Source organism: Lineus longissimus, chromosome 16 (assembly GCF_910592395.1).
Source record: "Lineus longissimus chromosome 16, tnLinLong1.2, whole genome shotgun sequence".
Taxonomy (NCBI): Eukaryota; Metazoa; Nemertea; class Pilidiophora; order Heteronemertea; family Lineidae; genus Lineus; species Lineus longissimus.
In genome coordinates, this window is record NC_088323.1 from 12,822,456 (window position 1) to 12,947,416 (window position 124,961).

Sequence of the window (124,961 nt, forward strand, 5' to 3'; positions counted from 1 at the left end):
TTGTTATTTGGTCAGTTGTGGCTGGTGACTTTGTCATACTTGTCCTTTTATAGGCATTAGGCAAAACGTCACAATCAAATTAGCCAAGAAAGTGACGTAGAAAGTGACGTAGAAAGTGACGTAGAAAGTGACATAGAAAGTGACGTAGAAAGTGACGTAGAAAGTGACGTAGAAAGTGACGTAGAAAGTGGTTTATTCCAAGTTAGCTTTGTGGGTCAGTCCATGCTAATGTGTAATTAATGACTTGTTAGTTTCAATGGTTTCTTTTCAGTCAAATCATTTCTAAATAGTCAAAATGGACATCTCTGGGGTAATCAGCAAACATGAAAATATACTACAGACAGTTTTACTCATGTGCACTACATAACATTTGAGAACTACAAGGGACACATGATGTCTTTTTTGTGCTCCAATGTCTGTCCACCTAACGTACGTTACCTGATGGGGGACAACCGAAACAAATTCGATTTTTTTTTACAGAATGTATAAAAATATTATCTCGAAATGGTTTCAATATTACACTCTGGTGATGGTACTAACTTGTCCAGGTCAAAACAAAGATGTCTTATAAACTTCATATTTTACCTATCAAGTAACAATGTATTACTCATTAGCATGGACTGACACTTAACCGAGATCATATCGAGTTAAAAAAATTGCAATTAATTTGTTCGTTTATTTATGTATTCAAATGTAGGTCAACTAATGAGAAAATGTATTCGTACGTTTGACAGGAAATCCTTGGAGCAGACATGTAGGAATAACGTGTATAAATACTAGCAACACTACTCTTTTATTTATTGCCTGGTGTTGTAAGGTAGAATGGGGTAATTGTAGCCCCAGTTTATTTGTAGCCCCTGCAATGTTTGATGCATGGGGATATCAATCAATATCATAGGCAGGGATTCAAATCAAACCGGGGCTACAATTACCTCATTCTACTGACCTCGAGTATTCCGATTCAATGTCCGAAAATGTCCTTACAATTTCTTTACAGTTACATTGATTGGTGAATCATGGGTGTATACAAAACCAAGACCTAAGACATAAGACCTAAGACCTAAGATCCCCCGAAGTACAAAACTAAGACCCAGGTACAAAACTAAGATCCCCCGAGGTACAAAACTAAGACCCGGGGAGGCCAAGAAAAATATCAGAGTCTTAGTTTTGTACATCAGGGGATCTTAGTTTTGTACGTACAAAACTAAGATCCCCCGAGGTACAAAACTAAGACCCAATTCCAAACTGAAATTTTGAAGAAAAATATCAGAGTCTTAGTTTTGTACATCAGGGGATCTTAGTTTTGTACGTACAAAACTAAGATCCCCTGATGTACAAAACTAAGACTCTGATATTTTTCTTCAAAGTTTCAGTTTGGAATTGGGTCTTAGTTTTGTACCTCGGGGGATCTTAGTTTTGTACGTACAAAACTAAGATCCCCTGATGTACAAAACTAAGACTCTGATATTTTTCTTCAAAGTTTCAGTTTGGAATTGGGTCTTAGTTTTGTACCTCGGGGGATCTTAGTTTTGTACGTACAAAACTAAGATCCCCTGATGTACAAAACTAAGACTCTGATATTTTTCTTCAAAATTTCAGTTTGGAATTGGGTCTTAGTTTTGTACCTCGGGGGATCTTAGTTTTGTACGTACAAAACTAAGATCCCCTGATGTACAAAACTAAGACTCTGATATTTTTCTTGGCCTCCCCGGGTCTTAGTTTTGTACCTCGGGGGATCTTAGTTTTGTACGTACAAAACTAAGATCCCCTGATGTACAAAACTAAGACTCTGATATTTTTCTTGGCCTCCCCGGGTCTTAGTTTTGTACTTCGGGGGATCTTAGGTCTTAGGTCTTGGTTTTGTATACACCCGTGAATCATCCAGCTGCAACGATTACCGCCATACAGGGCAGATCATAAGACTGTCAATCTTGACACTAGAGGCGCTTATTTCGTTCCTTACAACGCAATTTGAAATTGAAATTTCGGCACTTGTAAGATTGTAAGACAGTATGAATAGGAAAACTAGTCCATTCGTAAATGTTATGACCGCATATCTCTTTCATCCTGACGTCACCAGTGGTTTTAAATACGATGTAGGAGTATCAAAAACCTGTATCTCAGGATGCATCGTTAGGGGCTCAGGTGGGCAAACGTCTGGTCGTACTTAGTTTGTGTCTTATCAATGGTCACCTCAAAACCTAACAGCATCTTTTCATTTTAGTAACCATGGCAATGCTCAAGGAAGGCCTCATTACGTTGGACATACTCGTCATTACTCCATGCAATTGGTGACGCAGGTTGACAGATTCGAGAACAGAACATGAAATAACTATTGTTCGAACGACATATCCATGACATGTAATATTTATTTGTAATACAATCCTTAATCGTTTGGCATCTATGACACAGCATATAACAACAGTCAAGATAAGTATTTTACAGGAATACTGTACTCGGATTAATTTCAGGTATAAATTTTAATTGAAATTGACTCTCGGTCAAGAAGACAGCACAAATTTAAATTTCTCAAGAACTGAGAAATTTCACACAATAAAATATGTCACCTTGAATATTGTAAAACGCCAAATTTTCATGGGCGGTTTATTTTGGCGGATTTTGCAAATATTCTCGATTTGTAAAAATAAAGATCGCACAAGATCAATTGTCATCCTCGAAATAAAAATCACGAAAATTAATTTTTTTAGAACTTTCAAATTGCAAAGGTGTGAATATTTGGCTGTTTTACAATATTACTATTTAGCTTGAATGACAAAATAAGTGGAAAATATCATCACACGGTAATGGTGGACAGGTATGCTGTCCTTTAAACTGGTCGGTCGAAATTATAACAAGTCTCCAATTCAATCAACATCATGTTTGACGAACATTGATAAATAAGTTTGATAAATTTGGCGTTGTTTGTTTATGCCTAGTCATAATAAAGCGACTATGACCAGCGGAGCAATTTTTAAAATACATGCAGGCGTACTATTAAATATCAAGATGAAATCGAGAAAGGTTTACCAGGTAAGATTCAGCTGCAGGTGGGAAATTACGAAGTGGCTATGGACACAGCAGACTGCTGTGGACGCAGGAACAAGTTGGTTGCATGCACAGCAGAGGCGAATTAACATAACCGCGTCATCAGTGACGTCAGCTGGAGAAAAAATGGTGGTGGCAGTGGCGGTGGAAGAACTACCCGCTTCCCTTCAAGTTGGCGCCAAATTCTCATCCTTTTCCCGCCTTCCAAACAGCTCTCTTTCGGTATCAGAAGCAACACAACGTTGAAACCTCAGGTGACAATGGTCCCGTAGTAGTTTTTCTGATCCCATTCTACATCTGGCTACGACCCCAAAGGAAATCTAAGGCGAATGGAGCCCAGGTTTTTGGATGGCATGTGTGCCATATGACCAAAACAGTTTTCTCTAGCCAGCGAAGTCTGCTGTGAACTCTAGACAATGCGCGTGCCTGTACATTGTATACACAGCATGTTGTGTATTCAAGAGAAAATGTTGCTAGGATTCACAGCAGGTAGCATCAAATCGGAGGCGGGGCTTTATAATAGCATTCCGCGAAGATGACGTCACTGCAGCTGCTGCCCTCTATTTTCCCATCGCTGAATTACAGGCAATGTCGGACAAACATGCGGTTTCGTAATGGATTCAGGCTTTCTAACTAGGGCAGTTAGATTCAATCTGGCACATGTCCGAGTGTTGGAAATACTACATAATTGTTCTGAATATTTCTCTCTCTGACTCTCATTCATGCTAAAAACAATGCAGGGTCAAAGATAATTGACTTTGAAATAAGCTCAAATAGGTAGAAATAAGTGTCGATGTCCGACTGTCACGTGACTAAAACGTCTTCAATATCTTATGCAAATGACCTTGTGAGCTATAAATAGTAACTTCGCGGAATGCTATAAGCCTAATGAGCATTGATATAAAACGCTGTGAACATAAAACTACTGTCTGTTGCATACACAGCATGCTGTGTACATATCCTCTTCCAAAAAATTATCATATCATGGCCCATTCCAAAATATTTACCAAGTGATAAAAACAAAAAGTTGATTTTTACTAGATTTGACTAAATACATGTACAGTCTGGCTCATAATAATATCAACACCTACTTCATATGCTATTTCGCCAGCTAATGGACCAAATTCAATGCGGTTTTCAGCATATTGTCAGAAATTTTGTTTTCTAATCATACATTATAGCAGGAATGTGATTGCATAAGTTCTCCATTATGTAATCAGCTATTTAAAAACCCTTCCAAAAGAACTTTTTTATTTCGAACTTTTTTGAAGCCTTTTTCTTTTGAATCATAAAACACAAAGTTCTAAGAATCTTGGTTTTTAGTTCATTAAAATCAACCAATCAGAACTCCATATGGCAATTTTGAGAGAGCGCACTTAGATCAAAATAGTAGGTGACTATGACCAGCATACCAATTTTTTGACAAAATTAGTTGAAAATATCATCACACGGTAATGGTGGACAGGTATGCTGTCCTTTAAAGGTCACCTGCAACACTCTTTACCTTAGGGAAAAAATGATAGGGCATAAGATAACAAGCACAGTGGTGAAAACCGCATAAAAAGCAAACTACCCATCTTCAGGTTATGGCAGGTAGAAAATTCAAACATTCCAGGTGGTGCAGGAAGGACAAACTGATGATGTAGATTGTGCTGTACTGAAATAAAGTTTTTTAGAGTTTCATGCCTATATTTTAAAATTGCACATTTACCTGTTCCCTAAAAGCTCATACCTGTGACAAGGTAATTAAAATATAAGCATGAAACTATCAAAACTTTATTTCAGTACAGCACAATGTACATCATTAATTTGTTCTTCCTGCACCACCTGGAATGTTTGAATTACAAACTGCTATAACTTTAAGATGAGTAGTTTGATTTTTATGCGGTTTTCACACTTGTGTTTCTTATGTTATGCCCTATAGTTTTATACCCCAAGTTAGAATTTTAATAAAAGCATTTCAGGTCACCTTTAAACTGGTCGGTCGAAATTATAACAAGTCTCCAATTCAATCAACATCATGTTTGATGAACATTGATAAATAAGTTTGATAACTTTAGCGTTGTTTTTATATGCCTAGTCATAAAGCGACTATGACCATCGTAGCAATTTTTTTTAAAAATGCAGGCGTATTATTAAATATCAAGATGTGCTCTATTGTTGGAATGGCAACCATTGTGTTGTATGCACAGTGTGTCCCATTAAATTTCATTTATTCTGTTATATCTTCACCATCACTTGTTTGATTTTGATGAATATGCTAAAACCACATTGCATTTGGCGCATTAGTGTGGGAAATATCATTTGAAGTAGGTGTTGATATCAATATGAGCTAGACTGTACTTTGTACATTGTAACAATGTACTGTCAGCCACCCATGCACCCATCCCAGGGACAAAGAAAATGATACGCAATCTGGAATATATATAATAATATTTGAAAAAATATATCAATATTATAATGAAACGGCCAGGGGCCATTGTGCTCACCGTATAGATATTTGGTGCTTTGCAATTCATCCAGGTTAAGAAACATTTTACATGTATAGTATATAGGTCAAACCAAAGTCGGTACGACATGTGATGTATCGTTGCTTGGAGTAAGTACCATAAGAATATCATCAAAAACAAGTCACTAATAAACGAGATATTGCACTTTTTACCTATTTTAGTTTTGGCCTCCTGGTAGCCAAGTTGAGTACCAGATCAGATCGAAATTCGGTGTCCGAGGTTACATGACGTAGGGAGTCATGTGTACCAAATTTCAAGTTCATATCTTTAGTGGTTAAGAAAAGTGCCATAGTTACACTCAAACGACCAATTTAAGCCATTTGACCTCTGTGACCTTGAAAAGCAGGTCAAATCAAAAACTCATATGATATGTGATGTATCCTTGCTAGGAGAACCTACCATAAAAATGTTATTGAAAACGAATCACTAATAAGCGAGATATCACACTTTCTAGGTTTTCACTTTTGGCCCCCTGGTGGCCAAGTCGAGAATCAGACCGGACTGAAATTCAGGGTCAGAGGTCAGCTGACCTAGGGGGTCCTTTGTACAAAGTCTCAAGTTCATAGCCTTAAGGGTTAACAAACGTGCCACAGTTACGCTCAAATGGCCAATTTACGCCATTTGACCTCTGTGACCTTGACAGGAACGTCAAATCAAAAACCCGTATCATATGTGATGTACCCTTGCTAAGAGTATCTACCATAAATTTTTACCAAAAACTAATCAGTAATAAGCGAGATATGGCACTATTCAAATTTTTGGTTTTGGCCCCCTGGTGGCCAAGTTAAGAATCAGACCGGACTGAAAATCATTGTCACAGGTCATCTGACCTAGGGGGTTATGTGTACTAAGTTTAAAGTTCATAGCTTTAGTGGTTAAGAAACATGCCATAGTTACACACAAACAGCCAATTCACACCATTTGACCTCTGTGAAAATAAGATGTATCCTTGCTCTGAGTACCTACCATAAAATAAAATTGAAAACAAGTCACTTTTTACTTTTTTTAGTTTTGGCCTCCTGGTGGCCAAGGATCAGATCAGACTGAAATTCGGTGTCAGAGGTTATATCATGTAGGGAGTCATGTGTACTAAATTTCAAGTTCATAGCTTTATTGGTTAAGAAACGTGCCACAGTTACACTCAAATGGCAAATTTATGCCATTTGACCTCTATGACCTTGAAAAGTAGGTCAAATCAAAAACACGCATGATATGTGATATATCCTTGCTAGGAGAACCTACCATAAAAATTTCATCAAAAACAAATTACTAATAAGTGAGATATCACACTATTTATGTTTTCAGTTTTGGCCCCCTAGTGGCCAAGTCAAGAAATAGACATACCGAAATTCAGTGTCAGAGGTCATCTGACCTAGGGGGTCATGCATACAAAGTTTTGAGTCCATAGCCCTAGCTGTAGCGGTTAAGAAACGTGCCATTGTTTTAGAAATAGGATACAACGACGACGACGACGGACGACGGACACTGCGGTGTTGTATAGACTCCCCTACGGTGAGCCAAAAAGAATATGGAAGCCTTAGCTTTAGCAGATCTCTAAAATAAAACAAAATACAGGCCAGTGCAGAGACACTGTGTTCATTACATGTACATTGCAGAACATAGGTTTTGGTAAACAAAGTACCCTTAGGACCAATCAATCCTCACCAAATTATATATGTTTTAATAAGAACCCTTTACCAATATCATAATAAAATATTACAACATTCCAATACCACTTGCCTGAAGAAAGAGAGAGATTTTACTATAGACAATCAGTGTTATTGGTCTACACACAGCACAAAAAAAAAAACGCATTCAAATGTGATGTTTTTACGTCTTTTGTTGTTTTTTCAAGCAAAATATCTTCCTGGCCATTCAGCTGCACTTAGGTCATATCTTCAACTTAAATCCTAATATGGGCACCTCTTATTTAGGCGCTCCTTTTTTCGCATCGTCAGCATGTCATGTTTTCTGGTCAGAATGCTGGTCTTCATACCAGAAACGTTACTTTTCATGTTTTCTTGTGCTTGTCCATAGCATTTTGAGACCATATCTTCGGATTTTTAGCTGTGAATATGCTTCAAAGGAGGGACGAATTGTACCTGCGTTGAAACATTACAAATACAGTAGAACCTCTCTATTAAGGACACCATCGGGACTGACAAGTGCTGTCCTTAATACATGTAAAGAGGTGACCGGATTAGAGAGGGGCAAGTTGAATGGAAACAACCAATTCGGGACCAAAACTAATGTCCTTAATATAGAGGTCGTCCTTGATAGAGAGGTGTCCGCTAAGGGGATGGATGAAAACTGTGGATGCCCAACTGGAATGTGGTGAGAACCAAGCCATAAGAGCTGCTCTTTCTATATCGGGTGGCCCAAAAAAATCACTGTAACACTATTAATATCTCAAAAACGTCCCTATTGAGTAACTTAACTTTTATCCAAATCAATGACATGATTTTCTGTGTTAGTGGTACCGACTGAATTCAAAGTGAAAGGAGCTAACCTGCTAAAGCAGGAACACAATTTGATACCAAAACTTGCAATCCAGGAAAATTGAATTTTTGCTATTTTTTACCGGCCATTTCAGGTGTTTGTCCTCGAGATGTTGGGGAAAGGTCTAATGCATTTTTTATGGTCACCCAATGCATGTAATGTGAGACTAGATAGATTCACGACTGACATGGCAAGTTTTACCTGCACATGGTCTAAGGAAAGCAGGACAAGAGCTTAACCCAAGTCACACCATACCAATTATTAACTGTTATTTGTTTTCTCGCTGGCAGTGTCGCTGACATCGAAATAATCTATGTGCGCTCCAGATTCAAACGTGTTTGTCTCCAGAATTTGAATCAACTTCTTGACGGAGACATCACAGGTAAGCAGGCCTCCTTTTTGGTGCATATCTGAAAATGAAAAGAATATACAATGTATTTTGTTTAAACACAGATGATTAACTCCAGGTGGCGCTGGTGTCAATAACAATCATTCTCCAAGCAGATCAAAGGCTCTCTCTGCCAGTACTGACTTCCATTACATCATGAGAGGCTTCTCTCTCTGCCGGCACTGACTTCCATTACATCATGAGAGGCTACTCTCTCTGCCAGTACTGACTTCCATTACATCATGAGAGGCAACTCTCTCTGCCAGTACTGACTTCCATAACATCATGAGAGGCTAGTCTCTCTACCAGTACTGACTTCCATTACATCATGAGAGGCTTCTCTCTCTACCACTACTGACTTCCATTACATCATGAGAGGCTAGTCTCTCTACCAATACTGACTTCCATTACATCATGAGAGGTTTCTGTCTCTACCAGTACTGACTTCCATTACATCATGAGAGGCTACTCTCTCTACCAGTACTGACTTCCATCACATCATGAGAGGCTAGTCTCTCTACCAGTACTGACTTCCATTACATCATGAGAGGCAACTCTGTCTACCAGAACTGACTTCCATTAAATCATGAGAGGGTACTCTCTCTACCAGTACTGACTTCCATTACATCATGAGAGGCTACTCCCTCTGCCAGTACCGACTTCCATTACATCATGAGACGCTACTCTCTCTACCAGTACTGACTTCCATTACATCATGAGACGCTACTCTCTCTACCAGTACTGACTTCCATTAAATCATGAGAGGGTACTCTCTCTACCAGTACTGACTTCCATTATATCATGAGAGGCTTCTCTCTCTACCACCACTGACTTCCATTACATCATGAGAGGCTTCTCTCTCTACCACTACTGACTTCCATTACATCATGGGAGGCTTCTCTCTCTACCAGTACTGACTTCCATTACATCATGAAAGGCTTCTCTCCCTACCAGTACTGACTTCCATTACATCATGAGAGGCTTCTCCCTCTGTCAGTACTGACTTCCATTACATCATGAGAGGCTTCTCTCTCTGTCAGTACTGACTTCCATTACATTATGAGAGGCTTCTCTCTCTACCACTACTGACTTCCATCACATCATGAGAGTCTTCTCTCTCTGTCAGTACTGACTTCCATTACACTACGAGAGGCTTCTCTCTCTACCACTACTGACTTCCATCACATCATGAGAGTCTTCTCTCTCTGTCAGTACTGACTTCCATTACATCATGAGAGGCTTCTCTCTCTACCAGTACTGACTTCTATTACATCATGAGAGGCTACTCTCTCTACCAGTACTGACTTCCATTACATCATGAGAGGCTTCTCTCTCTACCAGTACTGACTTCCATTACATCATGAGAGGCAACTCTCTCTACCAGTACTGACTTCCATTACATCATGAGAGGCTTCTCTCTCTGTCAGTACTGACTTCCATTACATCATGAGAGGCTAGTCTCTCTACCAGTACTGACTTCCATTACATCATGAGAGGCTACTCTCTCTACCAGTACTGACTTCCATTACATCATGAGAGGCTTCTCTCTCTAACAGTACTGACTTCCATTACATCATGAGAGGCAACTCTCTCTACCAGTACTGACTTCCATTACATCATGAGAGGCTTCTCTCTCTGTCAGTTCTGACTTCAATTACATCATGAGAGGCTTCTCTCTCTACCACTACTGACTTCCATTACATCATGAGAGGCTTCTCTCTCTGTCAGTACTGACTTCCATTACATCATGAGAGGCTACTCTCTCTACCAGTACTGACTTCCATTACATCATGAGAGGCTACTCTCTCTACCAGTACTGACTTCCATTACATCATGAGAGGCTACTCTCTCTACCAGTACTGACTTCCATTACATCATGAGAGGCTAGTCTCTCTACCAGTACTGACTTCCATTACATTATGAGAGGCTTCTCTCTCTACCAGTACTGACTTCCATTACATCATGAGAGGCTACTCTCTCTGCTAGTACTGACTTCCATTACATCATGAGAGGCTTCTCTCTCTACCAGTACTGACTTCCATTACATCATGAGAGGCTTCTCTCTCTACCAGTACTGACTTCCATTACATCATGAGAGGCTAGTCTCTCTACCAGTACTGACTTCCATTACATCATGAGAGGCTTCTCTCTGTACCAGTACTGACTTCCATTACATCATGAGAGGCTACTCTCTACCAGTACTGACTTCCATTACATCATGAGAGGCTACTCTCTCTACCAGTACTGACTTCCATTACATCATGAGAGGCTTCTCTCTCTACCAGTACTGACTTCCATTACATCATGAGAGGCTACTCTCTCTACCAGTACTGACTTCCATTACATCATGAGAGGCCAGTCTCTCTACCAGTACTGACTTCCATTACATCATGAGAGGCTAGTCTCTCTACCAGTACTGACTTCCATTACATCATGAGAGGCTTCTCTCTCTACCAGTACTGACTTCCATTACATCATGAGAGGCTACTCTCTACCAGTACTGACTTCCATTACATCATGATAGGCTACTCTCTCTGCAAGTGCTGACTCCCATCACATCATGAGAGGCTTCTCTCTCTGTCAGTACTGACTTCCATCACATCATGAGAGGCTACTCTCTCTGCCAGCACTGACTTCCATTACATCATGAGAGGCTACTCTCTCTGCCAGTACTGACTTCCATTACATCATGAGAGGCTACTCTCTCTGCCAGTACTGACTTCCATTACATCATGAGAGGCTACTCTCTCTACCAGTACTGACTTCCATTACATCATGAGAGGCTACTCTCTCTACCAGTACTGACTTCCATTACATCATGAGAGGCTAGTCTCTCTACCAGTACTGACTTCCATTACATCATGAGAGGCTTCTCTCTCTACCAGTACTGGCTTCCATTACATCATGAGAGGCTCCTCTCTCTACCAGTACTGACTTCCATTACATCATGAGAGGTTTCTCTCTCTGTCAGTACTGACTTCCATCACATCATGAGAGTCTACTCTCTCTACCAGTACTGACTTCCATTACATCATGAGAGGCTACTCTCTCTACCAGTACTGACTTCCATTACATCATGAGAGGCTACTCTCTCTACCAGTACTGGCTTCCATTACATCATGAGAGGCTACTCTCTCTGCCAGTACTGACTTCCATTACATCATGAGAGGTTTCTGTCTCTACCAGTACGGACTTCCATTACATCATGAGAGGCTACTCTCTCTACCAGTACTGACTTCCATTACATCATGAGAGGCTAGTCTCTCTGCCAGCACTGACTTCCATTACATCATGAGAGGTTTCTCTCTCTACCAGTACTGACTTCCATTACATCATGAGAGGCTTCTCTCTCTGCAAGTGCTGACTTCCATTACATCATGAGAGGCTTCTCTCTCTGTCAGTACTGACTTCCATCACATCATGAGAGGCTACTCTCTCTGCCAGCACTGACTTCCATTACATCATGAGAGGCTACTCTCTCTGCCAGTACTGACTTCCATTACATCATGAGAGGCTACTCTCTCTACCAGTACTGACTTCCATTACATCATGAGAGGCTACTCTCTCTACCAGTACTGACTTCCATTACATCATGAGAGGCTTCTCTCTCTGTCATTACTGACTTCCATTACATCATGAGAGGCTTCTCTCTCTGTCAGTACTGACTTCCATTACATCATGAGAGGCTTCTCTCTCTACCACTACTGACTTCCATTACATCATGAGAGGCTTCTCTCTCTGTCAGTACTGACTTCCATTACATCATGAGAGGCTTCTCTCTCTGTCAGTACTGACTTCCATTACATCATGAGAGGCTTCTCTCTTTGCCAGAACTGACTTTCATTACATCATTAGCTCCTGGGCAAGGCATAGGTGCGTGGTGATATCCGAATCAACACATTAATCAATGCAATTAGCAATTGATCAGTCCCCACAATACCCATCATAAAATACATAGGAACCAGCCTTTGTGGACACCTCTCCATTCAGGACACTAGTTTTGGTCCCACATTAGTTGTTTCCATTTAATTTGATCTCTCTAATCAGGAAACCTCTCCAAAGAGAGCACTTGTCAGTCCGAAAGGCTGTCCGCAATAGAGAGGTTCTACTGTAGTTATTATACATAGTATTACTTTTCAGATTGTGTGTATCAGTTGATTATGGGCCGATGGTAGCAACACGCAGTGGATCCAAAATGGTTGCCTTTGTTGGCAGTCGCATAACACCTTAGTCCCGGGACGTAAGACGAGGGAGTCTAGAATAGTTCATGAGGAACCCAGATTGACAGTGCACAGAAACAATACTTCTATCACACACAAAAATCGGGAAAAAAATCCTAGTATTTTTTAGGATTGTAGAAGTGATGCAGGCATGTTGTTTATTGATCACAGACTTGACCAGCAATGTGAAGATGGCACCACTGTACCGTTGGTCGATTAGGTACACTTAAGTTAAACTTTAAAGGGGATTTCACACACCAACGATTCAGCCTACTTTTTACATTTTCTCGAGCGGTGAAAATGAACCGTCTCATTTCCTATTTATAACTCACACAACGTAGTGAGTGTAATGGTTACGTATGTATACACTGTATGTAAAGTGTAAACAAAATTCATATATCCATCATGTCCATCGAATCTGAAATAATTGGTGCAGACCCATGACAATTCTGGTTCCGGTACAGTTTGTCGCATTCCATACGGGCTGCACGTTGGCCGATCCTGCATTCATGACGCGCCGCACCCACAGTTACGACGTCGGACGTGAATCCCACTGTTTCCTTCCTCGTGACGCAATTCTTTCATGACGTCATGAGCCATTGACCATTCATACAAGTAGATTTATTCACACCGGCGCCACTGAAGTGCGGGTGTGGGACATCATGTATTTAAAAATCGTCTGCTAGGACATACAGTTGTGTGAGTTCACTAGAGCTTGCTCTTTACATATTAAATTTGGCTAGATTATAAATGTCTGCTGAACATGTGGACAATAGGGTCCGCACCGGGGTACCAATACCATTCAGCAGCTTGCGTAAGACTTGACGATGCTTTGATACCTACTGAGGTGCGGGAAGGGCAATGTACTTGTCGTAGGAAATACGCTTACCTTACACCATTACCTTACACCATTACATCTGCAGAATAGGGCAATAGCATGCCGCGAAGTTACTATTTATAGCTCACAAGATCATTTGCATAAGATATTGATGACGTTTTAGTCACGTGACAGGCGGACATCGACACTTATTTCTACGCATTTGAGCTTATTCCAAAGTAAATTATCTTTGACCCTGCATTGTTTTTAGCATGAATGATACCATAGAGTCAGAGAGAGAAATATTCAGAACAATTATGTAGTATTTCCAACACTCGGACATGTGCCAGATTGAATCTAACTGCCCAAGTTAGAAAGCCTGAATCCATTACGAAACCGCATGTTTGTCCGACATTGCCTGTAATTCAGCAATGGGGAAATAGAGGGCAGCAGCTGCAGTGACGTTATCTTCGCGGAATGCTATTGTGATTCAGTTTATTCGTATTTTGTGTCTGTTGTTTGACATTTTGCATAAATCAAAAAAATACCTCAAAAAACGGCCCAGTATAGAGAGGTTGCGATGGAACCATAGTCACGAGGGTACCCCCCCCCCCCCCCCCCCCGGTAAAGCTGTATTTTTACCTAATCCAAGTTAGTTGTCTTTTTTATGGTTGTCTTTTTTACCTGTCAGTGTCACACCCATTGTCACTTTACCTAGATGATGGCATTTTATGCCAAATAATTGCAAACAATTCTAAAATTTCACTGGAGGTGGTACGTTTCACTACTTTTTTCACAGATTATTCAAATTTTTTATGTAGGCACCTATTGGGCATCTGTACATGTTGACCCAATAGGTCAATTGTGACCTTATTTTGACCTAGTTATCAAGTTCACAGAGGTCTAACTCTAAAAGTGTCATTGATATTGCCACATTTTGTCATATCTAAAAGTTTTTTTTTAAAACCTCCATGTCTCATTTCATCTACTACTAAATAATTTCCAGGTGAACACAATGTCCTCAGGACATTTCATTTTGCCAAATAATTCTTGGCCGAGATCACCTACCCAGGAAGACTTCTCTCATGTCATTGTCACCAGTGACTGTCCTCGCAAGCATCTGCATGTCAGTGTCGAGAGGTCCAGGGGCGTAACTCAGGACTCTGATGGAAGGCTCCTCAACGGCTAACACATTGAACCACATGTCCCGGGCAGTCTTACCTGAAGGAAATAAAGCTGATTTGACAATTTTCTAAAAAAAAGCAATTTACATAAAAACACAGAGTTTACCTTCCTAATTGATAAACCCTGCAGGCTGTGGATTCCACTGGTCAAATAGCTTATGATTTAAATTAAAATTGAGACAGAACTTTTCAACATCCCGACAATTGACAGAGCCAGTCAAAATGTTCCACCTCCATCATTTGCAGAAATTTGCTTGCAAATCAGGCCTACTGGTTATTCCACTGTAAACAAAGTGCAAAAGAGCGAGCAGACCGACCTGTATGTAAAAAATAATGAATGTGATAAATGATAAAGTTATGACCATGAGGACAACACAACAATGGCAGATGACCAAGCGACTGATAGAATAGTCACTTTTACACCAGTCAGAGGAAGCCACTGCTGGCCCAAACAAACCTAAATATAGGCACAACGAACAAAAGAACATGTGGTGTGCGACCATGCGGTCTTTTATTTGCTGCTTGTTTGTTGTGGCAAGCAGTGGCTTCCTCTGCCTGGAGTGCGGGCCTCTATATAAGTATATTTACCGGTACAATACAACGCCCAAGTTTTAAACGGTTGCAGAGCACATATTGACGATATGTTTATACATAAAACATCTCGTTTTTCACTGGCAGGAAAATGGTGTAAAAACACATTGTTCAGAATTGCTGGCGATGTTATGTTCACGTTCCAATATTCCTGATATTCGGCCGCATCCATGAAGTCCGAAACTTTTTTACTGACGTCGCCGAGACTAGCCGCATTATGAACGATGATGACCTGGTTAAAACACTGGAAGTCAGCATGGGCCGTGGTCATAGTGTCCTTCAAAAGTCTATCAAACAAGGCATCTGAACACTGTGACAAATCAACTGGCTGAAGGGAAATGGTCAGTTCCAAATCTGGGACATTTTTCAGAATCTGGGTTTTGGTTTCTTCCAAACCATCTTTGTTTCGTGCAAGAAGCAGGATAAAGGATTGCTTCCCCAGCTTCTTGGCTAGGTTAACTGCAAGACTACGCCCTAAACCACGGCTTGCACCAGTCACAAGCAGGAAGGTTTTCCGGTCGAAAATTGGGGACTTTTTCATGTTTCTGATGTTGGCCATGATAATTGTTTTTGCCGTGAGAGGCGCTCGGAGCGGGCACCTTGCGGATGTTGTAGAATCAGTCTAAACACGTGTATTCGAAGTGTATTAAATACAAGAAAAGTAGCAGACCAGTTTAAAAACCAATTTCGTGACGATTGTGAAACATTTCCACGTGAAAAAACTCCATGGTTTGTATATCTGAACTCTGATTTTGTTTCTTGCATATTGTGAAGGAATTTATTACAGCCAACCACTCCTAGAAGATCCAAAAGCGTGATGTTACGCTATTTTAGTGGTGAAAATTACTCTGGTAGGCCGAGACCCGAGTCGGCGAGTGCAATGGATACACACTGCTGAGTGCATGGAGTGCATGAGTCGGACTGACACTCGTGTTACACAGTCGACAGTCACAGTGTGATACAAACGTAACAACATCACGTGAATCATCATCATATTCATGATCATTATGACTATAGTTTGTTCAAGAATACGGCCCCAAGAATATTTTTATCCCTAAATTCGCGTTTTTTATTGGTGTGTATGTTACGTGTAGCTACAGCCTACTGTATCGCACGTAGGTCGCGTGTAATTTATGCGAAACATAAGCGTGTCACTGTTGCGTCATATTGATGTGCAACTCAGCGCGTACGTTGCACATCACTGACCTGAAGCAGGATGGATGTCAATTATGATTTGGACTGTATGTCCCAGCATTTTAGTCCATTCAAAAATTCATTCCGACTAGGCCTACCTGCTCGGACAGAAAATGAGTGTGCACAGGAAATGAGCTGTCATGATGACACTACTTGCAATAGAGCGTCTGGATCTTGTGTTATGTGCCTATATGCTGTAACATCGGGCCTTTTTCTGGAGCTGTTCTGGCATGTGTGGTCAGAGTGAAATTTTTTAAGCTGATAAATGACTGGGATAAGATGTATTAAACCATCAATTTTTAATTTGAGGTAGGTTTGAAAAAAAGTGGGAGAAAATGTGATTGTGTAATCTATAGGCCTATAAGTGTTCATGAAAGGGTACATGAACATGTGGACTGACTAACCAAACTGGGTAAATTACAATTGTAAAGATTTGTAAAATTGTTTCTTTTCATGTTCTATTTAGAGAGTTGGAAATGAGTTGCTCAACGTACACCTGCATCACTTGTCGAGTGGCTTTCCTGGATGCTGACCTACAGAGGGCACACTATAAAACAGACTGGCATCGCTACAACCTCAAAAGGAAAGTGGCAGAGTTACCACCTGTGACTGCAGAGAACTTTCAGGAACGAGTTCTTGCACAGAGAGCACAGGTAAATGTTTTTATTTCTTAGCATTTAACCTCTTGAATCCCAAAACTTGAAAATCCCGGGATCCCAGGGTGGTCACGTGGTACAGTGGTTGCAAAATTGGGTCTGACTTCACGATGTGTAGCGCCTGCATACAACCGCCAAAGTCCGGTACCGAGGCGCCATCTACCCAGGCATGCTCTAACTGACCCTACTGTACATCAAACACGCTAAAACAAGCAATAAACTAGCGTCCCAGCTCAAGGGAATAAAAATATCACTGAGACCGACATGTCGGTTGTTGGGACAAAACGTTATTTCAAAATGACCGACTGGTCGGTCACCGGGATTCAAGAGGTTAATGGTCCTGGAATGTGGATTGCGATCGGTAGGGTATGACTCTGGTAATGCTCCTGCAGTTGTGTATGATGATGAGAGGTTGTCTTTTTAAGGCTTCCAGAAAACAAAAAAGAAGGTTTATTTATATTATCAAAATCATGATTGTGTCAGCACCGTTTCAAAGAGACAATTGTTTTTTCATGTGACTGAATACAAGGGTTTAGGCAAAATGACTTTGATATGCCTTAACTGCTATTATGAATTAAATCTTGTTTAAAAAAATGTTTGCCCCTAGTTGTTGTAGAGATTAAACCATTGAAAGTAATGTTTTAAATTTTGTTGGACTTTTAAACAAGGCCTACATTGTCAGTGTGTGATGATTTTGTTGTAATAGATTGAGTTCAACTCCAACTCAAACATATCTATTCAGGGACTTCTAAAACTATATTGGATTTTGTTGTAATAGTTTGAGTTCAACTCCAACTTAACATATCTATTCAGGGACTTCTAAAACTATATTGGATTTTGTGTTAACAGATTGAGTTCAACTCCAACTTAACATATCTATTCAGGGACTTCTAAAACTATATTGGATTTTGTTCTAACAGATTGAGTTCAACTCCAACTTAACATATCTATTCAGGGACTTCTAAAACTATATTGGATTTTGTTATATCAGTTTGAGTTCAACTCCAACTTAACATATCTATTCAGGGACTTCTAAAACTATATTGGATTTTGTTATATCAGTTTGAGTTCAACTTCAACTTAACATATCTATTGAGGGACTTCTAAAACTATATTGGATTTTGTTATATCAGTTTGAGTTCAACTCCAACTTGACATATCTATTCAGGGACTTCTAAAACTATAGTATATTGGACCTCTTTTCTCTACCCTTTCATATCTTTACTTGCAGCTTGCTGAAGAGGACAGACCAACACCTGGCTACTGTCATTATTGCCAGAAGAGGTTCAGCACACAGAATGCCTATGATAACCACTTGAGTTCAAAGAAGCATAAAGAATTAGAAGCCAAACAACGGGAAGTTGTTGAGGCACAAGTTAGGAAGAAGAATGAGAAGAACAAGGAAAAAGGCTTGGCAGTTCAAGTTGAAAATTTGAAATTGACCGAGAAGAACCTGAAGAATCTAGCGATAAAAAATCGGCTAGGCGATGCAGAGGGTGCTGGTGGTGCGCCAGGTGGAAGTGGTGACAAGTTGAAGCAGAGGAGCGGGAAAGCGGAGCTATTTGATGAAGATGATATAGGTTGGTTGAGGAGTCTGTTATTGTAATAGCCAAAAGTTTGAACATGACATTTGATCTCCCTTTGACTCCCTCACTTTGTTCGCAGAACTGAATTATTATAGAATGATTGGACATACAGGGTGTTCAAGAGAATATGATCGTATTATCATTATTTGTCTGAAATTATTTTGCCTATAATGGCATAATTGGAGATACAGGGTGTTAAAAAATTATACTATCATGAACCAGAAGCTTAAAGCTGACGGGTCAAATATACATTCCCAAGTAAGGCCGAAGCCGGGCTGTCGGTTATGTTTGTGATGTGCATTTGGATCTTCTACTGAATATACCCATGATCCCCATTGCACGAATCAAAATCGAGGCATTCTCTGCAGACACCGTAGGGTGCATTTCAAGTGAGAGTGCCCAGTGATCAATATATAAAATATTGCTCACCAAATGCACATCACAGACATTCCCAAGAGCTTGGTTTCCACCTTACTCCGGAATGCATATTTGACCCTTCAGCTTTAAGGTAAAAAAATTTGGACGTGGAGATATGAAATTATTTGTCTTCATTGCATAACAGGCTATTAAAAGATGTGTCATTTTGGGGTGTGGTGAAATCTATTGTCGTCATGATCTGTGTCAGACTTTTAAACAGGAAATGAAAACGTTCATTTTCTCCGCTCGAGAAAATGTCAAAAGTAGGCTGAAATGCTGGTCTTGCAAAATCCCCTTTTATAATATTTGTTATGATGATAGACCATAAAGCATAGCATTGGCATCGAGTTTTACCGCCATGGTTTGAAACCCAGGACATTGCGATAGACTTCCAGGTTGTTTCTTTTTAAAATACACAGTGGTACCTGTCCAACAGTACGAAGTTTTATCTGAAATAAGGTAATAAAACCTAGTTATTTTTTTTCTTTTTAGAAACCGATTCTGAGGAAGAAGAAGTGTCTGACTTTGAGGGAGAAGCTCTTGGTCTTGAAGAGTGTTTATTCTGCTCCCACATATCCGACACGATGGAGGACAATATCAAACACATGACGACAGCACATAGTTTCTTTTTACCCGACGTGGAGTATGTGGCAGATTTAGAGGGATTAATAGGCTACCTGGGTGGGTATTGAAAACAAGGATTATGTCCATATACAGTGGAACCTCTGTTGGCGGACATCTCTCTATTAAGGACAACCTCTCGAACTGAAAAGGCAAATATACAGTGGAACCTCCCTTAGTGGACACCTCTCAATTAAGGACAACCTCTCTATCGAGGACACTAGTTTTGGTCCCAAATTTGCTGTTTCTGTTCAATTCGACCTCTCTAATCAGGACACCTCTCTATTAAGGACAGCACGTGTCAGTTCCGAGGGTGTCCTTAATAGAGAGGTTCTACTGTATTTTCATGAAGCATGATTTGCATCACAAAGAGAAAGATGTACCACCAGTTTGTCTCCAGGGGGATAGCGAGCTAATTTTAATCATGGAAAAAGAGCCCACTTGGGGGTGTTAACCCTTTAACTCTCACTGTCACTGAATTGCGACAAGCGCCTATGCGATATTCACCATTGACATGATTGAGTTTCATTGAAAAGATCTTCTGCTATGCAGTTTTCCCCCCTACTGAAAGATGGCCTGCAGGTAGTAGACCATTTCTATGGCGGTATCGAGGAATCAACTCTTCTCTGTTCAGGCTTCAGTCTTTTGAGTTGAACAGATTATGACAGTTTTTTGCCTTTATATTCAGTTTTTATTCACGCAATTGAAAGTATTCAAATTCAATTACACTACAGATTCAAAATTTTTAACGAACAACGTAGGCCTTTAAAATTAAAATCATTTTCTTTTCAGGAGAAAAAGTTGGAGTTGGTAACGTTTGTCTTTGGTGTAATGAAAAGGGCCGCGCCTTCCTCACAGTCAAGTCAGTACAACAACACATGATTGATAAGGGCCACTGTAAAATATCATTTGACATGGACAATGCACTGGAGTATGCCGACTTCTATGACTACAGGTAAGAAATGTGCACAGGAAAAATACTATTATATGCATGATCTGTCTTTTTTTTTGTGCTGGCTGGACAGCCATTCCTCCGGTGATGATCAAGTTTTCTTCAAACATGTACTCCCAAGATGTAAATATGATGTTGATAATGTTTATGCTAGAAAACGGAAAAAGGACAGAGCCTAAAAAAGCAGTGTGCAGCGTCCTGCTTTAAAGAGTCAGTAGAATTGAGTATATTTTAAAAGCATTTAAAAATTTAACTGTTAGACACCAGCGTTATTAAACATGTTCAAATTTTTGTGCAGAATGATCGCCATATTAACCATTTTGCTGTGGGTGACGTGTGTACCACGTCATGTACATGGTCTCTTGCCGTACGGGTGACGTGCATACCATGTCACGCCCTTCTAGAAAATTTATTCACCAGCACAGTACTTTTTGGCTCACCGTAGGGGAGTCTATACGATACCGCAGTGTCCGTCGTCCGTCGTCGTCCGTCGTCGTCGTCGTCGTCGTCGTCGTCGTCGTCGTCGTCGTCGTCGTCGTCGTCCGTCGTATCCTAGTTCAAAAACAGTGGCACGTTTTTTAACCGCTAGGCCTATGAACTTAAAACTTTGTACACAGCACCCCCTAGGTCAGGTGACCTCTGACACTGAATTTCGGTCCGATCTGATTCTCAACTTGGCCACCAGGGGGCCAAATGTCGATATCTAAAAAGTGTGATATCTCGCTTATTAGTGACTTGCTTTCGATGAAACTTTTGTTGTAGGTACTCGTAGCAAATATACATCTTATATCATACGGGTTTTTAATTTGACCTACTTTTCAAGGTCACAGAGGTCATATGGCGTAAATTGGCCGTTAGAGTGTAAACTATGGCACGTTTCTTAACCACTAAAGCTATGAACTTGAAACTTGGTACATATAACCCCCTATATCACATAGCCTCTGGTGCTGAATTTCAGTTTGATCTGATTCTCAACTTTGCCACCAGGGGGCCAAAAGTGGAAATCTAAAAAGTGTGATATCTCGCTTATAAGTGACTTGTTTTCGATAAAATTTTTATGGTAGGTACCCATAGGAAGAGTACATCACATATCGTACGGGTTTTCAATTTGACGTACTTTTCAAGGTCACAGAGGTCATATGGCGTAAATTGGCCATTAGAGTGTAAACTATGGCACGTTTCTTAACCAGTAAAGCTATGAACTTGAAACTTGGTGCATATAACCCCCTACATCAGATAACCTCTGATGCCGAATTTTGGCTCGATCTGATTTTTTATTCGGCCACCAGGGGGCCATAATGGAAAAAGTAAGAAGTGCAATATCTTGCTTATTTTTAGTGATTCGTTTTCAATAAAATTTTTATGGTAGGTTCTCCTAGCAAGGATACATCACATATCATATGAGTTTTTGATCTGACCTGCTTTTCAAGGTCACAGAGGTCAAATGGCGTAAATTTGTCGTTTGATTGTAACTATGGCACGTTTCTTAACCACTAAAGCTTTGAACTTGAAATTTGATACACATGACTCCCTACGTCATGTAACCTCGGACACCGAATTTCGATCTGATCTGGTACTCAACTTGGCCACCAGGAGGCCAAAACTAAAATAGGCAAAAAGTGCAATATCTCGTTTATTATTGACTTGTTTTTGATGATATTCTTATGGTACTTACTCCAAGCAACGATACATCACATGTCATACCGACTTTGGTTTGACCTGTATACTATACATGTACAATGTTTCTTAATCTGGATGAATTACAAAGCACCAAATATCTATACGGTGAGCACAATGGCCCCTGGCCGTTTCATTTTGTATACACAGTGAGCAGTCGTTTGGATAATATACAGTAGAACCTCCCTTAGCGGACACCTCTCTATTAAGGATACCCTCTCTATTAAGGACACTAGTTTTGGTCCCAAAATAGTGTTTCCATTCAATTTGACCTCTCTAATCTGGACACCTCTCTATTAAGGACGGCACTTGTCAGTCCGGAGGGTGTCCTTAATAGAGAGGTTTGACTGTAGTTTGTCACAGTCTAGCTGTCGCATGATTGTCCACTGTGTACTGATGTTGAAGGCTGGGAAGCCGGTGTGTTTACGGTCTGTGTCGGCCCAGCTTGGCCACTTGGCGCATAGCAGCATGTACACTCTGTCATCTTGGGGTTGGGCTGGCACAGATTATATATTTCTTTTAATAAGCCCCCCTTTAGGAGGGGCTCTTAAGATACACGTGTGTGTGGGAGTATATACTGATTTGATGAGAAATAAAGAGAGTAAATATTGTATATCCTACAAACAATTTTTTTTGGTATTTTTCTGAATTAACTCCGTTGAGTTTACCGATTTCTCCGCGATCTTCCGGTGGTGGTTGCTATCCCATTGGTTGAAATTAATTTAAATCTTCATGGGAATTCGCTACATCATATGCCTAAGAAATTGGCCAATTATATTAATATTTTTATCAGAGAAATATCCGTCCTAAATAATGACAGAAAAGGGTGGTTTATTTCAATTTTGTGTCGACATGATCGAGGTCACGTGACATAAAAACAAAACAATCGCACACACCCGTCCAAAAAAGGCACTTTAAGAAAAACAAATACGTTTTTCCAGCTTAAAACCACACTGACGACTAAGTTATATTGGTCTACTGCCCAAATCTGAAGTATCAAATTGAATCACAAACTAGAACTAGCTCTATTTAGCTATAGTTGCGTGAAAAATTCGGGTGAGCGACGTACATTCTGTACCCTAGCGGCCAATAATTAAACTACTTTCAGCCGTCTGCTCCGGTCTCGTTAGGGAGTTTTTCCCAAATGTACGCGATGATGACGTGCCCCATTAACAGGACGTAACATCTATTTTAAAATGCGTTTCGAAAGTGAATGCATGAGGACAACCCATTTGTGTCGTATATCACTGGAAACGCCCGATTCCCGTGAATAAGGTCAATCACAATGTATTACATTACCATAACAAAAATGTGTCGGAAGGAACTATATGGATGGTCCCATCGCACCCCCCCTCCAGCAGTATGACACAGAAGGGCTAGTTGACTGTCCACCGGGGGGGTTTGGGGGGAGCTTCCCCCCAACGCACTGGTAAAAACCTATGTCGACGGAGGGGGGTTTGGGGGGTGTCCCCCCATTGTAACAGCTGTAGTTGTTAGAGCTTGCACTTAACATATGCTCGTAGGGGGGTTCGGGGGAGCTCCCCCGACCTAAAGGGGGGCTCACTAAGTTCTTGACTTTACATATTAGTGTCTTGTAAGCCTGTTAAGGCTGGCTGTGTTGTACGATACAGATGACACTCAAATAAATGATAAAATAAAGCTGAATCATAGTAGAGTGTCAAAAAGGAAGTGATTTAGATGCTGGTTCAGACGTTTTGAATTGTGTTTGCAGGAGCAGTTATCCAGATTATAAAGAGGGAGAAGAGCCAATGGAAGGAGACGATGATGGAGGTCAGGAGGACCAAGATGAGATCCGACAGAAGGTGCTGGATTCACAGAATTATGAACTAGTCCTGCCATCTGGTGAGTGACCATCAAACTAATGTCGTTAGCTTTTATCCGATTAAAACATCATGGTTTTTAGCTCACCTGTGGGGAGCTTATACAATATCGTGGCATCCATCATTGTCCTCCATCGATGAGTCGTTAGACAGGACTTCCCCTGTGTAGGTCCCTGGGGGCCATGAAACACAGTAAAAGTCTGTCGAAACACATGACACGTCACTTGTGACCTTGGGCAAATCGCTTTACTGAGATTGCCACATCCTTCAAATTCAATGTAAAGTTGATAATCTTTGAAGTGGCTGGTGCCTACAATCTACTTGTATAGATGAAACATGAGTTCAGTTGCAAGAGTTGGCCTGCTCTCCTGGTGGGAGAAACATGAGTCCTGGTGGGAGTCAGAGTCACAAGGCTAAGTATTCATTCTGGTGCACAATTGAGGTGGGAGGCAACAATTTCTCACAAGAGCAAGCGCAGAAAAGGAACATAAAGATTAAACAACTTGTGAATCATATTGAACGTCTTTTTGTAGGTTCATCTGTGGGTCATCGGTCGCTCATGAAGTATTATCGGCAAAACCTTCCGCTGAGAAATGGCAAGAGAAGCACAGTGATATCAAAAGTTATGGCACATTATCGGGGGCTTGGATGGACAGGAACTATAGGTAGGTCTGATCAGAGCTTGATCTCTGAAAAATAAGTAAAGAGGTCTAATGGTTCAGATATGATATGTTTTGTTAATTGTATTCTTATGCCAAAATAAATCTTTTTTATTTAAATAATTTTTTTTATAACTTACGGATAAGGCTCGGTACATACTACAACAACTGTTGGACTAGTCATATTTTTAGCTCACCTCTTAGCAGAGGTGAGCTTATCCCATACCGTGGCGTCCGTCGTCCGTCGTCGTCGTCGTCGTCGTCGTCGTCCGCTGTCCGTTAGCAGGGCACGTTTCGTAACTGTTAGAGCTATTGAGTTGAAACTTGGTACACATGTACCCTTATGTAATGACACCTTGGAGACCAAGTTTCGGTCCGATTCGTTTCATGGTTTGGCCACCAGGGGGCCAAACGTTAAAAGTGAAAATATGCAATATCTCCCTTAATAGTAGTCGGGAAATTTTGAAAAAAATATGGTAGGTACTTCTAGCAAAGGTGCATCATATATCCTCCGGGTTTTTGATTTGACCTCCTTTTCAAGGTCACAGAGGTCAAATGGTGTAAATTGGCCGTTAGGATGTAACGATGGCACGTTTCTAAACTGCAATGACTATTGATACCAAATTCGGTACACATTTACCCCTTAGTCAGGTGATCTCAGGGACCGAAGTTTGGTCCAATATGATTCACCACTTGACCACCAGGGGGCAAAATCCAAAAACCTTAAAAATGTGATTATTCCTTAACTTCTTGCCCGATTGCCACCAATTTGATATCATGGGTACATCTAACCACCATACAGTATATGTCACCCAGGTTTTTAATTTGACCTTCTTGTCAAGGTCACAGAGGTCAAATGGCGTAAATTCCCGTCAGGCCGTAACTATGGCACGTTTCTTAACTGCAATGACTATTGATCACAAATTAAGTACACATGTACCCCTTGGTCAGATGATCTCAGGTACCGAAGTTTGGTGCGATCTGATTTGCCGTTTGGCCTCCAGGGAGGGGGCCAAATCCTAAATTCTTCAAAATGCCATTATTCCTAGTAATGACTTGCCCGATTGGCACCAATTTTATATCATAGGTACATCTAATTCTAACAACCATTCAATGTGTCACCCGGGTCTTCTTTGATTTGACCTACTTTTCAAGGTCACAGAGGTCGAATGTTATGTAAATTGGCCATTTTGGGGAAATTGTAATTGCTTGGACCTACATCAAACCTAACACTACATGACACAATACCATGCTCTTTATCCATCTTTCCTCCACATGAGGTGAGCACAATGGCCCTGGCCATTTCATTCATGATTAGGCAGTGGTGCCTCTATCAAGAAAACCTGGCAAGTGGATGCACAAAAGTCATCACTTTGATTGTTTGATAGTTCGTATTTGGGCTGGTCATTGAGACATGTCATTTATTTAGTCGTCGTTCTTTGCAGTGGTAACTGAGTTATACCTTATCTTTCAGGGCCTGGAGCAGAAAAGAAGGCCAAAGACTTGGCATACGTCCAGCGAATGAAACACAAACATCACATGAAAATCGGAGTAAAAGCTAATAAATTGCAGAAACATTTCCGTGAGCAGGTCCTGTTTTAGATGTCAGCATGTGCCTTTCCTGGATTATGATTGTACATGACTGGACATGCCCATCCACCACCGTTGTGCGTATATCCATCCTTCACCGCCAATAACTCCACCCTGATCGGTCGTAGGCTAAACAGGGCATCAATAAACTACTTATCTTTTTATTGACTATGGGAAAACTGAATATCAATATCCATAGCATGGTACTTTGCTCAGTTTCAAATAAAAAAACTGAGTTGGGTTGTGACTTCCTCAGGACTTGGTGGTAATGTGCTTCATAGAACAAGGAGTACTTGTAAAAATGAAGAAAACAAATTCTATTATTCCTGTTGTAGAATAAATCTTGTCCTATTTGATTCAGCCTGTTTTTTTTGTTTAATTATTTTCTCTGGCAATGAAAATAGTGGGAACTGGAGCAGATGTAAAAATTAGGCCTCTAAATACCATGGTATTAAGTGCCATCAGCATATAATTTTTGGCTCACCGTAGGGGAGTCTATACGATACCGCAGTGTCCGTCGTCGTCGTCGTCCGTCGTCCGTCGTATCCTAGTTCAAAAACAGTGGCACGTTTTTTAACCGCTAGGCCTATGAACTTAAAACTTTGTACACATGACTCCCTAGGTCCGATGACCCGTGACACTAAATTTCTGTTCGATCTGATTCTCTACTTGGCCACCAGGGGGCCAAATGTGGATATCTAAAAAGTGTGATATCTCGCTTATTAGTGACTTGTTTTCGATAAAACTTTTGTGGTAGGTACTCATAGCAAGGATACATCATATATCTTACAGGTTTTTAATTTGATCTACTTTTCAAGGTCGCAGAGGTCAAATGGCGTGAATTGGCCGTTTGAGTGTAACTATGGCACGTTTCTCAACCACCAAAGCTATGAGCTTGAAACTTGGTACATATAACCCCCTATATCAGATAACCTCTGGTGCTGAATTTCAGCCTGATCTGATTCTTGACTTTGCCACCAGGGGGCCAAAACAGAAAAAGTAAGAAGTGCAATAGCCTGCTTATTAGCAAATTGTTTTTGATGAAATTTTTATGGCAGGGACCCCTAGCAAGGTTACCTCAGATGTTGCACGATTTTTCGGATTTGACCTACTTTTTAAGGTCGCAGAGGTCAAATGGCGTAAATTTGCCGTTTGAGTGTAACTATGGCACGTTTCTCAACCGCAACAGTTATGAACTTGAAACTTTGAACAAATGACCCCCTAGGTCAGTTGACCTTTTACACTGAATTTTGGTTCGGTCTGATTATTGACTTGGCCACCAGGGGGCCCAAACTCAAAACTCAAAAAGTGTGATTTCTCGCTTATTACTGATTTGTTTTTGATAAAAGTTTCATGGTAGGTACTCCTAGCAAGGATACATCACATATCTTATGGGTTTTTGATTTGACCCACCTTTCAAGTTCACAGAGGTCAAAGTTGAAAACTTTACCGTTCTTGGTACGTTTTGTCGTTGTTCAATGTAAAGAGTTTTAATTTTGTGTAATGATGCATCTAAGAAGCCACTATTTGTATGCCAAGTTTCAGCCAGATCGGAATTCAAATATGGCCGAAATTGCATGTTTTGTGGGTTTTTCCTCGTATTGTGGCAATCCAAAGGTCGTGAGTTCAAACCCCGGTCAAGGACATCCAAAAATATTTTTATTTTTCATCTTTTCCTTTTTTCTTTTCTGAGTTCTATCTTACATTTTCTTCATTTTTTGATTTATTTGGTGCCTTAGATTTAATTAGGCGGCCATCTTGGAAATCGTTTTTTGCCGATTGCTGTAGTGTAACGAGTGATGAAATTGTTATGGTCAGGTGGATGTGTCTACATCACATATCACCCTGGTTTGTTATTTGACCTACCTGTCAGGGTCACTGAGGTCAAAGTTAAAAATGTATTCACCATTGTCATGGAGTGGCACGTTTCTTCACTATCATTTTCACCTAGACTCTACAAGCTTGGAACCACAAGTCTCGGATTCACCACTTGGCCAGGGCCGGCTCTGAACTGGTCACAGATGCATGTATAAATTATGAGAGGCCTACATACTGTAGCACTTTCTGTAACTGTCTACTAGAAATACTTACGGTGAGCACAATGGCCCCTGGCCGTTTCATTTGCCATTGGCAGAGTCTCGAATGACACAGCACGTCCAGACCAGATCCTTAGCAGCACTATCAATCCAGTCACCTGGAGTATGCCTGGGGCAACTGTGGAAATCAATACAGGTCCCATTTTCAACAGGGGAGTGCCTCACTTTTAGTAATGTATGGGATAATGGCTATATTCAGTAACAGACCCCAATGCACATAATGAATATTCTCAAATGTACTGGGGGGGGGGGGGGTATATTTGACTCGACAGCTTTGTGGACACACTTCGGACTGACGATTGCTGTCCTTAACCCCTTAGTTGCATAACCCCCCTGCTGATGGTGGTTGCGTTCAGCAGCCGACCCCAGTGTGTGTAATTTTGGCCCATAAATCCAGGTATGCTTCACTCCCCTTCTCTCTCAATCTAGACGTTTTCATTCATTTTGCCTTCAGTCAACCCTCGAATGACGCGGCACGTACAGACAAGTATGAGAAAAAAGGTCCTTAATAGCACTAGCGATCCTGATGCCAGGGGCCACTCTGGAAGTCAACACCGGTACCATTTTTAACAAACCACCCCTGAAAAGTACCCTCGATGTGTCCAAATTTGTAAGTTTGAAATACGCACGATTGCAATTCGCCTGAGCACGAACCAGATAGCCTGTGGAAATGGAAGCTAGAAAAAGCAAGCTGGTCTGTATCCTCAAATTCGGTCCATATGTCATGCCCCAGACCTGCAGCGCCAAAGAGGAATCGATCTTTGACCACCCCCATCATAGACCGGGCCAAAAATAAGGCCATTTTCATAGAATTCTCTAGCAACGAAAGGGTTAATCAGATGGTGCCCACTGGTTATGTCACGAATCTCGGCTCCCATTATATCAAAACTGATGTGACATGGTCACTACCTGAGCAATGTCTCGATTTCAGTTGTCAAATTGAATAGAAAGGACCAATTCTGGACTAAAAATTTGTTTTGATGGATAAGGTGTCCTGCTAAGAGAGGTGTCCGCTAAGGGTTATGCCACTGATCATGTTTCAAATCCAACGGTGTACTCCATGGTGAAGTTCACCCCGCTGTTACACCTCGTGTACCATCGCCAACTGCCAGTTCTGGGGCAAGTATGTGTATTACAAATGTGCCAAAATTAACCAGCCAAATTGTATGCCATATACCAGCCAAATTGTATGCCATACACCAGCCGGTGGATGCCAGGAGATGTCCAGGCCGTCAATCTCCTGCCTATCTCACAACCAGTCACTGCTAGATGGAGAAAAACTGCCGACACCGAGTCAAATTCAGGACCTTGCCCAGGATGGGGTCAGAGGGAGAAATCTTGCGGCTGCCTGCTGTGCAGTGACGGATGACGATAGTGACACTGTACAATCTTTAAGGGACAATATAGGCAGCAGCCAGGCAGGCAAGATAAAGTTACACGAAGTCGCCAATAGGGGTCTCTCAGATCTCACAGTATTTCAAATGATTCATGCTTGTACGAGAAATATATTTAGTGCTGAACCTGACATGACCCAGGCCCGTTACTCTGTAAATTAGTCACCTGAAGATGGCCAAATTAGCCCCTCTGCACCTGCCTATAGTCCCCCTTTAAGATGCCAGTCCTCCGGCAACTCCACTGGGTGCTGGTTAAGTTTCTTATTGATTATAAAGTTATGCTACATTGCTGTCAAGTTGTTCATGGGTTGGCACCTGGTTATACCAAGAGCTTCCTAATTGAAATTGCCATTGCCATACCAGCTCATGCTCCTGAACTCAAGTCCACAAAGACTCAAGTCGGAAGATGGAAGTTTGCTGGCCTCTGGTGGGTTTTCTGTGGAACCAGTTTTGGCCCATCTCTGGGTAGCAGAGATTGTCGGAATTTTAAGCAGTTGTTGAAGACATGACTCCCACAGGGACAGTTTAAAATGTAGGTGCCCTGATCACATAGAGTAAGGTTAAAAGCGGCACTTTAATCAAATTCTTCTTTGTTCATGTCGGTTTGTTCACAAGTGGGAAGGACATATTGTGACGTCCCGATTATCATCCTTGGTTGCAACAGTGTGCTTCGAGTTTTGGACAAATGGCTTCAGTGGCAGAGTTGGAGCACAACCAGTCGTACTGTGATGAGTCATCTCTACTTCTTCAGTGTTTGCTCTGCACTTGGAGGTGATTTTTCTCCAGGGAGTATTCCTCCTCCAAGGTGGGATGAGCGTTTAAGCGTGACTACAATTATGCGCCAATTGGGTTCATTGGCCTAGTGACTACGACTTTTTCCAGGTCCAGTGACTCCGACCTTCGTCAGAGGTAGAGGCCACGCAAGCAACTCATATTTCTCCCTTGGTAGGGTCTTTGACCTGCCCTGGCATAGACACCAGATACAAGGAACCTTGGTTTAGTCTCATTCGAAGGACTGTGAAGAGCCAGGAAATTTAGTTCCTTGAAAGCCACGCCGGTTCATCCAGCAATACACCCTGGGTTCTCCCGGGCTCTGCTATTGCATGGTAGCCAGCAGTGTTAACCACCAGGCTGTAAGGCTCCATGAGGAGCCACCCCAAATCCCCACAGGCCTTGCAGTAGCCGGCAGACATGCCACTGTTTTTCCAAATCATCCAGGATGATGATGGATGCCATACTATCGTATAGACCAGCAGTACCGGTGCAAGGTACGCCAGCAAAGAAAAAATACATGAGATAAGAGAAGTTACATGCAGACATTTTAAGCATCACATAATTTTATTATACAAAAAAATTACATGCTCTCTCAATTTCCTGAGAAAGCGATCACAGCCTTTGAAAATCCTCTGCATAAAAAATGTTTAGGCCCGACTTGAATATCCTCCATATTGGCAACGCAGTAAGAAGCATAGACATAAAGATGAGAAAACTGGTTCATTGATTTTCACCACCGGCCTGCCTTTGTACCAGAATGTCTCATGGTCTCTCACATCCACCAGTCCTCGTTATCCATATCAAACTCATCTGGTAGAATCGTAGATGACCTCTCAGGAGCCGGCGGGATCTTGGGTTTCTTGACCAGAGGAGCTGCAGTTTCCTCATCCTTTAAGGGAATCACTCCCTCTGAAACAGAAATGATGTTAGTTGGGGAATGTAGCAGAAGTACAGTGGAACCTCCCTTAGCGGACACCTCTCTATTAAGGACCACCTCTCTATTAAGGACACTAGTTTTGTTCCCTAAGTTGTTGTTTCAATTCAATTTGACCTCTCTAATCAGGACACTGGTTAGTCCCGAGGGTGTCCTTAATAGAGAGGTTCCACTGTATTTTGAGGCCAAAAGTGAATATACATTTTGCTGGGGGAGCAAAAAAGTCTGCAATAATTTTGAACCCAACTGGGTTATTTTCATTCTGCAGCAAGCCAAATATACAGGGTGTTAAAATTTCAAAATAACTTTTCTTCTTTCAGTAACGCAAGCAAGCTGGACACACCCTTCCACTCAAAATGCAATGTCACACTGCCCAGACACCCGTTACGTCATGAAGGTCAGGTATACATCATTGACAAAACCATAATACCCTAAAGATTCATGCACTTGATTGGGACAACGTTTATTTAGTGTTGACCATCGTCACGTCACCATGCATTGCAGCTCTGATGGTTTTACATTACTGTAATGTGACGTGACGTGACGTCTTCGTAACGATTTTCCCCAATCAAGTGCATGAATCTCTAGTGACAGCCACCACTGCCTATCATTGGCACAATTCTACGAGTCACACACTTGCCAACAGATGTCGTCACCAGTTCTGAGGCAGGAACTTACCTCGATTCTGCATCAATATCATATCATCATCAAAGGCAGTCTTGAACAAATCGTCGTTCAAGTCATGAGACTGGTCGAAGAGGTCTTCTTCAAAGTACGACAGGATTGTCCTCTGAGTGACATGACGTTTCTGAAAATGATTGAAACACTATTATTTACATTCAAATTTATATAATCGCAACAGAGGAGTAGTCCCTGGCTTCTGTACTGGTCCTTGCCTGAAGAGTTTGCCCAAGAGTCACAGTTGAGAGCACTCCTGGTGCTCTTTTTCTCTGTTTGTGAGCCCTTTCTTTCTTTTCCATGAGCAATAATCCTGCAGCCCTCTGTGAATTCGCTTCCATTTTTGATAATGACTTGCTCTGCTTCACTTATTCTTCATTTCGTAAAAACTGAGTCGCAACAAAGTCTACAACACGATGTCAGATCGTCATTGAGAAACAACAAAGTTTACAACACGATGTCAGATCGTCATTGAGAAACAACAAAGTTTACAACGCGATGTCACATCATCATTGAGAAACCACATTGTGTCGTGATGTCATTCGAACTGTGCACTTCAAACAAGACAGATACAAGTCAACACCGGCCAACCCGATGAAGCCTAGAGGGGATGAAATGCCAGGCCTCAAATTTCCCCACAGCACTTGCGGGGGTGGTCAAACTGCCCCGAGGGCGGTCAAAAATACTGTGGAGAAAAAAAAAGAATTTGTTTTTTGTTGTTTTCTCTAAAATGACCCTCCTGAGTCATTTTATCCACTTTAAAAGGCAATAATATGACTGCAAACGGCTTGAAATTGAATGATATTGAACTCAAGATATTAAAACCTTTAAAAATTCCTGTTTCGCCTATTCCTGTTTCGCCTATTCCTGTTTCGCCTACAAAATTCCTGTTTCGCCTATTCCTGATTCGCCTATTCCTGTTCCGCCTATTCCTGTTCCGCCTATTCCTTTTTCGCCTATTTCCTGTTTGGCCTATTTCCTGTTTGGCCTATTTCCTGTTTCGCCTATTCCTGTTTCGCCTACTTTCCAGTACCCCTACAATAAATCGACTCTCCCACGGGGAACCTTAGGGATGCATGTCCATTTTATGGGGAAAATGTGAGGGGACAATTGGATGATGTTAACGATGTGATGACAATTTGACTAATCAAATGCCATCAACTTTGTTAACAAACCATGCCATGACCGTTTTGAAAGAGTCACCTTGAAAGCGGGGACAGTCCGGGACTTATTTGACCATAGGACCATAGGACCATACTGACACACAGTAAAAACTAATAGATTAAGTAGAGTAAAGCAGTCGTTTATTTTGTTTATTTGTTTATGAAAACTGAATTCATGAGTTTTTGATAAAAATACATAATATTGTACATTCTCATAATTATCAAATTATCAAAATCAGCTGTAAAACCCATGTCATAACATACATGTAGGTACAGCACATATAAAGTCAAACAAGGTGGAAAATACATATCATGATATTATGTCAGACAAGGTAACTGATGGCATCAACGTAACTCATTATGTCCCTCTCTCCATTGACGTATTGTTCTTTGAGGCGTAACATGCGTTCGTCAACGCGTACATATGTGGCTCTCCTCGGTTTTGGTCGGCCGCCGGCTTCGAGTCTCTGAATCTCTGACCTTTGAAACATTTCTTCTCGTTTGAGGAAGCGAACTAGTTCGTAGAGGTTTGGGTGAGCATGGCCGGTGTACGTATTAATCTTGTGGTGCCACCCCTCCACAGCATTGATTGTTCGTGGTTGATCAAGCCTGTCATAATGATTCCATAGAGTTCGGTCGAATCTTGCATCCATGTCGTCTATCCAATTCGCCGTAACGTAGTCATTGAAAGCAGCAGCCTGTAGGATGGCGGGTGCTTCGTTCATCGTCGTCATCCACACTTCGTCAAGGCGGTCAAGGGGTACTAAAGGCAGGGCGAGCGTTCGTCTGATCCATTTACGGATGGGATCCATGTTGTCTGCATCACGGTACTGTGCTGCTAATCCTAGTCTCTGCACGCTTCGATGTATTGCCTGACCGAAGTGAAATCTGCATCCTTTTAGTTGTGCCCCCGGCAATTCCCCACGACATGCTTGAAGAGCGCTCATTTCGTAATCCACGACTATTGTATTCGGGTTGAAGGCCACGTTTTCGTTCACTTCACGAATTTTGTCGCTGATGAGACGGATAAAGCGTTCATATGTGGCTTGGCGTTTGTCCGGTAATAATCCATATAAGAGCGGGAAGATCTGTCCGTATATTTTCGCATGTACTGTGTACAGTTGGGTGAAAATGTTTGGTGCTATATAAAATGTTCCATCCATGAACACAGTGTCTGCTATGGCGACTTTCATCAAGCTTTCCACACTCCCAAATATGATGAGCTTATCAATATCCCCATCGTTCGCAATTAAAAAATCTCCACCATCGGCCGTTTGCCGCCACTGTCCCTCCAATATGATATCTTCCCGTAAGGCAGGTAGTAATGGCATTTGCTTCCTTCTATGCGAATAAGCCGCTGTATGACATCCGATAAAGTTGGGAAGATACACCGAGACATCGTCCGATAGAATTCCTTGTTCTGCAGAGTTTGCGACTTCTTCTTGATAGATACGGGGTATGGGAACAACTTCTTCGAATGCCCGTCGTTTAATCCCACGCACGATCTTTTCTGCTGTTAGTTTGGCTGGGTTCGATAGGTGGTTGTGTTCTCCTACTTTAATGACGCTGAAAGGAAAATCAAAAAGTGCTATACATCCGTGCTACAATGGGCGGCGAATTTAGCATTCAACTTATTTTGTCACATAATTAAGTTACAGTACGATTAGGTAAAGCAACTTAGAGCAAACAAACTAATTATGTTATTACTTTATGGTATATGCTAAGTATGTCTAATCAAATTGAGCCATGTGTATCTGAATTGAACCATAATATTACCTATTTGCTCTATCAGTAACTGCATTAGCCCTGCACGTCTCTACGATACATTTCCAGTGTCTTTTGCCATCCCTTCCTTTTCTGTTCAATCGAAACTTGAATTCTCTGTAGATTAGACTTTCCCCTCCTCTTTTGGTCGGAACAAATTGAGCTTCATCAGCCATCATGCAAAGTTGTTTTGAGTGTGAAAAGCCCCTGCATGACCTCTTTATTTATATGGAATGAAACCCTCGAGAAAATATTATTTTTCAATAGGAAGCCATCACATCGTTGAACGCAATGAAATCAGGAATAAAAGAACAATGTAGCTATAGGTATTCTTTCTATTAAGAAGCCAGTTACTGACTAAGACAAAAGAAAGAAAATCCACAATATAAAATGCAGGCCTAATAAACCTTTCTCAAATCTAATGATAGGGTAAAACTTTCTTACTATTTTATATCTTGCCTTTTAAAAAAACGTTTTGATCGGAGCGGTCTTGGTATCGTAACCAATGACCGCCTGGGTAGGTATAAAATGCGTGACGTCATCTTCACAAGCAACAATAAGGCGGAGTTCCGGACACCAGGCTGGATCATTCTTTGACGAAAACGGAACATATATACCTTTCAAATCGTATTTAATTTGTTTAATTTTGAAACCTTTTAGAATAGAAATTAATACCTCGCTGTCGGTCATTTGTTGTATAATCAAGACCGCTCGGGTAGACCTCAAATTACGTCCAAAACGTTATACAACCAATGACCGCCAGCTCGGTATTGATGCCTTAAGTAAGGGACGGTTCATATTCCTACGTCTGTGGGGAGGTTAGCAATACATTTGAATAGGCGAAACAGGAATAGGCGAAACAGGAATTAGGCGAAACAGGAATAGGCGAAACAGGAAATAGGCGAAACAGGAATAGGCGAAACAGGAAATAGGCGAAACAGGAAATAGGCGAAATAGGAATAGGCGAAACAGGAATAGGCGAAACAGGAATAGGCGAAACAGGAATACACCGGTCAAACTGCCCCGAGGGTGGTCAAAAATACTGTGGAGAAAAAAAAAGAATTTGTTTTTTGTTGTTTTCTCTAAAATGACCCTCCTGAGTCATTTTATCCACTTTAAAAGGCAATAATATGACTGCAAACGGCTTGAAATTGAATGATATTGAACTCAAGATATTAAAACCTTTAAAAAAGTGGAAATTATTGAAAAATGATGTGTTAATTTTGAAAAATGCCGCAGAGTGCTCATTTCTCCACAGCAATTTTCAAAAAAATTCTGTGGAGGTTTTCGCGAGAATTGAGGCCTGAACGCGTGTTGGTGGAGTAACACAACAGGCCAGATTACAGTTGCAGTATCTAGTTTCACTTCTAACATCCTCTGTTCGTAACCTCTAAGTTTGACCAGATCTCCAAATAGTTAAGCCTTGCTGGTCAGATGGTCTGCCTGTATGTAATGTAATGTAATGTAATGTAAAATTTATATAGAGCGCCTTACCACCGTGAAAAAACGTGTTCAAGGCGCTACACCTCAAAAAGCTCCACGGAATAGCCATGCCTTCAGCTGACGCTTGAAGGAGAAAATATTGGTACTTGATTTGATTTCAGGGGGGAGCTGGTTCCATAGGAAGGGGCCACATGCAGAAAAGGCTCTGTCGCCATACGAGGTCCTGGTGCGTTTTGCTAGCAACCTGACACTAGATGAGGACCTCGTATGACGAACAGTTTTTGCGAGAGGAAGATGAAGATAACCAGGGGCCAGTCCGTGGAGCACCTTGAAACAGTGAAGTAGCACCTTGAACTGAACCCGTGCCTCAATCGGAAGCCAGTGCAGTTCTTTTAGCACGGGTGTGATATGCTCACGCTTCCGTTTTCTACTGACCAGCCTCGCAGATCGATTCTGTAACAGTTGGAGAGGAACAAGGGATTTTTTAGGCAATCCGTATAGTAGCCTGTTATTGTAATCAAGTTTTGACGTGACAAGTGCATGAACAAGCCGCTCAGTACAAGGCTGATTAAGATACTTTCTGATCCTACCTATCTTATATAAGCTAAAATTGGCGGCCTTGCAAACATTTTTTATCTGAGCTTGCATGCTCATGCCCTCATCCAGCCAAACACCAAGATCCTTCACACTGCTTGACTTAGGGACCCAGACTCCATTTACAGTGTATGTTATGGGTAATACTGCTGGGTCATAGGATGTAGGTTACTACAGCAGGAGATCAGATCTTGCTTGAAAACAGTACTAGCCCAGCCTCTATCCTGGATCAAGTATAAAGACAGAGTAAATTTGTGAATGGTGCCTTCGTCGGGTCTGGCATAGTCTGCAAGCCATACCAATGCATCAAACTACAGCAGAACCTCTCTATTAAGGACACCCTTGGGACTGACAAGCGCTGTTCTTAATAGAGAGGTGTCCTGAATAGAGAGGTCAAATTTAATGGAAACAACCCAATTGGGACCAAAACTAGTGTCCTTAATAAAGAGGGTGTCCATAATAGAGAGGTGTCCGCTAAGCCAAGAGAGGTTCCACTGTATTGTTTGAAGATTCAATATTCACATACATTCTGCTATGATGAGGTGAAGGGGCAAAAAGGGTAGGTTCTCTGAATGGATGAATGCTCCAAACCATCATGGTCAGTATTTCCAATTTATTTTTATCCAAAGGTCTGATATGAGAGGAAGACACTGAGTGCACTTGGAACCTTCTTCATGGCCTACTTGGAACCTTCTTCATGGCCTACTTGGAACCTTCTTCACCAGCCAGCACAAGTGCTAAAACTAAAAAAAGGAAAAGCAACACTTACTGAGACACCCATTTCAGTTTTATCAGCAGTGGTGAAGTCATCCTTGGTGAGTCCGGCTGACTGCAGTACATCCAGCTTGTTCTGAACGAGCGGCCAAATGTAGTCATCGGCTGTGCCCTTGGCCATCAGGTACTGCACGTTGACGGAATCCTTCTGGCCGATTCTGTGGACGCGATCTTCAGCTTGGGTCAGAATCTGAAAAAGGAAATGAAATAAGTCGCCTAACCATAACCGCTGCAGCCAGAACAAGGCACAGTGCTTCATACATTCTAAGCAGTGCTACAGTGTTTAGAATTGGTCACCTACGGGCAATTTTTATCACATCAACCTGCAATCATCATCGCATGCAAAATGAAACGGCCAGGGGCCATTGTGCTCACCGTATAGATATTTGGTGCTTTGTAATTCATCCAGATTAAGAAACATTGTACATGTATAGTATATAGGTCAAACCAAAGTCGGTATGACATGTGATGTATCGTTGCTTGGAGTAAGTACCATAAGAATATCATCAAAAACAAGTCAATAATAAACGAGATATTGCACTTTTTACCTATTTTAGTTTTGGCCTCCTGGCGGCCGAGTTGAGTACCAGATCAGATCGAAATTCGGTGTCCGAGGTTACATGACGTAGGGAGTCATGTGTATCAAATTTCAAGTTCAAAACTTTAGTGGTTAAGAAACGTGCCATAGTTACAATCAACGACAAATTTACGCCATTTGACCTCTGTGACCTTGAAAAGCAGGTCAGATCAAAAACTCATATGATATGTGATGTATCCTTGCTAGGAGAACCTACCATAAAAATGTTATTGAAAACGAATCACTAAAAATAAGCAAGATATTGCACTTCTTACTTTTTCCATTATGGCCCCCTGGTGGCCGAATAAAGAATCAGATCGGGCCAAAATTTGGCATCAGAGGTTATCTGATGTAGGGGGTTATATGCACCAAGTTTCAAGTTCATAGCTTTACTGGTTAAGAAACGTGCCATAGTTTACACTCTAACGGCCAATTTACGCCATATGACCTCTGTGACCTTGAAAAGTAGGTCAAATTGAAAACCCGTAAGATATGTGATGTATTCTTCCTAAGGGTACCTACCATAAAAATTTTATCGAAAACAAGTCACTTTTAAGCGAGATATCACACTTTTTAGATTTCTACTTTTGGCCCCCTGGTGGCAAAGTTGAGAATCGGATCAAACTGAAATTCAGCACCAGAGGCTATGTGATATAGGGGGTTATATGTACCAAGTTTCAAGTTCATAGCTTTAGTGGTTAAGAAACGTGCCATAGTTTACACTCTAACGGCCAATTTACGCCATATGACCTCTGTGACCTTGAAAAGTAGGTCAAATTGAAAACCCGTAAGATATGTGATGTATTCTTCCTAAGGGTACCTACCATAAAAATTTTATCGAAAACAAGTCACTTATAAGCGAGATATCACACTTTTTAGATTTCCACTTTTGGCCCCCTGGTGGCAAAGTTGAGAATCAGATCAAACTGAAATTCAGCACCAGAGGCTATGTGATATAGGGGGTTATATGTACCAAGTTTCAAGTTCATAGCTTTAGTGGTTAAGAAACGTGCCATAGTTTACACTCTAACGGCCAATTTACGCCATATGACCTCTGTGACCTTGAAAAGTAGGTCAAATTAAAAACCCGTATGATATAAGATGTATATTTGCTATGAGTACCTACAACAAAAGTTTCATCGAAAACAAGTCACTAATAAGCGAGATATCACACTTTTTAGATATCCACATTTGGCCCCCTGGTGGCCAAGTAGAGAATCAGATCGGACAGAAATTTAGTGTCACGGGTCATCTGACCTAGGGGGTCATGTGTACAAAGTTTTAAGTTCATAGGCCTAGCGGTTAAGAAACGTGCCACTGTTTTTGAACTAGGATACGACGGACAACGACGACGACGACGACGGACGACGGACACTGCGGTATTGTATAGACTCCCCTACGGTGAGCCAAAAATGTTGTTGTGGGTTGACCATATTATTTTCAGGATTTGGGGGTCTGAGTTTTTGGGGTCATTTTGACATGTGAATCGACCTTTTCTGCCATGATGGGTTAATTATGACCCGCGAGACCGCAATATTTAGGCTACTGAATTAAAACTTCATCATAATAGAGAAGAAAATCATAATTCATAAAAAATGGAAAACACATCCATACTGGTGAGTGAGACCATGTATCAGAACCTCAAATTCAATTGTTTTCTATACAACCTTGTCTCACGCACTGAATTACCAGTAACCTATACTTACACCAGGATTCCAGAAAAGTTCTGCAAACACCACCAGAGATGCCGCGGTTAAGTTGAGGCCGGTGCTGGCAGCCGTGATGGAAAGCAGCGCCACCTTGATGTCTTCATTGAACATAAACTTATCACAAACGACCTTGCGTTGTTCAGATGGCGTCCGCCCGTCAATGCGGATGAGACCATGGTTCTGAAAAGACATTATGAATTAAATTTTAAATTTTAAATTAAATTTAAATTTGTTCTCAACATACTCCGTCGCTGATTTTTCGTCGGTATCGTATGCTAGTGACGTCACCCTGCATGTGTATCTGTGAGCCTATTGTCTGAAAATGGCGCAACCCTCAAAGCTGCATGCTTGTCTCCAACAGATGTGGTTGACTATTTTGCAGATTCTGATTGTGAAAGAGGCCATTTTGAAAGTGATTCCTTCTCCGATTATGAAAGTGAAGGGACAGACGATGATGATCAGAAGGGTCAGATGGACCCTGATGTCAGAGACTGTTTCAACATTTACCATTACATCAGAAAGTTTTATTGACTATTGGGCATCATCAGGACATCAGACAGAACAAGAAACCAGACAGTAGATCGTAATGACACCATTATTTTATATTTTATAAATATAAAATGTACGAAAATGCCTTAAAACCGAGCAATCTAAGGTTAAAATCATAAAAACCTTTGGGCAGTGAAACAGTTAAAAATGCAGACTGTTAAACAGCCAAAATATGATTTTTCTTATTGATAACAGTTTCAAACGAAAAACTGCTAACCTTTCTCGAGATTGCATCTTCTAGGGCATCGAGCATCTCCGAATGGTGAGCAAAGACAAGGAACTTCTTCCCACTCTCCAGAAGATCCAACACGTAACTCCTGAATAATGACAGACCGGCATAGTTAGAATACAATAACCACTTTCAAAGCTTCACGCTCCCGAAACAATGACAATGCAATACTTAATAATAATAATAATAATAAATACCGGATATTATAGTGCCTTGTACAAGCTAAGCATGCTCCAAGGCACTTTACAATGGAGTTTAGAAGCAAATATGTGGACCGTATCAACCTGTAAAGTTCAGATGCGACAAGTGCCTAGTTTTGGTAGAGCGGGTCACATATTTGGATTTAAAACAGTTTGATAGTGGTAAAACAGATTGATTAAAAAAATTGAGTCTCTAAAACATATATGGCACATTCGGAATATTAGTCTATGATGATATTAGATGATATTATCAATTTTGATCAGTAATTCGTAATAGCATGCCGCGAAGTTACTATTTATAGCTCACAAGATCATTTGCATAAGATATTGATGACGTTTTAGTCACGTGACAGGCGGACATCGACACTTATTTCTACACATTTGAGCTTATTCCAAAGTAAATTATCTTTGACCCTGCATTGTTGTTTTTAGCATGAATGATACCATAGAGTCAGAGAGAGAAATATTCAGAACAATTATGTGGTATTTCCAACACTCGGACATGTGCCAGATTGAATCTAACTGCCCAAGTCAGAAAGCCTGAAACCATTACGAAACCGCATTTTGTCCGACATTGCCTGTAATTCAACGATGGGGAAATAGAGGGCAGCAGCTGCAGTGACGTCATCTTCGCGGAATGCTATTAGACGACATTAAGTAAGCTGAAGTAACTAAAATAACGATGTTCGCAAGTTGGAGTGTTATGCAAGTTGGAGTTATGTCGGGTAAACTTAACTAGTCACGTGTGACGAAATAACTCGTCACCTGCCCCTGGGACCGGGTTTTTCTTGCAAGTTCACTCATCAGCCGTCCTCAAGGGGTTAATGCATGCAAAAATGAATCATATCAATTCATAATTTTTCATCACCGTCGTCCCGATTTTGACCTCCGTCCCAAAAAATATTCATATTCTATATATTTGCAGAAAGTGTTTTTTGTCTATAGTTCAGCTCCAAACTGTGCACTAAATCTGTCAACCATGATTATCATGTTATTTAGGCCTGATTCCTATTTACAGTGTATCTCCGAACTGCACTTGATACAATCTATTCACCCAGTATTCTTCCGTCAATACTAATCGGTCGCTCAAAATAGTCTTGTGTTTCTCCCCTTCTAATTTTAAGATTTAAAAAATTTAAAATATAAATTCCCCTCCCACTGATTTTTTCAAATTAGAGTGTTGAAAAACTAAACATTAATTTGTTATGGCCTTATACTCACTTGACAGCGGGAATCTTAGCTTTTGATGTCTCGGCATAGTAGGTCAGCAGACAGCCTCGACGCTCCATTCCCTGAAAGTGCAACATATTTCAAACGGGCCATCTATCTATCTATCTATCTATCACATTTATATAGCGCCCTTATCAGTCCTATATTGGGCCGTTCAAAGGCGCTTAACAAAAACAGAGTCTCTATAAGAAGTATAGTCTTTGACAACAATAAACAATTCTAATGTTCGTAATGTTGTTGAAAAAGGTGGGTCTTGAGGAGTGTCTTAAAAGTTGTGATGGAGTCCGCATTTCGAATATTACTGGGGAGGTCATTCCAGAGTGCTGCTGCGGCACACTGGAATGTACGCTCGCCAAATTTAGTCCTTGTGCGCGGGAGCACTAGCGAGATGGTATCTGCTGATCGAAGTACTCGCTGTGACTGACGGATCTCTAAAAAGTCAGACAGGTACTTGGGGGCCTGTCCTCGCATGGCTTTGAAAGCTAGCAGAAGTATCTTAAAATTAACCCGACTGACAATGGGCAGCCAATGCAGTTCACGTTAGACTGGAGATATATGAGGTCATCATAATGAGCTTCTTCCTCTTTTTCTTCTTCAGTGTTAGCTCTGCACTTGGAGGTGATTCTCTCCAGGGAGTAATCCTCCTCCAAGGCGGATGAGTGTTTATGCGTGCCATTACGGTTAGGCGCCAATTGGGTTTATTAGCCTAGTGAATCTGACTTCTGCAAGAGGTTGAGTCCACGCAAGCTACTCATGTTTCTCACTTGGTGGGGTCTTTAACCTGCCCTGTCATAGACACCAGATACAAGGAACCTCGGTTTAAAGTCTCATTCGAAGGTCTGTGAAGAGCCAGGAATTTTTTTAAAGCTTAAAAGCCACGTGGGTTCATCCAGAAATACAATCGGGATCGAACCCGGGCCCTATTGTGTGGTAGCCAGCACTGTTAACCACTAGGCCATGAGGCTCCCCATCATAATGAGTGAAGCACCCAGATTATGCCCCATATTGACCAGATGCTTCCATCTCCAGCCTGATATTCGCTCATAGCTGGGGACTTTATTGGCGAGATTCGAGCAGATTCGACCATTCGTTGACCGGCACAATGCACATTTAAAGGATCATTAGTACATGTATTATTATGAGATGAAAGTCTACACCACAATGTCACACTGTTGACGCTCGATTACCCAGCTATTGCGACGATAATGGAAATGTCATTGCGTCGTAATAGCAGGGTAAAGTGAACTCAGATTTTGGCGTGTACTCATATGGTGAGACAGGTTTATCGCGCTAGGACTTGTGCGAGCTGAAAATAACGAATAACATATTTTTCTACTATCTTAGAGCAGAAACATTTTCAGAAAAATAGTTTACTGATGAACCAGAAGAAGAACAAACCCGCCCATTCCTTTAATGTTAAAATCCACTCCAAGTCCAAGGGTTTAAATCAGAGCCATTTTTGCAGGTGCCCGACCGTCGACGACTCCTTGATGTCCTTCTTGGATTTGATACATGGCATGACGTCATTCTACCAACATGGCCGACGTATGTTTTTGACGCCAAGGTGTTTGTTCCTTGAACGGTCGATTTAAACGCCCAATGTATTTGATGTGGCAATCATTCTGCACAAAAATTTGGTTACTTTTAACTGGATTTTGAACGATTTTAAATGCTTTCTACTGACTCTTTAAGCATAATTGGTGAGCCAACTGTAGAAATACCAATATCATCCGTTTTTGTCATCAAAATACTTGGTCAATCGAGTTTCAAGTATATTTACCTTTAATTTCCCACTGCCCATGAGGTCAGCTGCTGCCTTCATCGTCTTGGCTGTTTTGATAGCAGCCGGGTCAAGAATGATCATTTCTCGACGCTTCTCCGGCAGTTGGTCGAGGACGTCGGTCTTCACGCGACGAATCATATTGCTCTCCTCGAGGATGAGCTGCAGCTCCGCCATATTTGACGAACCTTGAAAAGAAAGTGAAATTCTAAGAAAATGTAAGGAGATGTTACCCCTGCCGATAACCTGTTTTAAAGAAGACTGTAGCTTGAAACAGAGTTAGATTCCTCAAAACCGCCACAGAAACGATCACCTGCACGCCATCTATCAGTAGGTGGGAAAACTGTGGAGCAGACGATCTTTTCAATGAAACTCAATGAATAATGCATAGGCGCTTGTTGCAATTGGGCGACGGTGGCAGTTGGAGGGTTAAAATAGTCAAATATGTCCAGCTCTAAAAAGATGGAAATTTTTTTGCTATTTTATCTGTGCCCTTCTGACCAACCTCGAATGAGGCAGTAAAAGATCAGATATATGGCATAGAAAATCTGTTCTCTCTTGTAATATGAGTTCAGGGGCATTGAACCTAAATAAAATGAGACAGAAAGATGCTGTGAATAAAAATACGGTTGAATCTCCCTTAATAGCGGACACATGTATATTACAGACACCCTCTATATTAAGGACTCTATCATATTAAGGACACGAGTTTTGGTCCCAAATTGGTTGTTTCCATCCAATTTGACCTCTGTAATCAGGACACCTCTCTATTAAGGACAGCTCTTGTCAGTCCCAAGGTTGTCCTTAATAGTGAGGTTCTGCTGTATTGAGTTGAGAGCTGAGCGTCAACTGGGGAATTATTAGCCCTATAAACAATATTGGGCGATTGTAATAGCAGTAGGAGGAAACCAGAGACCCCGGAGGAAATCTATGCTGTCTAACAGAATCATTCTCTATATCACATGAGTGTACCGGGACCGACCGGGAATCGAACCCGGGACCTCAGAGGTGAGAAGCGCTGATGTTACCACCGCACCACTCTGACACCCTCTGAATGAGTAAGACTAACAAATTCTACACCTCGCGGTGAGTGTATTTTTCTGGCAGGCTTTATCAGGAGGCGCCTGAAGCCGGAACCCCAAAGATGGATTTGTTCCTCCTTTATACAGTATCAGAAGAATTAACTTAGGATTCTATCAATTCAAATGGCCCTCTTTTATGGACCTCTCTAGAGATATTCGCCCCAAGATGTCCTGCTGACTCCCTTTCAGTGTTCTCCACAACAATTTCTTTAGGCCGGCTGCTGTAGCCATACTTTGACACAATTTAGAATTCACTTCAGTTCTGTCCAGGTCGGCAGCAAAATCTGTCCGGGTGCCCTAACAGTAAAACTATTACCAACTCTATGAATCTGTCTGGGTGCTAACTTTTTTGTCCGGGTGCTAAAGGTGGGAAAAATGATTCTGTCCGGATGCTGCGCCTGGACAAAAAGCATGAAGAATCCAGGTCTTTCATCACACAAGTGGGATGCGCATGCAGCCCAATTCACCTTGAGGAGAAGGGGGCTCACGGGGTCAAAACAAGAGTGTGTGTCAAGGATTTCACTGACTACAAAACAGGAATAGGATAGGATTATATTCAATTTTGACCTCTACCTACCACTATAATCCCACGCATTTGCAAACTGAGTTTGCTTCCCATCACAATATCTTACACCAAAGTCGTGGAATTTGTCAAAAACCTTCGAGTTGACTGCTGATAGCTGTGGGAAGAGTTCTTTCGGACGTGAAAGTGCTGGTGTACCCGATAAAAGTATAACTCTGCTGGCCGCCTAGAAAGAAAGAGGGAATACTGGAAACATTGAACAATGAAGAAGCTTGACAACCTAAGAAATGCTGATCATTTTCATTCTGTTTCTTAACCCTTTATTTCCACTGCCAAATCACATATTACTAAACAAGAGGCAAGACTTTCCTGTCGGAGATCGTGGAACACGACTGCCATCTAGTACGCCTTGCTCGAACCAGCACAGGTCTGTGACGTCATCGTATCAACTGATCACGATTGGCTACGACGTAAATCACGTCACGACGTCGCTGCCTTGTTGGACCTATCCGTGTTTTATCGCATTTTTCATGTGAACTTGCGTGATACTTTGAAAAAAGACAATTTTGAATGCATTTTAAAAGGACAATATAGTCAGTAGCTAGGCCGGCAAGATAAAGTTACACAAAGCTGCCAATAGGGGTCTCTCACATCCCACAGTTGGTCGAAATTCACGCTTGTACGAGGTATATATTTAGAGCTTAGTCTGACATGATCAAGGGCCCTTACTGTGTATACTAGTCACTTGAAGATGGCCAAATTAATCCCCCTTTAAAGGACTTTTGAGTCATCTGGTTACATTACATGATGATTAAAATGACTCAGGGAGGTCAAAATAACTATTTCTAAAAATAATAGGTGGCACTGTTTTTAACTCTTTCACTGCCAGCCCTATTTTAAAGTTATTCCCCCATCTTGTCAGCATTTTGGCCATTTTTACCACTTTTTTGTAGCAGGAGCCAAGGGCCCTCTTTGGCGCCCTCGACCACACCCTCGGCCACATGCAGCTTGATCCCCACCTGCAGCAGGCTGTGCCCCCTGCCCACCATCACCTGAGTCATTGTCACTACTACTTATATCATTACCCCCAACTGCCTGGTCATTATCACCATCAGAATCAGGCTGATCACGCAAATTGGTCTCAAATGGGTCTATCTTCACCAATTCACCTGACTCGAAATACCCACTTCCTGGTGATGAGATTGAGCCGAATGCTTCCGAGAACACTTCGGAGGACATGGCGGGAGGTTTAAATCAACGTAGAATCAATTGTTTGGTTTACTTTGGATGGGTAGATGGAAACACTGAGATAACGTTTTAAAACGTTATTGGCAGTGAAAGAGTTAATGAACAGATTGGCCATATGTATGGACACGAGGCCTATGCTATTATACAGACTCACCGTAGCATAGGGTTACAACCATATATACGCAATGAAAGTTGCTAACATCTTCATGATGTAGACGTTTATTTACACTATATACATATTCCACGATCGATTTCGGTTCGCTTGAACCCTCATCAGGCGGTATACAAGACTGAATGAGAACCACAGACTGGTGACATACATACTATTATACATTATGCAATACTTGAGTAATTATAAGTGAGCTAAATTTAGAATAGTTGTAGTTGCATTACCTTTCTACAACTATTCTAAATTTAGCTCACTTATAATTACTCAAGCATTGCATAATGTATAATAGTATGTATGTCACCAGTCTATGGTTCTTATTCAGTCTTGCATACCGCCTGATGAGGGTTCGAGCGAACCGAAATCGATCGTGGAATATGTATATAGTGTAAATAAACGTTTACATCATGAAGATGTTAGCAACTTTCATTGCGTATATATGGTTGTATCGCTATCTGGACTCCCTCCCCAAGTTATACCATTGTAGCATAGGGTATCGGTGAGTAAGAAAGAAACTGAAGCTCACCTTCAAAATAGGAGCAGCTGCCTGACACCTCGCAGTCTTATGATTCTTCAACAAATGAGATTCGTCCATGATCACAACTCTGAACCGGGCCTTAAGTATGTCCTCAGCTTTCCTCACCACCAAATCGTAACTGGTGATATGGATGCGACCAAACGATTCGTTGTCACTCGTCGTCACAGCAACCTTGATGTCGGCTGCGTCGAGACTTGGCATCCACTTCTTGAATTGCTGGAAAAGGAAAAAAAAAATATTCAGATGTTGCACATCATTCAAGACCCCACTTGACCTCAACATTGAGAGTGATTACACTCGTCTAATGTCATTTTTGATTCAACTGAACTAACAAAACTAAGCCGAGAAAGGATCTCCTTCCTCATACCAGCTATCAAATATTGCATTGACTTAGAGAAAAAAGTCTGTTATCCGCCAAAAATTGGAAATTTGACATCCCTGGATTCTGAAGGATGTGCAAGATCTCTATACTAGAGACAGAAATAGGTGAACACTGACTGAGCCTGTTGAGTAAAGTCTAACACTTAGAACAAACAAGGTCGAGTTGGTTTGAGTTATATTTAAACATTCCCGGTTCAGTATAGCTCCCCGCTTCCCTTCAAGTTGGGGCCAAATTCTCATCCTTTCCCCGCCCCCAAGTAAATCTAAGGCGTATGGAGCCCTGGTTTTTGGATGGCATGTGTGCAATATGACCAAAACAGTTTTCTCCAGCCAGCGAAGTCTGCTGTGAACTCTAGACAATGCGCGAGTCTGTACATTGTATACACAGCATGTTGTGTATTCAAGAGAAAATGTTGCTAGGATTCACAGCAGGTAGCATCCAATCGGAGGCGGGGCTTTATAATGAGCCTAATGAATATTAACATAAAACAATGTTAACATAAAACTACTGCCTGTTGAATACACAGCATGCTGTGTACCCTCCTCCTGCTCTCTCACTTACCTGAGCCCATGCAAATCTCACAGAGGAGGGGGTCACCACCAAAACTGGCCACTCCTCCCTATAGTAGCACGCCAGGCATATTCCCTGTAGTGTTTTCCCCAGTCCCATATCATCAGCAAGGAGGACACGTCCCTTCCTACTGATAGCAAAGCTGAAAAGGCAAAATATAAGGTAGAACCTCCCTTAGCAGACACCTCTCTATTTAGGACAACCTCTCTATTAAGGACAACCTCTCTATTAAGGACACTAGGTTTAGTCCAAAATTGGCTGTTTCCATTCAATTTGACCTCTCTAATCAGGACACCTCTCTATTAAGGACAGCACTTCTCAGTCCCGAGGGTGTCTTTAATAAAGAGGTTCCACTGAGTAGTATGTTAAAATTGTCATTTTTATGTATATGCGCCAGTCACCCACACAAATCACGACCGCCCTCACGTTGCTTCCAACTCTTGGGCCGACGCACCAACCACTAGACCATGAAGGAAATCATCAAAGGCCGCGAGGCAAAGATTTGCCATATAACTGGGGCTTCAGTACCTCATATCTGTTGACCCCATCATCAAAAGCGTCCACAACCTGATTTCTGATTTGGATTAAGTAGTAGTAGCTAAGCAGGGAATCAGATCAGACTAAAAATAAAATTCCTTTCTAAATTTTCTGATATCTTCTGATGTAGGTGCACACTGATTTTGAGATCGCGGTGGTTAAGAAACATTCCTGTTACTGACATTCGTATATAGAAGACTGAGACCACAGTGACTGGTTGAAATGTCCATCACTTTGTTTTAAAAAGAATTCTAATTTCTTAAGCATTTCAAGTTCTAGTCAAAAGGGTGGTGCCAATGGTCATTCCTATAAAGTGGTGCGATGAACACTCCCAACAGTTACATCTTAATATGCTCAAAATTCAAAACAAACCTAACACCCTCTCTTTGAAATGGCATCAACGTCTGTACAAGACTTTCTTCAACATTCGACAAGTCTGCGACCGGGATGTGAACAGGGGGATATTTTCCACCAAGTTGAGTGCTGAAAACGGCTCTAACCATTGCCGGAAGTGCCTCAACAGTAACGCCATCTACCCGTCGTAGTTTCTCCGCTGAAACAAACATTGGACATGCTTGGCCTGGCTGCTAGAAAGTATGTTAGCGCGTAACATCATGTTGACTTGTCGCTTATGTACATAGTAGTTAGTACATACAACAGTACGTAAAATTGATGTTACATGCTGACATGTTTTCTAACAACTGCGTCCAGAGGTTTTTGATGAGAGAAAATATCCCATGACCAACTCAGCCTTGTTTCCCACCAAGGACAAAAATTTTCGGGAATCTCACAAATGCATTTCGGTCTTTTTACCACATTGCAGAATGGCCATGGGATGAGGTGGATTTCCCCCGCCATTCTTTGTCTTTGAACATGGTTAGAAATATGACTGTGTGTCCTGGGCCCGGATGCTAAATAACGTCGTTAGCTCATACATTGTTAGCATTAGTCTGTAAATTTCATTTAAAAGAGAAGCATTAGCGCCAACTGTGCAACTGGGTCCTGAGGAGGAAATACTGAGCACTGTAGAACTTACTGAGCGAGTAATAATCTCCCAATTTGAATGTCCAGTGTTTAGAAGTCGCATCTGAAATAATAAGAGAGGTAACGACTTTGAAATGGACATTTCCTTTCTATGCAAAAGGTCCAGAAGCTCTTCTGTCTTTTTTATCTCACTAATTACAGCACATGATATTGTGTAGACGCTTATTGTTGTGTCTGTTTCACAAAGGCCTATTAGTTTTACATGTATTATTGGCATTTGTACAGGTGCCCTTTAAAACCGGCTAAATAGCGTCTCCACAGTATATATTAGCAGCATAGATGTGAGCAAAATATTACGATTTCTGGGCACCCTTCATTGAGATGTTTACCTCCAAAGAGAAGGCCTTTTACAGGGCTTGAGATAACCCCCGAAAAGTGTCTTTTGAAACATGAAACTTGGCCCAGGACCCTCATGTTTGAAATTGTTAACGTAGAAATCTGTTACATGACTCCTCAGATTTTGTCAAGTCTTTAAGTTGACTCCCGAGTAATAGAGTCTAGCTCAAGCCCTGCTTTTTTGCTCACCCGAAGCAGTATCCAGTATCCAGTAAAAACACAGTATCCAGTAACTCCTACCGCCCTACATGTATGCTTCAAATCAAATATCGTCAAAATACATACCATAACAGCGTGTTGGCATCGATTTGAAAATCTCGATAACAGCAGGATGGTACAGGATGTTCACCTCGAATCTTTCCCGACTTATCAAACAACATGTTCCTTTCACAGTGCTTTTCTGCTGGTGAAACGCTGGAGCATTATTTCCAAGCGTCATTGCAACCTCTTCCGGCCTCATGCCTTTGCCCGCACCTCGACCAGCCACTGTCTGCACATACTTGTTTGGTTTATTCCACTTGTTAGGAAATGAAGTGTGTTGTTGATATTGCGTGTTCCCTTTTCCACCGAAACTGACAGAGTTAGTAGTACCAGGGTTATGGTCACCTGGTTTGTATCCAAATGCAGAAAATGCATTGCTTTGTTGAGGTATAGGTTTAGAAACTTTTTCCGTGCACTCATTCTGCTGCAGTCGTGTATCATTTGTTCCTTTCGTTTGATTAGCACCTGGAGTGTACGTCTTCGGGGTACATGTAGCTGTAGCATTCGAAGAAGGGCGAGAATAAAAATTTTCCTTTGGTAAGACAGAAGTAGATGGCGCTGTTGTTCCCTTAAACAATGTCTCCCCTCGTATTTGTGGTGCATTTCTTTGCGCACGGAGAGCGAGTGCCTTTTGTCGACGGGCATCGATCTCTTGCTGTGTACGAAGTTGCTGTGTAGAGATATCACTAGGTTTACTGGGAAGTCCAGTCACACACGTGTTGACACTTTTGAAAGATGTGACAAACGGCATTGAGTTTCCTTTGCCATTGGTGTTACCAAAAGAAGCACTGGACCGAGTTTGGTCTTTAGGGGGAATTGTCACGGTAGCACAGTTTGATGAACTGATGACAGAGTCTCGATTCGAATTGCTAGTAGCAACTGAAGAAACGCTGGGCGCTGCTTTGGCACTGCTGTGGAATGGCACTGAAGAACTGCCAGCAATCCTCGCCGATATTGGCGCAGATGCTAGTGGACTGTATGTCGTCGTGGCATTCTTTGCAGCTCTCTTCAAGAGCGCCTTTTGGCGGTTGGCCTCGATTCTCTGCCGCTGTTCAGCTGTAAGTTTAACAGAGTCTCCCATCTTGACTGAATCTTCGCTTCATTTGAGCCAAACTGAAAGTAGAAATCAGCTTACAATAGGCCCTTTGCCAGATATGCCTGTACCACCTAGGGTCGGCAAAGCAAACCATAGGTTATTATGCACTGGCTGAAGTTGGTTCCTTATTCCTTATTCCTGATTGTACTTATTCCCGATCCTCGGACGGTTATGGTTGGGGTTAGCATAGCCCTTTTATTGCCAATAATAACTGTATTTAGCCCTCACTATAATGAATTACTGACTTAGCGCCGACATTGGGAACAAGGAATAAGTAATTACATGTACCGGTACTTGAAAATCGGGCATAAGGAATAAGGAATAAGAAGTCAACTTCAGGCTGGTTTACCATGGTCAGTGACGCCAGAAAATGCCTCCCGAGCCATTGTCTGGCGTCTTTTACAGTAAAAATCTATTGTAAAGATGTATTGTTTTGCCGACCCTAGGTGGTACTGGCGTATTTAGCAAAGGGCCTATTCTTTTTTCGAATTTAAGTTTTAACAACAAAAAACATCTACATTCTGAAGGCCTTTGAAAATGAGACTGTTATACTTGGTAACTCTAACCAGAAAACCAGGTTGCCATTCTACCTAATACAGCGCCACGGTATAATCATCTGATTCTGAGTCTATCATAAGCTCATACTGTCTTGTATAAATTGATTGCCCTGGTACAGGTACATCACATGGTACAAGAAACCTCCATTTTACGTCACATTCGGAGGATGACGCTTCCCACATCACATCAGTCATTGTCAAAATCAACAAAGATTTTTTAAATAATGAACATTTGTGAGGTGGCTCTGAACTAATTGGGGAGGTGGACGTAAAACCAGAAATTTCATTCTTATGGCCTTTAGTTAGAGTTGACCCGCTACTACTCTATCTCCAAGATTCTAGATGCACAAAGACTGTCCGAGACAGGTGCGCAAGGATACTGTAAATTAGAATCCCCGGGGGTCACTCCTAAAGAAGGGGTATGCACATGTCCATGGAATTTGCGCTTTCACGCTTTTCCTGGGTGCTGATTTATAATATTGTGTTTGAAGGCCTAACGTTTAATGCAGGTTGATTTAGCGTATCCATTCCATGGCTGTGGGCTATTGCAGGTAGGCCTTTTTCTGGGACACGAATGTTATGATACCACTTTCTATGGGAGTGACCCTCCGGGACTAATGTTGTACGATATTGTATGGCCACCTCATGAGATGATCGTGCGTTATATTGCCAGTTTTTGAAGGGAATTACTACAATTAGTGTCATGACGTAAATGGCGACACAACGCAGAAGTGGCGATTCTTCAAGTACAATATCATCATGCCGTGCAACAATAGAATCATTACAATCAATCAGCAACCACATAACAGTCTCACCAACAACTGAACAAAAGGCACATTTTTTAAGCCTATCATTATCAAGGGACCTTTTACCATGTTAACACAGCTAGTGACAATGACGTGACAGTGACAGAGATAGGGCCTAGAGACTGACGCTGAGAATGAGTCGATCAGTATGACACTGACATCATTACATGATTAGGCCTACATTTTTCACTAGGCTAGACCTACAATACATGTCACTTGTCAGATGTAGGCCTACTATACAGTGATTCGACAGAGCTCGAGGGCTGACCTGCTGGCTCTTCTATGAATACCTTTTTTTCTCAAACGATTATCTGATCGAAAAAAACCTTTACTGCTGCACTGTCGGTGTCTCCAACAACAGCATTTTGGAGATTCCACGGATTCCACAACAATACCTTTGCATGACAAAATATCAAATCACTTTCAACATGTCGGAGGTGCTCAAAAAATTGACTTTTTCTTTCTATCAAAACGCCCCTCCGCGATGAAGAGTTCCATTTTTTAAACACATAACAACCCAAACCATGTCTTGGGACATCGTTTGGACTGTTTATTGAAAAAATCAGAAAAGTGTGGGAGTTGCAAATGTTGTTTTCTGCAAATTCCCTGTTGAAAGTAGGCATAGTTATCACCGAAGGTGTTGTCTTTTTTGTGGATTCAGTCGATTCTCTTGCTGAGAGTTCTCTGCCAACTTATGATGAGCAAATCAAAGGAAGCCGAAGGTAAACGTCCGAGAAAGTTAAAAGTTTACATGGTGTCCCAAAAAATCACTCTGGAGTCTGACTCAGTGACTGCCACTGGACTGGTGATTCATTTTCATGGAAGGCAATATTTTTACAGATAGGCCTAGCTGTGTTTACAAAATGAGGTCACACTTGAATCAAAGGCCCAGATATTGGCCTTGCTCATTTGCTGAAGAATTCACTGCAATTTTTTGGCGTCGGGGAGTAGATTACTGTGCACTGGTGTGCAGTGTCTGGACTCTGGCGTCGTATGTTATGTATCCCGTTTCAAAATAGTGGCACATTTCTTAACCACTAGGGACATGAACTTGAATTAACTTTGTACACAGAACCCCCCATGTCAGGTGACTCTGACACTGAATGTCAGTCCGATCTGATTCTTGACTTGGCCACCAGGGGTCAAAAGTGGAAACCTAAAAAGTGTGATATCTCTCTTAGGTTAATATAAGTGACTCGTTTTCGATAAAATTTTTATGATAGGTTCTCCTAGCAAGGATACATCACAATCACAATAAGGGTTTTTGATTTGACCTAATTTTCAAGGTGTAAATTGGCCATTATTTTGAGTATAACTATGGCATGTTTCTTAACCGCTTTAAAAGCAATGGCTTTGAAACTTGGTACCCTTGATCTCCTAGGCTTACTCGTAGTGGTAGTTTTGGCTCTATAACAACATGTCATGATCGGTGTTGGATGAGGAAAATCAGGCCTACAACAAGTTTGTTGTAGTATGGGATTTTGTGGCGGCCTCTTTTGTGTTATGATCATGGCCAATGGTAATTAAATTAAGACAAAAGATTGCTGCAATTTCAAATTTTTTATAATTTATTCATAAAAGAGGCCTTATACATTCTTTCCTATAGTGACAAAATAATGCCCTATTGGGGTCATAATTTGTAGAATATATTTCCCAGGACATTAAAGTTGAGAAGTCTGGTTTTTTGCCTTTCACTTAGTTCTGTCCCTTGTTGTTTCTTCCGTCCCTTTTTTTAATTTCTTTTTAAAATTATCTCAATATCTGACCTAAAATACGAGAACGGAGAACTCTTGCCATGGCATTTGACATCTGAGATGTTACTTGGACACATCTGTGACAATTAGCTCCTGCTCTCATTGCGTGAACGTGATGATGCTGAGGTTATTCTTGCTTTAAAGACTTTGTTTACTTCCAGCTTCAGCTGCTGTGCTTGGTTATCTGAACCGACAGAACAGGCCTTACAGTGCTAATGACATCTTCAATAATCTTCATAAAGAATTTGGCAAAACTGTGAGTTCCTGTTGTTTTGACCTCCCATATTTTTGTGGTGCCTTATTTTGCGAGTGAGGTATATAGGTTGAGAACAGCCAATTTCAAATTCAAAAGAACATTTTGAGCAAGATGATGACGGATGGAGCCCATTTTAAACCAAAATAATACTAGCTAAGATTCAGTGGAGCCTCACTTAGCAGACACCTCTCTATTAAGGACAACATCTCTATAAGGGCACTATTTTTAGTCCCAAGTGAGATGTTTCTATTTAATTCGACCACTCTAATCAGAACACCTCTCTATTAAGGACTGCACTAGTCAGTCCTGAGGGTGTCCTTTTAGAGAGGTTCTACTGTACAGTTTCAAAGCTTCTACTGTCAATAATTTATAAGCAAAGTGACACTCCTCCATTGGTTGCATCGTAGCTTAAAATATGTGTCTTTTTCAGACGTTGTAGAATTATCAAATACATCTATCATGTCTATAGAGCTATTGACACAAATTTTTGTGACTTATTGGGACGACCGCTGTCCTGAATTTCGTTTCCGCTGAAAATGCCTTGAAAATGTGACTTCAATCTTTTGATGACTCATTGGGTAATAGGAGAAACCTTGAATTTCAAGATAACCAATTTCCATACCCTGGGAGAACGATCAGTCGGGGGCTTTCTCACTCACACCTAAAGTTGGCCTTCTTAATATTTCTTTTTGTTGATGAGGGTTATTGGCTGATGAGGAGGTGATAATTTGGAACACATATTTGTTTTTCCAGGCTGTTGAAAAATGTCTCGAGTCTATGGCGGACGATGGCAAAATCAAGAGGAAGTTGAACGGGAAGCAGAAAGTGTATGCTGCCGATCAGGTGAGCTCAAATCATTACGACCAAACTTCACATGGCTACCCAGGTTTCTAACGGCTGTATCCTTTATTGTCCTCAGGGGTGGAGTTTCGAGAATTTGGCCAGTTATATATGTAATTAACAGCCTTGTTGTGCAAACAAGGCATAGCATCCTTCACTTACCCGTCATACCGGCTCCAGATATAGCTTTGGCTCCAGGCAAAACCTGGCGTTCGCTTCAAAAATAGTCACCAAACTTAGCACTTGGTGGCCCAGATGGATGCTAAATATATCCTATGGGAGTTGATTATTTCTATTTGGGGTAGAATACTATTTTTTAAATGCTATGGGCAGCGGTAGTGCAGTGGTAGCGCAGTGGAAGAGAGTCGGCCTCATGATCAGGAGGTTGTGGGTTCGACTCCCGGCCGAGTCACTCCTTGCCCTTGGTTCCCCGACTGGTCAAGTTCAAGTGAGCACCTTCTGGTTGCTCCTTGACACCCCTGATTGATTTCTGTGGAGACCGGGGTAATAATATGATATCCCAAATTGCTTTGAGCGAGACCTATAGTGTCGAGGAATTGCGCTATATAAAAGACTCATTATTATTAATCATTATTTTTACCCCCTTTTTGGCCACTTACGGTCAATTTACCGTAAAATTAGGCCACAAAGTTATAAAGTAACATTTTTGTAAGGCTAGCGGTAGAAAATGCCAACAGTTATAATTTTAGGAAATTTATGCATTAAAAACACCGTTCAATTATTCTTTGGTTTGATATATCTCCTAAAAACAAAAAAAAATCCAAGTTGGAAATTGTGCTGGTGTCCTCCCGGGGTAGAAGTTGGTCAGTAGGCAAAGGGTTAACCATCGGTAGCATGGAAAGAACGAAGTGGTATGGAATGTATTCGAACCCACAACCTCACAGTTAGAAGTTTGCCACCAAAATCACTAGGCCACCACAGTTCCCCTCAAATGCTCATGGGAGCCAACAATAAAGGAGATACCACAAAATGGTGAAAATTGTAACTGGTGGTAATGTTAGGGTGTGGGCATCATCCTGACAATATCAGGCCATTTCACTCGATACATACAGTAGAACCTCTTTAGTAAGGACACCGTTGAGTCTGACAATGCTGTCCTTAATAGAGAGGTGTCCTGATTAGAGAGGTCAAATTGAATGGTAACAACCAATTTGGGACTAAAACTAGTGTCCCTAATACAGAGGTTGTCCTTAATAGAGAGGGGTCCACTAAGGGTGGTTCCACTATACTTGCTCCCTCAATGTCTGAAACATTCGTAAGGAGAAGTCGTGTTGTAGGCCCTGTTTGCAAGAGGATGGGGTTTGGGACATTGAATATTGATTTAAAACATATCTTTTTACACTTGCGTTTTCAGACACAATTTCCATCAGCTGATGAGGCTGAACTGCACGCGATGGATGAGGAGATAAGTCAACTCCAGCAACAAGTGAAGAGTGCCACAGATGAGTACAGGAAACTAGACAAAGGTATCTAGCACTATTGGGGCAGCGGTACCGCAGTGGAAGAGATGAGACAAGACCACCATTGATTTTTTCAGCCTTTTAGCAGTTAAATTGTCAATGTTTGACCGCGTCGCATCAAATACTGTGTGGGGTTGTGAATCTGACATTTTGATATGATATTCCGGACAGTCGGGCAAGTATATGGTAAAAAGTAAACTGGTAGTTGACCATGGAAATTTTTTGATAATCGACAAATTGGACAGCCGTTGATATTTCCACTCTTTCAGCCAACTAGCAGAAAAATCTCAAAACAAATTAGCAAAATTCAAAATTAATTTTTTCATCAAATAATTTCTTTAAATATCTGTTGACTAGACTTGCCACAGCAAATATCTTTTCAATACTTCTCCATATATGTACTTGATAGTTAAAAAAGATACTCGCGTCTAATTGCTAGGTCTGGACCCTCCAACCTGTGAATATTCATTGGTGGTATTGTCTCATATCAACAGGTCATGAGTAAGCGGCCATCTTGGAAATAATATTATTGCCATCTGAAAGCCTTTGGCTGCTGCTCGAGTGACCATATTTTTATGGTTGGTGTATCTGTAATAAATTTCCATTACATGTATGACCCAGGTTTTGATTTGTGACCTACTTCTCAAGGTGATCGGGCTCTTAAATTTCACTTTATTTTATTTATTTATTTATATATAGTGTCACTTTATTTTTGTAAGAGTATACATGATACAGGTATCTCAATTATATGTTACAAAACTGAGGTTGATAGTGACCTACCAGGTACTTCCTATGGTGTACATTGACCCATTTATTTCAGCTGAGCACCAGGCCCTTGGGCCTCTTGTTATTATTGCTTTTTTGCCTTCCTTCAGTTTAATGCACGTTGCATTCCAAATCACAACAGTTACCAGCCTATGCCATTCGCGCATTGATGCCCTAAAACTGTGTGTAAGAGTCTTTGAGATGACCTACTTTCTGTTCTCAAGGCTGCCATTTTTGAAAACTTTATTTTGTCGATATCTAATGAATGTTGCTAGCTAGAACCAGGGAATGTTTACGTTTCACAACGTTGACCCATTTTGGGTCATTCACTTAGTTTTCAAGTTCTCTAAAAGTGTCATTAATAGTACCACATTTTGTCATATCTAAAAGTCTGTTTTTAAAACCTCCATGTCTCATTTCATCTACTACATACACTAAATAATTCCCAGGTGAGCACAATGTCCCCAGGACATTTCATTTTCCTACAACATGCAGTAATTAATCATAATTTCCTTCCTAGGAAAGATCGTACGCTCTCACGCTTATTAAACATACACCATTTCATCATACTGATTACACATTTTTTCAGAACTTCATCTGTTCAACAGTGCAATATCAACAGAAGATGCCCAACAGCAATTAGAGGAGGTCACTAAGGTCATAGCAGCCAAGAAGACCAAGTTGAAGGATATAAAATCTGCCGGCAATGTTATCTCTCCAAAGGAGAAGGAACAGGTAGGATGAATGGCTTTTAGGATGTGCGTATCCTTGAGGTCCTGACCTGTTTGGGCTCGCCAAGCCATTCCATTGGGGGAAGGAGGCTGAGCTGATTTTCCTCGACCTTTTGACAACCTTCAACATCCCTTCAATGCAGCCACCGATGGATTGGAGGATGGGAACCATGTCTTCATGATCTGACCCACGTTCAACTTGCTCACTAAGCTCATTGAGTTGGTCAGTATGACAGTCACGCTCTGTTGAATTGGCTTGGAGCCATACAAATGCATTTTCTATTACATGATTCCGCCCTGTAGTGTAAGACCTTGCCTTTCCTCCTCCTCGCTTTCCTTCAGTCGACCACTCGAATACAATCTTATTATCGTTCCACACTGCTACACCCCAGGATGTGGTGTTTCCCCTGATGAACCCATTAGGACCATCGATGGTGACCTTTCTTCTTGCAGCTCTGTCGCGAGGATGTGGTTTACCTCTCCAGCCAAGTCCCTCCATGCTCTTGATCCGATCGCTCCCAGTGTAAATGTCTCCCTCTCGTACTGTATCCATTCATCCGATGGGATATTCTCCAAGGGGCAAATGGCTTCCACCGTTTCCCATGAGCATCTCACCAATATCCTATCCAGGTTAAAAACTTGTTTTGGGAATAGCGCAGTTTCTCTTCAGTGGCTTGAGTCATATTTGGAGGGCTGGACATTGTGCAATTTACCCGATGGTGTTTGGTCTTGTGATGCTCCTCTAGCCTGTAGAGTACAGCAGGGTTTGTTTCTCTGCCCAATCCTGTTTTCACTGTACATTGCCCCATTATAGAACATCATAGTAAAAAGTCATTTGTGGATGAGAATGAGGTCAATACTGTGGTAAAGCCAGATCACCCTGGTTCTATAAGGTCATGACATGCATATTACTAGATGGTGTTTGTTCTTGCCTCTAGACTGTGGGGTACCACAGGGTTTCAATCTTTGCCCAATCCTGTTTTCACTGTACATTGCCCCATAAAAGAACATCATAGTGAACTGTCATTTGAGGATGAGAGTGAGGTCAATTGGTGAAGCCAAATCATGCATTACATACTTGGTGTTTGTTCTTCTTGTGTGCCTCTAGACTGTGGGGTACCAATCCTCTTTTCACTGTACACATTGCCCCCCCCCCCTCCATGTTATAGGGTAGGTCATCATTGTGAAACGTTATGTACTGCCAACAATCGGATGAATGCTATAATGAAGCCAGGAGATCACACTGATACTATAAGCTCAACAGAATAATGGGCCGAACAAATGTTGGTAAAGGAAATAAGCTGATGTGCAATAATCCAAATTTCAATATTATGGAAAATCTGATTCTTTTTCTTTAACTGAATTTGCTCTGCGAGCCAATTAAATTCCCCCATTATATTTTGTGAGGAACCTGTTTTTTTATGTAAGACTATACATAGGAACACTTTGAAACTTTTTCCAGATCACTAAATTTTGGGAGAAAAATGTAAAAGAGTGGAGAAAACGAAAGCGTATGGTAAGTTCATAGCATTTTGCTTTGATTAATAATTTTAACCCTTTGCTGCGGCAGTCATTTCTCGGCCAGCGCCACCATGTGCTGACAGTCAACACCAATAATAACCATTGGAGCTAACTTTTAACTGAACAGTCAAAGCTATTCGAAAGTGTCGCTATCTATGCTATTAGGATGAAACTAATTATCCCCGAGTGTGTTTGGCGTATTTAGAGAGGTTGCGACCAAGTGCTGGTGAGTAAATATTTTAGAAGTGCATGACGTGGTATGCACGTCACCCGCAGCAAAAGGGTTAATCAGGATATATTGAAGTTTGTAAGAATGTATTTGTAAGTTATTTTCACAGCGACCTCGGCGGCTTGAGAGATGTCCTGATTACAGAAGTGTAATGCAACCGATATGACCAATTTGGGACCATATCCAGGGTCCTTGATATGGAGGTGTCCTCTAAGGGGGTTCCAATGTTTTAGGTAGATCTGTTTCAAATCATGTTAAGTATGTGATTTGGCAAGGCCAAATTCAAGTGGGAACACGTAAGCAAATTTTGATATATGGTGTCTGAAGTCAGATTCACTAGGCCAATAAACCCAATTGGTGCATATTATTAAACCGTAGTGTCACGCATAAACGCTCATCCTGCCTTGGAGGAGGAATTACTCCATGGTTACTCCAGTGCTCTGCACTTGGAGGTGATTTTCTCCATGTTACTCCAGTGTTAGCTAACACTGAAGAAGAGGAAGAAGATCTCTGTATTAGAAATTCTCCAATCCTGTGTTGTTATACTTTCAGACTAATGACATCTTAAATGCTGTCCTGGAAGGCTACCCCAAGAAGAAGAAAGATCTGTATGTAAGTTGAAAAGGACTGTTGTTGAACAGTTCATGTTTTAGGATGATATTATATAAAACATGACATTTTTGGCACACTGGTAGGCCTACATTGAGTCAAATATCATATACCACTATAGCTGTCGGCAGTAAACACGTGTATTTGATTGCGACCTCTATAGCTGTCGGCAGTAAACACATGTATTTGATTGCGCCCTCTATAGCTGTCTGCGGTAAACACATGTATTTGATTGCGACCTCTATAGCTGTCGGCAGTAAACACATGTATTTGATTGCGACCTCTATAGCTGTCGGCAGTAAACACATGTATTTGATTGCGACCTCTGTAGCTGTCGGCGGTAGTCAAGAGGTCAAAGTGAATTTGGAAAGACACTTCAAACGCGATCTACTTATACTCTTTCAACAAGAATGATTATGAGACCTGTAGAAAGAAATCAAAGTGGTTTCAGTTGCTCAAAGCATGTCGCATTTTACAACCAACTTATCTTTTCAGGAGGACATCGGGATAGAGACTGATGAGGACTGTAAAGTAACACCGCCTGAGCTCTAATACAGAGAGAGACACTGTAATCTCTTTCAGTTGTTAAAAGGACTATGTCAGATTCAGTCGGAGTCGACGTAACGTTTGTGCTACTGTGTAAATACTGTGCCACAGTGCCTGCAGTAAACTACCAAGAACTATGCTCAAACTGTCTTGCTGCAAAGCAAAACATCATCATCTTATAAAAAGAAAACCAGCATCTTTAAACTGGTGAAGCTTTAGGATTTTGGTTCTCTCTCTCTCTGTAAGGACCTTTCATTGAAAACAATTTGCTTGGACGCTTGGAGTGACAGGGTGGTAGTTGAAGTATTTTCTGCTTGCTGTCAAGAACGGAGGCAGGGTTGCGTGTCGAGGTGTTCATTTGGTATCTCAGCCTGATTAATAACATCCTTTTCATCAGAAAGTCGGACGCTAGCATTTTGGCAATTGTGTTTTGTATGGCATGTCTCGTAATCAATTTAGCAACATCCGTTGAAGAATCGTTTATTTGATTATGTTTTAAAGCAGTCCATATCGGGCTCTGCCTGCAGTGAGCTGGTATTTGGTAACATTGTAGAGTTGCTGACTTGGACAATAGATGATTTCCTTTCTAAAAACTTTTCTGCACATGTACTTTTCAACAATATGAAATTTTGTATGCAATTAATTTTTACGTTTTTTGTTTTCTGCAAAATTTGCCAAAGTAAAAGGCAATGAATTAAAAAATTATATTGAAATTACTGTTACAGAATTCTCTAAACGCTGAATAAAAACTATGCCAAGATGCATTTTCACAAAACCACAAACTCTGATAGCCACAAATATTTCCTGGTTTACAGTACAAACTCGGGACTTCTCGTCTCCTCCTTGGCAGAAAAACACAGGCAAGAGACAGTATGGGCCACATTTTTTTAATAAGTTGGTTTACGTAACTTCAGATCCAAAACCTATGTGGGTGGGGCGGGAATTAAAAAAAAAAAAAATTTCTTCAATCTCAAAAGGGCAGAGACATGTATTCATCCACGACCGGAAGTGTGGCACAGTCACATAGAGCTTATCAAAATGTCAAGTTGTGGCAAATACATGGCTGGGATGGACCAAAGTGGAATTAATTCTCAATCTGTGGTTGATTCTTAATCTACAGAGTCAGGCCATCACAGAAATATGCTTTTTGATAATATATTTAAGAAAATGTGGTCTCACTGGTCAGTTTAGAACTTGTATTTTGACAGGGCCATATCAATGCGCCAGTGACGTTTTGATGGACATGGTGTACGGAAATCTTTTTTTCTCAGGCAATCGGTATTGGAATGTTTTTAGACTTTATTATGCTATTGGCAAAGGGTTCTTCTTGACACATATATAATTTTGTGCAGATTGATTGGTCCAAGGTGTATTTTTTTACCAAAACTTATGCACAACAATGTACACGTAATGTACACAGGTTTTAATAGAGGGCTCTGGCCAAAACCTATGTGGGGAGGGAATACAAAAAAATTCCTTGAGACTCAATATATTTGTGGGGGGTGGGGAAATAAAAACAGAGTTATTTTTTTATAATTTTCGTCTCGAATCATAAAAGGGGACCCAAAAAGAAAATCGGTTGAAATTGGTCGTCGGGAAGAATATTTTTTCATATCTCCCTATTTTATGGTCGGGGAGAAAAAAAAGTGTGGCGAAAACGGTTGTTGGGACTTTTTTTTTTTACTTTCTGGAAAATGACCCCAGGGGATTCATAATCCAACAAATCAAAACAATGTGGCCCAAGTGTCATGATTCAACATTGTTTTGTGCAACCAAAATATTTTGTTCTTTTTGCAATAAACATATATTTTGTTTTAAAATTTTGTCTGAATAGTTATTTTGTTTGAAACTTTTCGCCAAAAGACTTGAAGGTAAATTTCCTGACGTTGTTTCCTAATGACAACACCTTGTCTGAATGGCGCCATGCCGACTAAATATAAGTGATGGATTAAAAAAGTATTCTTTCTAGAATTGAAATTGAACCCAAGACAGAGGGGTCTGTGTTGAGATGACACGAGCCTCACATGTGACACTTAAATTCCATCAAAATCCTTGCCCAGCTCCACCCTCGAAGGGTTTCGTATCTCAGCATAGATCCTCCACCTCAGGTTCAGTTCCTTAAGTGAACACCCAGGGGTTCGGTCCATGGAACTCTCACTGGTTTGTCTCGAGGAATGGTCACATTTGGAGACTGTCATCATGTCTATTACAGACGGTTGTCTCAAGAAGTGGTCCCACTTGGAGGAGACTGTCATCATGTCTATTAGAGACGGTTGTCTCAAGAAGTGGTCCCACTTGGAGGAGACTGTCATCATGTCTATTAGAGACGGTTGTCTCAAGGAATGATCACATTTGGAAACTGTCATCATGTCTATAAGAGATGGTTGTCTCAAGGAGTGGTCCCACTTGGAGGAGACTGTCATCATGTCTATTAGAGATGGTTGTCTCAAGAAATGGTCCCACTTGGAGGAGACTGTCATCATGTCTATTAGAGACAGTTGTCTCAAGGAATGGTTCCACTTGGAGGAGACTGTCATCATGTCTATTAGTCTCAAGGAATGGTCCCTCATGGAGGAGACTGTCATCATGTCTATTAGAGATGGTTGTCTCAAGGAATGGTTCCACTTGGAGGAGACTGTCATCATATCTATTAGAGACGGTTGTCTCAAGGAATGGTCCCACTTGGAGGAGACTGTCATCATGTCTATTAGAGACGGTTGTCTCAAGGAATGATCACATTTGGAAACTGTCATCATGTCTATAAGAGATGGTTGTCTCAAGGAGTGGTCCCACTTGGAGGAGACTGTCATCATGTCTATTAGAGATGGTTGTCTCAAGAAATGGTCCCACTTGGAGGAGACTGTCATCATGTCTATTACAGACTGCAGTCTCAAGGAATGGTCCCACTTGGAGGAGACTGTCATCATGTCTATGAGAGACAGTTGTCTCAAGGAATGGTTCCACTTGGAGGAGACTGTCATCATGTCTATTAGTCTCAAGGAATGGTCCCTCATGGAGGAGACTGTCATCATGTCTATTAGTCTCAAGGAATGGTCCCTCATGGAGGAGACTGTCATCATGTCTATTAGAGATGGTTGTCTCAAGGAATGGCCCCACTTGGAGGAGACTGTCATCATGTCTATTAGAGACTGCAGTCTCAAGGAATGGTCCCACTTGGAGGAGACTGTCATCATGTCTATTAGAGATGGTTGTCTCAAGGAATGGTCCCACTTGGAGGAGACTGTCATCATGTCTATTAGAGACTGCAGTCTCAAGGAATGGCCCCACTTGGAGGAGACTGTCATCATGTCTATTAGAGACTGCAGTCTCAAGGAATGGCCCCACTTGGAGGAGACTGTCATCATGTCTATTAGAGATGGTTGTCTCAAGGAATGGTCCCACTTGGAGGAGACTGTCATCATGTCTATTAGAGATGGTTGTCTCAAGGAATGGTTCCACTTGTAGGAGACTGTCATCATGTCTATTAGGGACGGTTGTCTCAAGGAATGGTCCCACTTGTAGGAGACAGTCATCATGTCTATTAGAGACTGTAGTCTCGAGGAGTGGTCTCACTTGGAGGAGACTGTCATCATGTCTATTAGAGACTGTAGTCTGAAGGAATGGTCCCACTTGGAGGAGACTGTCATCATGTCTATTAGAGACTGTAGTCTGAAGGAGTGGTCCCACTTGGAGGAGACTGTCATCATGTCTATTAGAGACTGCAGTCTGAAGGAGTGGTCCCACTTGGAGGAGACTGTCATCATGTCTATTAGAGACTGTAGTCTCAAGGAATGGTCCCACTTGGAGGAGACTGTCATCATGTCTATTAGAGATGGTTGTCTCAAGGAATGGTTCCACTTGTAGGAGACTGTCATCATGTCTATTAGGGACGGTTGTCTCAAGGAATGGTCCCACTTGTAGGAGACAGTCATCATGTCTATTAGAGACTGTAGTCTCGAGGAGTGGTCTCACTTGGAGGAGACTGTCATCATGTCTATTAGAGATGGTTGTCTCAAGGAATGGTTCCACTTGTAGGAGACTGTCATCATGTCTATTAGGGACGGTTGTCTCAAGGAATGGTCCCACTTGTAGGAGACAGTCATCATGTCTATTAGAGACTGTAGTCTCGAGGAGTGGTCTCACTTGGAGGAGACTGTCATCATGTCTATTAGAGACTGTAGTCACAAGGAGTGGTCCCACTTGGAGGAGACTGTCATCATGTCTATTAGAGACTGTAGTCTGAAGGAGTGGTCCCACTTGGAGGAGACTGTCATCATGTCTATTAGAGACTGTAGTCTGAAGGAGTGGTCCCACTTGGAGGAGACTGTCATCATGTCTATTAGAGACTGCAGTCTGAAGGAGTGGTCCCACTTGGAGGAGACTGTCATCATGTCTATTAGAGACTGTAGTCTCAAGGAATGGTCCCACTTGGAGGAGACTGTCATCATGTCTATTAGAGACTGTAGTCACAAGGAGTGGTCCCACTTGGAGGAGACTGTCATCATGTCTATTAGAGACTGTAGTCTGAAGGAGTGGTCCCACTTGGAGGAGACTGTCATCATGTCTATTAGAGACAGTAGTTCATCTTTGGAGGGGTTTGAGCTTGAGATGTCCACTTGGGTGCAATTTTGGATTTTGGGGTGCAATTTTGGAAAGTCTCCTCCTTTCACCGCCAACTCGAAGGGTAACGAAATCCATTGGACGCCCCATCATAAACGGGTGGCCAATCAAATTGCTCGACACAAAGATATTCAAGGCCTGAATTGATAGTGCCAACCTCAGGTTCAGGTTGCCTTCTTCTATGCAACTTGACTGTGCATTAGGGTCAGGTCAGCGTCCCTGGAACTGTTACTCATTGAACACCTGGTCTACAATTATGATGGCTTTCAGTGCGTGTCTCGTGCGACAACCACGAGTGAATGTAATATTAGTGTAGTCGCGATATGGACGCGTGGGGAAGGAAGGGAATGCAGGGAGACTACTGATAAAGTACGGTAACAGCCCTTCTGACGGCTGATCAGGGGGAGTTTATCGGCGGTGAAGGATGGATATACGCACAACGACGGTGGACCGGCATGATAAAATCAAAAAGACCTCGACATGCACCATTCCGTCAAATCTCAAGCAGAAGAAAGCAAGGAATACTCATTTCAAACTTCGTGAGTTTATTGCCACTGAGAGTATGTTTTACAAACCAAGCTCATTCAGGATCATCTCTCATGATGAGGAAGGGCGTGGTACGACAATAATACAAAAAGATTCTCATGAGTCTCATTCCAACAAAAACTGTATAATTTATCAAATTAGCTGATCAAACGTCCTGGAATAACACCTGAAAACTCATTGCAAAAAGTCTACAAACACGGGTCACCAATTTTGTACCACTATTGCCACATTAGTACATGTAATCCAAATGTTGTATTTTTGAGTTTTTAAAGCGGGTCTGCACAGGAGCAAAAAGACCCCCTTTCTTCAAGTCTCATTTTACAATAAGCCCTAAAGATTCAGCAACAGGGGTATAGCTAGAGGGGGGCAAATGAACCAAGAAATGAGTTTTTAACCATGATTTTTGCCGAAGGCTTCAAAAGGGTAATTTTCACCAGAGAGCCTTTCAACCTATCTAAATATGCCAAACGCTCTCGGGAATAATTAGTTTCGTTCTAATAGTAAAGATGGCGACACTTTCGAATAGTTTTGACTGTTCAGTTAAAAGTTAGCTCCAATGTTTATCATTGGTATCGACTGCCAGCACATGGCGGCTCTGGCCAAAAAAATGGCAGGGTTCAAAGATCAAAGCAATGGCCTTTCTTTATAGTTAACTTATCTGTTTATCCCTACAAGAAGCAGAGAATACAATGCTAAACACTTTCAGCTTTGGTACTGGTCGTAATCAAGATATTAAACCAAAGGGTACAATGATATGTCTAGGCCTTCTAATCCAGTCCCCATGGACTCATGGAGTAGAAATGGGTTTCCTAATGGCTACCATACTGAACATCCAGCGAAATGGAGGCAAGACCACCATTGATTTGTTAAGCCTTAGCAGTTAAATTGTCAATGTTTGACCGCGTCGCATCAAATACTGCGTGGGGTTGTGAATCTGACATTTTGATATGATATTCTGGACAGTCGGGCAAGTAAATGGTGAAAAGTAAACTGGTAGTTGACCATGGAAATTTTTTGATAATCGACAAATTGGACAGACGTTGATATTTCCACTCTTTTCAGCCAACTGGCAGAAAAATTCCAATTGCCAAATTACAAAAATTCAAAATTAATTTTTTCATCAAATAATTTCTTTATATCTGTAGACTTGCCACACCAAATATCTTTTCAATTCCTCTCCAAATATGCACTTGACAGTTAAAAACATACTCGTGTCTAATTGATAGGTCTGGAACCTCCAACCTATGAATATTCAATGGTGGTCTTTTGTCATTATTGCCTCTGTTTTCATCGCCGTTCATGAGTGAGTAATGGCCGATCAACTTCAGCTTGAAACAGATTGCATACAAATTCATGCTGTTTTCTTTGTCAAGGTATTGGACGTGCAGTGTCTGTAAACCTTGATAGCAATAGTCGTAGTTCCACCTATCATAAAACCCCGTGTTTTTTCAAGACCCGTGTCTTCGCCGTGTGTCAAAAAACCTGCGGTGCACTTACACCTATCAGTTGTGTGATAATGGTTAATAGCCCCGGCGACAGGTGCGCTGTAGGTAGGGAGCTCTCCTGTGTTTCTTTCCCGTTGGAGGGGGCGCACTACCAAGGCAACTACACCGCGCCATCTGTCGCCGGATCTTAGAACTTGCAATTGCCGTGTCTTTTCAGATTCCACCTATCAAAAAACCCATGTTGAACACGGGTCTAAATTAGCCCCCGATTAGCCCCATTGAGCTCGATGGGGCTAATAGACACGGGGATTTGACACACGGGTCTATTTAGACACGGCAATTCATAGGTGTAAGCGCAAAAGACACGGGGATTTGATAGGTGGAAGTACGACTAATGTCAATACATTGAGGGTCAAGATGAATGGTTACAAGAATTATGTGATCCTTGATTGAGTCAAATACTGTTAATTATTGCATGGTGATTCCAGTTAACAGTTAAAACAAATACAACATTTATACAAATTACAAAATGTACAAAGCATTATTGTCTGCCAAAACTTGGAAGACGGTCACCGGATTTGCCCGACTTGGAACCCAGGCAAAAATGCAGTATAATTAACCCTTTAGCACTCCAGCATTTTAATTGATTTTCTATCTGAAAAATGCCTAAAAATGAGCAATTTCAACATGAAATTTGTAGTATTACTTGTCAGGAAGCGGATAACTCCATGACTAAGTAGAATTTCTGCTCCGAACATCGGCTCAAGTAGAACCATGCTTTGATTCAGCACTTTCATTTCAGACGTCACCTTAATCGCGAGCGTCCATGGGCGTTTGAAAATTGAAGGAAAAAACTGGGCATCCATAGGCGTTTGGAGGGCTAAAGGGTTAACATTGTGTGACTAGAAATATATCCTTAATGCGAAGAAAAAAAATCTTGATCACACTAGTTGGTTACAAGTGTTGTCAAGAGATGGCGTTGTCATGGCTGATTTGATCCAACTACAGCTAGAGTATTATTCCACACCAGGCCAGGTTCTCGTCAGGGGAATAGACTTGGATCCCGGGACTCAGAAAAAGCAATTCCCAACTGAGGGCAATTTGTATCTGATTACATTAGTCTTGCCGTAATAATACAGGATATTCATAGATGAAAAACAAAAATGCCACTAAAACCTTGAAATTACAAGTCATTTCCTGGGCAGCAGTTATGGAAAATACTAGCAAATCACCCGTTGATGTGTGGTTTATCATTTGGGTCTTGGTCGGAAAGTTTGTAGCTTTCACCGCAGTAGACGTAGCTTAGTTGTAGCTTTCACCGAGACCTTGTCTGATTCTCTGATAGCGCGCGTGTAATAATAATGATAATAATGCAACTTGTTATAGCGCACGTATCCAGGCACTAGTCCCGCTCAAGGCGCTTTACAGAAGGCTCTTTTAAAGAGCAGAGTCTTTATATTTGATTTAAAGATGGGCCGCGGCTATTCTTACGACGATCCCAAATGCATTTTACATACAAACTACTGGTTATTCTTACGACGATCATTTTCACCTTTTTGGGCCTTAATCCTAACCCTGACGCTCACCCTGACCCTAACACTTACTCCTAGTGCCAACCCTAACCCTAACCCCTCCTTTACACTAGTCTTATCTCCCTAGATCCTCAGTTTAATCTCTGATATCGCATAAATCCTAAGTTACGACTAGTCGTAAGAATAGCCACTTTGTTAAAGATGTTGATGTCAGTGCAAAGCGTCAGCCCCAAAGGCAACTCGTTCCACATCGCTGGTGCCGCCACAGAAAAGGCCCGGTCCCCATATGATGGGATGATTGACCTTCGCAGTGACAAATGAACAAATGAACATGTGTGGCGTGTGGCGGGTCGCCAGGGTGAGACATCCGGGCGGTAGCAAGGCGGCGATGTCGTGACGTGATTTACGTCGTAGCCAATCGTGATCAGTTGATACGATGATGTCACAGACATGCGCTAGTTCAAGCAAGGCCTAACAGATGGCAGTGTCGTGTTCCACGATCTCCGACAGGAAAGCCTCTCGTTTGGTAATATCGTTAAGCCTGTCCATAGTCCGGGAGCCCATGTTAGCATTGTGAGTACAAAAGGTTCGAGGCTGGGAATATGATGGGGGAGGTTGTGGTCCCTCACACGGCCATTCTTACCAGGTTTGTTTTTGTTGATTCTAAAGATTTTGATTTGCAAAATTGATACCAACAACATTTTTCTATTTTTCACAACTGCTGCCCCTTTTGGAAAATGACTGGTAAAAGGTTTTATTACACCCTGTATCAAGCAATGTATAGCCTAGTTGCACTCAAGACAAAAAACCTCATTTTTGAAACCAATACAAAATACCCTCAGCTCTATATTTCATTTATAACTACATGTACATACATTTTCTACATATATATACACTCTATAATATAATACTTACTGGTCAATTAAAGCTGTATACATTATATTTACATGTGAGGCCAAAAACAGAGACAAATACAGAAGTAATATTCACAACATCATCATCATGTTCATCATCATCACATCGTCAAGTGGTATTTTATCCTCAACCAAAGTCAGCTGAGACACTGTCCTAAGTCACCAGAGTTCAGAGGCGTAACACCAGACGGGCAAAACCATTGGCCAGACAGGGGTGTCCTATAGTGCATGTAATGCATTGCATTAGCACTGCAAGTACAGGTAACCCCCTATTGGGCAGTACCCATTCACTCATTCCCTGGAAACGGATGTTACCTGTTGATACCTCACTGTCGGTATTGATTGTCTGACCAAAACCAATTGGGTGGAGCTAAAATGTTGACCAAAACCTCAGCTCTGCCTCAGTTTTGATTTGCATTTTAGCTCCACCCTCACAGTTTTTGTCAGACATTCAATATCGACAGTGAGGTATCAATTTCTTAAACACATTTAAACATGAAAGTTGTTTCTGTACAAATGCAATTCAATGGGTGATATGAATAAAGAGTAGTAAATGCTTTTATCTAAAACTCCATGTACATTTACACAAGGCCTTTCTGTACAAAATTGAAGTAAAAGCATTTGCTAGTCTTTATTCATATCACCCATTGACAATGTTTGAAATTAGTAAACTGTTATAAATTCTGACCAGAATGTCCCATCTTTTTCAAACCTTTCAAAGCGCATCCATACTGAATGAATGGCCCCATATGCAATATACTTGTTTTCATCCGTTTAAAGCTTCAATAATACAGTCATGAGATTGCTACAAGTCTTGAATCACGAGTATCTTACAAAATTATTGTCTCTGTACAACCCCAAATAAACCTCTTGGCGCTATAAATCTAAAATTGCAAAATATGCCAGCAATTCAAGATGATTTTACCACAAAGACTAGCAAAAAGTCGCTGTAGACTTTGAGTCAATGAACAGGATGAACACATAAATAGAGACATTTTAATTAGAGCAACACTAAGCGTGGCAGGTGTCCCACCTTTTTGTCACCTAGGCGTGTGATGAGCAGCAATTGTGCGTTTCAGTTTGTTGTACAGGGAAATTGGAGGAACAGAAGCTGTTAAAGTGATACTATGGTGTGATTTACAACTTTGCGGAAATTCAAAATCCCTCATTCGAATGTTTTAGGATCTATCTAAAGTATCACTACGAGTTTGCGGTGCAGGGTGGTGCACATGTGTATAACATGAAAAGAATTAGTCCTGCTGGCTGCCTGCCTCAGGACAGTCATATTTAAAGTGATACTGTGATGTGATTTACAACTTTGCGGAAATATGTCCGTTTTTAATTGTTGATCACAAATGTAAAGCTCAAATTTTCCATTTTTGATTAGATTTATTATAAAATTGCTGAATGTAAACCACCGCGACCGCAAAAATGTTCATGTTGTGACGTCATCAACGAAAACGGCATCGAAGCGAGCCGTCCGGGCGGGATTAAACCATCAATTTCTAGAAAATGTGCATTTCGATTCGAAAACCTTACCGATTTATGAGAAAGTGACGTAGTCATTTGTCAAAAACAGCTAAAACATTATATGGTGAAATTTGACACGAGTTACCCTTTAACTTCGGTCTATCTTGAAACCTTTTAGTAGAATTCAGATAAGCTGCCTAATCAGCGCTAAAACCTCAGCAATGTTGACCGGTACCCATTTATACCTGGCTGGAGTGTGCCAAGCTAGAAACATCGACTCCCCATTTAGTCTAACATGGCTAAGTGACAAGCATTGCTCATAAGTGACCATGGCAAAATAAGGCACAAGTAGACAAAAATCATTTAAAACTAATACAGTAGAACCTCTCTATTAAGGACACCATCGGGACTGACAAATACTGTCCTTAATAGAGAGGTGTCCTGATTAGAGAGGTCAAATTGAATGGAAAGTACCAATTTGGGACCAAAACTAATGTCCTTAATAGAGAGGTGTCCGCTATGAGAGGCTCCACTGTACTGATAATGAACAAAAAAAAATAAAATAAATAAATATGCCCCAAACCAAAAACGCATAATATTTTTTGCCCGAACTGATTGTTGTACCTACACTGGTATTCAGAAATATTAGGACACTTTAAAAATTCCAAGTCATTTTCCTCTTTTGCCTTCCTTTTGTCTCTAACCACTTATTATTTTTCTTATTAATCAGAACATTTTTAGCTTGGCACCTGGGTTATATAAGCCCACGAGATTGCCCATACCAAAGGTTATTGGCGTGGGGTTACTGATATTTGAAAAACAAAGACAGTAATGATGTGCTTAGTCCATACTTGTCCCCTCCCACAACTTAGGCCTATGAATTTTAAAGGCTTGAATGGCACCCAATTATCTTTGTTGTCCATGGATCAGCAACCCATTGTCAATAAACTCTTCCATGGACAATCACAGGGGATAATATTACTCACTTGGCAAGACAAACATGATCTGATCAATAACAAAAATAAATAGTGGTTAGAGACACAAGGAAGGCTAAAGAGGAAAATGACTTAGAATTTTGTAAGTGTCCTAATATTTCTGACCACCAGTGTACATGCAGGTGCTGTGTCATGGTAACCAAAGAACAGAGCAAAATTAAAGACGATTGTTTTTGTGGCCATTTTCTCGGCAATAGAAATAAATGCTCCTTTGATGATATTCAGATCTCATTATTGAATAGTCATTGACTTGATAAGTAGCTGAAACAGGTTTAAAAAAGTTGTAAAATTAATACAACTTTTGACAACAAACTGAAAAAACATTTTGACGAAAAGCCAAACATTGATTTGGTACAATCACGAATGCTTACATAAAGTTAAATTGGTTCTGTCCAACATTTACAAATGATTACAAAATCTTAGATGAAAGCTCACTGACGTCAACATACAGCAATGTCAAGGGCTGGGCTGTCAAAGTGTCTCCAGGTTTATATAAAGCGGGTTAGAGTCAAAACACCGTCGCTTTACACTTTGAAAACTCTTCTCAAGTCCTATTCAGTGCTTTTCTTCAATCAAAATTGATATTATAGTTAAAGATAAATTGAAGTTGTTGTCCCCCCATTATTTAAGGCACAAACTTTAGGCACATAATTTCGTCACCAATTGTGTCTTAACCCTCTAAGGACTAATCTCGCTGTGAGCAACCAATTTCCGTCGTTATGGCCTGATCTCGCATCTGTGCGAGCAGTAGAGTACATGTGTACTTCGTTCCGGCTGCAGCAAATTGCCTAGTCTGTGTTTTAGAAACACCCGGAGGGGATTCCCCAGATTCTACGCTGTACATTTTCTTTTCAGCGCAGCTTCGTCGGACCGGTGCGATCATCAAAATACCTTTACCTTAAAGGGTTAAATAGCACAAATTGTCGAATTTTTCATCTTCAAGTCAAGTGAAAGTAGACAAAATGCATCTATGAAACAATACTTCTTTCAAAACATATCTAACATCATGTAAAAGTTGAAACTGATCAATGATGGCAAAAATAAGTATATGTGATCCACCACGGCAAAATGAGTCGCATGTCACACAGAAGATGAGCCTAAAATGACACCAGGACATAAGAGAAGAAATTGACATACTCAGATGTCACAAAAGGCAGACAATAGTGAAATGAACAACCAGTCCGTCTCAACATGTCAAGCTCGGAGTGACATGCGACTCATTTTGTCATGGCGGGTCACATATTTGATGGAGGACTATAGCTGAACAGAATCTAAAAGCGAGGACGTTTTGACTATCATAAGGAGATTTTGACTGGTAACCCATCATGATAACTAATCATTAAATACTAGCACACTTCTGACTGATTCTCTTTCAGCGATCCTGAATTTGAAGCATTGGAATCGCTTGTCAGTTTGTATTTTTTCGACGGTGCGATTTCTTCCTCGATAATGTCCGGCACCTGGCGTCGACAACTTAGTGGTGATTTCCCAGGAACGATGGGTACAGACGTACCCTTGATGCCAAGGACTGCTGTGTCTTTAATATCGATGACTGGTGCGTCTTTGAGCTCTAACCACGGATGGTTCAGACATTCTCGCGCACTCGGTCGATCCCTGAAAACAGAACATTTTGAATTTGAGAACTTAGGTGTCTCGTTCTACAATGAATCTAAATGTAGCACTTGTCACTGCAGTTCCCATCCTTGGCCTTTTTCATTCTTCACCTTTCTGACGACTGGCAAACTCGGCAAGTTGGAAGCCTCGTCCTCTTCTCGTCAAGCTGGGAAATTCATTCTCCAGGGTAAGTAACAAGAGGCCCGTGGACCTGGTGCTCAGCTGAATGTAGAGATACTCAGTTTTCTTTCCTGGGGCAGTTTATATAAATATTCCGGTACAAAACTGAGCTAAATATGGTTTCCAAGATGGCCGCCAAATTTAAGCTCAGCTGACTTTGTCAAGTGTGTCTTTTATTTGGACCTGTGGCAAGGAAGAAAATACCTGAGAGAAATGGCTCTCATGAAGAGTCCACTAGTCAATTCACACCCTACCCCCAAGATTTACTGCCCCATGAATACCAAGCTATCAACTAGATAAATTAGAAGGAGAGAGGAACGTTACATTGTTATAGGTCTTTCATTTAAACGAAATTAACGATATAACAATAAGCAATCTTTTCTCGTATGATAGATTTCAAATTAATTAGTCATTACACGACTGAAATACCTGTTGATGTTTAACATCTGCACTAAGTCAAGTAGCTTGATTACAAATAGAAGACCTTGCCCTCTCTAGTTTGAGGTTGAGAGAAGAAGAGTATGGGGGATCACTGGCTTAGTGGTTCGAGAACTCGGCTCATAATCAGGAGGTCATGGGTTCCATTCTCTGTTTTTTCTTTATTCCTTGAGCAAGGCACTTTACCCTACTTGCTTCTCTCCACCCAGGAGTAAATGGGTACCTAGCTAGAGTCGGCCCAATATGAATGATAGGTCTGAGTGCTGTATAGCTGCAGCTCGCACCAGTAATAGTCCCGGAGAGTAGAGCTTCAATCATGAATGTACAGATGCCCAAAATTCAAGAGCGTTGCCATCACATACAGTAGTCCAATGAAGGTCACTTGGAGAATGGTGAACACTTTATCAAATCAAGTGCTGGATCTATCTCCTAATACAGCAGACTACTTATAAAGGAAGATTCTGTCCTGTCTTCAAGGGATGACCATAGCTAACACCATTTTATCTAGAACTTGAAATTCTAAAGCAATTAAAACTCTTCCAAAGTGAAATGAATGCCAATTTCAAGGCTGGGAGTCAGTTCCTTGTTTCACGCAAGAATGGTGGTGACTAAGGTCAACCCTTCATTGAACCAACCACCCCCAGACTCAGGTTTCGCTCCCCTCTCACCGTACTTACTCTGGTTCCTTCTGTAGTAATCGGCGGATAAAATCCTGAGATTTCTCGGAGATGTTCCCGAAAAGTTCGTCGGGAAAGTCGTAGTTTATTTGTGAGATGTTGAGAAATGTTTCTTGCTTGGTTTCACCTTGGAATGGTGCGTGGCCTGTTAGCATGACATACGCAAGGACACCAACACTCCTAGCAAAAAAATAAGAAAAGAAAATCATTTTATAGGCTTTTTCAGATGTATTAAATGTCAATGTCCTTTTGGGCTGCTGAGTAAAAACTGGTGTATTCCTCCCCCAAGGCAGGATGAGCATGATAGTGTGCCACTACGGTTAGATGCCAATTGAGTTTATTGGCCTTGTGAATCTGACTTCGGCCAGAGGTTGAGGCCACGCAAGCAACTCATATTTCTCACTTGGTGGGGTCTTTAACCTGCCCTGGCATAGATACCATATACAAGGAACCTCGGTTTTAAGACTGTGAAGAGCCAGAAATATTTGTTCCTTGAAAGCCACATCGGTTCATCCAGAAATACAATCCTGGGTTCTCCTCAGGATCGAACCCAGGCCCTATTGCGTGGTAGCCAGCAGTGTTAACCACTAGGCTCTGGGTTCTCCCCAGGATTGAACCCAGGCCCTATTGCGTGGTAGCCAGCAGTGTTAACCACTAGGCTCTGGGTTCTCCCCGGGATCGAACCCAGGCCCTATTGTGTGGTAGCCAGCAGTGTTAACCAATAGGCCATGTAATTCCTTCATCACCAGATCACACTCAATGATTTTCTCGGGGCTGAAAACTTGCGACCTGTGCTCTCGAGCTTTCTGACGCCAGAGAAAATGAAATCATGCAATCTGCTGATTCTGATCAGTCACTGATTAGTATTCTTACTGTAACTAAAGTGTGAACGTACCACATGTCTGTTGTCTCCTGAATCGGCTCATAACTAAGTATTTCAGGTGCTGAAATAAAACAGGCAGAACATAAAGAATTCAGTACTCGAACGATGCTTCTGAAGCTATGACTATGCACACACGATGAGTTAGTTGACAAAACACGTCAATTTTTGTAATTTAGCAAGTCGTGAGTTGGTGATAAATACAAAACCATATATTCCATAACAATGTACAGTAGGACCTCTCTATGAAGGGCACCGTCGAGACTGACAAGTGCTGTCCTTAATAGAGAGGTGTCCTGATAAGAGAGGTCAAATTGAATGGAAACGACCACTTGGGACCAAAACTAGTGTCCTTAATAGAGAGGTGTCCTGATTAGAGAGGTCAAATTGAATGGAAACCACCAATTGGGACCTGAGTGTCCTTAATAGAGAGGCTGTCCTTAATAGAGTGGTGTCCACTAAGGAAGGTTACACTGTATTCTGGCCAAAAGATGTCAGTTATGTGACCGCAAAATATTTTGAAAACATCTCTTGATGATGACACTATGTTGAAAGCAGGCAGATTGAAAAGAGTGGAACCTCCCTTAGTGGACACCTCTCTATTAAGGACAACCTCTCTATTAAATTATTAAGTACACTAGTTTTGGTCCCAAACTGGTTTCCTTTCATATTGACCTCTTTAATCAGGTCACCTCTCTATTAAGGACAACACTTGTCAGTTACAAGGGTGTCCTTAATAGAGAGGTTCTGCTGTACTTTGTACACTTGGAGACTTTGCCGTCTGTACCGTATTGCCACCTGGAGTCAACGATTGGTACTAACCTACATAGTCTGGTGTCCCTAATATTTCTCGGATGTCTAAACCTGTGTTGACTAGGCGTGCGAATCCAAAATCGCATAATTTCACTTCTAGGGAACCTTCTGAGGCTGGTCGCATGAGTAGAACGTTTGAGGGCTGAAAGGGATAAAATGGGATATCATAAGACCCATGTCATGAATATTAGTAATAATCTGCCGTATATGCGATCACAAAATTCTTAAATGTACAGTAGAACCTCTCTATTAAGGACACCCTTGGCACTGACAAGTGCTGTCCTCAATAGAGAGGTGTCCTGATTAGAGAGGTCAAATTGAATGGAAACAACTATTTGGGGCCAAAACTAGTGTCCTTAATAGAGAGGTTTTCTGCTAAGGGAGGTTCCTCTGTATTGTATTAAAAAAGTTAATTTTCATGTTTTTGAACATACTCTAGACTCACGAATATAAGACAGGTTCATTCATGACCACCCCCAGTACAGAGTCGGGCCATCACAGAAATGTGCTTTTTGATAATATATTTCAGAAACTGTGGTCTCTCTGGTCAGTTTAGAACTTGTATTTTTAACACAATATTTTTAATATCAATGCACGAGTGACGATTTGCAAATATGCTGTAGAGAAGTCATTTTTTTCTCAGGCAAGTGGTGTTGGAATGATGTAAAAGTTTATTATGATATTGGTATTGGTTCTTCAAACCTTAACACAAAGAAAATTTGGTGAGGATTCCTACTTTGTTTATCAAAACCTATGTACAGCAATGTATAGTAATGTACACAGTGTCTATTACAATGCTCAGGCCTCCCAAGGAGTTTTTTGAATCACAGCAATTTTTAAAATATTACTCTGAGTGCTTTCTCGAAAAATACCATTGCACCCATCAAGGGAACACGCAGGCACGTAGAGACATCAGATAACACTCTTGAAACACTACGCTACAAAGTGAAATGAATCGTAGGTAACACTTGGTAGAAAACACACTGGTGGTTATACACCGCCAGGTAACGGTATAAGGTCATTGAACTATCAGTATCACAACGCCATGATATCATCATAAGAGAACCTGAAAACAAGTCCCCTTTTTTTTAGTAGATGTCAGGTCTGGCTTACTGACATGCCGAACGAACTTTCTGCCAGGCCCGGTAATGTTATTGGCAAGTCATCCTGTACAGTGAACCCCTTTCTTTTTTTTTTTGTAATATATATTTTTATTTCCCTAGTACTTTCTTTTTTACATTTTACATTTTACATTTTACATCTTTCTTTTTTTTTCTATATTTACATTTCATGATTTCATGAAAAAAAAACCTTTTTGTGGAGGCGGAGTATGGAAAGGGTAAAAAGGATTATTAGTATCCTTTAAAGTCCATAATTATACATAGGGAAAGTTTTGAAATATAAAAGTGCACTATTGGTGCATGTGCAGAGGTGCAGGTGCATGGAACATGTTTGTTCGTTGTTTTTTAATTGATTGTAAGGGGTTGGGCTCTATTTGTTTAAACGATATTTTTCCATTTTTGGTAATGTTCATTGGGGTTTGTGTAATTCTTTTCTATATTAGCTTTGTATTTGATGATGTTTTGTAGTTTTTTTTAAATTTAAGTCCTCTTCCTTTGATTTTGTTTCTTCCAGGCGAGGTAATGTTATTGGCAAGTCACCCTGTACAGTGAACCCCTTTCTTTCTGCGGTGTTATTTGTTGGCAGATTAAGCTTCTGTTTATTTGTGTGAATGGATACATTTTTAAAACCGCCACGTTTTCTTGCATCTTAAAGTGATACTATGATGTGATTTACAACTTTGCGGAAATACGTCCGTTTTTAATTGTTGATCACAAATGTAAAGCTCAAATTTTCCATTTTTGATTAGTTTTAATATTATAAAATCGCTGAATGTAAACCACCGCGACCGGGAAAATGTTCATGTTGTGACGTCATCAACGAAAACGGCATCGAAGCGAGCCATCCGGGCGGGATTAAACCATCAATTTCTAGAAAATGTGCATTTCGATTCGAAAACCTTACCGATTTATGAGAAAGTGACGTAGTCATTTGTCAAAAACAGCTAAAACATTATATGGTGAAATTTGACACGAGTTACCCTTTAAGTTGTGATTGTACTCCCTCTTGCAAAAATATCAGCCTCGTGAAAATTTACAGGTTAACACAATTTGTAATTTTTTAGCCAAAAATGAATTGGAAAGTCTAATGTGTCTTTTTTCATTTCATATCAATTTTTTGGGGGGGGGGGGGGGGGGTCACCAATAAGAAAAGGTTTTACAATGAATTGGAAACTCTAATTTGTCTTTTTTCGTTTTAGATCAATTTTTTGATGGGGGGGGGGGGTCATTGATAAGAAAAGGTTTTACAATGAATTGGAGAGTCTAATGTGTCTTTTTTCATTTTATATTAATTTTTTGTAGGGGGGGTCACCCTGTGCTCAATAATAACACCTGTTTTTTCAGCACATGGTAGATCATGAGGTGTAAGAGACGGTGACACACCAGTACTGCCATCTATACGGCTCTGGGTGAACTATGAGTAAGGCAGACGATCACTGGGACGTATTATCTCGTTCAAAACATTGAGAGAACAGGTCATTATGGTGTTGACGCATCAAGTCGTTTTCGACACTGGTGTAGAGAATGGTTGTAACGAATTAACTCGTCTAAAACAGTTAATGATCGTCTAAAATACAGTGGAACCCCGGTCGGCGACCACCTCAGTAACGCGACCACCCCGCGAACACGACCAAAATTCTCCGGTCCCGAATGGTTTTCTCTCTAATTCCCATTAACTGGCCCTCGCTAACACGACCACCCCGGTACCCAGACCGCGACCACCAGCTTGGTCGGTCCCAAACTGCAAATTAACCCCGCTAACGCGACCATGAGGCCTAATTGCCGTAATCAACCATGACTGCATGGTATCAATTGGCACCTTCTCGCAAATCCGTGTTGATAATTAGCACCTCGAACACAATGACCATGGGAATCCATATGAAAATAAATGATGTGTAAGTGAGTTTGATCATGGAGGAACTATACTTCAAGTATAATTCCTCCAAGGTTTGATCAAATGTAAGCGCAAATAAAATGAAGAATAAACTTTCTTTTCGACTCACGGCTTGTTTTTTCATCATTTAGTATTAAATGATGTCAAGAGGCATGCGCACGTAGTTTTTAGGACAAATAAATTATGTTGATTAGTAAGAGTACCAATACTCAAAGTAAAGAATGCTTACTACGTCGTAATGTTGATAAAATACGTTATTAAAAAGATGATTTAATCAGTACCAGTTCAAATTGGCTGATGTTAAAGCAGGAAGACATCAGGAAGAATTCTCAACATCTTCTCACATCACCTCTCTCAATGTTAGCGGGAATATTAGCTTGACATCAAGAAGGGCAGCTGCCGATGGTGTGAATTACATGCTTGTTCTAATTAGCATGCTCAAGTTTTAATGTAATGTTTGGTCTAATTAGCTCTCGTCAGTTTATTTACTCATTTACATAAGTTGCAAATTAAACGCAAAACACTCAAGAAAATGATTTTTTATTCGTAATATACACACAAAATTATCGAATCACCCAGTGGCGTAGTCATTAATGCATGTCAATGTACACACAGCAGGACGATGTTTTGGCGGGAAAACCTACTTATGATTCTTAAATTCACTAACGCGACCACCCCGGTAACACGACCACTTCGGCTTAGTCCCTTGGGTGGTCGTGTTACCGGGGTTCCACTGTAGTTAAGGAGTTAATATCATTGAGTACTTTCAGCATTAACGCTTACCTTTATATCTAAATGGACAATACTTTGGGCATGGAGGAAGGCGATCGCTTCCAGTATTTGCCGCATCATTCTCTGTGAGTCCCGCTCAGTGATCGTCTCCTCAATGACACACTGGTGATACAACTCTCCCCCTGCGGCACTGAAAAGAGAGAATGTCGTCGGTTTAGAATCAAATGCAAACATTTGCCAGTTGGCCCTCAATATCAGCCCTTTTCAATGAGACCATGTGAATAATCTGAAAATTAGATCGATCAAGAATGGCAACAATTTCGAATAGTTTCGTAAATTTCAATAAATAAATGCAAAACATCTGTTCCACTACAGTGCACCACCTCCCTCAGGTGGAAAGTTTTGATGTTCAAAAAGACCTTCTCTTGGAGAAGCTACTATGCAGTAATCACCAATACTTTGTTTCTCTGGGCGTCTGAAGAGGGAGTGTTTGGAATGAAACACTGGCCAACAATGGTAATCTGGGCAAAAGACTCTGGCCGTGAATGCGACCAGAATAACTTAGGTTTCTGTTCATTATTATTGTAAAATATGTTACATTTCTTCCAAATATTCAGAGCTTGGTGTTAGCGAAATTTTGGTGATGACCGCTTTTTGAAAACTGCTCTTTTTTTTATCTGAGATGTACACTCATACCTGTATGAGGTTGGATCTAAGTGTGTCATCACATGCCTTCTTTTCTCCATTGGAATGGATGGAAACAAGCGGAGAATTTTGTTTTTCAAGTTGCAAGTATTTTTAACAGTTCTAAAAGGTTAAATGGACTCTTTAGGCTGCAGTAGCAGGTAGGCAAGATAAAGTTATCCAAAGTTGCCAATAGGGGTCTCTCCCATCTCTCAGTACATCTAAACTAATCACACTTATACGAGGGATATATTTATTGGTGAATCTAAATGACCTTGTGCCCGTACTGTGTATATGTAAGTCACCAAAAGATGGCCAATTTACTCCCTCTTCTCCTGCCTATGGTCCCCCTTTAACGTTGTTTACAGTCAGAAAAGCACATGGCTGCACATGTGCTGTGCTGTGAACTAAATATTTAAAGCCGCATTGTACACTTAAAATGTACAGTGACTAATAGTATTCTGGCAACAGTAGGTACAGCACATGTTCTGCATTAAGGTCTGAGATGTTTACTTCAAAACATGTGCTAATTTAAAACCGCCAGGTATCTGGGTAATCTTTTGACTGCAATAACTCCGCTTCAACATTTTTGGGGGGATGGACTTTCACTGACATCCCTTTTTTGTTTTTGTATTATACGCGCTTAACGTCAGAGTGCCGAACTTAAGCCGAGTATGAAACAAGATCAAGCACATTGGGCGAGTTCACATTTGGTGGTGTGTTATGATTGAGGAATCTGTTAGCGCTTTTCAACGCCTGGTGCAATTAGTTGATGCAAAAGTACATAAGACATTAAATTCAGTTTTCATTCTTTTTATATTATTTTGTATCATTTACACTTTGGCCAGGAGTTGAAAGTGGTAACAGATTCCTCAATCATAACACACCATCAAATGTGAACTCACCCATTGCGTGCGGCGGAAGGCCTATTCTAGATGGGTGTAAATGGCGGAGACATTCTTACAACAGGTATAATCAAGCCTGCAAATAGTTTGCATTGTGTTCCAGGTGATACCTTAAGGTTGCTGGATCAGACCTTAAGGTTGCACGGATGACCTGTACATGTTCGCACAGTCTTCATACAAAATGTACATGTCATTCCGGCACACTAGCACCGAAATGGACCAAGAAGGCTACTAGAGCCAATACCACCTGTAGGCCTATATCTTCAAGGATTATTTCAGTAAATAAAGTAAAGGAATCGCCTTAGTATTTGAAACTTCCGCAAACTCTCTATGGTTCGGTGAACCAAGCTGCCCTTGGCCTGGTACCCGGCACTGTTTGTGACTTCGAAAGCCTTATCCTCTGAATGAGATAAATGGCTGAGAAGTGATGCACCCAGTGCCTGTGCCTGGGTGAGTCGACCCGATCGAATGTTAGGAGAGCTATCTGCCATGACCTCTTCTTCCCTAGCTGAAGACAGGCAATAACACCTACCAAACATTCCACAATATGCCAAAATATTACAAGAATGTTTTGGTCATCATTTAGATAATCGGACAATTCTTGAATAACTTGCATACCAGGGTTATCTGACCTGATAAAGGCACGCGCTTTTTCACTCAATCCTGACCCCAGATCATAAGACTGCAGTTCTGTCAAAACGTGTAGTGCTTAAATATGACTGTCCTGAGGCAGGCAGCCAGCAGGACTAATTCTTTTCATGTTATACACATGTGCACCACCCTGTACCGCAAACTCCTAGTGATAATTTGGATAGATCCTAAAACAAATGTGCTCAAAATATTATTCGAATGTGGGCCAGAGAATTGACCAATTTCACCGTTTTTCATCTGAATGAAAAATATATTTGGAAGCTACATACATGAAACTTGGAGTCTTTGTAGCTCTTGCTCTACCCTTCCTTATACAACAGTCTTTGAGTGGTACCCTGCAAAGCATTTGTTCATGCAGAGGGGGATGTTACACTCCCGACAGCGATATCTGGTCCCGGGCTGCGATGTTGAGTCGCCATTGTTCTGTTTCTTGGAAACAGCCTGGTTCGTTAGACATCAGCTAATTGGCAAATCTTCAGCTAGAAACCGACTGCAAGCGCCCGGGAACATTCGTGAACGGAAACAAAACGTAGTACAAGGCGCGAATTTAAAATTTTCGAAAATGACGTTTTGAAACGTCATTTGCCAGGGTGCTCCAAAATGCAGATGACATTCAAAAACGTCATTTGGCAGAGAATGTGTTAAGATTGCTCTTGATATTGAAATAATTCAATCAAACGCCAACAGAGGTGATGGATTGTCACATGTGCATAATATTCTTGGAGGGACTGATGTACCCAGTATCTTAATGCGACCTCCAACAGTTTAAACCGAGGCTCGGCAACATGTACACTGTTTTATAACAGTTTTTTAATGTTTTGAAAGTCAATCAACCAGTGTAAACAAAATCTGTTGTTGATTGATCACTTTGGTGCAAGGCCATTCACTAGCAGGAGAGAAAACACACCTGGTGATCAGCATCCTTTTGTTGATGCCAAGGATAAAACTGCGCTCAGGAATATCCACAAAATTATCTCTTTTGGAAATCATACTGTGGAGTAGTTACACTGTACAGTGGAACCTCCCTTAACGGACACCTAACGGACACCTTTTGAGGACAACCTCTCTATTAAGGACACTAGTTTTGGTCCAGAATTATATCTTTCCATTCAATTTGACATCTCTAATCAGGACACCTATCCAATCAGGACACCTCTCTAATCAGAACACCTCTCTATTAAGGACACCTCTCTATTAAGGACAGCACTTGTCAGTGCCAAGGGTGTCCTTAATAGAGAGGTTCGACAGTAGTTATAGTTAGTGGTAGCTACCAGGATTGAATTGGCTGAAGCCTTGAACTGGATTCAAACATTCTGTTTACAGCACACATGTCTTAATCTCAAAAGCAAGTCATATAGACTAATATGTAAATCTAAAATCCCAACAAATCCTATACCGGTTTTAATCGCACACAAGAGATCTTTTGTCACACATAGCTGTAGTAGCTTCTCTGTGGCACTCTACACTCCTTTAACTACTGTGAACCTGTTCATTTTCATGCCTTGTTTTTTCCAATTTGCCAAAAGTTCCAAAAAACATATAATTATAGCAATTTTTTTGGATAGCTCACAAGATTTCTTCAGTCTGTTGCATATGCAGTGGAATCTCCCTCACAGAGAAAATTGGTTGTTTCCATTACATTTGACCTCTCTTATCAGGACACCTCTCTATTAAGGACAGCTTTTGTCAGTCCCGAGGGTGTCCTTCATAGAGAGAGGTTCTACATACTGTATTTTCATTATTCTATTTCTTGCAAAATCCACAAAAAGGCCCATGAAAATTAGACAGTCTACAGTATTTGAACTTCATGTACCTGTGAAAGCATACCATCATTGATATCAGGGCGATTGTGCATTGTTTCACCTTGCTGAGGGCAAGCTATGTGGAACAAAGTTCATTATCACAATGCATATCCCTTTCATCTAATGGCTTCATTAGTGGGTGAGAACAGGTGGAGGTGAGTGGGGAGGCTATTCATACAACTGTTGCAAAACATATATACGTCCTTGTAATTTACCTCCTGATAAAAAACTACACAAGTCATAAATAAATCTGCAAAAATGCACCTTACCCTTTGCAGTCCACATTTTTGACAGAAACTTCTTTTTGTCATAACATAATGGTTTTGAACATTTTACACTAACACTAACAGGGATCATCCACTCCAAAAAATACAGATTCATAGCAGTTTACCGTGATTTATTCAGAGGTTCGGTGTTTGTGTCAAGAAGCTGCAGATAAGCAGCCGTCAAGAAATTATCCAGGCTATCGCGCTAGCTCTGATGGTCAGACTATGCTACTATAACACCATTCATCCCGATTGTGCCAGCTCTGATGGTCAGACAATGCTACTATAACACCATTCATCCCGATTGTGCCGGCTCTGATTGTCAGACTTTGCCACTATAATACCATTCATCCCGATTGTGCCGGCTCTGATGGTCAGACTATGCTTCTATAACATCATTCATCGCTATTGTGTTAGCTCTGATGGTCAGACTATGCTACTATAACACCATTCATCCCGATTGTTCCGGCTCTGATGGTCAGACTTTGCCACTATAACACCATTCATCCCGATTGTGCCGGCTCTGATGGTCAGACTTTGCCACTGTAACACCATTCATCCCGATTGTGCCGGCTCTGATGGTCAGACTTTGCCACTATAACACCATTCATCCCGATTGTTCCGGCTCTGATGGTCAGACTATGCTTCTATTACACCATTCATCGCTATTGTGTTAGCTCTGATGGCAAGACTTAGCTAACACCATTCACTTTTCTCTGTTCAGTCAACTTCCTCTCTTTCGCATTCTAACACATCAGCCTCATCATCATTTTCTTTCCCGAACTATTGAATCGTTTGTGGGCATGGATAAAACATGGACACTTACCATTCATTGAAAGAACTTTTTCTGTAAAACACTTTGATTATAGACCAACAAGTGGGTGGCAAAAGCAAGCTTAATTGCAGCTTAACCAAGCCTAATTGCGGCAATGAATCCCATATGTAATTTTGCCAATTTCGATCAATCTACCTTTGCAAAGTGTTTTTCACCCTAAAAAGACTCGAAGCATACTGCATTACCATGTAGACAATGTATCAGCATGAAGGCAAAAAGCAAGCATATATTTCATTAGTATGACTGAAGCAAATGGCAAATTGTTCTGCTGGGGATTGGAATGATTCCTTGGAATGTCGAAAATGTATCTATTTTTGTCAAGTGGTAACTGTTCCAACACTAACAGACCTCCTGCTCAACACTGGCAACTAATAAGGTCCATAACCTTTTCACACTCGCCATAAATTCCAAAGCAAAAATATATACATTTCCCAAGAAGAACAAAGTAAAGAATAACAGCGGATTTATGCCATTTTTCTTCTGTGACCTTGAAAAGTAGATCAAATCCAGAACCTGGTATCATATCATGTCACATGTAGCACTCCTTAAAGGAGTAGTTAGGTAATTGTTTTGATATGTCTGTTTTTCTCCTGTTTCATTAGTAAACTGTTTTACTGAAAAACTCTTCAGTTCTGTTTCAGCTGTTGAACAGAATGTATTTCTTAAAACAGAGTTGAAACTATGTACTGAAATATTTGAAACAGAATTGAAAAAAATTAACATAATGGGACGCTTCATTAGTTATTTTTAGCACGCATACAGCGTGGAATTTGAAACGTGGACACAAGTGAACCCAAAGTTGGACCTCTCCTTGATAGCACGACAATTACGTCATTGCTGGTGTCATACTGTCTGGCAGTGGGCTGCTGGCATCATATTGTCTGGTAGTGGGCTGCTGCCATCATTGCTGGTGTCATACTGTCTGGCAGTGGGCTGCTGCCATCATTGCTGGTGTCATACTGTCTGGCAGTGGGCTGCTGCCATCATTGCTGGTGTCATACTGTCTGGCAGTGGGCTGCTGGCATCATATTGTCTGGTAGTGGGCTGCTGCCATCATTGCTGGTGTCATACTGTCTGGCAGTGGGCTGGTGCCATCATTGCTGGTGTCATACTGTCTGGCAGTGGGCTGTTTGCATTATTGCTGGTGTCATACTGTCTGGTAGTTGGCTGTTTGCATCATTGCTGGTGTCAAACTGTCTGGCAATGGGCTGCCGGCATCAATCTTTGTAACAAGGCTATAGCCACTTTGTATGAAATCTGCACTTTGGCCAAACTGTCGGACTAATAGGGCTAGAAGTCCTTCAATCTTTGAAAAGCACAACTTTGGTTTCTTGGCTTTTTTCATCAATTTCGAAACTTCTGGTAGTACATTTAATGAGATCTGCATCTTTGTGGTTTAACATTTTTAGTAGGATTGTTTTTGATGCTGATACAAGAGCAAGTGTAAGACGCGATGACATGACCATGTTATCAACAGGTGTGATGGAGCCTGAAGTCGAGAGGTGGCGTGGCGATGTTGTTTTCCAAGCCTGCTTGCCTTCATGAGAGAAGAAAAAAGACGAATTTCTTCGGCAGCTCAGGAAAGGTCGTGAAACAGACACCTTTGTTTCAAGGACACTTTTAATTATAAGACATTCCTGAATGAAAATGGGACAAAAATTTTTGTTGGAAATAACGGCAATAATATTAGTTAATCATTGCACATTGGAATACTATTCTGTTCGGAATGGCTATTCCATTTATGTTATAACTTAAGTCATTTGTATGTAAGAGAATTCTTATTGAAACACGGCCAACGAATGCCTGGAATGAGGATTGTGCAACCACAATTTGCTTCGATGAGGGAATACCTAACATATCTAGGTAGCAATTCTCAATTGGCATAAATGTCTTTAACATAGTTCCAGTATTGAGGGGCGGTATTTCTATTTATTATCAAAGGTGTACTTGAGCCCATGCAACATTGGAATATGAGTTTTGTAACTCATATTCCAATGAGTTTTGTAACTCATATTACAAATGTTGCATGGGCTCAGTATTCTAAAACCCCAGAGTGAGAAAATTTCACTTTCATAATGGATAATGTATATAGCCTTGTTTTCACCACAGAAGTTTGGGTGAGACAACCCAAACCGTTTGGGTTTGGGTTGGTGAAATGAAAATAAAATATTGGCCAAAACCTCGGCTATGTCTCGGATTTGGCCAATATTTTAGTTCCACCCTCGCGGTTTGGGTAAGACAATCAATACCGACAGTGAGGTATCAATTCCTTAACCCAACGATGATAAATCTTGCGATCTTGGGCACATCACTTTATCAAAATTGCCATGTTCTTGTAATGAGATATCAAGAAACTATGATTCCCTTGACCTGGGGCAAAGCCAGTTCAACCAATATAGGCCTACACCATCCAAATGGACAATATCTTGGATGGATCACTCATCCAACGCCGAAGCTAGCACCAGGCCAAGAAACATGGCATCCAACCGTAGTAGCACGGAACATACACAATGGGAAAACCAAGAAGAAAAAGCCAGAAGGATACACCGTGCAGATCAGAATATGTACCGGAACATGCTAACTGGTGACCATTGTTTGTTACATTAATTTTCTCATTGACGTCATCTGATTTTTTTCATTGCACTTCCAAAGCCTATGATGTACGTGTAGGCGAACAAAGCAATATTTCATACCACTACTGCCAGCCCTCTGGAATGCTCAAATGTCTCTCAGAGTACCACAGAATGTAAGCAATCTGACAGGAGAGTGGCTTCCACGGTTAAGTCTAAACACATCAACACATCAAGTGGCTGTCATATCCGTTTCACAAAGAATGTGTGGAGCGGGTTTCGAAGAAACGTCAGAAAATGAAATATTTGGCAACAGAATAGAAAACTGCATCATGTTCATAGAAATAATGATGTGGTTGGATGGCTGTTCATGGTTAGAGAACACACATTGGGTTGAATGTAGTTTTTGCTAGATGATTCTTTAACCGGAATATTTGTACTTCATCGAGAACTTTTGACTCCCTGACATGCCTGATTTTAACATGATTTTGCCTGAAACAGGAAAAAAGTCCTGTTCATTTTCTGAATTAACGCAGAACCGCCCTCCATACAGTCATGAACTCTGTCAATTTTAAAAGGCCGGGCCTGCGTTATCTCGTATCGATACTTCTCACCAGGATTGTCAGTTGGATAAAATGAATAAGGAGGTCATTTTCCCAAAACATTATATATTAAGGGGCAGCCATTTTTAAAGGGGGGGGGGGCACCCCATTATTAAAGGGTGTGGAGAACACTGTACTTTCTTACGCACTTTTCCTTCATCAAGTTAAAAGAGAGCTGCATCTACATGTATGATGTAAATACAGTAGAACCTCTCTATTAGGGACACCCTTGGGACTGACAAACGTCCTTAATAGAGAGGTGCCCTGATTACAGAGGTCAAATTGAATGGAAACAACCAATTTGGGTCTAGAACTAGTGTCCTTAATAGAGAGGTTGTCCTTAATAGAGAGGTAGCCGCTAAGGGAGGTTCCACTGTACATTCAAACCCTGATTCACAAAGTTGTACTCATCTCGCAAGCGCTTCCATTCAGTTTTAGCATTCTTTGCGTAGAATCTCTCCACACGTTCCAACCATACCGGAGCTAGCCTAGTTTCTGTTCTCGGTAACTGACACCAATGCCAGTCGAGGCTGATGGGTAAGGGCCATGGTATGAATCTTCCCTTTGTTTATTTTCTGTTTTATATACACTGACATACAAGTAACGATTAACCCTTTCACCTCCGTGCAACACGACCTTACCTTGAAAAGCATGTTGAAAAAATTGCGGCAGAACGAGAAATTTTAGCAATGTTACGAAAAAGTTTCGGCATCAGGTTTTAGAGTTGGTGGGGTTCCTTGATGCAAGGCTGTAGATATTAACCCCTTTGTTGCGGCAGTCGTTTTGGTCAGCGCCACCATGTGCTGGCAGTCGATACCAATAATAAACATTGGAGCTAACATTTAACTGAACGCTCGAAACTATTCAGAAGTGTCGCCATCTATACTATTAAGATTAATTAATTAATTAACTAATTATTCCCGAGGGCGTTTGGTGTATTTAGATAGGTTGCGACCAAGTGCCGGTGTGTAAATTATATTTTAGAAGGGCATGACGTACTATGCACGTCACCTGCACAGCATGGGACCATGTACATGACATGGTATGCACGTCACCTGCACAGCATGGGACCATGTACATGACGTGGTGTGCACGTCACCTGCACAGCATGGGACCATGTACATGACGTGGTATGCACGTCACCTGCACAGCATGGGACCATGTACATGACGTGGTATGCACGTCACCTGCACAGCATTGGACCATGTACATGACGTGGTGTGCACGTCACCTGCACAGCATGGGACCATGTACATGACGTGGTGTGCACGTCACCTGCACAGCATGGGACCATGTACATGACGTGGTATGCACGTCACCTGCACAGCATGGGACCATGTACATGACGTGGTGTGCACGTCACCTGCACAGCATGGGACCATGTACATGACGTGGTATGCACGTCACCTGCACAGCATGGGACCATGTACATGACGTGGTATGCACGTCACCTGCACAGCATTGGACCATGTACATGACGTGGTGTGCACGTCACCTGCACAGCATGGGACCATGTACATGACGTGGTGTGCACGTCACCTGCACAGCATGGGACCATGTACATGACGTGGTATGCACGTCACCTGCACAGCATTGGACCATGTACATGACGTGGTGTGCACGTCACCTGCACAGCATGGGACCATGTACATGACGTGGTGTGCACGTCACCTGCACAGCATGGGACCATGTACATGACGTGGTATGCACGTCACCTGCACAGCATGGGACCATATATGATGTGCTATGCACGTCAGCCGCAGCAAAAGGGTAAGCATGTCAACTGCAGTGAAAGGGTTAAGTGAAGAGATGAATTGAAAGCTTTAAGAACCCTATTGATGACTCTGAAACCTCTGTCACATCTCACCCATTATGTTTGAAGTAAACGTAAGTTATGTTTGCATCCGAATAAAAATTGCTGTGAAAACAGCAAAATACTTATAATAAATATGTACAAAGCAAAAATAGATTGAAGAATGAAAATGAGTTTCCATAATGCTGGGGCCCCAGAAGAATTGGTTCAGAAAAGTTAACATGTAACAACAACAACGGAAGGAAATGGTTGAGAAAAGTTAACATGCAACAACGATAACGGAAGAACAATCGGTGAAATCATCACTATATCCTCGCAGTGAAAATTATTCTTGGCTGAGAGTCTATTTTGTTGATTACCGTATTTTGCTGCGTATAAAACGCACCGGGGTATAAAGCGCACCCATTGAGTCCGTAGACAAAATCCAGACATAAGGCGCACCTACGTATAACACGCAGTACATTTTACATACTACAGGTATACACAATGTACCGGGTATACTGGGCCATAAACAATTTTTGCCAGTTTTTAAATTGAACTTCCTATTTCTTTTTCAGTTGAAAAGGACTGTTGTAACAATGAAGAGGGAAAGTGGTCATACACACCTCCGACCCTGCATCACATACTTGTATACTAGTTGCTAATAAAGCCGATACATTTGTACTGCGTTCCTCTTTCTTATCTCACTACAGCGGTAGTCTTGCTCGTACTGGATATAACCGATAAAGCTTTTCTCATTGAGAGAAAAACTGTGTTGTGCTCAACTTCAATTTCGTGTGTTGACACGGTATGGGGGCTGTATCATAGGTCGACAGAATAGAGAAGTCAAATTTTCCAAACAAAAACGTTTTTTATTACCCGGTAAATACACAATAAAGTTATGGATGTTTAATCAGCACATAATAGCACACAAACAGTATCCCATTATTCACAATAGCCAATTAGCACCTTAACAATGCCTTGTTTATGGTAGGTAATTAAACGGTACTTTGCATCAATCAAGGACAATAGACCAAACAATGAGTCGTTTAAATTGTCATTGTGTAGAATTGTCAATAGAATACACTGTAGATTACGGTACACAATAGATTAGGGTTGAAAATCTTATGCACAGTCAGAAATAGTTCATAATTGTTCATGAAGTAATTACTTAGTAATCTTAGTTCTGAAAAGTCCAAAGGGAGAAATGTTCATTCAAATAGTTTATAAATCCTCGATATCGCTGGCCGTAAATCCGTCAAAATCCTCGTCATCAGTATCATCGTTGAAGAGGTTTGCGAATAGCTGGGCCATCTCGGGTGATACATTCGGAAGAGTATTCGCGGTTTCATCATCGTCAGAATCGTCGTCGTTCTCTGGTTGATCGGGCAAAGCATCGGGAAGCATCGCAGATTTTCGAAATCCATTCGTAATGGAAGACGTTTTCACTTTGGTCCACGACTCCAATACCCATTTGGCAACTTCAGCGTAGCTGGCACGGCGTTGGCGGCCCGTCTTAGTGAACGTATGTTCGCCCTCAACCATCCAAGTCTCCCAAATCGTACGCAGATTGTCCTTAAACGCTTTGTTTACGGCGATATCCAAAGGTTGAAGCAGCTTCGTAAGGCCTCCTGGAATTACCGAAATCAAGGAGTTCTGGCGTTGGAGATGATCTTTAACCGACTGCGTCTTGTGGGCAGTCATTGAATCAAGGACAAGAACAGACTTGGACGTGTGGAAAAATCCGCCCGGTCGCTTCACATGCACGGAGTCCAACCAGTCGTTCATGACGGCTTCGTTCATCCATCCCTTCGCGTTCGCTCTGATAGAGACACCGGCCGGAAACTTCTCTTTCGGGATGGTCTTACGTTTGAAGATAAGCATGGGTGGCAACTTCTTTCCGGAGGCAGTGCAGGCAAGGACGACAGTGAAGCTTGTTTTCTCGTGGCCTGTCGTCTTGATTGGAACCATGTTGACACCGGTCTTCTCAACGGTGCGATGCATGGGGATGTCGAATGTCAGTGGGACCTCATCCATGTTTGTCACCCGGTCCAGATCGATCTTGTGCTCAGTGATGATGTCTTTCGTGTATGACTGGAAGCTGTCGACCTTTTCCTGCCAGTCAGCTGGTAACTTCTGACAAACTGTGGTGCGGGTTCGGATCGAGAGTTCTTTGCGTCGCATAAACCTGAAGCACCAGGAGGGACCACCTTGGAATTCCTCTATCAGCATGTCGTCTGCGATCGTTCTTGCTTTCAATCGGATGCTAACGGTCGAGACGCCTCTGCCAGCTGCCCTCTGCTCTGTAACCCATGCCATTACTGTATCTTCAAGTGCTGGCCAGCGTGCCTTGTCACCCCGGAACGTCTTCCTTGATTTCTTGGTCTTCTTCAGGGCATCCTTCATCTTTCGCCAACCTCGCACCATAGACTCATTGATACCAAACTCCCGACCGGCGGCTCTGTTCCCGTGCTGTTCTGCATACTCGATAACTTTAAGCTTGAATCTGGCTTCATACGACGTTCTTCTCTTGACTGGAGGCATCTTGACTGTTCGTGGATTCTGGATTATTATGACGTGGCCTGTTCGCTTGTACTTGTGATATGTCTCAACAGTAATTTTGACCCCTATTTATACCCCTTAATTGGCTCCTGATGTAGATTTTTGTGATGCCACAGATTTGCATATGATTAATTAGGGCAATTAACTGACCCTTCAATAAAATGAGTTGTACTAATCAATCTCCCCTAGTTGTGATATGTGTGAATCATTTTGATTGGTTTAATTCATCTGCCAAAATTTACGATTTTCTCACCTTTTTAGTGTGAATTGAACCATCGGTTGGGAAGGATATCGGACCTGCGATACTTACCATTCAAGCCCATGCTCAATGATATCATCGGCTAATCGGGCCCTCTGCCTTGACTATTCCAATACACAGAACAACAAATAACTACGCTTGTAGGCTTATGTTATTTTATATTCAGATGATAATAATTTTATTATAGAAATACGGGTGCCAATTCCTAAAGCAAAACAAATACCGGTACGTATTTGCCGACCTAAAAAATAAAATAAAATGCATCAGATCTTCAGAATGATGATAATAACTTCTGAGATGCCCCCTGCCTATCTTTCCTTCGTAAAAGCCTCGCTTTGATGTTAAATCATGGCGGCACACGATCAGCTGATTTATCGATTTGGATTTATCTCGCATCTACGCTCAGAATATTGCCACTAAGGACCCTCAAAAACATTTATAGAAGTAACTGAAATGATAATGAGGATACTAATATGTATGGCGTACAGAACAGGCGAGTTAGCATCGGTGAACTATGCAAAGTGCATCGATATTCCCGATTTTTCTTTCGTGCAAAAATATAAAATGCGCCGACTTGGTTGCGAGCCAAAAAAGCCGTCAAAAGAAATGAGTTGATGGAAAAAAATCTTGTGATCATTCGGTGGCTTCCTAGGGCTAGGCCATAGATAACACGCACCTTTGTATAACGCGCACCCCCCGATTTTAGGGCTTTCTTGGGTCAAAAAGCTGCGCCTTATACGCAGCAAAATACGGTATATCCATTATAATAATGGACTGATTTATTTGCGAGTGTTGTTTGGGAATTTTGGTGTTATAGATTTCTTTTACGTCTTAACGTTCTTCTGTTCGACTTTAACATTTTAACATTTTTTATTGCGACAACATCTTTCTTCAAGGATATTTTTAGCCATGTTGTACATGTCGATATGCTAGACTCACCGATCTATCAACACCGGTTCATTATCTCTCCGCATGACCGCCCCAACACAATGCACATTGAACAGGCCAAAGCCCCTTCATACCTGATTGACTCCAGGGCGTATCTGTCTGTCATTCTGAACCCTTGCTGTGAAATCGACACAAGAAACGCCAAGGGCAGGACATGATGTCATCATCATCAGAATGTTAGACAACTTGGTTTTGCCCCCTATTGGCTATCTCGATTGAAAAATGTTGCATTGCATCGAACGACAACGGGCATGATATCTATGGGGGCTTGGTCTTACATCGGAGTATCTAGAGTATATGATGAACAACTTTGTGTACGAAACTCTGCAACATAATTTCAGTCAATAACCAAAATCTTAAGGTGTCGACTTGATAAAGAGCCAAGTGTTTTTTCGAAGGTGAGCTGTCTCCAATTAAGCAGGTAATAACAGAACATGATTTACATTTCTGTTTTGAACTGGAAATATTCTGCAGAGACGAGGCTTGCTATGAGGCAATTTGCCATGAGACAAAATCTTCAGATAACAGAAAGCGTGGGAGGGTTTCAGGCATTTATTTATGGGATTTGGGAGCAAAATTGAGCATTCTGAAATGCAAAAAATTTTTCAGCAGGTCAAATACCCCTAAAAACGAAAAAAGACATTTGTTTTGAAACTTCTAGATTCTTTTGGGGATTTTTTTCGCTAATTAATTTGAGGACATGTGGCACCCTCAACACCATTGTGAAAACTATGCATTGAGAGGCCCGACAGGTGATAATAATATTCCTAACCTAAAAAACAGACACCATCTGTACATACACTTGGCTGAAAAATTTCCTGTGAGCGATTGTGGCCATCATGGAAACATCGCCACACCTAAAATATCTCTATTTATTCACCGCCAGCTTTCCCATTCCACCAAACTTTTTTTCCCGACCGTCCTGTAATCACAACGTACCATCCTATCCCTACTTCCTGTGCGGAACGGGGTAACTGCTGTCAATATATATAGCATGTCAGTAGTTGCACTAACCCGCAGAGTTTAGCAATCTATTTTGAATAGTTTTTTAGAAAAATAAGATGATTCATCACAAACATGAGAACATAATCATTCCCAACAATTTTTCTCTTCGGATCGGATTCACAGATGAAAACCAGTTTCGACAAAAAAACCACCAGACCACCAGGTGAGGAAAATCTCCAAGACGTCAAGCTGCCTTGAGCTGCTGCTTACAATTTAACAGTTTAACAATTTTTTTGGCAGAAATGTCTGCAGGAAGGAAAGCAGTTTGGTTGGATGAGAAGAAATGCATTTTTGTTCTCAACAAAACATACTTGAGGCTCGTGGATCTATGACCTGGATATGCAAGCCAAGCCCCCACAGATATTATGCACATTGTTGTTCGCTGGGATTCAACATTGATCAATCAGGCTGGACAAAGGGTGGGCGACACCAATTTGTCAAATGGTTATGCCATTTGACTTTGCATCAATTTCATGGTAAGAGTTCAGATGTCTGCCTCATACTTATTTCTCTTTATTTTCAATGCATTTCTTTTATTGAAGATTCTTCGCCAATGGAACTAGGCTAATATAGACAGGGAAATTGATCGCCCACATCATCACCACTGATAGAAGTAACGTGGAAGTGGTGAGGTCGCAAGTGATCAGATCATTCCCAATGCCAACCAATGTCCATCAACTCACCACGGCCTGAAGACAGACAAGTTTCAGCTAATCAGTGTGAAGGGACCGTGGTCTGTTCAATGCACCAGTGGAGGGTCATGCCTCAACTTAATAACCAGTCTTAGATAGGTGAGTCTGGAGTAGATTGTGTGGACCACGAAAAACGCCCAGCTGGTAAAAGTAGACTTAATTCTCCATTTGAGAGACGAATCACCAGCCACATCATACACATTTTTCATTGTGTCTGTCAGTGTTATATACCCACTGATAAATTTGCATATTATGTATCTTACATACTTTCTTTGCTGTGAGGAAACTCAAGTAGTTCGTTCAAAATTACAATATCATGAATTTTATTCCAATTCCATCAAAGGTATGTCATGCAAGTGCGTAGAAAATTACAATCTCATGAATTTTATTCCAATTCCATCCAAGGCATGTCATGCATATGTGCATGTCAATTTATCGTTCGATGATTTTAAAAGTGCTCATTCTGATTGCAAACAGCCACGGAACAACTAGCAGAAATGGATCAGCCAAATGTACATACGTCATACTATTGGAAGAGATTCAAAATAGGCCATTTTCCAGATGCACCGGTACCACCTAGGGTCCGACCAACAAACCATCTTTACATCTTCACGGTAATAGACGCTAGGCAATGCTTCTCGAGCCATTGTCGGGCGTCTTTTACCGTGAAGATCTATTTTTTAAGACGGTTTGTTGGTCCGACCCTAGGTGGTACTGGCGTATCTGGAAAATGGCCTAAACTCATCAAGATTCCTGTATAATGCATCTTGACCCTCAATGTATTGACATTCCTCTGCAGCTTCCAGACAATGCACATCCATACCTTCACGGAGACTACAGCATGAATTTGTAGTGTATGCTATCTATTTCAAACTGAAGTTGATTGGCTATTACTCACTCATAAACGGCATCGCTGTACACACAATGATCACACAACCAAGATGAACCAGGAAAGTGACCACACTTGAAGACTTCCCACTAACTTGTTAGTCTAATATACAATAGAATCCTGATACTTGAGACAAAGTAGGCCTAATGCAAATTCCTAGAACCTAGTACAGTGGAACCTCCCTTAGCGGACACCTCTCTATCAAGAAACACCTCTTGGTAAAAGGACAATAGTTTTGGTCCAAAATTGGTTGTTTCCATTCAATCAGGACACCTCTCTATTAAGGACAGCACTTGTCAGTTCCAAGGGTGTCCTTAATAGAGAGGTTCTACTGTATTCTTCATTATTTATCAGACAAGGTGATATTCATTAGATTGGAAATTTCAGATTTCAAATTTTATTTTAAAAAAAAAACTTTTGAAGAAATGTGTGAACTGGAAGTGGAAGAGGCATTTTAAAAAATATATCGTACTGGGAAATGAACTCATGCTCCTATCTACGTAACTTTACCACAAACATTGATGAGTCAGCCTAGAGGCGAATGTAGCCCATTTTCTACCTTGGAAGTTCATCAGGGAATGTTATTACCGAAGAAGAAAGAAATATTGCGTTGATCCTAGCTTTCAGCATCGTGGCAGGTAGCGTTCATTTGCATTTATTTGATTGAATGGTGCTTTTACTGCTAATGCATCTGCCTGTGTGCATGAAGACACCTCAGAGCCAACAATTCTAAGCCTTTCTTAGACTATTTACAGACACTGACGTCACTATGCATAAACTTTTTCAGAAGCTTTCCTCAAGCCAAGGATGTGCTTTTTAACACCTGGAGCTAGGACGTGAAGTTCACCACTGTGGCACTGCTAAACTTGAGAGGTAAAGGAACTATACTTTGAGATTAAAAACAACTTGAACTCAAAGTGACCGAGAGTGATTATTTAAAATTTGTGAAAATGTCCAGATTAAGAAAACCCACAATTCTGTCTGTCAAAGTTTTAAAATTGGATGATAATGCCAAGCGGGCCTTTCGTGAAGTCATACTCCAACTTCCAAGCCACGACTGCCCATCACCATACAATTTCCCACTTTTTACCATACAATTTCCCACTTTTTATATTCGAATATTGTACAGTTCATAGCCATAGGCATTCTCAATCTGGACTCTTCATAAAAAAACTCCAAGGAAAAACTCTCCTCGGACCACTCTAAAGCCATCTGAGGTTCATGTTGTTTTGCTTGATCGTAACTAAAAAAATTTCCCTTATCGGAATAACCTGCACATTCAAAACACAAACTGACGCTAAAGCATTCATCAAGTCATGAAGACAAACCCGCTACTTCAACTTTGCTAACCAGACCAACACATTAATTGGGCATGTAATTTGACATAATTGCCAAATTTTTTAGGACAAGAGTGTTAATTCATTTTATTCATGAACATGTATTGTAAGTCAGGAATTTCGAATGGGCCTGTCGCACTTTTTGCACAGTTGAAGTGTGATTGTATACATGCAGCTTGCATGGTCAGAAGTAAAACACTCTTTCGGTAGGCGCAATAAAAATGTCACAAAAATTCACGTCGATAAAACGTTATATTGAAAGATAACCTTCATAGACATTGACTACCAGGGGTTAACATTTCAAAGTTTTAGGTTTGATAGTTTTGTCACAGTGAAGAATGAATAGGCCAGGGGCCATTGTGCTCACCGTATAGACATTTGGTGGTTAGGAATTCATCCGGGTTAAAGAAACATGCTACATGGTAAAGTCAAAATCAAAGTCAGTATGATGTGATGTATAATTGCTTGGGGTACCTATATGATAAAAATATCATCGAAAGCAAGTCACTAATAAGCAATGTATTGCATTTTCTAACTTTTTAGTTTGGCCCCCTGGTGGCCGAGTCGAGAATCAGATCAAACCGAATTTCAGCCTCAAAGGTTATCTGACATAGGATATCATGTGTATCAAGTTTCACATTCATAGCTTAAGTCATATTAAGTGGTTAAGAAACTTGCCGTAGTTACCCTCAAATGGCCAATTTATGGCAAACTGACCTCTGTGACCTTGAAAAGTAGGTCAAATCCAAAACCCGTAGGATATGTGATGTATCCTTGCTCTGAGTACCTACCTCAAAAATATCATCAAAAACAAAGTCACTAATATTAATAAGCGAGATTATTGCACTTTTTACCTTTTTTTCACTTTTGGCCCCCAGGTGGCCAAGTGGAGAATATTAAGATCAAACCGAAATTCGGTGTCAGAGGTTGTACATGATGTAGGGAGTCGTGTATACCAAATTTCAAGTTCATAGCTTTAGCAGTTAGGAAATGTGCCATAGTTACCCTCAAATGGCCAATTTACGCCATTTGACCTCTGTCACCCTGATAATTACTTCAAATCAAAAACCTGTACGATATGTGATGTATCCTTGCTAGGCGAACCTACCATAAAGATCTTATCATAAATGACTCATTTATGAGAGAGATATCACACACTTTTTAAGTTTCCACTTTTGGCCCCCTGGTGGCCAAATCAAAAGTGAAAACAAAATCTTTTAAAACTTACTATTCCATGATGACGACTATCTCATGGACTGTCTCGTGAATGTCTGTCATGTGGATCAATCTCGGATGGCTCAGTGCTATTTCATGCATGACGAGCTCGTGCAGAACATCGTTTCTACAGTCCTTCCCTTTTCTGCGTTTACGGATAAACTTTGCTGCGTACACCTTCCCTGTATTTTTGTCACGGATTCGTCTAACTACAGCGAATTTACCGCTGGAAAGAAAAAAATCAGAAATATTACTGAATTAGATGAATCATAAATGAAGTTCTAGAAGCAACATTGTTGCCAACAAGATACGCAGATGCACCCTACTGGGCTGAGATCACTATTATCAACTGTTCAGTGGTACCATGGGATAAATGTGATGAAATTTAAAAAAAGCCCTGTCATGCCTAAATACTGCCTGGAAAGTGGAATGTTGGTTATTTGGTTTGCAAACATCATTTTAGGCTTTTTTGATTTTTAATGATATCAACTACCACAATTCAGGTCGCTTTTGAAAATGGAACTCCTTTTCTAGATTTTACGGGGTCAGTAAGATATTCTCTCACAGGCAAACACAAACCCGCATCGTGTTATCTTCTGACTGGCATGTCTCAAAAAAACGCTAATAAAACAATTAAGAATCATTGGAACTTTCTAAAATTCACTTATGACATTGACAAGATATAGGACTACACTTCTACAAAGTTTGATGAAAATCGCAGCATTGAATTTTTTTTAAATCACGAAAATGTATGAACACAAAATGTACACAGACCCTATCAGATTTAATTGTGTACCGAGTCCTACTGATTGTCCACCCTGTGGAATCAGCCACAACCTCTCGGTGGATCACCCACAGTCTCTTCGACTCCCGAGTCAAAGCTATGGAGTATGGCATGCCAAAGCGGAATTCTTTTAGGACAGATTTTTTACATCACTGCCCACTGGGTCGGTTGTTCAAAAGCACACAATTCATGTTATCCGTAATTGTTACGTTTTTTAAAGTATCATTTTAAGACGTTATCTCTTTCACTTAATCGCATTAAAATTTTCACGTAAACACTTAGCGACTCCGTTTAAAAGCCAACGTGGTTTTGAATAACCCAGGACTGAATCTTACACCAGAATCACGCTACAAATCGCGAAAATATACACAAATTTCTCTCAGGACAAAAACGGTAAAAGACAGGTTACCAATTCCTTATCGTATATTTTTTTGTCCTTCAGTTCAGAGTAATTTATTTTCAAGTTTCAAATATTTTATAAATGTCAGTACACAAAACACGCCACGAATTCGTTTTCGTCCAGAATTTTTACGACCAGGACACACTTGATTCCTGTAGAACGCACATGACCATGCAAACTCAAGTCTAATCTATGATTGGTTAAAGGAGATGTGATGTCATCATTTTTGTGGTCACATGATCACTGGCAAGAGTTGCATGATTTCTGCAGAAGTTTTTGTCCTGCCCGCAAAAACAATTCTGGAGCGAATGGTGTCCTGGCGCGTTTTGCATTCTTGGATATAAAAGAGTTTCAGAACGATTTTTTGGGGTAAAATACAGATTTTTTTATTCTGTGAAGTGAATTTCCAATTCATTCTGGTGTGAAAAGGGTCCTTAACAATGTTTTGTGAATTTCTATAAGAAAAATGGCTTCTTGCATCGAAAATTATTTTCCTTAAAAAATTCTGCTTTGGCATGCCAACTGCCATACAAAGTCTAGTACTGCTCTTTGCACTGGCTTCCAATTCAGCAGCGAATTGATTTCAAGATACTTGCAACAACTCACAAGATTGTACAAGGAAGTGCACTCAGCATACCTTTCCGTGCTAGTACGGAATCTTTGCAGTCAAAGACAAACTCGTGCCACAAGACGTCCTAGGAAGCTGCACATCAGCAGGACCAGAACCTCTTATGGTGACAGGTTTTTTTGCTGTTGGTGCAGCCCCCTTGTGGAACCAGCTGCCACCGGACTTTCACTCACTTGACTCTTTTGTATCCTTCAAAAGGGAGTTGAAAACGTGGCTATTTAGAAAGGCTTCGGGGGAGTAGCGCTTTACATCGTATTATCGTAATGAGGGAGAAGCGCTATAAATTATTACTGTGCCCTGCAGAATGATGGTCGCAAGGGTTCCCTTGCTTCTGTCGTGATGGCTAAACCACCTTACATGCTGTCTTAGCCACACAGGCCGCCGTGGCCTACAATTGAACAACCAGCTTTCCGACCTATATGTTGGGTGTGGTGAATGTCAAGAAGTCTGTGGTAACAGTTGAGCATGAAATGCCAAGATAGAAAAATGCAGCAATGCTTAAAAACGCAGCAATGCTATTCAAGGTACAGCTTTTTAAGCATTGCTGCATTTTTCTATCTCTTCGACCAACTCCATGATTCTGAGGCAAACATGCAGGAAAATTGAGATCACCTGGCTCCATTATACTATTAGAGAAAGTCTGTTACACAGCAATAACACAAAATCACCCTCGATACTGCTTCACCTTCACAATCTATTATTCATGCAATACCACATGGCTCGCATGTATCATGAGAAAAAAGTTCTTCCCAGGCTTGATCAGCAATAATTTCAAATTTGATGAGATATATATATACTTATAATGTATATTCATGGCATTGAAATTATCTATTTGAGCTGTTTTTACCAGAATATATGTCCAAGAAAAGATCATGTTTTATCCACTAACAATGTAACATGATTGTATGTCATTTTTATGTATTTTTGCATGACATTTATAATGTACTTACTACTACTACAGTAGAACCTCTCTATTAAGGACACCTTCGGGACTGGCAAGTGCTGTCCTTAATAGAGAGGTGTCCTGATTAGAGAGGTGTCCTGATTAGAGAGGTCAAATTCAATAGAATTGAAACTACCAATTTGGGACCAAAACTAGTGTACTTAATAGAGGTTGTCCTTAATAAAGAGGTGTTCGCTAAGGGAGGTTCCACTGTATGTACAAACATCCCCTTGTCATGCAAAAATACTGGGTTCTAAAAACTTTTTATTTGGGGCTTTTGAGTGAAAATTGCACATGTTGTATTGCACTATCAACATGACTGAACAGTGAACTGTTTGCACTAACTGGTGATCTAGGAAAATAGGAATGCATGCAGTAAATATATGGGCGGTTATTTCCGCATTAAATGATGTCCTAAAACGCGTCTTTATAACTGGCGACTCGTGTGTGTGTGTAGAGCAACCCGTGCGTACAGAGCAAAACGCGCGTATCTAACTCGCGACCCCTACAAAGAACATAACGCGAATGTATAACTACTGTCGCATAAACGTGCCGTCGGATAACTAGTGTCGGATAACTAGTGTCGGATAACTGCTGTCGCATATAAGGTTCCTCAGCCTCCCGCATCGCGGCGCTCTTGTGTCTTGATGATTATTGTTTTTGCTCTAAGCGACATACGATTTACCAATTGGTAACTGTAATGTAGTAGGCGCACTTCAAATGGCCTTGCTTTTGCACTTAGCAGACCGTGTTAAGCGCGTTCTCGTTGAGGTGGAAATATGTATAGAACGACAGGTAAATTTAGAGGAATCTGTGATTTTCATGGTTGAATCTTTGGCTAGAGACTGTGCTGAAATAAGCATTGGGGATCCACTTAGAGCTCGATTTATTTTGCCTCTCCCAAGGATGAGGAGACTCCTTATCCAGTGTGGAATCTGGATTGAGTGAAGATTATTGGTTGGAGGCCTCGGTTGGGCAAAATAAATTGAAATGTTATCCAATCAAATGGAAAACTTACCCAAGAGATATTCAATCTGTTCTTTGACTCCGGGAAGATGTAGTTTTGGCCTACCCCGGCTGCGGTTGCCATTGCCATTGGCATTATCTGGCAAGACTGGTGCTGGACGTGGTCGTGGAATGCTCACAGTGTTCTCAAAATGCTCTCGCAGCAAATTTAATGTCTGCACCAGAAGAGTTGGAATGGACTCTAGATTGACATCCCCAATGCATATTTCAGCACAGTCTCTAGCCAAAGATTCAACCATGAAAATCACAGATTCCTCTAAATTTACCTGTCGTTCTATACATATTTCCACCTCAACGAGAACGCGCTTAACACGGTCTGCTAAGTGCAAAAGCAAGGCCATTTGAAGTGCGCCTACTACATTACAGTTACCAATTGGTAAATCGTATGTCGCTTAGAGCAAAAACAATAATCATCAAGACACAAGAGCGCCGCGATGCGGGAGGCCGAGGAATGCGACAGCAGTTATCCGACAGCACTTATCCGACACTAGTTATCCGACACTAGTTATCCGACGGCACGTTTATGCGACAGTAGTTATACATTCGCGATATGTTCTTTGTAGGGGTCGCGAGTTAGATACGCGCGTTTTGCTCTGTACGCACGGGTTGCTCTACACACACACACACGAGTCGCCAGTTATAAAGACGCGTTTTAGGACATCATTTAATGCGGAAATAACCGCCCATACAAATAGCCATTGGGTAGCCGACATGACATGTGAAGGCCTAGGATCTTAGTTCTCCTTCTTCTCAGACTCTGTATAAAAAGCCTGGGCCTATTGCTGACTCTTAAGGAACGAGGCATGATATTGCCTTATCACTCAATCTCTATCGGACCAATTGATACTTTTATGCAAGCAACAGCACAGGGTCCGGATCTCTGGACAATAAATTGAGAGGTTCAAAGCGAACTGGAACCGCCGAGCGATTTATTCAACTTTTCGACTTTCACCGCCCGAGAAAGTCAAACTTCCAACTTCCTATTCGAGTTCAGATTTGTAGCTCCGCCCCCAGTGCCCGAGCATGCGCAGTTCAATTTGTTATTATTGAGAATCATGTGAGAATCACGTGAGTCATGGCTCATGCGATCTTTAATTCATGAATTTTCGTAGTAAATTCCATAGTAGTGACGTCACTGAATGATTGACAGCTAGGCGCCATGATTCATTCATGCCTCGTTATGATCACCCGATACGCGGGAAATGAAAACGAGGTCATACGAACTGGCTTGGCGGTTCGAGTTCGCTTTATTAATTTGTCTCTTCGATATGGCCCCCTCTTTTGCGTTTGATTTTCATTGCAATTCAATCTTTCGGCCCATTTTAACCTGCCTCCGCCATGGGTACAATGCTAGTATTAATAATGCATCAATTGATAAAAACTTGGTATTCACATCTGTCTGCATGACGTGTTATCAGTGGGGGGCCGGGGGTGGGGAGGGGGGGGGGGGGGGGGGGTGTTTGTCAGTCAAGTGAGGATGTGCATGTGCCCTAACAGCATCGATTGATGAAATCTATTCAATTTTCAAATTCAAAGACAGATTTTAATTTTTTTTGAATAAACGACGTATCCCTTTATTCAAGTATTTTAAGAAGAAGCCGCAAGCAAAACCATCCGTTCTGACATTCATGAAAACAAAGGCAGGATGGTCTAATATTTTTTGACAGGGGTTGAATGAAACGTGTCAAGTGTCAAGCAGGTGTGTTTGTCACCATCCTGTTTGTTATCGACGTCTTCGTAGAAGCCGAATCAGTGCCAAAAAAATCAAATGCTCACACGTCGGAAGACCTAAGCCAACTTCGGACGATGCCTAGAGACACGGCGATCCTTTGTTCAATATCAAGGTGAAACGCATGGCTGGTTGGCTTACTGGACTTTGCGCAAAGAAAGCAACGAGCGCAATGGGGGAGCGACCATTATTTTTAACCCGGCTATTTTGTCTGTCCTAAAATAACTTGGGGCGAATACGGCCATCGAATAGCCGTAGATCTCCATATTGTGGATGGTGTAATGCTTGGTCATGGGTTCGATTCTTGGGATCAACTCCTCAAGTACGTAAGGCGAGACTTTTTTTATTTGTTGGTGCTCGGATCCGCCGACCTCCCGATGTCCGAAATAAGAAAAAAAATAAAATTTTTATATCTAGCCAGTCTCGGATCCGCCGATTCGAACATTACCGATTTTACAAAAAAAAAAAATTTTTTATTTATTTTGAGCTCCGACGCCCGACGGTAACTTAAAAGATCAAAAATATTTTTTTCAAAATCAAAATTCGACATGATTGAATTAAAATTAGCTTCGTCGGATTGATCATTCGAATCGAAAGTGCGAATGCCAGACCAGCTCTGCCAGACCTAGACTGGTTCTTGTCCTTTCCTAATGCATCCACAGTAGATATTATGAAGAGAAGCAGTCTATTGTTATGAGTCTGGCTGCCATGGCTGCTGACTGTTCAATATGTGAAAATGCACTACTTTTTTTAGGAAATTTTTTTATTTTTATCCTTCCCTCCAACTTTGAGAAATCCTATCATTTTTTCGAGACCATGAAATCTTTGGAAAAAAACATTTTTTTTTGTTTTTGTTTTTCGTCCTCCTCAAAAATATATTCCTCCAAAAATCCGAGCACCAACTAATAAAAAAAGTCTCGCCTAAGCAATGAGTTTGAATCTGGATATTTACTCCTCAATGTGATGTTGTGGTGCATTGGTCATAGGTACAATTCTTGATAGTTACTCTTCAATGGGATGGTGTAGTGCTTCGGTCATGGGTTCGATTTTGAGATTTACTCTTTGCCGGTGTGGTGCGGGTCTCAGCCTCCTGTTTACCTCAATATGTATTAATATACCTTGAACCATTCGTTGCGCTGTGGCACCTAGCCATCTCCATGTCACAATATAATATTCCCAGTGATTTGCACTGTAGCCCCTCTATTTATGACCATAGCAGCAATACATGGACACTTAGATGCCGGCGCCACCTATCAATCCCCATGAACCAGCCAGAACTGATATTCCAAACTACCCTAATGTCACAAGCTCCTTTAACTGCCAGTGACTTGCACTTGTATCGCCGTCTATGACCATGAAGGCAAATATATGCTCGGTTAGATGCTGGCGCCACCTATTCATCACCATGAACTTAGCCAAACTCATATTCCAAACTAACCTAATCAGTGAATCACCTGTAACTAAAAATTGTATTCCATCGCCACGGCCGGCCGCCAGTCCATAAAACAAGTATGTGTAACCTTATGTGTACTGGAGTTTTAAGTCATGGCTTGTATGTGCTAGAGACATGAGAGATGTGTGCTAGCTTGATCGACTCCAGCTTGCGTTTGGCCTACTTTTGCAATGATAACTCCCCATGTAACCACGATCCTCGGATGACCAGGCCGTGTATTGGTCAGTGCCAAAACAAACTTCTTCAAATTCGTCTAGATTGTTGTGACACTGAAAATAAAGATAAATGGACAGTTTTGAACCTACCGTCCAATTTCTTGCTCAATTGTGTAGAGGCTAGTGATTGGCTCATCTCGTATACACCGATTTAACCGCTCCACCATCATCCCGTTCATGTCCGTACGGTTCGCAAAAGTATCACTCCCAGAACGATGCATGACGAATATTTAAATTTTGTTTCTTCTTGATCACAGTTACACTTAGTATACAGGCTCGTAGGCCAGAGATACTTTTCGTTGAAGCACACACACAATATGATTGGGATGAGAGATATCCAAGATATTGAGGAAGTCTTCGTGTCTTCGATCCGCCTCCAATTTCACCAAGTCCGACAATGACTAACTACTACTTGGCCTACCAAGAGTAAGACTAAGAGAAGACTAGGAGTAAGAGACAAAATGCAATATCCTTAGGCCTACACACTACTCAGTAACAGAGAAGTACTTCCAAGTCATGTTTAGAGTACACAAAACAGTGCGAGGCCAAGTATGAAGGATGTGGGATACATTCATCAGTCAGATCAGCACCAATGCGCTGCACACACTGCCATGCACTATGCACTGCATCTCCAAGCACAATGAAAATTTGTTCAAAACTTTTTCTCCGAGCACAACAAGCTATCCTGGACGGCTATTCAGCTCACAAATTACACAAAATTAGAGTTTTGTCACAGTCATTAGTCCACACATATATCCTCTACATGAAGCTACTACATGTAGGCCCTGTCAGATTATAGCTGTAGAATATTTTTGCAAAGCCGGAGATCGACGATTGTATGAAGTGTACTGTGTGTATGTGTACTTCCTCAATGCAAAGAACATCAATGAAGTGGCAGTTTCAAGATGCCCACATGTTGCAGGTGAGCGTGGATTCGGAATTAAGCGCACTAAAATAAAATTCTATACTCATTATCGTAATTAGAGTCCAAACCTTTAACAAAGCATGGACATTTTTGAGTTGATTTGACCGATTTATAACTTTTATTCGTGTGCTAATGAGATGGTACACTTGAAACTATTTAAAGCGCTCTTACGTCATTTTCAGATTAGCCAATCACAGGTGGCCAATCTATTTTGATTTCCCCAAAAAGGTAAATAAACAAACCCACATGTTATTGAAATGGCCAGGTGCCAATGTGCTCACCTGTGGTCAATAGGCCTCGTGCTTGACCTGGGGTTAAATAATTTATTCAAATGTAGGATAAATTATTTAAATATACGAATAAAAAGGATAAATTTGTCAGCATACTGAAAGGAGCATGATGATGATGATGATGATGATGATCCGAATCCAAAAATGGGATTGAGGTAGATTATGTAATTGAGGTTGAACCTTATCTTTCTTCATTCTCACAGATAGTTGTGACATTGACTCCAGCAGAGCCTGGTTGACCTAAACTCTGGACACAGTGGACCGGCCATGTTCCTCACCATAAGGAGACCAAATTAGGATGACACGATGGGCTGCCCAGGAGTCCAGGTTGACCTGGCACGATCGCCAAGAAAAGGCGACTTGACGATATCAGAAGATAACCTCATCAAAACCCCCACTGACGACATCTAACAACCATTGCCATTTGTGACCTGCTCTAGCAAAACCAGGCGCATGTCGCACATAAGATGAGCCAAGATGACACCAGGAGACAATAGACGACATTGATGTCCACAAAAGGCAGACAATAGTGAAATGAACAAACAGTCTGTCTCAACCTGCCAAGCTCTGAGCCACATGCGACTGGTTTTGCTGGAACGGGTCACATTTATGCCTCAGAAAATGTCTTGAACACAGTCAAGTTATGATTGGCTGACATTATTCAGGCAAGACTGATGGTTGTGACAATGGGTGATATGAATAAAGACTAGTAAATGATTTTACTTCAGTTTTGTACAGAAAGGCCTAGTGTAAATGTACATGGGGTTTTCAGTAAAAGCAATTGCTGGTCTTTATTCATATCACCCATTGTCTCCAGTAAAGCTTGTTTTGAGGAACTCCGGTGAACGTCTCGAATGCAATGGTGGCTGAACAGAATAACTAGATGAGACCAGATATTTCTGATGTTTTATATCATATCTTATGTATTGAAGAATTTACACATAGAATTACAAGAAGAGCAGTTTAACTCTTTGAGGACACACTGGTTAAACATACAATGACAAATATGCGTAAAGCCAGTCAATATGGCTTGCTTTTGATTCTATTGATCATGATATTAGTTCTTGATTTTAACAAGGCTGGTTAAACCGTGTCAATTTCCATAGCAATAGTGATAATGTATAAACATTGATGAGGGTCAACAGCAATTAACCTGAAATAAACATTGTAAAGTGAGTGTCTTAGGAAGAAATCACAACCGGCACCATCTAGAAGCCAATCAGTTTCAACTATAGATTCATGCAATTGATTGGGAACAACGTTTACTTAGTGTTGGCCGTCATCACGTCACCATGCATTGCAGCTCTGATAGTTTTATATGACTGTGACGTGACGTGACGCGACGTCTTTGTAAACGTTATTCCCAATCAAGCGCATGAATCTTCAATGCCCAAAAATGAATACTGAGGAAATAGAAGACGAAAGCAAAGATACACTACACTGATGAATCCTATCAGACCAGTCTTATGATTCTTTATAACATTCGATTGCAATGTATCACTGCTTTTCATGTACAATACACAGTGCCTTGTTTTCAGTGCAGCAATTTCGCTATATAGACGTTGCAATCGACTTGCACGTCAGTATAATGGATTTCAACAGAATGGAAATTGAGGAGTTCTCAGTATGTTCTGCGAGGACAACTCATCAAATCTTAGATGTGATAGAATTGAAATTAATACTGGACTATTGGGTTTCTGTACTAAAAATTGAAAAATTCCAGGGTAACTTAAATTCTGACTCAAAACTTCGACCAAATTGCCACTAATTCGGGCCTATATTTCAGCTCCACCCTCCAGTTCCAGACTTCAGCACAAAGACTCACCAGTGCAGTATTAATTCCTTTTATACCCCAAGGATAATAATAATAATAATAATGAGTCTTTTATATAGCGCAATTCCGTGACACTATAGTTCTGGCTCAAAGCACTTTGGGATATCATATTATTACCCCGGTCTCCACAGAAATCAATCAGGGGTGTCAAGGAGCAACCAGAAGGCGCTCACTTGAACTCGACCAGTAGGGGAACTAAGCAGTGACTCGGCCGGGAGTCGAACCCACGACCTCCTGATCATGAGGCCGACTCTCTTCCACTGCGCTACGCTGTCCACTGCGCTACGCTGGATGCTTACATTCTGGAAACAAGACAAGGACTTAATCCGCGTGATCCACACAACACGTACAGAGACCTCCGTATGGAGATCAGAAATATTTTCAGGCCCGCGCTCCAGTTATGGCAGCAGTTCAATATAGTACAAATCCGCCTGCAACTAAAGGATGCTAACTCAACAGCGGCTTCTTTTTTGAGATGTTTGGACAAGGGGAAACTTTTACAGCGGGAATTCAGTAACCTTCATTGGAATTCTTCCTATACAACTATAGATTCATGCACTTGATTGGGAACAACGTTTACATGACGTAGTGTTGGCCGTCGTCACGTCACCATGCATTTTATATTACTGTAACGTGACGAGACGCGACGTTTTCGTAAACGTTGGTCCCAATCAAGTGCATGGATCTATAGTCTTATCTTTTATCTACATTATTACATTATAATGAGGTAGAACATTTAATCCATTTCTGCTGAACGAAGGAAGTTTTATTGCCTTAAAGGCGTAGCATGCTAAATGTGTGCATTATTACCACGTTCTGCCTTTAGATCATACCATCACTTTCATCATGATTGAACTTTGAAATAGAAGAAATCTGTTTGCACCAACTCTTCCTACATGTAAGTCACCAGCTCAACATTCCTTACTTCAAGACTCCACACGCATATCATTTGCGGAACTATGGGAGCCATCATGCATAATGTGTTGAAAAAGTGCAATTTTGCGCTTGCTACTTTTTCTGACGAGGTCAGACTGGCAAATTAAAACACCTGGGAAAAATTTTATGGGTTAACAGTATGTATCACAGTATGGTCCAGTAAAGTCAAAACTGACTGCAAATAAAGGGTCATCCTAGACGGTTTCCACCAGCTTTCACCGGGTTGAAAAGCAAGTTTCAAGTCATCAAAATAAAATCTAATGGTCATAAGCAGGACATCTTTTAAATTTTCTGAATGTTTGACCTCTTGAATCCCGTTGACCGAACAGTCGGTCATTTTGAAATAACGTTTTTTCCCAACAACCGACAGGTCGGTCTCAGTGATATTTTTATTCCCTTGAGCTGGGAAGCTATTTTATTGCTGGTTTTAGCATGTTTGATGTACAGTAGGGTCAGTTAGAGCATGCCTGGGTAGATGGCGCCTCGGTACCGGACTTTGGCGGTTGTATGCGGGCGCTATACATCGTGAAAGTCACACCCAATTTCGCAACCACGTAACCACACTGGGATCCCGGGACTTTCAAGTTTGGGGATTCAAGCGGTTAATGACATTTGTGTGCTAAATTAGCGAGTTGATGTCTAATTGTACCAGCGTCCACCACCCAGTCGGCGGAAATGATAGGGCTTCTCAATACAACAGGAGCCTTGTGATTTTAGACAACAACTCCTTTATCTTACACCCAAATGTCATGAAATTTTAGTAAATGTGTTTTAAGTGTAATTAATTCCTGTATGGCTACTAAATTTCGTTTTGATGACTTTATACTTGACTCTAAACCTGGTGGGCACTCTGGTGGACGCTGTTTAGGATGACCGCAAATGAATTATCAAAACGTTGTCGATTCTGGCATGGTTTTGGCATGAATTGGTAACACGAATATTTTCCACATCTCAGAAGAGTCAGGCGACAGCAAGATAAATCACAACTGACCAAATTTCTAAACTCAAATATTGCCGCATAATCAGCTGCTCAAGGGGCAAACGTCCTTGCTCAAAAAAAGGTTTTGGCCACGTAGGCTAAATGATGTCATCCCACGTAAAATTCAAGAAAGATGTAATCGAGTCGACGATGATTGGGCAGTTGTGGAGATGACAAACCGCCTCTGCAATAGAGGTCACTATGACATAATGGGATGTCACACGGTGTCATTTTGTGATGTCACACAATGTAAATTGCAGCCTCCGTGGACCAGTGAGGATTTTTTGCGCTAATGGCAAGCGAAACATCGATAAGGCACTAAGTAGCCATTAAAGGGATACACCGTTCGTAATTGCTTGTGGTCAAGTTACATTGAAATCCACTTGTAAACAATGCTGCATGATGTAGTGGAGTTATTATGAATATGATTTTGTTGATAGTATTTGTAAAAGCAATGCTGAAAATGATATTCAGTAAATGTATGTATTTACGCAATTGAAAGTATTCAAATTCAATTATAAATTCAAATTTTTTAAGGAACGGCGTAGGACCTAATATCAGAAGTTTCTTGATTGTTTTAATTGCTCACCGTGACTATGGTTATGAAAAGCAGTGCCGGTTAAAAGAAACAACCAACGTTTCATTCAACTTTCAAAATTTTTTCGGGTGGTGAAAATAAACCTTCTCATTTCCTGTTTATAAGTCCGGCACAGATCAGTCAACAAGATACGACCGGATGAACATGTGGACAATAGGGCCTGCAAAAAGCTTCCATTCACTGATTCAGAAACTCAGGTAAGACTTGATGATACATCAACTGCTTTGATACCAACTGAGGCGTGGTAAGGATATTTTAATTGAATTGCACGTACGAAGTTCGCTTTAATTACATGATAAACTAATATGTTTTTCAATGGAAGATATCTATGACCCCCTTTCGTACAATGGAACAATCCAGCAATGTCAGCAATAGGCAAGTCCACTGCAAACCATGAATTCTTCGTGAACGTTTCATTTTTGTAATTTTCGTAAACCCACTGTGAAAACACAAACTTTAAAATTGCGAATTTTTCACTTGTAATGCTTTAACCATTCAATTGTGACAGCAACCACAATATGTGACCCAGCACGGCAAAATGAGTCGCATGTCGCACAGAAGATGAGCCTAAAATGACACCTGGACATGATAGAAAAAATTGATGTACTCAGATTAAACATAAGGCAGACAATAGCGAAATGGACAACCAGTCCGTCTCAACCTGTCAAGCTCGGAGCGACATGCGACTCATCTTCTCTCCGTTCATACCGTTTCTCGAACTCTGCGCTCTTCATCGGCCATTCTTCTGTCTGTCCCAAAGGCCAATGTCATGTCAGTCGGTGGTAGAGCATTTTCAATTGGAGCCCCTCAGCTGTGGAACAAACTTCCTTGAACTGTTAGGAACTGCAGCTCTCTGTTATCTTTCAAGGGACAACTGAAACATTTGCTTTTTAAAGAGGCCTATCAAGCGCTTTGAGCGGCCAGTTAATGGTTGGATACTGCGCTATATAAGACTCGTATTATTATTATTATCTTGCCATGGCGGGTCACATATTGAGTTGCCGCAAACTGAAGATTCACCAACTTTTAGCTTTGCTTTTAGGTTCACAGCAAGGAGGATACCGCGGTGACGTCACGGCTTTTCCAAGATGGCGCTGCATATTGTAAACAAACTCGATCCACGGCCAAGGGAAAATCAAGTCATCAAAAAAGTTAGATTTTTCGCATCAAGTCAGAGTTATTAGTACTTTTCTGCTATGAAATAAGTCTTCAGACAATAAGCTATCATTTGAATAATGAAAAGTGCTGTTTTGATGGGGAAAAATAGGGTTTTTTAAACCAAATAGCCGGCACCGATCTTCCAAAATTAGCGATGGTTTCAAAACAGTCTCCCAGATATGGGGCAATCTCTTCATTATCATAATGGGATTTGGAGGCATGTTTACAGATTTTACAAGTTCGAGACCTGTAATACCTAAAACTCGCATAGATCCCCATAGATCCCCTCTATTTGTCGAGTTAGCGCCCCTGTAAGATCATGCATTTTCGGACACTAGAACGAAATCTTCCTGCGGATATCGCGGTTTCGGTGATGATTTAAGGAGAAATTGACTGTTCTTAGAGTTGTATGGGACAGAAATGAGTTCATACTTCATGAATACATGAATATATTATGATATGGGTGGGCTTCTAAGTCAAAACAATAACAAACTCAACTGCATCTCTACTGTATATTGCGTAGTGCATTGCCTAGTGTATTTCGTAGTGTATTTTAGCTGAGACATTATTTCCGCACTTTGGCCACGCCAAACGTCTTTTTTATTCGTGGAAGTTAATCTGCTCTGTAAATTTTATTTTACACAGGAAGAATCCATACTAGGTATTGCAATATTTCATGTCTATTGGTGTTTTTGTGTACAGGAGCGCACCAGACAGCGAGACGTGGAGATGCGTTCAGTGCTGGTGCTGTCAGTAGACTGAATCTGATTGGCCATAGCGATCACTAATATGGGTCGGGATCACGTGATGTGACGTCACCGCGGTATCCTCCTTGGGTTCACAGTGATGAAATTTTGGCAACATTAGCAATGATGATTTGTACAGGGTGTCTCATGAAAATGCATATGTTTGTGTAATCTGAGTAAGCATAAGTAATTTATACAATTTATACAGGGTGTCTCGCAATGCTTTAGGACCTCACAAATTTATGATTCCCTTTGCATTCAAAACATACACAGGAAATGATTCTAACATCTAACTTATAATATCAATTTTGAGTTTAGCTCAGATAAAAATTAGAAGAATGCTCAATTCACTGTTGAATTTGAACTGATCACATTAGCCGGAAACTGAACTATCAACTGGATATATTTGTACACATCTCTGACTTTCCTGGATATCTCAACCAGTATGATTGAAACTAAACTAAGCAGTATCATGATTTCTGACCAGAATTGGCCAATGTTTCAGAACCAATAATCAAATGAAACGGCCAGGGGCCATTGTGCTCACCGTATACATCTTTTAGTAGGCAGGATCATGCTTAGTTTAGAGGTGAATATGGTGAACACAATCAGGCATGAAGACTTTTTTAGATGTGTATTGATGTCAAGTAATAAGACAGGGCAGTATATATAAGTTTATGATCCAACCAATAATTGTCTATGACATCAACAAGATCAATATCGTGTGATTGCTAAGAGTCCCTGCAATAAAAAATTCATCGAAAAAAAGTCATTAATAAGCGAGATATTGCATGTCCTACTTTTTCAGTTTTGACTCCCTGGTGGCCAAATCAAGAATCAGATCAGGCCAAAATTCGGTGTCAGAGATTATCTGATGTAGGGGGTTACATGTACCAACTTTCAAGTTCATAGCTTCAGCAGTTAAGAAACGTGCCATAGTTACACTCTAATGGCCAATTTACGCCATTTGACCTCTGTGACCTAGAAAAGGAGGTCAAATCCAAAAATCGTAGGACATGTGGTGTATCCTTGCTAGAAGTCCCTGCCATAAAAATTTTATCGAAAACAATTCACTTAAATAAGCAAGATATTGCACTTCTTCCTTTTTCCATTATGGCCCCCTGGTGGCCGAATAAAGAATCAGATCAGGCCAAAATTCGGCATCAAAGGTTATCTGATGTAGGGGGTTATATGCACCAAGTTTCAAGTTCATAGCTTTACTGGTTAAGAAACGTGCCATAGTTTACACTCTAACGGCCAATTTACGCCATATGACCTCTGTGACCTTGAAAAGTAGGTCAAATTGAAAACCCGTAAGACATGTGATGTATTCTTCCTAAGAGTACCTACCATAAAAATTTTATCGAAAACAAGTCACTTATAAGCGAGATATCACACTTTTTAGATATCCACTTTTGGCCCCCTGGTGGCAAAGATGAGAATCAGATCAAACTGAAATTCAGCACCAGAGGCTATGTGATATAGGGGGTTATATGTACCAAGTTTCAAGTTCATAGCTTTAGTGGTTAAGAAACGTGCCATAGTTTACACTCTAACGGCCAATTTACGCCATATGACCTCTGTGACCTTGAAAAGTAGGTCAAATTGAAAACCCGTAAGATATGTGATGTATTCCTCCTAAGAGTACCTACCATAAAAATTTTATCGAAAACAAGTCACTTATAAGCGAGATATCACACTTTTTAGATATCCACTTTTGGCCCCCTGGTGGCAAAGTGGAGAATCAGATCAAACCAAAATTCAGCACCAGAGGCTATGTGATATAGGGGGTTATATGTACCAAGTTTCAAGTTCATAGCTTTAGTGGTTAAGAAACGTGCCATAGTTTACACTCTAATGGCCAATTTACGCCATATGACCTCTGTGACCTTGAAAACAAGGTCAAATTAAAAACCCGTATAATATAAAATGTATATTTGCTATGAGTACCTACAACAAAAGTTTTATCGAAAACAAGTCACTAATAAGCGAGATATCACACTTTTTAGATATCGACATTTGGCCCCCTGGTGGCCAAACAGAGAATCAGATCGGACCGAAAATCAGTGTCAGAGGTCAGCTGACCTAGGGCATTCTGTGTACAAAGTTTCAAGTTCATAGCCCTAGCAGTTAAGAAACGTGCCACTGTTAGGATACGACGACGACGACGACGACGACGACGACGACGACGACGACGACGACGACGGACACAGCGCTATCGTATAGACTCCCCTTACGGTGAGCCAAAAAGAAACTAAAATGTACAGCCCATGCATCTTCCTCAGTTCATGCAAAAGTTCATGAAAAAGGTTATCTCTCGACTAATTCACTATTGGCCATTTATTCACTCAAATCTCTGTCTACATCATTCAGAGCTCTGGAGCGCACACGACTGGGAGGATTTCTTCGTAGTTTTTTATTGATCATGAAAGGTTACAATGTCACATCCATTGTGTATTGAAACTGTCCAATTCCGGTTCATTTCATAACTAAATGCTTACATACAATGAAAATAGGTCATTTCTCAACTTCAGTTACACGATTTAAAATTAAATTTCACTACATCAGACAAAACACATGTTGCTTTTGTCAAGTTGATGATAAAACACAGAATGAAAAAAATAAAAATAAAACGACTACAAATGCATCAGGCTTTGAACTGTTCAGCTGTATGGATACAGTAGAACCTCTCTATTAGGGACACCCTCAGGACTGACAAGCACTGTCCTTAATAAGAGAGGTGTCCTGATAAGAGAGGTCAAATTGAATGGAAACAACCAATTTGGGTCCAAAACTAGTGTCCTTAAAAGAGGGGGTGTCCTTAATAGAGAGGTATCCGCTAAGGGAGGTTCTACTGTACATTTTGTAAAAACTTTCTTCTTGAATAAGTTAGACTGGAAGTATGAGCTACAGGCTGACCACCAATTTTTTTTTTTGTGACCATGAACTTAAAATGAGATTCTCATAAAAAACTTGCACACAGAGTCAGATTTTGTTTACATATAAAAAATTAGACTTAGGCCAACAGCCAAACCCCAAAAAGGGTCATGTTTTAGAATTTGTGATAACATTTTAGGGGTAGAGTAAAAACACTATTATTGTGATTACCCACAAATAGTTGATCCTAAACAAGATACTTTGACACTAGTAACCAGAGAATTGTGTCTACTGAGCTTGTTTCAGTTGATAATATGTATTCCAGGTGGCAGCACTGAATAGAGCAGATTTTGGCCACCTGTGAACCAGTAGGTGAACCGAAATATCTGGTGTTTGTATGGGGATATTTTCATGATTAAAGGGAACTGGAACCGCCAAGCGATTTATTCAACTTTTCGACTTTCACCGCCCGAGAAAGTCAAACTTCCAACTTCCTATTCGAGTTCAGATTTGTAGCTCCGCCCCCAGTGCCCGAGCATGCGCAGTTCAATTTGTTATTATTGAGAATCATGTGAGAATCACGTGAGTCATGCGATCTTTCATTCATGAGTTTTCGTAGTAAATTCCATAGTAGTGACGTCACTCAATGATTGACAGCTAGGCGCCATGTTTCATTCATGCCTCGTTATGATCACCCGATACGCGGGAAATGAAAACGAGGTCATACGAACTGGCTTGGCGGTTTCAGTTCCCTTTAAAGGAAACCTATCACAAAACGCTTATGAAAATGGGGAGTTTTGAACGGCCCGGTTAAAACCTAAGGCGGGAATAAGCTTCCATTGATAAATCTTAGCAGTTTCGAGCTCCCCAAAGTAGTTGATTATGTGAGTTGGGCATTTGGGTATAACATGGCATAATGTTGCATAACATTACTGACTCCAGTCAATGAACTGCATAAGAGGTAACCACCAATTCCGTTATTTTTGATATGTTCAGCTAGTCTTGATAAAGATTTTGTGCCACGGCCGGATCACTTTAAAGTCAGTAAATCCGCTTGATGGGCCACTATTTTTGTGGGAACCTTTTTATCATGTGATGTGATCACCCAATTCATTTTTCTAAGTCATTTTCACTTTGCCCCATAAATGTAGTCATGAAAGACAGCTGATTTTGCCCACGGCCTATTAAACTATTAGAGACTTTTTGCAAGTTCAAAATTCACGCCTGTGTTATACGTTTCCCTGTCGATTTTTTGCGTCCGACATTTCACATTCAGCACAATGTTGACAGGTGAAATGGAAATGTTTCTTCAAGTGATGTTTCAATAGCATGCCGCGAAGTTACTATTTATAGCTCACAAGATCATTTGCATAAGATATTGATGACGTTTTAGTCACGTGACAGGCGGACATCGACACTTATTTCTACGCATTTGAGCTTATTCCAAAGTAAATTATCTTTGACCCTGCATTGTTTTTAGCATGAATGATACCATAGAGTCAGAGAGAGAAATATTCAGAACAATTATGTAGTATTTCCAACACTCGGACATGTGCCAGATTGAATCTAACTGCCCAAGTCAGAAAACCTGAATCCATTACGAAACCGCATTTTGTCTGACATTGCCTGTAATTCAGCGATGGGGAAATAGAGGGCAGCAGCTGCTGTGACGTCATCTTCGCGGAATGCTATTGATACAAACTTGTGTAGGCCTGTTTTGTGTAAGTACAGTAGAACCTCTCTATCAAGGACACCATCGGGACTGACAAGTGCTGTCCTTAATAGAGAGGTGTCCTGATTAGAGTTCAAATTGAATGGAAAGTACCAATTTGAGACCAAAACTAGTGTCCTTAATAGAGAGGTTGTCCTTAATAGAGAAGTGTCCGCTAAGGGAGGTTCCACTGTACATATATCAGGAAGAAAGGGGCAGCATTTCACCGATGACAAAATATTTGCAAAGCAGTCATAAGCGTAGCCAGTATCTCTAGCGTAAGGTTGTTTTTCAAAAATACAAGGGCCATAAACTGTCAACTTTGACATCCTGAATGATTTTCTTGGTTTGTTTCAACGACTTTTACCCTGCCTCAGTTTCGGCCAACACTTAAGCTCCACTGTCGCGGTTTTGGTGAGACGACTGACACCTCCAGTTTAGTATCAATTCCTTAAGCCATGGAATCACCATTCATAGTTGTGACCTGTCACAGCAAAACCTGGCGCATGTCGCACAGAAGATGAGCACAAATGACACCAGGAGATAATGGAAGAAATTGATGTGCTCGTATTTCACAAAGACAGACAACAGAGAAATGAACAAACAGTCCGTCTCAACCTGCCAAGCTCAGAGCGACATGCGCATGCTTTTGCTGTGACGGGTCACAATTATTACATGTAGCCCTTGTTTTCAAAGGATGTAGGATGTAGGGATGTAGCCAAGTACAGTGAGTATCTTCAGGGTCAGTTACAGTTTTAGGAATGAATTTACAGGTACGGATAATTCACATTCTCAATTCATCAATTTAATACATTATGGCCAAATGGACTCTCCCAGAATTTCCACATGGGACAGGAAATAATTTTTTCATCATGGACTAGTTTTTTGTTTTCAAATAGAGTGCGGTATAAAAAGCAATGAGTTAAAGTACATACATGTACATGTATTTCAGGTTTTTAAGTGAAAAAATATGAAAAATTTACAAAATGGTTAATAAATTAGGGTGTATTCATAGAATACAAAATGTGGCGAATGCAGTGCTGCCATCTAGTTTCTCACACGGAATACTATAAACAAAAATATACTATAATCGTACTTCCACCTATCAAATCCCCGTGTCTTTTGCTCTTACACCTATGAATTGCCGTGTCTAAATAAACCCGTGTGTAAAATCTCCGTGTCTATTAGCCCCATCGAGCTTGATGGGGCTAATCGGGGGCTAATTTAGACCCGTGTTCAACACAGGTTTTTTGATAGGTGGAATCTGAATAGACACGGTAATACTTGACTTGCCAAACTCAGCTCGACGCTGAACTGCAGCGCCACTCGCGGACAAAGATAGAACAACTCGACATTTTTTTCACCGGTTTTCTCGCTGCGCATGCGTACCAGCGGAAATCAATAAAAGATGACGCTGGTACGCATGCGCAGCGAGAAAACCGGTGAAAAAAATGTCGAGTTGTTCTATCTTTGTCCGCGACTGGCGCTGCAGTTCGGCGTCGAGCTGAGTTTGGCAAGTCAAGTATTGCAAGTTCTAAGATCCGGCGACAGATGGCGCGGTGTAGTTGCCTCGGTATTGCGCCCCCTCCAACGGGAAAGAAACACAGGAGAGCTCCCTACCTACAGCGCACCTGTCGCCGGGGCTATTAACCATTATCTAACACAACTGATAGGTGCAAGTGCGCCGCAGGTTTTTTGACACACGGCGAAGACATGGGTCTTGAAAAAACACGGGGTTTTATGATAGGTGGAACTACGACTTATGTCGATGATATTAAGTGGGCACAGGTCATCCTATACGACAGGCCTATCTGTACCTGTAGTAGGCCTATGCATTACAGTTGTAGCTCAACAGGCTGAATAGCCTCGAGCCAGAATTTTTTCCAATAAGGCATCTTGACACACGAAAGTACATTAATCAGATTTGAAGAGAAAATCTGTTCTGACAGAAAATGTTTCAAAAATGTTAAACGAAAAATATTCAGCTGTAATCGAGGATATCCCAAGCTTGTGCTTGGTGAGATCATCACAAAGCATCCTCTGGCTATCCTCGTGTTCGGGGTGGAGGGGGTGCCCAGATGGCTGAGTCATGAGGAAACAACGCATTCATCTTATTTTCTCTTGCTGCAGCCAAATTTGAGGGAAGTTGTAAACTGCTGATAAAATTGCTGATGAAAATGCTGATGACGACTCTAATCTCACTCTGATAGGAGATCTGCAATCTTGGATCAACAAAATAGTTCTGAGAGAGGTCCAACTATTTTGGCCTAAAACTCGATGATATTGTCATTGTCATTCAAATAAAAAGATATTTCGTAAAAGAATATGACTTGGGACTTGTTAGAAATATCAAATTTGGAACGAATATGTTGATAATCAGCAAGTATTGTGGCCTGTCAGCAGAATCTAAAAAGCTGATAGGCGCACCACAAAAACTTCAAAAAATGGCCGCCACTCTTTGATCAAAAGCACCCATTCGTATACAGTTTTTGTCTCTTTCCTGTTACCCATCTCATTAAATGGTTCTAGAGTAGAACATACCGCAATTTGATAGATAAATATAAATGAAATGGCCAGGGCCATTGTGCTCACCTCATGTGGAGGAAAGATGGATAAAGAGCATGGTATTGTGTCATGTAGTGTTAGGTTTGATGTAGGTCCAAGCAATTACAATTTCCCCAAAATGGCCAATTTACAGTACATTCGACCTCTGTGACCTTGAAAAGTAGGTCAAATCAAAGAAGACCCGGGTGACACATTGAATGGTTGTTAGAATTAGATGTACCTATGATATAAAATTGGTGCCAATCGGGCAAGTCATTACTAGGAATAATGGCATTTTGAAGAATTTAGGATTTGGCCCTCTCCCTGGAGGCCAAACGGCAAATCAGATCGGACCAAGCTTCGGTACCTGAGATCACCTGACCAAGGGGTCCATGTGTACTTAATTTGTGATCAATAGTCATTGCAGTTAAGAAACGTGCCATAGTTACGGCCGGACGGCGAATTTATGCCATTTGACCTCTGTGACCTTGACAAGAAGGTCAAATTAAAAACCTGTGTGACATATACTGTATGGTGGTTAGATGTACCCATGATATCAAATTGGTGGCAATCGGGCAAGAAGTTAAGGAATAATCACATTTTTAAGGTTTTTGGATTTTGCCCCCTGGTGGTCAAGTGGTGAATCATATTGGACCAAACTTTGTTCCCTGAGATCACCTGACTAAGGGGTAAATGTGTACCAAATTTGGTATCAATAGTCATTGCAGTTTAGAAACGTGCCATCGTTACATCCTAACGGCCAATTTACACCATTTGACCTCTGTGACCTTGAAAAGGAGGTCAAATCAAAAACCCGGAGGATATATGATGCACCTTTGCTAGAAGTACCTACCATATTTTTTTCAAAATTTCCCGACTACTATCAAGGGAGATATTGCATATTTTCACTTTTAACGTTTGGCCCCCTGGTGGCCAAACCATAAAACGAATCGGACCGAAACTTGCTCTCCAAGGTGTCATTACATAAGGGTACATGTGTACCAAGTTTCAACTCAATAGCTCTAACAGTTACGAAACGTGCCCTGCTAACGGACGACGGACGACGACGACGACGACGACGACGACGACGACGACGACGACGACGACGACGACGACGGACGACGGACGCCACGGTATGGGATAAGCTCACCTCTGCTAAGAGGTGAGCTAAAAAACAAAGAAATGTCAAGACACCAAACTTAGAGAGCCACATCAGCATTTTCATCAGCAGGTATTATAAACACCTCCCCAAATTTGTCCTTTCCAACAGAACTAGGATTTCATTCTGTCATAGGCTAAAGGAGACAAAGATGAAGACACGTATTATTTGCATCACAACAAGTTGAAAGTACACAGAAATTCCAAGACCAGAACATGCTCTGTCTGAACAGACGTTCTCTTCGAAACAACAACAGTAATTTGGTTGGCAAACAAATTCATCTTATTGCACAGGCCGGTGCGCAGTCTGGTAAAAGTGTCAGCAGAAGCTCGCAGTAGAAGCAATAAACATTTTAGGGATTATAGACCATTCGTAAATGTTATGTCCGCATCTTTTAGGGCTCTGCAGGGCAAACTACTAGTCGGATGACTTTGAAATTTGGTTTTTATTGATCCCTGCTTCGAAACCAAACAGCATTTTAGGGGTTCAGCATTGTCAATGCAGAAATAAAAAGATTTCTTCATTGAAGTCCACTGGTCATTTGGAGGGTCCCCTGGATAAGCCATATTTTGTTTCTTGATATTTCTCATTCATTCTTGGCACATGAGTAGATGGACACAAAAAAATAATAACCTCAACATTTCATCTCGATTGGTCGAGAAGTAAACCGTACAGAGCAGAAAATGTCCAAATTCAATGCACTACGTCAATGTACAGTGATGCATACAAAAAATTATTTCATTAATACCACAGTAAATCCTGTTTGTTTTTGAGGGGAAGAGCAATTAAGACCAAATTTTAAAGAAATCCAACCAGTAGTTTGCCCTCCAGAGGCACAAACGTTGGGGACATGACATTTACAAATGGCCTACAGTGCAACTAATTCGGTGAAGGATCGACACATGACACCAAGCACTTTAATTTCAAT

At 41.0% G+C, this 124,961-nt stretch overlaps 6 protein-coding genes across 10 annotated transcripts; 2 read left to right on the plus strand and 4 right to left on the minus strand.

The window, feature by feature from the left end:
• Positions 1-2,277: 2,277 nt before the first annotated feature.
• On the minus strand, positions 2,278-15,808 carry LOC135500269 (sepiapterin reductase-like). Of its 2 annotated transcripts, XR_010449411.1 has the most exons (4): positions 15,252-15,808; positions 14,548-14,700; positions 5,015-8,464; positions 2,279-4,520 (listed from the first exon to the last, which is right to left on the minus strand). XR_010449411.1 is itself a non-coding variant. In XM_064791615.1 (3 exons), the coding sequence occupies exons 1-3, from the start codon at positions 15,793-15,795 to the stop codon at positions 8,316-8,318; spliced, it is 846 nt and encodes a 281-aa protein (XP_064647685.1). In that variant the 5' UTR covers positions 15,796-15,808; the 3' UTR covers positions 2,278-8,315. The 2 variants fall into 2 exon arrangements, 1 of the variants encoding a protein (XP_064647685.1); XM_064791615.1 differs by having other exon boundaries at positions 2,278-8,464.
• A 117-nt stretch (positions 15,809-15,925) lies between these two features.
• On the plus strand, positions 15,926-26,807 carry LOC135500686 (cytoplasmic 60S subunit biogenesis factor ZNF622-like). The gene is made up of 8 exons (XM_064792297.1): positions 15,926-15,983; positions 16,915-17,101; positions 18,336-18,684; positions 19,600-19,788; positions 20,521-20,683; positions 24,090-24,220; positions 24,732-24,863; positions 26,332-26,807. Exons 2-8 carry the CDS (start codon positions 16,925-16,927, stop codon positions 26,457-26,459), a joined length of 1,269 nt encoding a protein of 422 aa, XP_064648367.1. The 5' UTR covers positions 15,926-15,983; positions 16,915-16,924; the 3' UTR covers positions 26,460-26,807.
• A 4,455-nt stretch (positions 26,808-31,262) lies between these two features.
• LOC135500329 (SWI/SNF-related matrix-associated actin-dependent regulator of chromatin subfamily A-like protein 1) lies at positions 31,263-53,957 on the minus strand. Of its 4 annotated transcripts, none has more exons than XM_064791729.1 (14): positions 53,877-53,957; positions 51,047-52,135; positions 50,418-50,468; positions 49,754-49,934; positions 48,836-48,986; positions 47,881-48,108; positions 45,995-46,166; positions 44,336-44,523; positions 42,547-42,617; positions 41,114-41,213; positions 40,345-40,527; positions 38,057-38,251; positions 32,324-32,453; positions 31,263-31,620 (listed from the first exon to the last, which is right to left on the minus strand). In XM_064791729.1, exons 2-14 carry the CDS (start codon positions 52,101-52,103, stop codon positions 31,484-31,486), a joined length of 2,844 nt encoding a protein of 947 aa, XP_064647799.1. In that variant the 5' UTR covers positions 52,104-52,135; positions 53,877-53,957; the 3' UTR covers positions 31,263-31,483. The 4 variants fall into 4 exon arrangements, with proteins under 4 accessions (XP_064647799.1, XP_064647800.1, XP_064647798.1 ...); XM_064791730.1 differs by having other exon boundaries at positions 53,814-53,947; XM_064791728.1 differs by having other exon boundaries at positions 53,808-53,947.
• Positions 33,359-35,426, minus strand: LOC135500763 (uncharacterized). Its single transcript, XM_064792413.1, has 2 exons — positions 35,263-35,426; positions 33,359-35,052 (listed from the first exon to the last, which is right to left on the minus strand). Exons 1-2 carry the CDS (start codon positions 35,424-35,426, stop codon positions 33,810-33,812), a joined length of 1,407 nt encoding a protein of 468 aa, XP_064648483.1. The 3' UTR covers positions 33,359-33,809.
• An 86-nt stretch (positions 53,958-54,043) lies between the features above and the next one.
• Positions 54,044-62,727, plus strand: LOC135500526 (homologous-pairing protein 2 homolog). Its single transcript, XM_064792047.1, has 8 exons — positions 54,044-54,203; positions 55,397-55,491; positions 56,245-56,334; positions 57,707-57,818; positions 59,167-59,312; positions 60,771-60,824; positions 61,611-61,670; positions 62,163-62,727. The coding sequence occupies exons 1-8, from the start codon at positions 54,176-54,178 to the stop codon at positions 62,217-62,219; spliced, it is 642 nt and encodes a 213-aa protein (XP_064648117.1). The 5' UTR covers positions 54,044-54,175; the 3' UTR covers positions 62,220-62,727.
• Positions 62,728-73,447: 10,720 nt separating this feature from the next.
• LOC135500332 (serine/threonine-protein kinase 17A-like) lies at positions 73,448-109,101 on the minus strand. Its single transcript, XM_064791736.1, has 7 exons — positions 108,367-109,101; positions 101,112-101,324; positions 82,136-82,274; positions 78,347-78,479; positions 77,540-77,588; positions 76,645-76,824; positions 73,448-75,349 (listed from the first exon to the last, which is right to left on the minus strand). Exons 1-7 carry the CDS (start codon positions 108,495-108,497, stop codon positions 75,082-75,084), a joined length of 1,113 nt encoding a protein of 370 aa, XP_064647806.1. The 5' UTR covers positions 108,498-109,101; the 3' UTR covers positions 73,448-75,081.
• Positions 109,102-124,961: the final 15,860 nt, after the last annotated feature.

Coding starts and splice junctions, on each gene's coding strand:
- LOC135500763 (XM_064792413.1), bottom strand. CDS start 35,426: ATGGCTGATGAAGCTCAATTTGTTCCGACCAAAAGAGGAGGGGAAAGT. Junction 35,053..35,262: donor GTTACTGATAGAGCAAATAG/GTAATATTATGG, acceptor TTTTCCTTTCAG/CGTCATTAAAGTAGGAGAAC.
- LOC135500269 (XM_064791615.1), bottom strand. CDS start 15,795: ATGAAAAAGTCCCCAATTTTCGACCGGAAAACCTTCCTGCTTGTGACT. Junction 14,701..15,251: donor TTGGGCGTTGTATTGTACCG/GTAAATATACTT, acceptor TATTTCCTTCAG/GTAAGACTGCCCGGGACATG. Junction 8,465..14,547: donor CATGAGAGAAGTCTTCCTGG/GTAGGTGATCTC, acceptor TTTCATTTTCAG/ATATGCACCAAAAAGGAGGC.
- LOC135500526 (XM_064792047.1), top strand. CDS start 54,176: ATGATGAGCAAATCAAAGGAAGCCGAAG. Junction 55,492..56,244: donor ATAAAGAATTTGGCAAAACT/GTGAGTTCCTGT, acceptor TTGTTTTTCCAG/GCTGTTGAAAAATGTCTCGA. Junction 60,825..61,610: donor GGAGAAAACGAAAGCGTATG/GTAAGTTCATAG, acceptor TTATACTTTCAG/ACTAATGACATCTTAAATGC.
- LOC135500332 (XM_064791736.1), bottom strand. CDS start 108,497: ATGCATCGTTCTGGGAGTGATACTTTTGCGAACCGTACGGACATGAAC. Junction 78,480..82,135: donor TTGTCCATTTAGATATAAAG/GTAAGCGTTAAT, acceptor TATCCCTTTCAG/CCCTCAAACGTTCTACTCAT. Junction 75,350..76,644: donor TTACTACAGAAGGAACCAGA/GTAAGTACGGTG, acceptor TTCTGTTTTCAG/GGATCGACCGAGTGCGCGAG.
- LOC135500686 (XM_064792297.1), top strand. CDS start 16,925: ATGAGTTGCTCAACGTACACCTGCATCACTTGTCGAGTGGCTTTCCTG. Junction 18,685..19,599: donor ATTTGATGAAGATGATATAG/GTTGGTTGAGGA, acceptor TTTTCTTTTTAG/AAACCGATTCTGAGGAAGAA. Junction 20,684..24,089: donor GCCGACTTCTATGACTACAG/GTAAGAAATGTG, acceptor TTGTGTTTGCAG/GAGCAGTTATCCAGATTATA.
- LOC135500329 (XM_064791729.1), bottom strand. CDS start 52,103: ATGGGAGACTCTGTTAAACTTACAGCTGAACAGCGGCAGAGAATCGAG. Junction 46,167..47,880: donor CAGCTGCTCCTATTTTGAAG/GTGAGCTTCAGT, acceptor CTTTCTTTCTAG/GCGGCCAGCAGAGTTATACT. Junction 41,214..42,546: donor GCTAAGATTCCCGCTGTCAA/GTGAGTATAAGG, acceptor GTCATTATTCAG/GAGTTACGTGTTGGATCTTC.